The 121866-nt window shown below is 47.2% G+C and overlaps 3 protein-coding genes across 21 annotated transcripts; all 3 read left to right on the top strand.

The window, feature by feature from the left end:
* Positions 1 to 4725: 4725 nt before the first annotated feature.
* On the top strand, positions 4726 to 36723 carry PARP6 (poly(ADP-ribose) polymerase family member 6). 12 transcript variants are annotated; one of them, XM_031002276.3, is made up of 24 exons: positions 4726 to 5023; positions 6239 to 6503; positions 9859 to 10055; positions 10709 to 10786; positions 11540 to 11634; positions 12058 to 12118; positions 12360 to 12450; positions 12909 to 12975; positions 15864 to 16013; positions 17200 to 17350; positions 18225 to 18278; positions 19750 to 19845; positions 20440 to 20532; positions 21294 to 21419; positions 23370 to 23435; positions 24386 to 24453; positions 26641 to 26689; positions 26942 to 27051; positions 27808 to 27880; positions 28587 to 28656; positions 35207 to 35286; positions 35684 to 35747; positions 35919 to 36003; positions 36347 to 36723. In XM_031002276.3, exons 3-24 carry the CDS (start codon positions 10053 to 10055, stop codon positions 36447 to 36449), a joined length of 1833 nt encoding a protein of 610 aa, XP_030858136.1. In that variant the 5' UTR covers positions 4726 to 5023; positions 6239 to 6503; positions 9859 to 10052; the 3' UTR covers positions 36450 to 36723. The 12 variants fall into 12 exon arrangements, 11 of the variants coding, with proteins under 11 accessions (XP_030858136.1, XP_030858134.1, XP_030858132.1 ...); XM_031002274.3 differs by having other exon boundaries at positions 26939 to 27051; XM_031002272.3 differs by having other exon boundaries at positions 17200 to 17410.
* A 9900-nt stretch (positions 36724 to 46623) lies between these two features.
* Positions 46624 to 78833, top strand: PKM (pyruvate kinase M1/2). Of its 7 annotated transcripts, none has more exons than XM_004056439.4 (12): positions 46656 to 46990; positions 56606 to 56722; positions 58776 to 58942; positions 60383 to 60474; positions 67418 to 67549; positions 68035 to 68221; positions 68976 to 69246; positions 70575 to 70725; positions 70972 to 71124; positions 74666 to 74832; positions 77207 to 77388; positions 78108 to 78833. In XM_004056439.4, the coding sequence occupies exons 1-12, from the start codon at positions 46899 to 46901 to the stop codon at positions 78212 to 78214; spliced, it is 1818 nt and encodes a 605-aa protein (XP_004056487.3). In that variant the 5' UTR covers positions 46656 to 46898; the 3' UTR covers positions 78215 to 78833. The 7 variants fall into 7 exon arrangements, with proteins under 7 accessions (XP_004056483.1, XP_018865984.1, XP_004056487.3 ...); XM_055363691.2 differs by lacking the exon at positions 74666 to 74832 and adding an exon at positions 75234 to 75400 and having other exon boundaries at positions 46657 to 46990; XM_019010436.3 differs by lacking the exon at positions 46656 to 46990 and adding an exon at positions 49202 to 49316.
* Positions 78834 to 80026: 1193 nt separating this feature from the next.
* GRAMD2A (GRAM domain containing 2A) lies at positions 80027 to 118104 on the top strand. Of its 2 annotated transcripts, XM_004056444.5 has the most exons (12): positions 80027 to 80135; positions 107980 to 108072; positions 108923 to 108980; positions 109353 to 109428; positions 110081 to 110184; positions 110828 to 110926; positions 111217 to 111288; positions 112508 to 112564; positions 114162 to 114306; positions 114443 to 114653; positions 115543 to 115647; positions 115908 to 118104. In XM_004056444.5, exons 1-12 carry the CDS (start codon positions 80095 to 80097, stop codon positions 115909 to 115911), a joined length of 1065 nt encoding a protein of 354 aa, XP_004056492.3. In that variant the 5' UTR covers positions 80027 to 80094; the 3' UTR covers positions 115912 to 118104. The 2 variants fall into 2 exon arrangements, with proteins under 2 accessions (XP_004056492.3, XP_063554749.1); XM_063698679.1 differs by lacking the exon at positions 112508 to 112564 and having other exon boundaries at positions 80033 to 80135.
* The last annotated feature ends 3762 nt before the right edge of the window (positions 118105 to 121866 follow it).

Below are 121866 nucleotides of genomic sequence, written 5' to 3'. Positions count from 1 at the left end.
AGGTGGGAGGATAACTTTAGGCCAGGAGTTTGAGACCAGCCTGGGCCACATATTGAGACCCTCCCTGTCTACTACTCCCCAGGAGGCTGAGGCTCATTCCACAGGCTTTTTAGTTTCTTGCATTTTCTGCTCAGCACCTAAGATATCCCTTGGGAAAAGCCAGACCCAGGCGTGTGGCCTGTTCTGCCTTCTGAGTCTCTGTGCTTTTAGGCAGCTAGAGGGCAGGAGGCCAGAGTTTGGAAAGAAAGAAAAAGAAGAAGAAGATGTATTAAGATGTAAAATTTAGAGTTTATGAGGTAAAATTGGTTCCATTTAAATAAGGATGGGAGAAGTCTAAGATGCTTTCTTCTCAGGGTTCAGTCTGAATAAGTCATAGGTGAGATTTACTAAGTTAGGAACATGAAAGAAATACAGTGAGAAGATGTTTGCCTATGTGACATCCAAGTGGAGTTGTCCAAAAGACAACTTGACCAAAGTCAGCTTGAAACTCAAGAAGTACAGGATGGAAGCCAGGCGCGGTGGCTCACGCCTGTAATCCCAGCACTTTGGGAGGCCGAGGTGGGTGGATCACAAGGTCCAAGAGATTGAGACCATCCTGGCCAACGTGGTGAAACCCCGTCTCTACTAAAAATACAAAAATTAGCCAGGCGTGGTGGCGTGCATCTGTAGTCCCAGCTACTCAGGAGGCTGAGGCAGGAGAATCGCTTGAACTTGGGAGGCAGAGGTTGCAGTGAGCCAAGATCACGCTACCACGCTCCAGCCTGGCAACAGAACGAGACTCCATCAAAAAAAAAAAAAAAAAGAAGAAGAAGTACAGGACGGAAGTATAGATTTGGGAGTTCCAGTCTATAACTGTGTGTCACTCAGGTGGATTTAAACGAGACTTTTGTTGAAAGGGCACTAGGTGGGTCACGGGATTGCCAGGCAAAAGACCCAAGCTTGGAAAATAGGCAGGAACAATGAGAGGCCAGTCCACCACAGCACAGGCCAAATTCAGATGCCAGAACCAGCTCCACAAGACCACTGCTGCTGTCATCATTATTGGACATGGGATGTCACCACTACCAGTACCCACACCATGAAAGTCCCTGGGCATGGGGTAAAGCTGACCCTGCTCTCCTGTCACCATTGCCACTGGCATGAATTCTCTATGATTCTATTTCTCTGAGTCACTCCAGAAACAACATTTCTGGAAGATGCTTGGCCAGGCCAAGGTCACATGCCTCTGTCTTAGCTAGAGAGGTGGGAAAGCAAAGATTCAACCTTTTTAGTGTCTGTCATGAAAGATAGGCTCTGCTTACTTCTAAAACTTGTAACATAAGAAGGAGATTCTGTTTCTGGGCAACCCCAAATTATCAAGATCTCCTTCAAGTGGCCATGGAGGCCACGGGGAAGAGTAATAGGAGAAATGGGCGTGGGCTGAACTGCTTTTCTACTTAAGTAGGGAATGAAGGAAAGGGAGTATAATAAGGATACTGTGAAGGAGTCATATGAGGTGTAGCAAGAAACTGGAAGAGTGTAGCCCATAAGAGCCAACAGAGGAAAGGGTTGCAGGGGCAGGATGATCAACAATGCCAAATGACACCACGCAGTCGATTGCAGGGGCAAGATGATTGACAATGCCAAATGACACTGTGTGGTCATATAAATGAAGCCTGAAAATTTCCAATGGATTTGTCCATTTGCAAGTCATGTGTCACTTTGGTGAAAGTATTTTCAGCAGAAATTTTGGGGAGAGGTCAGATGACACCAGATTTAAGGAACAACTGAAGACAAGAAAGTGGAGAGGGAGAGTATAGGCTACTCCTAGAAGTTTGGTTAAAGGCAAGAAAAATCAGTAGCATGGCATATAGGATTCAAATTGGATTTTCTTTTTAAGGTTGGGCTAGTTGATCAAGCTTATATACTGAGATCAACGAGTAGGGGAGAGGAAAAAGTTGAATATAAATGAAAGAGAGAGGTAAGGAGCAAATTTCCCAAGGAGGCAAAAAGGAATGAAATACAGATCACAGTGAAAGGATTAACTTTGTATTTGAAGAGAGACCTCTCCACTTCTGAAACAGAAAGGATGGGAGAGATTCAAATGTTTGGAGGGGACAGAAAATTGAGGCAGTTCCCCCATGGCCTTTTATTTATTTATTTATTTATTTATTTATTTATTTATTTGTTTATTTATTTATTTTTAAAGAGATGGGGAGTCTTGCTCCATTGCTGAGGCTGGAGTGCAGTGGCATAACCACAGTTCACTGTAGCCTTGAACTCCTGGGCTCCAGAGATCCTCCTGCCTCAGCCACCCAAGTACCTGGCACCCAGAGCCTTTATTTTTTCTGTGAAGCAGAATGGGGGATGGTGGGGGAGGCTGACATGTGGAAGGGTTGCTGGGTACACTGAGGACTCTGCTGAGGAGACAATGAATTTGTAGGAGCTCTGTACTGAGTGCACATTACGTTAGCTTAAGCCATTTATTCTAGATAAAAACTGACTCCTAGTCCCTCAAGATCAGAGGGCCTCAGAAAGTGCCTTGGGCAGGGTATAGTGGCTCACACCTGTAATCCCAGTACTTTGGGAGGACAAGATGGAGGACTGCTTGGGCCCAGGAGTTCAAGATCAGCCTGGGCAACATAGGGAGACCCCATCTCCACAAAAAAAAAATTAATTAGCCAGATATGTTAGTGCATGCTTAAGCCTTGGAGACTGCAGTAAGCTATGATCACACCACTGTACTCCAGCCTGAGTAACAGAGTGAGACCCTGTCTCAAAAAAAAAAAAAAAAGAAGGAAGGAAGGGAGGGGTGCCTGGGAAGCTGCCAGAAAGTGGAGAGTAGTCTCACCATTTCTGGTCTCTGCCTCTCCATGCTTCATTCTGTGTCCCCAGATGGTCTTTTTCCTTTTCTCATTCATCATAGTAGGTGGGAGGTAGATGTACCATAGCTCCTAAGTCTATGTCTCTTTTGCTTAAGAAACCAGTCCAGTTAGAATCATAATCTGTCAGCTCTAATCCCAGATTTTCAGGAGAACATCTGTTTAACACAGCTTAGACCAGGAATCCACTCACAGTTCAATAAACTGCAGCTAAAGTGCTAGAGGTCACACAAGACGAACATGGCCCTGCGGCCTGTGGATCCATAGTGTGGGTGTGGAAACTATGATTCCCACAGAATAGGGTTCATGGGCTAGACTAACCTAAACGGTGTCCCCTCACAAGCTTAAGTGTGCAGGATTGGATGACTTCCTTTATCCTGGTTTAGGATGGGAGAGTAGAGAAGGTAGATAGCTGGCATGACCCAGGAGTGTGATTTTTACAGAGTAAGTGCAAGCATATTAACAAAGATGTGATTAAAATGACTGACCAAGGATCTGGACTGGGTAGGAAAAGAGGTGAAGCCTGGAAGATACTGGTAAACTATGAGGTGGCTGAGATTTACGATGAATAGAAGAGCTAGTGGTGGTATGCTGGAAAGGGGGAATCCTAAAGGTTATTGAATACTAGAGTTGGACTTGTCACTCACGGGCACAGTGCTTATGTTCAAACACTCCCATACATACTTGGTTCTCAAAAGCTATTACGGGGCCCTTGATGGTGAGTTGTTTTAGAGAGCAGGCCCGACTCCTTCCCCTACTACTCTGAACTTCCGCACTCTGAAACCGAGGTTATATTGATCCCTCACTTTTTTCAGTTACTATAAGCAGTAGATGTAACAAACTCACACCGAGACGGTGTTGTGGCCCAGGCTGAGTGGCAAGGTGAGCAGAGGGGGACATGAAAAGGGAAAGGAATTAGAAAGGAGAGGCTGAGAATGTGCAAATGTAAATCAACCAACAACAAAAAGTTAACTGGGAAACTTCTGAGGCCAGTTTAGCAGGGATAGACATGATATGTTTATATCATTCAGGGCCAAAGCCTTCTTTGTGTGTGCTGTTTCCAGCTACAAAGAGGGAGTGAGGAAACAGAGTAGGTCTAAGATAAGCCTTTTCCCATTAGTGTTGATGGAAAAGAGGGTCACGTGGAAGCCCCAAGACTAATAAGGATGAAGGAGATCTGGCCATGTCTAGGGTTAATAACCACAATAACCACAATTACAGCTTCCATGTATGAACTACTTCCTAGTCCCAAGTACTCTGCTGGTTACTTTACATGGATTAGTTGGAATCGTAAGAAATTGAAGGTATTTGACTGTTTATAAACTGCAAAAATAGCAATTTCCTACGGTTCAACCTAACACTATCTCAGTTCATCCTCACCACAACGCCTCCATGAAACACATATTACTGTCTCCACCTCAAAGAGGAGAAATCAGATTCACAAAGTGAAAGTCATCGCTTAAGGCTACACCATCAATAAGTGCCGAACCCAAGCTTCAGACCCAGATTGACTAGAAGTCCAGGGTGCTCTTCATCACGCTGCAGCTACCGGGGAACAAATGACTTAAATGCCAGAATTTTTAAAAGCCCGAGGTGTTCGACTTCCATTGTCGAACCAGAGAATCCTGCAGTCAGCAAGGCCTCAGGACTTCCCTCAGTCTCTACCTGCCGGCCCCAACCTCCGGCGAGGGGACTCCCTCCCGGCCTACAAGCAACCTGGGTTGCCCTCCCTGCTTGTTCCTCCCAACCACTCGGGGCGCTAAATGCAAGCATTGTCCTTTGGAAGGCTCCCCGCACTCCCCCAGAGTCCCTCTTCCTTCTCCACTGCCTCCCCTACCCACGGCGCAGGCGCCACCCCCCACTCCGCACCCTTTCCCGACTAGCGACCGCCGCGCAGGCGTCTCAGGGCTGGCGTCGGCTGCTGAGGCGCGCCCAGGAGCAGGCCGTCAGGCTGTTGGTCAGGAGCGGGCCACGTGCCATCGTGTCACCGCGCGAGCGTGCGCAGAGTGGCTGAGCGCGCCCGTGACGGAACGACGAGGCGTGGGGTGCGCGACCTCGCCCGCCAGGCCCGGCCCCCGCCCCTTGGCCTGCCGCTCCGCCCCCGCGGGGCGTCCCGGGCCGCTCGTCCCGTCGGCTGCGGCCGCGCGCGGCCCGGGGTCGCCGTGAGTACTCGCCAGGCTGGCCTGTGTGGCCGCCACCACGGGCACAGGGCGGTGCGGCCGGGCCACGGGAAGGGTGCGGGGCTCGCCCCGTCTCCGCAAGGGTGGACGAAGTGAGGGGCTTGGACCGGGAGGTTCTGAGGGCCCCTCCTAGGCTGGACAGGCTTCACTCAGGCCCGGCGGCCGGGCGGCATAGATCGGGCCCAGAGCGTCTTCCCTGGGGAGGCAGGTGTTGGGTGTTTTTGGGGTCTTCAGGGGAGCCCCGGAGAACAGGTGTAACTACTTCCCCGGGAGAGGCCTCAGGGCCTGTCCTGGAAGCACGGGTGCCAGAGAGTGTTTTCGCGGGGCAGCCGTGTCCTCTCTCCCTGCGGGGTGCCCGAGATAGCGCTAACCTGCGGGAGTCGCCCCTCAGTGATTCTTCCTAGTAGTCTTTGTTTAGTGGCCTACTCCTGAGAAGGGAGCACACGGGATGGAGTGGAGTAACCTCTTCCAGGACCGCAAAGCCGGGAGCCCAACCCACAATTTAAACATTGAGCTCTGAAGCTGCTTTGACTAGACGTGAAGCTGTCACACCTAGAGAAGCGCCCATGGACCTAGGGAAAGACCTTTGTGATCCAGACTTGAGGCTCATTTACATTTGACTTATTCTCGTGGAAACTCATAAAGCGTTCTATATTAGCTGCTGAGTTTTAACGCCTTCTCTGGACACTCATCATATAGTCTATTTTTGGCCCAACTTCTTTTGAAAGGGCCCATTCTTTACCTCATTTAGATAAATCAGATAGGTCTTTCTTGCTTAATTCATTAACAACTCAATTAATTATAACCACATCACATGAAGATTAGATGTAATTAGGACCTGTCCAATGTCTTTACATCCCAGTCCTTCTGTACTCCTAACCTTAAGCAAATTGCTCGACCCCTGTAGGTCTAAGTATTCTGTGTGTAACATGAAAGCTTTGAATTAGGCCACGTTTCCGGCTAATTTTTAAAAAAGTGTTTGTGATCCTGTGAATTCCATAACCCACCACCTTCCTTTTCCAACTCTTCACCTTTTAAATCCACTTTCCATCTCTCCAGAGGAAAGGGCATTGAGAGTAGAGGGAGCAAGTCCCTTTCACTAAAGCAGCCTGGTTTGAAAAAGCCGGTAATCTCTGAACTGTCTCTTGCTTGAACAAGAAAAACTCCCTCTGAAATACCTTTTTCTCCTTGTGATAGCAACAGAAACCGAGCAGCAACAGCCCTTGGAAAGAGGCTAAATTTTTCTTGACTTCTGCAGCAACAAAGACCGTGAAAAGTTGGCACTTCTGGCCTAACGCTGCCGTCATCCTACCCCTCACCCCAGGGCAACCCAGGCTGGACATTTAGTGCCTCCCTCTTTATTCCTCTGTGATCATCCAGATCAGCACTTGACTGTTTATTTTCAAATCTCACGAACCTCACCCCAAGATCTTCACATTCTGGATCTCAGCTGCTCTTGAAGGTGAAGTTTTTCTTTTTAAAATCATTTTTTGTGTGATATTTGTCTATGTGTAGAAACATGCAGGTTATTGTATATATCTCCCATTTGACTTAAGTATCCAGCAGAGGGTTCATTCATTTATTCACTCATTCAAGAAATGTGTTAAGGGACTAAGAATGTAGACTGAAAGCAGTCAAAGCCTCTGCCACCAGAGGTTACATTCTGATAAACATTTTATATGTTAGAACATGGTAAGTGGAAAGAAATAAAGCTGGGAAGGGGGATAGAGAGTGCTAGTATGTGGGTGTTGAGTTGTTTCTGTTTTAATAAATAGGATGGTCAAGGTGGCCTTTGAGCAGAGATCTGGATGAGTGAAGGAACAAGCCATGTGGATATCTGGGTGGAAAGCATTCCAAGAAAGGGGAACAGCAGGGACAAAGGCTGTATGGCGGGAATATGCTTGGGAATATGGTGGGAAGATGAAGGCCCTATAGTGGGAATATGCTTGATGAGTTTGAAGAACAGTAATGAGGCAATTGTGGAGTCTTGGTTAATCTTCCTGTTAACATTTAGACTTGACTTTGAGGAGAGCCCATTAGAGTAGCTTCTGATTTTTTTTTAAACTTTTTATTTTGAAACTTTTCAACTTTACACAAAAGTAGGTAGGTAGGGATTACCAGAAAACCATCATGTACGTCACATAGCTTCATCAGTAATCAACATTTTGCTATTTGCTGTATTTATTTCATCTATTATCCTCCCTCCTTTTTTTTATGTGTGTGCCAGGGTGGTATTTTAAACAAATCTCAGTAATCGGGTCGTTCCATCTCTAAGAACTTTAGTTATACTTTCCTTTTGCATGTTGTTTCTGAAGGATCAGGCAACACTATCAGCTGGAAGACTCCTATGCTGGCTCTGCTCTGGCATGGTGTCTTTTGTCCCCATCCTGGCTTAGTTACCAGACTTAAGTTGGTATCTAAGGAATGAACCACAGGTCCTTAGAACACACAAGGATCTAGAACTAGAACAGTGGTTCTCAAATTTTATGCATCAGAACAACTTGGAGCGTGTGTTAAAACACAGATTACTGGGTCCAATTTCTGGAATTTCTTTTTTTCTTTTTTCTTTTCTTTTTTTTTTTTTTTTTTGAGACAGAGTTTTGCTGTTGCCCCCCAGGCTGGAGTGCAATGGCGCAGTCTTGGCTCACTGCAACCTCTGCCTCCCTAGGTCAAGTGATTCTCCTGCCTCAGCCTCCCGAGTAGCTGGGATTACAGGCGTGCACCACCATGCCTGGCTAATGTTTTTATTTTAGTAGAGAAGGAGTTTCACCATGTTGGCCATGCTGGTCTCGAACTCCTGACCTCAGGTGTCCTGCCCACCTGGGCCTCACAAAGTGCTAGGATTACAGGCATGAGCCTCAGTGCCTGGCCATTTCTGGAGTTTCTAATTCAGTAGGTCTTAGGAGGAGTCTGAGAATTTGCATTTCTAACAAGTTCCTAGATGATACTGATGCTGTAGGTCCACCAACCCCAGTCAGAGAATCACTAATCTGGAAACCTGACATTCAGTAGAACTGTATTAGAGACCTGCCAGGCACAGTGGCTCACACCTGTAATCCCAACACTTTGGGAGGCCGAGGCGGGCGGATCACCTGAGGTCAGGAGTTCGAGACCAGCCTGGCCAACCTGGTGAAACCCCGTCTCTACTAAAAATACAAAAATTAGCTGGGCATGGTGGCGGGCGCCTGTAATCCCAGTTACGTGGGAGGCTGAGACAGGAGAATTGCTTGAACCCGGGAGGCAGAGGTTGCAGTGAGCCGAGATCGCGCCATTGCACTCCAGCCTGGGCGACACAGCGAAACTCTGTCAGAAAACAAAAAAAGAAGAAGAAGAAGAACTGTGTTAGAGACCAAGAACACTTCTGTTTGAGGTTGGAGTAGCTTCAGCTGAGATGTGTGCAAAGCCAGTGACTTGCTGGTCTAGAGAGCAACTGAAAGCTTTTTTAGCCTGCTTTTAGGGTAGCTTTGCCATCTTCAGCCATTAAAGCCTTCATAATTTCACAGATGAGTTTTTTGTTTTGTTTTGTTTTTCTGCTATATGTGGAGGTTTTAATGGAGCTAAAAGTTGCTGGTATAGGATTAGGAGTCTGTGGGATTAGAAGTGAGCAGGGAATTGTGTATGAAAGGGCTCTGGGTTAAGTAAAAGTTTTTCTAAGCAATTTTTGGGATAATTATTGCATTTTTCTTTGGGAAGCAGGTTCCAAGATGACTTTAGGGCATTATTTTGGCAATGACAACTGAGACCATAACTGCCAAAAGATGTTCAGTGTTTTTGAGGACTTTTTAATTTTGAGATGGAGTTTTTGCTCTTACTGCCCAGGCTGGAGTGCAATGGCGTGATCTCGGCTCACTACAATCTCCGCCTCCCGGATTCCAGCGATTCTCCTGCCTCAGCCTCCTGAATAGCTGGGATCGTAAGCGCGCGCCACCACACCCAGCTAATTTTGTATTTTTGGTAGAGACGGGGTTTCACCCCATTGGTCAGGCTGGTCTTGAACTCCTGACCTCAGGCGATCTGGCCGTTGAGGACTTTTTAAGTTAGCTATTGTTGCCGTATAATAGCTAGTAATACTGATGTTTAAAGAGAGATACTGGCTAATATGGAGAAATAACTAAGAATAAAGAGTCCAGAAATAATCCGATTCTGAATCTTAACTCTGGTGTGAGTTGGTACTCTGAACAATTAACTGACAGAGTAAACATAAGCATCTTGTCCTGCCACCATCACTTTTGGCTTTAGGAGTTGTAACATTATGAGCTAGAGCAGGATCTTGCTCTAATCCCAGCTCTCCAGTTTAAGTAGAACAGCAGTATCTTGCATATAGTGCTTTTGTGTTTCATTATCTATAAAGAACTGCATGTGCAAGTGTGCATGTATATGCACGCAAGCATGTCTTTTTATATGCAAGTATCTGTATGTATAATGAAAGTGTATTAATAGCCAGGTGCAATGGCTCACACCTGTATTCCCAGCAATTTGGGAGGCCGAGGCCGGTAGGTCACCTGAAGTCGGGAGTTCGAGACCAGCCTGGCCAACGTGGTGAAACCCCATCTCTACTGAAAATATTAAAATTAGCTGGGCGTGGCAGCAGGCACCTGTAATTCCAGCTACTTGGGAGGCTGAGGCATGAGAATTACTTGAACCCAGGAGGCGGAGGTTGCAGTGAGCCAAGATCGCGCCATTGCACTCCAGCCTGGGCGACAAGAGCGAAACTCTGTCTCAAAAAAAAAAGTGTATTGATAAATACGTGTGCCTGTATATATACACCACCCAGCTATTAAGTGGTGATGAAACCCATTATTATCTACTTTCCACAGGACAGTGACTTGTTACCACCGCAACAGCAGAGCCTGCCATCCCCAACAGATCACCAGTTGTCCCTGACATCGTGCCCTACCTTATCTCCCTTTGTGGTCTCCTAAATGCCCATCTCGTTGGCCTTGGTTCGGCTGGTGGTATGGAGGGGTGCTGCCTAGCACTGACCTGAGAGTGTGTGTGACCCACTGACCCAATGGTGAGAACTGACTGCCCACCTCTCCAACTGATTGTTCAAAGGGTAGAGGAGACAAAGTGCAGATCTCACCCTTTCTTGGTATTTTCCCTTCTACCCTTTTGGAAGATAGAGTGGCTATTTGAAGTTAAAGGAAAGGGAAGGGGCACAGAAACAGTATTACTTGGTGTGTTTGTGTAGTGGGTTTTCTTGGGGAGGGAGAGGAGAGTTAAGTACTTTAAAGGATAGAAAGAAAATAATGAGACAAGAGAGCTTAGGTGTGCTTGGGAACTGTCTTAGGTAATGATCCTGGAAGAGGCCAGCTTGTACTGGAACCCAGATATGCTTAGGAGTCAACCTTGACATTGAAGTCATTTGCATTTCTCTCCTACTGGCTACCAGAGCCTCTCAGTCATCATACTGAGACTTCAGAAGGCCAAAATTCCCTAGATGTTTTCCTCTGTCCCACTAAGAGCTAGTCTATGGATATGATCATATCAGGAAGAGACTGAGACTCTCCCAAAGGGTGACGTGAAAGGTGTAAAGGGATCAGGGCTTCAGTTATTCTATCTTTTCTCAATCTTTGTGGGAATCTGTTCCTCATCATATCATCCCACGCCTTTCCATGGGATAATAGGGACCTAACAAAGCATGATATCCTTATTTCTCACCACTAGGACATCAAAGGCCAGTTCTGGAATGATGACGACTCGGAGGGAGATAATGAATCAGAGGAATTTCTCTATGGCGTTCAGGTGAGGTTACATCTCCCAAGACCCCCGTGTTGGATGGTCTAGATATGTGCTGCTTTTTGGATACATCAGGAGTGAAAGAGGTTCTGGAGCACAGATGAGATGAGGTTATAATGTTGATGTGGTCTGAGCATGGTCTTGTCAGAGCTGATCCCGTGCCCTTGCTCTTTCTTTGTAGTCATACCTGTTCCAGAGTAAACTACATCCTCTGTATGTGGAGACTACCCATATCTTAATTAGACATAATTATTTTCTGACTTTTATAACACTAGCCAGTGGGGGTAGTTTCATTCATTAGGGTCACATCTTAAAAGATTACTCTGCCAGCGATTGCATAATGCCATCACTACCCAGGGCACAGTCCTGAGCAGAAGTACCCAGACTCTCAGAATGCTCTTCACTTAGAACCAATCTTAGGAAACCTGTAACTCTTCAGCCTGTTCTGAGTTGTCATAGAAGGTATCCTGGTCAAGGTCTGAGAGAAAAGCTGGAGATTTAAGGAAGTGAACTCCAAGCAAAAGCCTACATTTGGTCTGCTGAACCTTTTTAAAGTCATGATGAGATGGAGACCTCTGTTAATGAAATCCCTTGCTAGGGTCACCACTGAGAACCCCTTCACATAAGTGGCTTTTACTTCCCCTATACTGCTGTCTGATTTTTCCTGTTCCTGGTATCTCTTCATATTCTTTTTATTATCTGTCTCTTTCCCTCGTCTTTTTCCACCTCTCTCCACCACCATTTTTGCTGCTATCTCAGGGGAGCTGTGCAGCTGACCTGTATCGACACCCACAGCTTGATGCAGACATTGAAGCCGTGAAGGAGATCTACAGTGAGAACTCTGTATCCATCAGGTGGGACTCTACTTCAGGGGTGGCAGGGCAGCAAGTCACTTCTTTCCGAGTTGTTAAAAGGCTAGAGGTTTTTCTTTTTATGGTATGATAGTGGGATAAATTATGAACTTAATGATAGAAAATGCTCAGAATAAATGAGCTTGGCTGAGAGTAGAGAGTAAGGCCACTTTTCTTAGGAATTCCCTCTTATCCTAGACCCCTCTGGGCCAGTAGTTTCACCTTTCAGGTAAGAAATGCTTTTGGCCTGGAAGAAGATCCTGATCAGGTAAGTGGTGTAAGGCTGTAGCTAAGACCCTAGGTACAAAACTGTCGTCCACTCTTCCCTTTCCCCTGTCCCCAGGCTCAGTTCTCTTTCCAACTCAGTTTCTATTCCCTTCTTTCTCCCTTAATGAGTCTCACCTGTTGTCACCTGTATCTCTATAGAGAATATGGAACTATCGATGACGTGGACATTGACCTCCACATCAACATCAGCTTCCTCGATGTAAGTGGGGCTAGTACCTGCCAACAACATGTCTAGCTGGACTTGTGGAATTTGTCATGTAGGCCAGGAGTCTTGTTCCCGAGTGCTGTATTTGGAGCACATATTCTTCATCTCTGTCTTTCCTAGACCATCAGCAGACAGTGGTGTGTACTGTCATGTGCATGTGTGTGTCATATAGGGGAAATTTCAGGTCCATTCGTCTATGTTGCTAAACTGGAAACTATTTCCCTTCTTCTTTTAGGAGGAAGTCTCTACAGCCTGGAAGGTCCTCCGGACAGAACCTATTGTGTTGAGGCTGCGATTTTCTCTCTCCCAGTACCTAGATGGACCGGGTAAAGGCAGTGACTTTGGGCAAGTGGGTGGTCTGAGTGTGGTCTAATCCAAAGCCCTAAGTTAACTGAGGTAGAAAAAAATTAGGAACAAGGTCCTTGGGCTCAATCTGCAGGCTATTGGTAGGGGCTTTTTAGTCCCCTGTAATTGGTATCTTCATCCCCTGTCACCTAATAACCATTCCCTAAAGGCCTTCTTGCCTAATGACATTGTTTTCTCCGGTTCCAAGATAAAATTTCTTTCTCCTCCTTTTCTCAACATCCTCCTGAGGATGTTTCAGATTCATATGACAGCTTCTAGAATCTGCCCTCTCCCTCAGATGTTTTTTTCTTCCACCATTACTCTTTAGAGTACCCAGCAGCTATGATCTTTAGAATGTATGGAAGCTATTCCACTGAGCTTTGGACTCCAGGAAGACAAGAGATATGTACTTACTAGTAGCCTTCTCTTCTCTTTGCAGAACCATCCATTGAGGTTTTCCAGCCATCAAATAAGGAAGGATTTGGGCTGGGTCTTCAGTTGAAAAAGTAAGAACTTTGGTCTTTTCTGGTCATGGACATGTGAAGGAAGGAAAGAGAGGTGGAAATATATGGATGGACAGGCAGAGCCTTGGATGGAATGCCTCCTTCCAAAAATGTCTTTCTGAAATACGCCCAGGAAAAGCTAAAATAAATTTAGGGAGCCAGATTTCAGCTTGTGGAGAAAGAGTATGTGGTTCTTGGGTGTCAGAACCTGAGACTTTCTAGAGATAAAAGAGGCTCATCACTACTTAGCATTTTTACTACCCTGAAATCAGAGTCATGCTATTCATATTTCTCTAGTGGTTTCTTCAGAGTAAGTCTCTAGGAACTCTAGTTTATTGAATGTGTTGAGCATTAAGCTAGGTATTTGGTATGCAAAGAAATGAAGCATATTTTCCACTCTCAGTGAAGTTTCAAATAGAGTCCACTGGATACATATTCTAATACAGGTGAATATGTAAGGTTTAGAAAGGACACTGAAGAGTGACTCAGTCTGTTGAAAGGGTGATGATTAATAATTTCCTTTGTTTTTTTTTTTTTTTTTTTTTTTTTTTGGAGACAGAGTCTTGCTCTCACCCAGGCTGGAGTGCAGTGGCATGATCTTGGCTCACTGCAACTTCTGCCTCCTGAGTTCAAGTGATTCCTGTGCCTCAGCCTCCTAAGTAGCTGGGATTACAGGCACCCACCACCATGCCCGGCTAATTTTTGTATTTTTAGTAGAGATGGGGGTTTCTCCATGTTGGCCAGGTTGGTCCCAAACTCCTGGCGTCAAGTGATCCACCTGCCTCAGCCTCCCAAAGTGCTGAGATTACAGGTGTGAGCCACTGCACCCAGCCAGTGATTAGTAATTTTCAAGGATGGATAAGAGTTGTCCATGTAGACAGATTCTGAGGGTGAATAACATTTGCAGGGGCTTAGTCACGTAAAGCAGTATGTGTGTAGGGAGCTTCAGGTAGTTAAATATTGCTGGTAAAATACAGGCTGGGGGTGTAGGAGCCAAAGCCAGAGAATAGGGAAGGGTTCAAGTTAGAGAGGATCTTGGACTTTTATCCTTTAGGCAGTGTGAACATTGAAGGGTTTAGGGAAAGAAATGACGTGGTCAGATTTATTTTTAAAAACCATTCTGGTAGCATTATACAAAATGGGTAGGAGGGGATGAGACAAGAGACCAGAACTAGTGTAGTAGGGTGCTTTTGTAAAAGTCAAGACAAGAGATGCTAAAGGCCAGAGCTAAAGTGTGATTATAGGTGAGAATGGAGATGAGAGACAGATTAGAAAGATTTGTGAGGTATAAAATCAATAAGACTTGAAGACTGATTTAGATATATTGAATATAGCCATAAGGGCCAAAGAGTAGTGGAAAATACATTTAGGTTTCCAGCCTAGATGTCTGGGTAAATTGTGATACCACCAATGTAAATAGGGATATGAGAGGGGAGCAGGTTTGTAGGATGATGATAGGTAATTAGTTCCATTTTTGACATGTTATTTAAAGGTAACTTTCAGATATGCAGGTAGAGATGCTTATCCGAAATGTCAATTTGCTACTTACCAGAGTATATGTCAATTTGCTACTTACAGGAGAGGTTAGGGTTGAAGATATGCATCAATGTGTGTGGGAAGAAGTTACAGCCAGTGAATATGAGATTGCCAAAGGAGGGCATGATAGTGGGAAAAGAAGATAGGATCAAGGACAAAATACCCTTAAACACTCAGACGAAATCCCAAAGAAACCAGCAGGGTAGGCAGAGGAAGAAGAAACACTGCAGGTAGGTCAGAGTAGAATAGGAAGAGAATGGTGGCACAGAAGACAAAGGAGGGCAGGTTCTGCAAGGAGGGCCAGATGCCAGAGAAGATAAGGGAAGAACCTGGGAGTTTCCATCGGATTTAGCATCAGGATGAGAACAATTTTAGTGGTGAAGGTAGGAACCAGAATACAGAAAGTTGAGAGGTGAGTGGTTGGCAACAACATAGAAACAATGAGTATGGGTTGAGAAATTTGTATGGGGATGGGAAGGCAACAGGGAGAGGTTAACTAGACTAAGGTGCAGAAAGTTGACATTTTTTGTTGACTTTGGGAAAGGAACTGACAGGAAAGGGGAATGATTGACACATCATGGTCCCTAAAAAGGCAAGTCAGGGCTGAGATCTAGAGCACAAATCGAAGGATTGATCTTAGGTAGAAGGGTCACCTTACCTCCAGAGAATGGAGGGATCAAGGTAGGGTGGAAATGTAAGTAGATTTTATAGTAGGGTTGGAAAACTAAGGGAACTGATACCTGATGGCTTAAGAAGGAAGAGAGGTTATTGGTTGTAGATGAAGTTAGTAACTTAAAGAAGGTAATAAGGATTTAGAACAATACCTTAGAGTAATGCTAGAGAGAACTGATCAAGGACAAGTGAAAGGATTGACAAATCTAGCTAAGGGCGCAGCTCAAATTGGAAACCATAAATTTGAGAATATAATTTTTCTCCTAACAATGTCAGTACCCCTTATGTCCCTACTCCCTTTCTTCATGACTCACAAGGAACAAAGTGGTACTCACCTCCATCCTACCACTTCTGTTGCCCTGTCAACAGTATAGTCATTCTTGGCAATAGATTTCAAAGTTTGCAGCCTTTGAAGGCTCACCTTTGAAATCTCACTCTAAAGGCAACGCATCTCTGAATTTTTCTGGCCATTAGGCTAGGTACCCTCTAGGGTGAAGGGGTGCTCTGGGATGGTGATTTTTTTATTTACTAAGGTCATTTTAAGGGGTCTTCAGATACACATTCCCCTACCACAACTAGCTTTGCAGTCCCTGGGTCTGAATTTTAGATTATTTGTCTCTCTTTAGTCCTTATTTCTTGACCCTGCCTCATCTTGCCTAAGCTCATTCTTTTTGATCCCTCAGGATCCTGGGTATGTTTACATCCCAACAATGGAAACATCTGAGCAACGATTTCTTGAAGACCCAGCAGGAGAAGAGGCACAGTTGGTTCAAGGCAAGTGGTACCATCAAGAAGTTCCGAGCTGGCCTCAGCATCTTTTCACCCATCCCCAAGTAAGTGCTCCCTAAAGCTGATCATCTGTAAACACCTTGTGATAGCCCCCACCCCCACCTTCTTGATTACATAAACGTTTCTATCCCCTCTCTTCCCTGAATTCTGTCTCTTTAACTACTGACATCACTCACATGGTCCTGTTCCCTATGTGTCCTTACCTTTCTACTCCTTATCCAAGGTTAATACCTAATCCTTTATGTAAAACAGAATACCTAGCTCGTGATATGTATTTGGAGAAATGTATGCTGAATCTTCCATCTTTCTGTTCTTTTGTCCTGATCCGTTTCCCCATCCTAAGAAGAAAGTGTCAGAGAACAGGCAGTAATTCCTTGCTAGGTTCTGGAAATAAATATTGCTCCATTCTTTGACCCCAGGTCTACATTTTCCCCCTGTGGTGTCTTCTGATATTCCCAAAGGCAGAAACAAACCCAGATTTGTAGCTTCCCAGGAATCATTGTTGACAGTCAGATAGTCAATATTAGGCCCTTTGGGATGCAACTACTTCTTGCCTAGCGCAGTGTTTAACAATCTCTCTCTCTCTATTTTTTTCTCTCTCTCAGAAAAACAGGCAGCCTTTCCAAGGGATTATTCCATACTTGGCTTAGAAACATAATAACCAATCCTCTGCCTCTGCCCACCCTCAATGTCCCAATGTGAAGAACCCACAGATGATGACATAAAAATTTTAATTCAGATGTGTGATCTACTTGTTTTAATAGTGTTTAAGATACAATGCAACTTTCCTCAGATATGAGTTTGTCTTTCTTTGGTTTAGAACTTTTGGCTTAGGGCTCACTTATCTCCAGTCCCCTCCAGAGATCCTATGAAATCCCCAGTTTTGGCCGGGCGCGGTGGCTCACGCCTGTAATCCCAGCACTTTGGGAGGCCGAGGCGGGTGGATCACGAGGTCAGGAGATCGAGACCATCCTGGCTAACACGGTGAAACCCCGTCTCTACTAAAAATACTAAAAATTAGCCGGGCGTGGTGGCGGGCGCCTGTAGTCCCAGCTACTCGGGAGGCTGAGGCAGGAGAATGGCGTGAACCCAGGAGGCGGAGCTTGCAGTGAGCCGAGATCGCGCCACTGCACTCCAGCCTGGGCGACAGAGCGAGACTCCGTCTCAAAAAAAAAAAAAAAAAAAAAGAAATCCCCAGTTTTATCACTTCTCTTTGCTCTCTCTCTGCAGGTCTCCCAGTTTCCCTATCATACAGGACTCCATGCTGAAAGGCAAACTAGGTGTACCAGAGCTTCGGGTTGGGCGCCTCATGAACCGTTCCATCTCCTGTACCATGAAGAACCCCAAAGTGGAAGTGTTTGGCTACCCTCCCAGCCCCCAGGCAGGTCTCCTGTGCCCTCAGCACGTGGGCCTCCCTCCCCCAGCACGGACCTCTCCTTTGGTACATGGGCTGGGGAGGGTTTGACTTGGCTATCAGGAGGGTGGGAGTGGAAATGTGGGAGTGTAGTTTCTCAAAATGGGGTGGGGATATGGTTGTCTAGGCATCATAAATCAAACCTAGGTATGTACCATGAGTGAGTAGAATGGAACACTTCTTTTTTTTTGAGACGGTCTCACTCTGTCATCCAGGCTGGAGGGCAGTGGCGATCTCTGCTCACTGCAGTCGCTGCCTCCCAGACTCATGATCCTCCTACCTCAGCCTGTCGAGTAGCTGGGACTATAGGCACATGCCACGACTGGCTAATTTTTCATATTTTTGTAGAGACGGGCTTTTGCCATGTTGGCCAGAGTAGTCTTGAACTCCTGAGCTCAAGTGATCCACCTTCCTTTACCTCCCAAAGTGCTGGGATTACAGGCACGAGCCACCACTCCCAGCTGGAAAACATTTTTTAACAGTAGAAAACTTATGTCTAAATTGTCTAGCGAGCTTCTCTGATAGGCCGTGAAGCACAGAGTCTGGAGATGGGAATCTCGAGGAGAAGTCATGTATGATTTTATTAGTTTGTGAGTAGGACTGTAGTTAACTGTAGCTGCTGTACTAACCTATTCCATCTACTTTGAAGGAGGGTTAAGGACAGGTGAACCCCTTTCCAGAACCTTTGGCAAAAATGTCTAAAAGTCTCCTTTCTAGCTTCGGGATTCTGAGCTAGGGTTTAGCTGCTTTAGGAGAGTCCTAGGTGATAGGCAAGAGTCAGGTCTGTCTAGGCCCCAGCTTCATAGGAGGTTCACGGGGTCTGTCTTTTTACTCTCACCAGGTCAGTGGTCACTGCAAGAACATTCCCACTCTGGAGTATGGATTCCTCGTTCAGGTAATCAAGTCAAAATTGTCACTCCAAAGCTCTTCCCTGTTGTCTGACCCGTTTGGTCTCCTAACACCTCCCAGCTACTCAATCAAATACTTCCTGAATTGCTTTGCTTCCAGAACTAATGGTAGAAGGAAAGAAGGCATTGTTCCCATTTTCAAGAAACTGACAGCATTACTAGAAAGACAATACTTACCACTTATGATCAAGTGCCAGTGAGGCACCGCCAATTTTAAGTGTATGGGTGTCGAGACTCATACGACATGAGATGAGAATGAGATTGACACTAATTTCCTTAATGAGTCCCAATAGCCCTTGCTCAAATTATCTTTAGTATTCTTCACAGACCCCCTTTCACTGCTCAGCTACTACTGGTCATTTGCTTTTTAAAATCTCTTTATTCCCTGGGCATGCTTTCACTTTTGCATCTCTGTTAACCTTTGTTCATGTAATTCTTCCTATCTTCCTCTTGCTATCAAGAGTCAGATGGCACCTTTTCCATAAAATTGCCATTACTCCAATGCATTAACCAGATGTGATGTCTCCCCTCACTGAACTGTTACGATTTGTTTTTGTTTCATATGGCACCTGTGTGTCACATACTATGGGCTGCCTTGAATTGTTATTAATTTATAAACATGCCACATCTCTCCTATTGAAGTTCAGCTTCTGAGAAAACAACCTTTAATTTTATTTCATAGTCAAGAAGACCTTTCACAGAGCTGGGTACATAATGGGCATTCAGTAAATCTGCATTAAATGAATAAAGTCTCTTGCATGTCCCATTACCAGCCTAAAATCATGTGAAAGGGGAACAACTTGATTGATGCACAAAAGCTATGTTAAGACAGGGTGTCATTAAAAAAAAAAAAAAAAAAAAAAAAAAACGCTGTAGGATATTGCTGCATTAGCTCTGGATTTTCCTATCTTCCTAGCACAGAATTGTCTGTAGTTTTGACCAGCGGTCTGGCTAATTGTTCTAGGCAGTTGAAATGGCTTCTCAGGACCTTCTGCCATGTAATTGATTGAATGCTCTCCTATCCCAGAGGGACAGCCTATAATTACAAGTACTTTTAATAGTTTGATTAGCACCCATTTTATATTTTTAAAATGCCTTCATGGACATCATCTCATTTCTTGCAATACCCCTATGAGGTGAATAATGCTCTGCTATATAAACAAAGAAACCAAGGCTCAGGTTAACTGACTTGCTTAAAGTTATATATGCCATTAAGTATTAGAAGTACAATGTTAACCCAGGTCTTCTCAATCAAACATCATGTTCTTATTTTTACTATACCATACAGTCTTAGCTCTGCAGTCAGGCCATCAGTTTAAGTACACAGCCTAAGAATATATCCTACCTTAGGCACGGGGCTGGGAGGATGGAGGGTAGCTGGAAAAAAAAGCTGAAATTATTTCCCATATCTGTGTGTGCCAGTACTTCCAAAAGACTTAGAATCTGTTGTTTTCCCAGATCATGAAGTATGCAGAACAGAGGATTCCAACATTGAATGAGTACTGTGTGGTGTGTGATGAGCAGCATGTCTTCCAAAATGGATCTATGCTGAAGGTATAGGACCGTACTCTATGACCCTCTTCCTTAACCAGGTCCCCTTCACTCCTCTCCTTTATTTCCTTCTTCCTTGGTCTGTGGTCAAGGTAAAATTCTGTCTGTACACCCTGATACTCTAGAAATTGTTGATTTTTCTCAGAAAACAAGTCTCAGCAGTACTGTTTAGAGAGATGAGGATATGAGAATATTTATTTAGGATAGAGTCCACCTGACATTTAAAAATGGGGATCAGATATTGACCAAGATGATTGGATATGATGCCGTCCTCAAGGACTCTAAGTCCACATGGGAGACAGACAAATCACAATGTATGGTAAGTTTATAGAAGAGATATTAGCATTGTTAAAAATCAGGTGAGAGAACATCTGACTTCATAGGAAGATCAGGGAGCTTCATAGGGGAGACAGTGTTAACTCCCAAACTTATCAGTAAGGCATTTTAATTAAGACTTTATTGGTAGTTTTCTCCTGATATAGAGGGCCTCAAATTCCTACCCTGTTTTAGAGTTGTCTGAGGTTAGGACTGTCCCTCTCTGCCTACACCTTATTGCACACCCCATCCCACCACCATCTGTTTAATATATCCTTTCAGCCAGCTGTCTGTACTCGTGAACTATGCGTTTTCTCCTTCTACACACTGGGCGTCATGTCTGGAGCTGCAGAGGAGGTGGCCACTGGAGCAGAGGTATGGGGGAGGGAAACGTGGCTGGGGAATTGGGATCAAGAAAGACAGAGGAACCCAGCAATTTCATTCTTGGAATTTAACTTCCAAAAATGCTTTTGTATATAAGATAACCACTGTAGTATTGTTTGTAAAATAAAAAATGGATACAACCCCATCTGTAGGGGCTCCGGTTAAAGAAATTATGGGATATCGTTAGAGTAGATGTACTATACAGGTATTATTTATAGACAGAATTTTAACATAGTCATATAAAAAAGCAAATACAACAGCATATGTAGTAAAATTGTCCATGTAAGAAAATAAAGGGCCGAGCACAGTGGCTCACACCTGTAATCCCAGTACTTTGGGAGGCTGAGATGGGAGGATGGCTTGAGCTCAGGAGGTCGAGGCTGCAGTGGGCCATAATCACGCCACTGCACTCCAGCCTGGGTAACAGAGTGAGCCCCTGTCTCTTTAAAAAAGAATGAGAGAGAAAGAAAAAATATTTCCGTAGGAAAATTATCTGGAAGGATATACATCAAACTCACTGGTACTTAGCTGTGAGGATTGAGATTAGTTTAAGGGCAGGAAGATGGTTTTTTATCTTTTCTTTAATTACTTTGGTATTACTTGAATTTTTATGAGCTTGTATTTTCTATTTTGAAAGCCTTAAACATATTTGCTTTTTAAAAGAACATCAGAGAGAAATACTGGATACTCTGTGACTCCCAGTACTGGGAAATCATTTAGCTTCTGCCCTGTTTTTTTTCCTTTCCCCTAAGGTGGTGGATCTGCTGGTGGCCATGTGTAGGGCAGCTTTAGAGTCCCCTAGAAAGAGCATCATCTTTGAGCCTTATCCCTCTGTGGTGGACCCCACTGATCCCAAGACTCTGGCCTTTAACCCTAAGGTATGTTACTTGAGAAAGTCAGGGCTAAGGAACAGAAATGGTAAAAGATAGTGGCAGACTATGGGCTGACATTCTGGTATATACAGGGCTTGGAATAAGGGACAGAATTCTTAAACTCTGTGATTTAGCTGTTTCAGTGAATAAATAGCCAAGTTTGACACAGAAAGGGGAGAAGAATTAATATTAGTTACATTATGATAGGGAAAAAGGGCTTTTGGAGCCAGACAGACCTGGATTCCATTTGAGATTCTGCTGCTCCCCATTTGAAGGGTGTTAGGCAAGTCACTTAACCTTTCTAAACTTCAATCTCCTTATCTTGTAAAAAGGGATAATATTTATTTTGCAGATCATTATACAAATGAGAAGTAGGCTGGGCGCGGTGGCTCGCGCCTGTAATCCCAGCACTTTGGGAGGCTGAGGCAGGTGGATCACAAGGTCAGGAGATCGAGACCATCCTGGCTAACATGGTGAAACCCTGTCTCTACTAAAAAATACAAAAAATTAGCCGGGTGTGGTGGTGGGCACCTGTAGTCCCAGCTACTCGGGAGGCTGAGGCAGGAGAATGGCATGAACTTGGGAGGCAGAGCTTGCAGTGAGCCGAGATTGTACTACTGCACTCCAGCCTGGGCGACAGAGCAAGACTCTGTCTCAAAAAAAAAAAAAAAAAAAAAAAAAAAAGAAAAGAGAAGTAATATATGTAAAGTACTGTTTTAGGGTTTTCCAGAGAAACAGAACCAATAGGAGATATATATGGAGAGAGAAGGAGAAAGAGGTTTATTATAAGGAATTGCCTCACATGATTATGGAGGCTGAGAAGTCCCAACATCTACAGTTAGCAGGCTGCAGACCCAGGAGAGCCAGTGGTATAGTGGTAGTCCCAGTCCCAAGGCTTGAAAAATCAGAGAGTGGGCTGGGTGCAGTGGCTTCTGCCTGTAATCCTAGCACTTCGGGAGGCCAAGGCGAGTGGATCACTTGACTGGAGTGAGGAGTTAAAGACCAGCCTGGCCAACATGGTGAAACCCTGTCTCTACTGAAAATACAAAAAATTAGCCAGGCATGTTGGTGGGCGCCTGTAATCTCAGCTACTTGGGAGGCTGAGGCATGAGAATCGCTTGAACCCAGGAGGCAGAGGTTGCAGTGAGCCGGGATCGCACCACTGCACTCCAGGCTGGGTGACAGAGTGAGACTCTGCCTCAAAAAAACAAACAAAACCAAAAAATCAGAGCCAATGGTGTAAGTTCTAGTCTGAAAGCCTGAAGGCTTAACATCCAAGAAGAGCCAATTTTTTTTTTAGTTCAAGTCCAAAGACTGGAAAAGACTGATAATCCAACTCAAGCAATCAGGCAGGAGGAATACCTACAAACTCTACAAACTCATGGCGGGGTGGGGCAGAGGAGTCAGCCTTTTTGTTCTATTCAGGTCATCGATTGATTGGATAAGGCCCTTCCACATTAGGGAGGACAATTTGCTTTACTCAGTCTGCTGATTCAAATGTTAATCTCAACCAGAAACACCCTCACAAACACACCCAGAAATAATGGTTGACCAGATGAGTGGGTACCTCATGGCCCAGTCAAGTTGACACACAAAATTAACCATCACAAGTACCCAGCATAGTACCTCACTATTACTGTCATTACTATACAGAGTTCTTTATATATGATATTTAATCCTCAGAACATCTCTATGGGGGTGATAGGAGTTATCTTCACTTGCATAAAGGGATGCTAAAGGTTCTAAGAGGCCAAATAACTTACGATGTTACTCCCAGCTGGTAAAAGAGAACTAGCATGTGCCCCTAGAACTGTCTGACATTAATGCTCTTTCCATGACATACTGTTGTTTCCTAGGGCCTAGACTTTTTTTGGTACGTCTAGCCCCTTTTCATCACATCTTACTTTCCTCTACTTTTCTTTATTTGGTTCTTCTCTTCCCATTGATTCTCCACAGAAGAAGAATTATGAGCGGCTTCAGAAAGCTCTGGATAGTGTGATGTCTATTCGGGAGATGACCCAGGTATTCTGCCTTCTCTCTGTCCCCTCTCCTCTGCCTGCCCAGTTCAAGTGTCCTATTCTGTTTGTAATTTGTGGGAGTGGGATGAAGATTTAGAGATGCTACTCACTGTATTTTTTTTTTAGTCTTTCCTCTTTAACCTTCCCAATTCCTGTTCTCTGTTTTGTTAGCTCTGTTACTCCTCTTTATTCTCTTTAGTCTTTGTGTCTCATTCTTTACCTTTGCTGTTAATTCCTTTACAAGTTGTTCATATTTAATGTTTTGCCATAATTCTTAGGGAGTTAAGAAGTGAAGGAAAGACCTCTGCCCAGGGTTGGGAGGGTGAGGAGGAGGGGGGCTTGAAGGTAAGGAACTAGACACAGGGGCCTACATCTTCTATCCTTCTAGGGGTGGGGCAGCCACATGGAGCGGTGACCATCCTTTGACTCAAGGCTGTCCCTCACCAGACTTCCCCACCCCTCGTCTGCAATCTCTGCATGAATAGACATTCATTTGTACTCATTTACAGGTGGGCCTCTTCTCAGCAAATCCTGTATATCACAGTTGAGATTTACACATAAGATACACCTAGGAGGAATGATTTACTTGTCAGGAGGACGCTTTGCTTTATTTAAAGATTTACCACAGGATTCCTTAGCCTAATCTTCTTGGGACATTGATTTTATTTATTTTTTGATTTATAATCAACTTTTTAGGGCTGTAGGAATTGCATAAAATGAGGGAGACCCACCTGCATGTTGTTTTGTAAGCATCTTCAGTCATTTTCATATTTATTTATGAGTCTTCCCAGCCTGACTAGGGCTCCTTGAGGGTGGGAACCCTATCTCCTTTTTGCTCTGTGTGGCCTTTGGTGCCTACCTTGCCCTGGACCCTAATAGTCACTCTGTGAAAAGCAGAAAGCAGGTAGGCTCCCACCTCTCCAGGGAGATAACGTTATGGCCATTGTCTTACAGGGCTCATATTTGGAAATCAAGAAACAGATGGACAAGTTGGATCCCCTGGCCCATCCTCTCCTGCAGTGGTATGGATAGAATGGCTCATCCTTCTTGGGTTATGGGGAGGGAGGGAGTTATTGGACATGGAACCTGTACCTTCTTTTAGTGGTGGTTTCAACATCCTTCCCAAGGTTATAGGCAGTAATGGGTGCTTTTTCTTGGAGTTTGTTGATATAGCTTGCCTTGAAAACAACACATCCTACAAAACGCCCACAAATTCTGACATGATTTTTCTTTCAAAAAAATTATTTTTAATCTTATTTTAATTGTTTCTTTTTTTTTTTTTTGAGATAGGGTCTCACTCTGTTGCCCCAGCTAGAGTGCAGTGGTGCGATCATGGTTCACTGTATCCTTGCCCTTCAGTGCTCAAGTGATCCACCTCAGCCTCTCCAGTAGCTGGGACCACAGGCATGCGCCACCACACCCAGCTAATTTTTTTTTTTAATAGAGATGGAGTCTCCCTATGTTGCCCAAGCCAGTCTTGAACTCTTGGGCTCAAGTGATCCTCCTGATTGGCTTCCCAAAGTGCTGGGATTACAGCTGTGAGCCACGATGTGCAGCTGACATGATTTTTCAAGTTCTCTTTAGGTGTTCCATGTTTCGCAATAGGTTTTGTTGTTTGTTTTCTTTTTTGGTTTGTTAATTTATTTTTTAAATTGACAGATAGAAATTATAGGGCCGGGCGCGGTGGCTCACACCTGTGATCCCAATACTTTGGGAGGCCGAGGCGGGCGGATCACCTGAGGTTGGGAGTTCGAGACCAGCCTGACCAACATGGAGAAACCCCATTTCTACTAAAAATACCAAATCAGCTGGGCATAGTGGCCCATGCCTGTAGTCCCAGCTACTCGGGAGGCTGAGGCAGGAGAATTGCTTGAACCCGGGAGGCGGAGGTTGCCATGAGCTGAGATTGCTCCATTACACTCCAGCCTGGGCAACAAGAGCGAAACTCCGTCTCAAAAAAAAAAAAAAAAATTACATGTATTGTGTACAACATGATGTTTTGAAATATGTGTACATTGCAGAGTGGTTCAGTAGAGCTAATAAGCATATGCATTATCTCGCGTATGTATTTTTTGTGGCGAGAACACTTAAAATCTATTACCACAGTGATTTTGAAGAATATTACACATTGTTACTAACTATAGTCACCACCAATAGGTTTTTGTTTCCTTTGCATGTAGAAATTAACACTGTTAATTTCAACTAAGTTTTCTTTGCATCCAGAGACGTCTGTCTCCTCCTGCTATCCCCTTGCCCTGTCTCTGGGCCTCCTTGATGATACAGAATGTCCAGAGCCTTGAGGCACTATTGCTGTGCTCTTCTCCTAGCCAAGATTTTGACTGTCCCTGCTGCCATCCATTCCTGATCTCAATTTCTATTGTTTTCCTGACATAGCTTTCCCTTTCTAGTTTGCCTCCCTCTTCCTAGTCAGCCTTCAGCACTTCCTCAGTGCAACAGCTTTCTCCCTCTTACCTGAGGAATAACCAGGCATAGACCATCTGAGGTGGCATCACAGGTACATAGATGAGGCACAAAAAACAAAGACAACAGCAAACTGTATCCACATGGGAGATAGTGCTCTCTTGCTGAGCCCTCAGTGTTTTATGTCTGTTCTCTTCTATCTTCTGTGTTCAGCCTGTATAGAGCTTAGTCCGTCCTTGACTCCTAAGGAAGTTCATTCTAGTTCCTTCTGTTTCTTTTTCCAGCCTAGACAGTAACTTTCTCTCCATTTCTCCCCATTCCTGAGAGCTTTCATGTTTTCTCTTAAGCTCAGGAAGGATGGCTTCTGAGCCCAGGTCTGAATCTGAGTCTAAATCCCAGGTATAAGTTGTCACCATTCTAATTCAGACCTCTTCTTTCTGTTTTTTCTTTTCTTTTTTTGTAGGTGACCTCTGTGTTCTTCCTTTTGTTCTACCCTTTTTACTCCCTACTTGTAGCAGCACTCCTCCCACCCCTTTTTTTTTCATCCATTGTTTAACTCCCCAATAATTAGCTTGTGTCTGGTCACTACCTTCCTTTTTACCTTTTTATTCATAAGCACTATCACCCACAGGAATATCCAGATAGTGACCTTGACATTTCACACAATTTGGACAGCCCAGGAATCCTTGTTTATTCTCCCAAAGGCAGAGGAAGACTGGCTTGTTCAGGAAGGATAGCTTAAATACATAATTATTCTATCCTTTTTATTTTTTTCTGTTTCTTCCCAGGATCATCTCTAGCAACAGGTCACACATTGTCAAACTACCTCTCAGCAGGGTAAGTGACCATTCTCCCTCTAAATGCTTTAAATTTCTGGTGAGGGGCAGGGAGGGGCTGGAAGCCAGCTAACCATATTGGTCCTAGATCTGCCTACATTGCTCTGTCCATCAACTTAGTCTTTGGGCCTTAGCATATTTCCCTTGTGTGGGGTTAATGCAAGCCTGATTTGTTTCCCTATCCCCAACCCTTCCCTCCCTGATCTCGATTTCTGCTCTGTTTTCCTGATTCCACCCCCACCCTGGGCAGCAGCTGAAGTTCATGCACACCTCACACCAGTTCCTCCTGCTGAGCAGCCCTCCTGCCAAGGAGGCTCGGTTCCGGACCGCCAAGAAGCTCTATGGCAGCACCTTTGCCTTCCAGTGAGGAGGCTGGGGGCTGGGCAGTGGGGGTGGTGAGGGGGCGGGGATGAGCAAGAAGGATGCCCTTGAGATATGAGTTTGTGTTACATGTGTCCATCAACCAGTCAGCAGATACTTACTAAATGCTATTGTGGCAGGTGCTATAGAGGACAAAAAGGTACATATAATGTGGTCTTTATTCTCAAACGATTTATGATGTAGTTGAGGAAAAATGACATTTACATGTGAAAAGATGTGGCTGAAGAAATAGATTGGAGAGAACAGATCTGAAAGTTACTTTGATGGAAAAATCCACAATTTATGCCTAATTTTGAGAGGAGGGAAAGAGAAAGAAAGAGAGGTATTAAAGAGAACTTATAGGGAGTGGTAGTACCCTTTTCTTAAAATAGAACATGAAGTCAGAACTGGAAGCCATATTTGGGGTCAGTGATAAATTTGTTGATTTTCAGATGAATTTATTGAATTTGAAATGTCAGGATAATGGGCAAATAAAAATACTGAACCAGCAGTTGAGGATTTAGGATGGGAGTAGCTGAAGCACCAAAGAGAGGATGGGACTGGAAATAGAGATGTAGAGTTTAACCACACACACACATCTTGCATGCCTGTGACCGTATCCATGTGCATGTCCATCACTAGGTGTACCTGTCCATCTTCATGTCCTGTGTGGGTGAGAATGGGTGGGAATGGCAGTCTTGGGAGTGTTCCTGGGAACCTCATATCATAAGGAGACATGTATTCTACCCTGCCTTACAGTGGGTCCCACATTGAGAACTGGCATTCGATCCTGCGCAATGGGCTGGTCAATGCGTCCTACACCAAACTGCAGGTGAGGCTGTGCCCCTTTCTCCTTTATTTCTAACCGCTCCCTTCCCTACTCAGTTTTGTGGAAGGCTGCTCTAGAGTAAGCTGTTTTTGCCTCAGTGTCCTCAAGCCTAACCTGTCTTGTGGAGTTCCCTAGAGAGGAAGTTAGAACTGTATGAATAGAGAACGTGGCTGTTGTGTATTTGATCTCAGGCTGTGTTTTTTTGGTGGTTTGGGGAATGGGAATGTACCTGTAAGCAGGAATATGGAATTGCTGATTGTAGCCACTGTGATGAATTAATCTATTAGAGCTTTTCAATTTATGTGGCTATTCATTCAAGGAGTAGATATGGGAGACTTTTTTCTATGCCCTGAGAGACTCCAGGGAGTGTGTATTGGCCCTCCTTCTGGCTACCCATTCTGTAGTTCCTCTTTTTTGGAATCTGCATATGTACCAAGGCCTGGAGACAGGAAAATGAATGCTGAGGGACTGACTCAGTGATTCTACCATTTCCCACTCTCGAGTGTGTCAGTATGTAGCACTTCATAGGCAAGCAGGTTAACCTGCATCCACTTTTCAGCCAGTTGGCTTTCCGAGAATAGGTGCTTAGGGTTACTTGAATGAGAAGGTAGGAGGAGGGACAGAGGGCTGGATAAGCCTTGCTGCTGCCTAATAAATAGCCATGGGAGGGCCCAGGCTCATATTACTCATCCTGGTGTTTCCCTGCAAGCTGCATGGAGCAGCCTATGGCAAAGGCATCTACCTGAGCCCCATCTCCAGTATTTCCTTTGGATACTCAGGTAAGAAATACTCTGTGGCCACCTTGACTCTATTTACATTGCCTCCATTTGTGAATACATGATTTGTGCTGTCTGTTCCTCCCTCATTATGGATACTTGGTCTGTGTCAGCTCTCTCCCCGATCATGGATACATATTCTCTCTCTCTCTCTACATTTTCTTATTAGAAATTTAGATTCTTTACAAGGTGAGGCCAGTTATTGTTAAAAATGATGGTTTTATTCATAGCAGGGGCTTGGCCCTGGGAATGGGTGGAGGAATAACAGGGACATAACAAGGCTTTTTGTAGAACACATGTTTGGTGTTGGCAATTATAGATTGTGTTTGTGTATACTTGTACATGTAAGTTTACATGTGAAAACATCTGAAGGCTTGCGTCCTTTCCATTGGCTTATATTTCTAGAGACACTGTTCTTCTCTCTCTCAACCGTCTTTTAAAATTTAAACTGTCTATAATCTTACACTATTATGTTAGTCACATTGAATGCAAGATAAAGCATTTTATTCTAAAGATGAGGTCCAGATTCTAATCAGGAGATCAGTCAAGCTCAGAAAAGGAAATCTGATTTAGAGTTCTCTCAGTCTTCCTGGCTTATGTCTTAGTTCCTTTTCAGTCTGCTTTTGTGCTTGTTTGATGTAGTCTCTGTACAAGGTATAGTCACCATGTAGTTGCATGTTCACCACATGAAGGGGATTGTGCTAGATTCTTAATAGATTATTACTTGATATCCTGTAGTAATTTGTAACTGTTACAAAGATCAGAAAATGTAGTGCCATCAGGAGGCTGAGGCAGGAGAATTGCTTGAACCCGGGAGGCGGAGGTTGCAGTGAGCTGAGATTGCACCACTGCACACCAGCCTGGTTGACAGAGGGAGACCCCGTCTCAAAAAAAAAAAAGAAAAAAGTGCCAGAATCAGAGGCCTAAAAATATCTCTAACAACAGAATAAACCAAACAAAATAGAAAAAAGGAGATAATACAGGTAAGAACTAACACCTGTGAAATAAAAATAGGTACAATAGATAGTACCAAAAAAGTCCAAAGATGATTTCAAAGAACTAACAGAACAGATAAACCCTGGTTAGATTAAGAGAAAAAGGACACAATTAAATAATATAATAACCAAAAAAAGCAGTACAACTATAGATAAGCAGAATTTAAAAAGGTAATAAGGCGGGGCACGGTGGCTCACACCTGTAATCCCAGTACTTTGGGAGGCTGATGTGGGCAGATCACTTGAGGTCAGGAGTTCAAGACCAGCCTGGCCAACATGGTGAAATCCTGTCTCTACTAAAAATAGAAAAATTAGCCAGGCATGGTGGCATGCGCCTACTCGAGAGGCTGAGGCAGGAGAATCGCTTGAACCCAGGAGGCAGAGGCTGCAGTCAGCCAAGATCAAACCAGTGCACTCCAGCCTAGACAACAAAGCAAGACTCTGCCTAAAAGAAAATAAAAAGTAATAAGAGAGTTATCTACACTATGCTAATAATTTTAAAACTTTGATAAAATGGATAAATTCCTAGAAAAAGATAACAAATCTGACAAGAAATAGCCTGTATAATCATAATACTATAAAAGAAATAGAAATTGTGTAAAAATTTCCACACACAAAATAAACCTCACCAAGCCCAGATAGTTTTACAAATTAATCTTAAACTTTCAAGGAACAAATTGTTTTAGTTTTATCCAAAGTCTTCCAGAGAATAGAAAAAATGGAATTACAAATCATAAAAGATTGATAAATTTGACTATATTAAAATTAAAAACTTCTGGCTGGGCACAGTGGCTCACACCTGTAATCCCAACACTTTGGGAGGCTGACGTGGGATGATTGCTTGAGCTCAGGAGTTCAAGACCAGCCTGGGCAACATGGCAATACCCCATCTCTGCAAAAAAATAAAAATAACCAGGTCTGGTGGCGCATGCCTGTTAAGTCCTAGCTAGTCAGGAGGCTGAGGCAGGAAGATCACTGAGCCCAGGAGGTTGAAGCTGCAGTGAGCCATGATCATGTCACTGCACTCCAGCTTGGGCAGTAGAGCGAGACCCTGTCTCAAAAAAGAAAACAAATTTAAAACTTATATTCTTCAGAAGACACCCTAAAGAAAGTGAAGAGACAGGCTACAAACCAACAGAAGACATTTGCAGCACATATAACCACAAAAGATTAGTAATAAAAGTGTATTTTTTGGCTGGGCACAGTGGCTCACGCCTGTAATCCCAGCACTTTGGGAGGCCAAGGCAGGGAGATCACCTGAGGTTGGGAGTTTGAGACCAGCCTGACCAACAGGGAGAAGCCCCATCTCTACTAAAAATACAAAAAAAATTAGCCAGGCGTGGTGGCACATGCCTGTAATCCTAGATACTTAGGAGGCTGAGGCAGGAGAATCGTTTGAATCTGGGAGGCGGAGGTTGCAGTGAGGTGAGATTGCGCCATTGCACTCCAGCCTGGGTAACAGAGCAAGACTCCATCTCAAAATACATAAATAAATAAATAAATATGTTCAATAAGAAGAGGGAAGTCCCAGAAGACAGAGTGAGACTGTGATGCCTTTTGTATATTGTTCAAAAGCAAACAAAATTAAACATTGTTTAGGCATATATATGTGTATTATGTGTGTGTGTGTGAAAACTAAAGGAAAAAGAAAAAACAAAAGAATAATAACTCAAACTGCAGGATAGTGATTACCTCCAAAGGGAGGCATATAGTTAGATGTAAGTCACTGGTAATGTTTTAGGTTTAGAATTTAGTTCTTTGATTGGGTCTCTGGGTATTCATTGTCTTATTAAAAAATAATAATGAGGCTGGGCATGGTGGCTCACGCCTGTAATCCCAGCACTTTGGGAGGCCAAAGCAGGTGGATCACGAGGTTGGGAGTTCGAGACCAGCCTGACCAACATGGTGAAACCCTGTCTCTACTAAAAATAGAAAAATTAGCTGGACGTGGTGGCAAACATCTGTAGTCCCAGCTACTCGGGAGGCTGAGGCAGAAGAATCGCTTGAACCTGGGAGGTGGAGGTTGCAGTGAGCTGAGATCGTGCCACTGCACTCTAGCCTGGGCAACAGAGTGAGACTCCGTCTTAAAAAAACAAAACAAAACAATAATGTGTTATGAAACAAAGATTATGATTAATCCACACAGGGCAAGTGACCAACACATATTTATTGAATATATGAGTGAATCTTACTCTGTGTGCCTGGCATCCAAAGTGGGGTTAGGGTTGGAATAGTCTTTTTGATTTGTCTGGATTCTTCACTTTTTATCTTTGTCTCAGCCTAAGCATCCCTCTGATTAAGTTCTTTTGTTTTTCCGAGTAGTGAGATTCTCATGGTTCTTGGTGCCCACTGAGATTCTTCTTTTCTGTTTTCTCCCTATGCCCTCCCTTTCTTTCTCTTTTCTCCCCCTGGCCTTTGTTTACTACCAAGTGCCTAAATACCTTTAGTTACCAGATGAAGCCAGAAATCTCTGTTGACCTCTCGACTTTCTTCATCACTTAACCGGTTACATAAAGATATCATAGACACCTTTCATCTCCCTCTCTCAAAGGGTAATTGATTATAGATACAAAATGCAATTGAATTTTACTATTGGAGTTAGAGATCATCTAATTTAATCCCTTATTACTTTACAGATAAGAAAGCTGATATACAGAAAAGTTAAATGATTTTCTTATGGTCACACAGCTATGAGTAGCAGAGATAGGGCTGCAATCCAGGTCTCCTAATTTCTAGGCCATTGTTGTTATCACTATATGATACGGTTTGGCTGTGTCTCCACCCAGATCTCATCTTGAATTCCCATGTGTTGTGGAAGGGACCCAGCGGGAGGTAACTGAATCATGGGGGCAGGTTTTTATTTGGTTTTGTTTTGTTTTGTTTTGTTTTTTGAGACAGAGTCTCACTCTATCGCCCAGGCTGGAGTGCAGTGGTGCGGTCTCGGCTCACTGCAAGCTCTACCTCCCGGGTTCACGCCATTCTCCTGCCTCAGCCTCCTGAGTAGCTGGGACTACAGGCGCCCACCACCACGCCCAGCTGATTTTTTTGTATTTTTAGTAGAAATGGGGTTTCACCATGTTAGCCAGGATGGTCTCGATCTCCTGACCTCGTGATCCGCCTGCCTTGGCCTTCCAAAGTGCTGGGATTATAGGTGTGAGCCACTGCGCCTGGCCCATGGGGGCAGGTTTTTCCAGTGCTGTTCTTGTCATAGTGAATAAGTCTCATGAGATCTGATAGTTCTATAAGGGGGAGTTTCGCTGCAAAGCTCTCTCTTTGGCTGCCACCATCCATTTAAGATGTGACTTGCTCCTCCTTGCCTTCCACCATGATTGTGAGGCCTCCCCAGCCATGTGGAACTGTAAGTCCATTAAACCCTTTTTCCTGTATAAATTACCAAGTCTTGGGTATGTCTTTATCAGTACTGTGAAAATGGACTAATACACTATATTAGACTGACAGAGTAGGCCTTGCTTGAATGACGGGTCTCTGAGGGCCCTATAGATATGTGAGTATGTATAATGGGATGTTGGGGGAAATGTGTGCAAATGTTCCACTTACTGTAGTTACTCCAGCATTTGACCAACTGTCGTGTATGTTTTCTTCTACGCTATTCTGCTCTGGTTTTCTGTTTTTTCTTTCTCACACTATCTTTAGCCTAATGGCATTGGGTGCCCTCTGAAAGTGAGAGTTGGTGTAAATAGTGTTCATATATCTAGTAGAGGTTCCAGTGACTTGGCTATAAAGTTCAGGTTGAAATAGGGGACAGTGAAAAAGGAGGTGATATACTCCATCTGTTTGTTTAGTCTTGTTTAGGGACTTCTGATAAGTGCATACTCTGGACACAAAACATCTAGGGATTATTCTAGCCACCATGATCTCAGGTTCTGGGCTCAGGAAATGGACAATCATTGGATCAGTGTGGAAAGGATAGTGTACAACAGGATTGAGTTGGGACAAGATTTGGGTTATATCATAAGGGCCATCTCAGACCTGCCAGAGAAATCAGATTGTTCTTTATTATCTTCTTATGTGCCTCCTCTGGAGTATAACCTGAGTGGGAATTTTACTTTTTGTCACTGACATACCCAATTTGAGAGAAGGTCATGATGTTTGGGTGGAGAGCTGAACCTAGTTAAGGCTAATGGGGAAGGTGAAAACAGGGGTTATGAGTACCTGTCCTGTAAAAGGAAGAAATGGGCAATTCAAGCCTTGAGGCTCTTGGTGTCCTGAGTTTTGTTCAGGCCCTACCTAAATCTGTCATGAGACTTGAGTGTAAATGCATGATGAATTGACAGCCTGAGCAGTGAAGAATGTCAGTTCAACAGCTATCAGTCTATTTCTACACCATGGTTATGAGAAAACCAAGAACTGATCAGAGTGGAGTTAATAATAATAGAAAGTTCCAGGGTAGAGTGGTGAGAGTGCTTATGACCTATAATGATAGCATCATCTCCATCTTCATCTCTCTCCCTGGTGGACACACACAGGCACGTGTGTCCACACATGGGTACACATTTTTATCCTTAACTGTGGTAAGATTGGGCCTATGATAAAGCTGAGTACAGAGACTTAACGTCCTATCCTCAAACCGAAAAGAGTGAGGAGTGGGAGCACACAAGCACATTTTCATATCTAAATAAGAAAAGTCCAAGTTGAGTCTATAAATGTTATAAACGGGTAAGGAAGGTAGAGAGTTTATGGATTTAGATAATGTGGAAACTAGAAGGAATGGGCACTTCTTTCTCAAGCCTGGGAAGACTGTTTGAAGTAGGATTCTTCAAGGTAGTTGCCATTGTGATTTCCTGTACAAAATTATTCATCACTTAACTGCTGATGCTTTTCTCTTGAATGACTGGTCAGATTTTTAATGTAACTTTGAGACTAGAGCAAATCTGACTTGTTCTGCTTGCTTCCTTTCCATTCATTTTACTCATCCAGGCACTTGACACCAAGGTATTGATGTCCCACTCTCCTGGGCCCCTCATTCCTGGCTGATTTCATGTGCTGCTCCCCTATCTTAGAACCCTGCAGTGGTTCCCTAATGTTCTGAGGATAGACTTTAGTTGCCTTAACATGGCCTGCAAAGCCGGCTTGATCTGATCCTAGCTTGCCTCTTCCACATCATTTCTCGCCACTTCTCTGCAATTCACTATTCTCTATGCAACTAACACACACTACCTTATCTTTCCTTCAAGCCTTCTGTATCCTATTACTTCTGCCCAGACACTTCCCTGCTGTTTGTTTAATTAACTCTTCCTAATCCTGCAGTTCTCAGTCTAGCTGTGACCACATGACTTCTTTAAACTCTTAGGCTAGGCTAGTTGCCCTCCTCTAGGCTCACACCATGCTCTATAATCTGCATCACAACCCCTTACCATACTGTGTTGTTAATTACTTGTTCTTGCTTGTAATTTCCAGCAGACTAAATTCTGTGGGGGGAAATAATCTTGTTTGTTTTATTCTCTGCTGTTTTGATGAGCATCTAGCTCAGTGCTGGGACATAGTAGGCACTTTCGTAAATTTTTGATAAATGAAGTGGGTGTATTGTTCTGTGACAGGAATGGGAAAAGGACAGCACAGGATGCCCTCCAAGGATGAGCTGGTCCAGAGATACAACAGGATGAATACCATCCCCCAGGTATTGGAACTATTCTAATGAGGCAGGACCTTTCCCTGGGGCTAATTTAGGCTCCAGAGCTGGACAGGGAAACAGTGGGGTGAGAATGGGTTGGGGAGTGATTTGAGATCATTTAAAGGAATCAGGTATGTTCTAAAGTGAACACACGTCTGGAGTCATATGTAGCTGAAGTCATGAGTATAAAAGCAGAGGCTGAGTTTAGATGAAAATGTAAGGATGGAAGCTGTGACCCTATCCAGACTGATTATGGGAAAGCAGAATTTTCTGGGGTGGGTGGTGTTGCTGGGAGCCCAGGATATCTCTGATCCCCACTCCCAATCATCAGCTAACCAGCCTCTCTAGGGAAAGCTGTACCCATCTACCTGGCTCTGGTCTCCTTTGCCTCCTTCTCTTCCAGACCCGATCCATTCAGTCAAGGTTCCTGCAGAGTCGGAATCTAAACTGTATAGCACTTTGTGAAGGTAGGTAGCTTGCCCATGTCCTGTTTTTCTGGGTCTCTAACCTTTGTTTCTGATGTAATTTTGGCACATGATCTGGCCAAGAGTGATGTTGAAGTGGCATGGCTTCCTTCTCCTGCCTGGACTCCGTGCCTTAAGCATTGTATCTATGATTTCTGGCCCTCTTTCTCCCAGTGATTACATCTAAGGACCTCCAGAAGCATGGGAACATCTGGGTGTGCCCTGTGTCCGACCATGTCTGCACAAGGTTCTTCTTTGTGTAAGTCTCGGAGGGACTCTGGGGATTACTCGAGGAGTGAGGTTGGGGGTGTGATGGTGTGTGGCTACTGGGAAAAGTCTATTTCTGTTATCTGAGACATGTCCTTGGCTACCTGAGTGGAGCTGTCACTGGGACTTTACCATTGGAGGATGGGAATGGGTATAGATTGTTGGGATCTATCTAGAGGAAACCAGATAAGCTGAATATCTTCCACTATGAAGCAGTGAGAAAGGGCTTTGACTTCTGGGATGGGATGGCCATACCTTGAAATACAGTTCCACTGATTGATGTTATTCTGGTATTGTTCTCCCTCTTATGCTCACACTTGCCCTATCTTTGGCAGATATGAGGATGGTCAGGTGGGCGATGCCAACATTAATACTCAGGACCCCAAGATACAGAAGGAAATCATGCGTGTGATCGGAACTCAGGTTTACACAAACTGAGGGGGCCCCAGCCCTCGTACCACCCCTGTTACCCCAGGATCCATCTGCCCTCATAAAAGTGTTCAGGTACAGCAGCTGAGGCTGCCCTGAGGAATCAAGGGGCCATTACCAAGGGGCAGGAAAAGGATATGTAAGAGGTGGCCTTCATGGTAGAGCTTGACCCAAGAACTACTCCACATTCGGATGGCCCAGACTGACTCCATCCCCTGACTTTCCCTTTGACTTCACCCTGTTTGTAAATAAAACAATAAAATGGAAGGTGCTGTGGACTGGATATGATCACTGTGGTTTGACTAGCCTTGGAGAAGCACCTGCCCCAAGCCCTCACAAGGGGCAGGGGGTGGGGAGACTGGAATATCCTGCGGGTTGGGACTGTTTATGTTGCATGGTATCAAAGTTGTGTCCATTTATTGTAGTATACTACAGATGTGTCAGCTTTTTAATCAGTGGATTAAAGGGAAACTTATCAGTTATGCAGATGAAACAAACCAAGAATATAGAATACCACTAATGACTATTAGTCAACATTTAAAAGGGCCATTGAGGCCAGAGCAGCTAAGATTTACTGCCTTTAGGGCCTATTGCTTTCTGCACAAACCTGCCCAGTCTCCCTTGCTCTATATCTCAGGAACTGGGCCCCTACTCTCTTTCTCCTCCAACCTGTTTCTTCAGGGTAAGTGAGGTTAGGGGAGAACTGGTGGGAGCAGGAAGTGGGGTTTGTCTCTAAGTTGAAATCTATAAAGACATCCTAAGGGAATGCAGCTTCACTTAATGAAACAACCCAATTTCACCAAGTTTAGCAAGGTGGTAAAGGAAGGCAGCTCTTTCTAGGAAGCCTAATTGTTTGTAGTGAATTTTTTCTTCTCCCTGTTGAAATTCCCATTTCAGCCTTTTGCTGGCCTTTCAGGCTGTGCTTCATGTGCCCCAGATCCTTAGTTATAAGCATAGCTGTGTCAGTTGGACATTTCAAAATATTTTGTGAAAAAAAAATTTTTTTTTGAGACAGGGTCTTACTCTGTTGCCTTGACCTTCCAAGCTCAGGTGATCCTCCCACCTCAGCCTCCCAAGTAGCTGGGACCACAGGCAGGTGCCACCACACATGGATAATTTCCATACTTTTTGGAGAGATGGCGTTTTACTATCTTGCCCAGGCTGGTCTCCAACTCCTGGGCTCAAGCCATCCGCCTGTGTCAGCCTCTCAAAGTGCTGGGATTACATACTTTATGAAATATTAATGAAGAAAAACAGGAATATAAGCACAGAGAATACAAAAAGCATTAAATAAGCCTGGCATTTCAAGGATAGGGTTTTTTTAATCTGTTATAGCTTGATTTACAAAGCACACTCTAGGCTACCTGTTGTCTTTCATTACCTTCACCGTACTTTAGAGGTACCTTCTTGCCTGCGTACCTTACCCTGGTTTTCAGTTCCTGACCTGCTTTAACATGCAAGTACCATTCTTAAGGTCCATCCCTCTAGAAGCTGTTTCTTAAACTTTGCTCATTCTTGATCAACACTAATACATTCTAATTTACAAGTCTCCTAAGCCCTCTTCTCCCATTCTGGTTTCAGGTCTAGGAAATAACCTCTTCACCAAGTAAATGACCTCATCACTGAGCCCACTCTGACTGAAATACCTGCCTCCTGAGAGGACTTTGTGCCTATCTCTGTAGTATTAGAGATAGCTGACCTTTTCTTTAGTTTTTACTAAGAAGGTGCTGACATTATGCTAAGCACTTTAATAATTTGCTAACACTTTGGATTACTTACTGTGTGCTTGGTATTAAAAATTTTTTTTCTTTTCTTTTTTCTTTTTTTTGAGATGGAGCTTCACTCTTTTTGCCCAGGCTAGAGTGCAGTGGTGTGATCTCGGCTCACTACAACCTCTGCCTCCTGAGTTCAAGTGATTCTCCTGCCTCAGCCTCCCGAGTAGCCAGATTATAGACATGCACCACTACATCCAGCTAATTTTTTGTATTTTTAGTAGAGATGGGGTTTCACCATGTTGGTCAGGCAGGTCTCGAACTCCTGACCTCAGATGATCCACCCACCTTGGCCTCCCAAAGTAGTGGGATTACAGGTGTGAGCCACTGCGCCCAGCCAGTAGTATAAGTTTTCTACATATATTTACTCGTAATTCTCAGAACAAGCCTATGAAGTAGGCGTGATTATTCCTATTTTGTAGATGAGAAAGCAGAGGCACAGAGCATAAGTAACATATTCCACAGCTAGTGACAGGCAGCCTGACTCCAGATTGCTGTTCTGGTTCTATGCTGAAAAGTGTTCAAACTTTACAAATATTTTTTCATTTAATCCTGACAACAAAGCTGGAAGATAGGTTTTCTTCAGAGATCTTAAATAATGTATCTAAGGTCCCACAGCTGGTTATTGGCAATGTTAAGTTTTGCTTTTTGGTTTTTTTTGAGACTTGGTCTCGTCACCCAGGCTGGAGTGCAGTGGCGTGATCATAGCTCATGTAACTTTCAACTCCTGAGTATAAGTGATCCTCTTGCCTCAGCCTCCCAAGTAGCTATTACTACAGGCATATGCCACCATGCCTGGCTAATTAAAAAAAGTGTTTTGTAGAAATGGGATCTTGCTATGTTGCCCAGACTGGTCTTGAATCGCTAGCCTCAAGCAGTCTTCTCAAAGTGCTAGGATTACAGGCATGAGCTACTGTGCGCAGCCAGTGCTGTTTTTAACTAGATCTGACCAACTCCAGAACCTGAGTTCTTTTAACCACTGTGTTATCCTAGATGGTCTCCAACTGTTCTCACTGATGTTCCAGCAACTGAACTTTGGTGTGTGGCTACTCAAATGGTATAACAACATTTCTGTTCAATTTCAAAGATTGTTAATAGATTTTTCTCAGTCGTAAGCATTTCTTATAGTTTCTCTGTATCACTGACATCCAATATAGCAGTACTAGCAAATGATGGAATGAGAAGGAACAAATGGTGTATATTACCAGAAAAACTCAAATAGCTGAGCTAGCCTTATGGGTGTCACTTTAAAAAAAAAATCATCTGTATAATAATCTTTTTATGCCAATAAAATTGTAATAAAGTTAAATACATCATTTCATAGTGCCACAGAAAAGCAATAGGACTTTTTGGATCTAAGAAGTTTAGAAGCCACAAATGATAATATCTTAACATATATGAGGTAAAACAAATATAATTAAAACCCCACAAACACAAGAATGCCTTCATTGTAGGGAAACTTGGGTGGGACCCTGAGTTTCTGGAGAGGAATCCTCCCACAGCCTGGAGGGGGAATTGAGGTAAAGTTGGCCCTTTTCTCTGCCCAGGCCTGGTTCTTCTGGAGGTGGGGAAGCTGGAGCCTGTGAAACCCAGGTGTGAGCAACAAGGCATCCTCCACAGGGCCAAGCCTATTACAAATACCATACATACAGGTTGACAGCGGCCTCCTACTTTTCATGTAGTCCTGGGCTCAAGCAGTCTCACTTCATAGACCTGGACATGCTTGGTTAGGACTAGGGTCAGGAAAAGAACTATTTTCTTCATTAGTTCCGGGTACAGAGTAGATGGCTATTTTTATTTTATTTTTTATTTTTGTGGGTACATAGTAGGTATATATATTTATGGGTTACTTGAGTTATTTTGATACAGGCATGGAATGAACAATAATCACATCAGGGTAAATGGGGTATCCATCACCTCAAACATTTATCTGATTTTTAGGTTGAGAAATTACAAACCCCTGGAGTTTAACCTTCCGTTTCCCTCCTCCTGGTAATTTTCCATCAGGCAGGGTGTGACCATGACTCAGTTTGTGGTGAGAATGTGGCCATCCATTGGGGAGGAGCCTGCTCGATTCTGCCTTTCATTCTGGCTGGTGGGGAGAGGGGAGAAGAGTCTGGTGCTGAGTCATTACTGGGTTTCTTACCAGCTTCTCACAGGATGGATTCTGAGATGGAGGTCTGAGGGATGCCGCAGCTTCTGGGACTAATTCAGGAGTGGTGTAGAGGAAGCTCTATGGATCGTGTAATTCCTCTTAGAGCCCTCCTACCCCAGGAGAAGTGGGAATAAGGTAGGCTGCAGCTCATTTGAAGATTCACTGGCTCCTTTGGAGCACAAGACTTGCCACAAATGCATCAGACCTCTCCTCCTCTCACAGTGAGCCAGAGATGCCACTCTTTAAGTTAAAAATTATTTTGCTTAGGAGAAGACCCAAAGTCTCCTCAGTCCTAGCTGTCCTTCCTGGGATAGGTGGGTCAGATTAGCTGGCAGCCAATGAGCAAGGGCAGACACAGGTGGAGAGTGGAAGTGTGTCAGGGAAAAAGCAGACTGGTGGAACTGAAGCCAGAGGGCTCCTTGGGAGGGAGTCACTTGATCAGGGCTTCACTGATGCCTTCTTGTTCTTCCACATCTTGACTGATGCCCTATCTCATCCCCATATGCCATGTGTCAGGATGCTCCAGTCTCTGCCTCTCCTTGGGATGGAAAGTGCCAAAGTATATCCAGGCAGATTACTTTGGGGGCATAGGGTCTGTTTATAGTGCCACTTGCATCTTTGGGGACCTGAGCTCTGGCTACACTTACAGGGAAAAAAAGAGCACAGGGCCTCCAAGGGAGTTGCTTGGTGGATAGGATTAGATCACTCTAATGGGGCTTTGTCCAGTGAGCCCAGCATTTCTGGGCTGGAGAAAGATTGCTGGAGGTCACATTGGTTGACAGGGTCACCTTGGCTAAGATTCTACTTCCATCAGAGTGACCAAGGACTCCTTAAGCTTCTCCCTTCCGTTCTAAGCACTGATGAGGTTGCAGGAGCCTGGGGAAACCTAGATACACAGTTGCATTCAGAGAACACTCAGTATTTGTTTAACTGTCCCTCCCCACGGCCGTCTCCCACACCATGGCCTTCCCATACCTATCTCTATTCTAACCAATTTTCCATGCCTAGCTTGAATGTCTCCTCCATGAAGCATGCCCTTTCCACACAGACAGCCTGTTCTCTTTATCCCTAACTCCAAAGTCTAACTTTATCTTCCAGGATTTGTCTGGGGAAACTGATACGCCACCCTCACAGGCCTGAAGAAATTGTAGGAGTTTGAAGGAAGACCTAGAAAAAAAGTTCAGGCTGGGGGCAGTGGCTCATGCTTGTAATCCCAGCACTTTGGGAGGCCGAGGCAGGTGGATCACCTGAGGACAGGAGTTCAAGACCAGTCTGACCAACATGGCGAAACCCCGTCTGTACCAAAAATACAAAAATTAGCTGGGCATGGTGGCGGGTGCATGTAATCCCAGCTACTTAGGAGGCTGAGGCAAGAGAATCGCTTGAACCCGGGAGGCGGAAGTTGCAGTGAGCTGAGATCACGCCATTGCACTCCAGCCTGGGCGACAGAGCAAGACTCTGTCTCAAAAAAACAAAAAAGTTCACCTGGGCTCGGTGCAGTGACCCACACCTGTAATCCCAGAACTTTGGGAGGCTGAGGCAAGCAGATCACTTGAGCCTAGGAGTTTGAGACCAGTCTGAGCAACAGTGAGACCCCATCTCTACATACTATTTATTTAGAGATGGAGTCTCCCTCTTGTCGCCCTGCCTGGAGTGCAATGGTACAATCTCAGCTCACTGCAACCTCCGCTTTCTGGGTTCAAGCGATTCTCCTGCCTTAGCCTCCTGAGTAGCTGGGATTACAGGCAGCCACCACCACGCCTGGCTAATTGTTTCTATTTCTAGTAGAGACAGGGTTTCGCCATGTTGTCCAGGCTAGTCTCGAACTCCTGACCTCAGTTGATCCGCCCTCTTCAGCCTCCCAAAGTGCTGGGATTACAGGTGTGGGCCACCAAGCCTGGCCCTGGCTAATTTTTAAATTTCACATAGAGGCCGGGCGTGGTAGGCTGCCCTGGAAATTGTATTGTCCTGAGAGAACACTGCCATTTCAGATAGAGGCTAAAATGTCACATAATTGATGTAAAGCCTGTAATCTCACCCTCTTCATCAGGGCCAAAGCTTGTCTTTAGGCTCCAGGATTAGGTTCATTACAGTTTGTTGACACACTTACCACCCCTTCTCCAAGGACTCCCAATGATTTTAGAGAGTTAAACCATTAAACTGCAGATTCTGTGGTCAAGAATCCAAACAGAAAACATACCAATTTCCACCTTTACTCACACCCAAATCCAGTGAACCTAGCAGTTTCCCATCCCATCCTGGTCAAGTCCAGGAACACAGTGGAAGGGCTGGCTCTAGGGGGAGAAGCCTGTGTCCTCCTTCAGCAACCCCAGTTTCCTATAGTCCCGACCTGTTACTGGGTCAAAGGAGTGATGGTCCAGAGAAGGGCAAGCTTAAATTCAGGAAAACATTCTGGCTCTGGTCAGAAGGTGTTTGTGGAAAAGCCAACTCAGACTGTATTTTTCCTCTGTTCTCATGCCACCACTACAATAATCAACACAGACTTCAGTGACCAAATATGTGGGGGATTTGCCCTCACACCAAACAGGCAATCAATTCTGCTGCGGGCATCATCTGGGTGTCCTCCAATTCAATTCTGGCACTGTACCTGGAGATAATATCAGATCCCACAGGTTGAGGTCCCAGTCCCCAAGAATGCCCCTGGTTTGGACATCAGTAGTTAGTATGGGCCTCCAGAACTTCTGTCCAACCAACTTCAATTTGGGATTCCCATGATCCCCTTTTTGGGTTCAATCAATTTGCTACAGAGGCTCACAGAACTCAGGGAAACACATTTACTGGTTTATTACAAAGGATATTATAATGAATAAAGATGAAGAGATGCACAGGGCCAGGTATGGGGGAAGGGGCATGGAAGCTCCATGCCCTCCCTGGGAGTGGCATCCTCCAGGAACCTCCTATCTGAAAGCCCTCCAAATCATGTCCTCGTAGGCCTTTTATGGAAACTTCCTTGGATAGGCATGATTGATAACCATGTAGAAATATGCTTGGACCAAAAGGTATGATCTCATAGTGATACTCTAGACTGAGTGAGGGAACCCAGCAAGGACTGTCGAGATTTGTCTTGGCCTCTGTGCAGCATCCCTTCCTCCAAGGTACAGGGCAGGACCCCTTCTGAAATGGGGGTCTTACAACCTACAATCAGAAAAGGTATGACAAATAACTTATTTATAGCCAGCTCCAAGACACAAAGTTGGAGGAAGATTTCTGCCTTGGGGGAAAAGGAACAGGTGAAAGGAAGGCAGAAGAAGGTCAGAGAGGGAGAGAGAGAGAATTCTGTTCTCTGAGGCCTGCTTCTGAGCCTAAAGTGCCCCCAACATTATAAACAAAAGACTAACAAGAGCTGTGGGAGTTATAAGCAAGGAACTTCGGATGAAAACGTGTGTGTGTGTGTGTGTGTGTGTGTGTGTGTGTGTGTCACAAGGACAGCCCTCCAGGACTAGTCAATTCCCAAAGAAAGAGGATGCCTATTGGGCAGTGTTGGAATCATTCACATACATCATCAAACCCCACCATAAAAGTAAATTGTCCTCAATTTACTTTTGAGGAACTGGACCTCTACACATTAAATTACAATATTTGGTCATAGGGAACTGGAACTAAGGTATGATGGAACCCAAGCTTGATCTTTTTTTTGTTTGTTTCTTTGTTTGAGACAGAGTCTCGCTGTTAGCCAGGCTGGAGTGCAGTGGCACAATCTCGGCTCACTGCAACCTCCGCCTCTCGGGTTCAAGCGATTCTCCTGCCTCAGCCTCCCGAATAGCTGGGACTACAGGTGCATGCCACCACGCCCGGCTAATTTTGTGTATTTTTAGTAGAGATGGGGTTTCGCTGTGTTAGCCAGGATGGCCTCGATCTCCTGACCTCGTGATCTGCCCGCCTCGGCCAACCAAAGTGCTGGGATTACAGGCGTGAGCCAACGGCTGGCACCTGGCCTCCAAGCTTGATCTTCTATACTGTGCTACTTATCGGCAAAAAGAAAATTACCTTCAGTGTGACAAATTTTTACTATGCACTTATTTATTTATTTATTTATTTATTTATTATTTATTTGAGACGCAGTCTCGCTCTGTTGCCAAGGCTGGAGTGCAGTGGCGCGATCTCGGCTCACTGCAACCTCTGCCTCCTGGGTTCAAGCGATTCTCTTGCCTCAGCCTCCCGAGTAGCTGGGACTACAGGCGCCCGCCACCATGCCCGGCTAATTTTTGTATTTTTAGTTGAGACAGGGTTTCACCATGTTGGCCAGGATGCTCTCGATCTCCTGACCTCGTGATCCGCCCGCCTCTGCCTCCAAGTGCTGGGATTACAGGCCTCAGCCACCGCACCCGGCCTACTATGCACCTAATGTGAGCAACGATTCTCTGGATTTGTCTCTGCCAGAGGCTCGTGGACAGCATTTCTAGAACTGTCAGATCAAAATCTGCAACTGAGGAGTTAGTTTGCCATCAATTCTACATGTGCATTTCAGTCTTGTGAACATAACTAGATTTAGAACTTTTTCGTTTGTTTGTTTTTGAGACAAGGTCTGGCTCTGTCACGGAGGCTGGAGTGCAGTGGAGTGATCTCTGCTCACTACAACCTCCACCTCTTGGATTCAAGCGATTCTGCCTCAGCTTCCCGAGTAGCTGGGATTACAGACGTGCACCACCATGCCCAGCTAGTTTTTGTATTTTTAGTAAAGACGGGGTTTCGCCACGTTGGCCAGGATGGTCTCAACTCCTGGCCTCATGTGATTCGCCGGCCTCGGCTTCCCAAAGTGTTGGGATTACAGGCGTGAGCCACTGCACCCAGACAATTTAGAACTTTAAAATACAATATAGTCCAGCATCGGCCAGATCCTTGCCATCCCAGTGTTGTCCACCACTGTTCTTAGTTTGTCCTCAGCTCAGGGGCCAGGGAGGGCCTTTTATGCCATCCCTCTTTTCTCTGATAGAGAGGAATCTAACCCTCCCTAGGGGGGCATGTCTTTTTTCCTTCTCAACAACTTCATGTTCTTTCACCACCTTAATAATCAAGCATTTCCTTCCCAACAACAACTAAAGGGACCAGGAAAGACTTACAGAAGAAAGTGAAAGATTTTTATCTCACTTCAAACAGAAATTTACTTTTAGGCTGTCACTGTCTCCTCCCAGCTTATCTGAGCTAACAGGAAGCGAATGAAGGCCTGTGATTCAGCTGCAGGCAGCGGGTATGCCTGAGCAGGTCACACCCATTTGGTCTCTTTTGCCAGGAAAATAAAAAAAGAACCTAAGAGAACGGTCTTCACATTTTGAATGCGCAACATTGTATCTGTGAATGAAGGCAAGAGTTAACAGCTGTTTAATTGATAACTGCTCGCATCATTAGTTGCTGGCTAACAACTGGGAAATCAGAAAATGTCATGTAGAAAAATGTAAGAAAAGTTCCAACAATACTGAAACACGACAATGGTGAAAACTGAAATGCTGACTCCTGCATAGGTTATCGGCTCTAATGTTCTGACTTGATATTTCCAGATGCCCAGCTCTGCGCTAATATCAACACCGTCTATTTACTTTCTACTCTCAGGCATTCGCTCTGCAGGATTCCAGACCCTACTAAATTATTCACATGGCCCCAACCTGTCCTTCCTTGTTCCGCGGTCCTAAGACAATGAATGGTCCTAAGAGGAAAACGGCCTCGCGCTCCCGCTCCAGGCCCACTTCGCAGTCCCTAGTTCTCCCTACTGCCGCTCCAGTGCCAGAGCCCCTCCGAAGGCGGCCAGGACCTCCAACCACGCACAAGTCTGCAGCTCTCCCCAACTTCCCGTTCAGCTCAGTCTCCGAGGGTGCGCCAGAGCAGACACCCGGAGGAGTGGGGAGTGGCAGGGCGGGGCCGGGAGAATGCTGCCCCGGAACCCATAAATCTGGGCCCTGCCCAGGTAGGCCGGGACAGCTGCGGTGGCCTGGGCCGAGAGCCAAGAAAAGAGACCCCATCTGGCAGCCCAACTTGGCGGCAACAGGTGGCCCGGCGCCCGGGGGTCTGGGAGGAAAGTCGCTCCGGGGGCGGGCCCCGTTGCCCCGCCGCGTCCCCATTGGTCATCAGGTTTCTTAAACTGTGACTCTGAATCTGTGTCCTTCCGCCGCAGAATTTAGTCCCACCGAAAGGGCAACCTGCCCGCGCGTTCCGCCACCGCCGCCGCGCTTCCTCCTGAAGGTGACTGCGCCCGCGGGGACGCAGGGGGCGGGGCCCGGGTCGCCCGGAGCCGGGATTGGGCAGAGGGCGGGGCGGCGGAGGGATTGCGGCGGCCCGCAGCGGGATAACCTTGAGGCTGAGGCAGTGGCTCCTCGCACAGCAGCTGCACGCGCCGTGGCTCCGGATCTCTTCGTCTTTGCAGCGTAGCTCGAGTCGGTCAGCGCCGGAGGTGAGCGGTGCAGGCGGCTACGCCATCAGTCCCCACCAAGGGCCAGTCGCCCGGCTAGTGCGGAATCCCGGCACGCCGGCCGGCCCCGGGCACGCAGGCAGGGCGGCGCAGGATCCGGGGCGTCTGGGATGCGGTGGAGCTCAGAGAGAGGAGAACGGCTCCTCATGCCTGGGGCCTGCTCTTCAGAAGTCCCCAGCGCCGTTCCTTCCAGATCAGGCGGGTCCGCCGGCTCCTTTCCCGCCCCAGCCCTACTCCCTCATTCTGGTCCCATCCTCTTCCTCCTGCCCCAATCCTCAATGCGCCTCCATCCTCGCCTGCCTTCTCTCGGTCCCTCGTGATTGATTCCACCCTTGCCTCCCCTTTCTCCGCGCCGCCTGTTCCGTGCTCGTTTCCCCCTCTTCCTCCTTAAGTCCGGTCCTTCCACCCTCTCCTCTTCAAGCTGTGCGTGTCCCCTGATTCTAATGCTTTCCGTGTAACTCATTGAAACTGCGTTCTGGTTCCCCTCCCGCGTCCATTCTCCATTCATGCGCAACCGCCCTTCCCGCGCCCCAGTTCCCTCTCGCCGCCCCTCCCCCTGCTCGCTGGTCACGTCCGCTCCCCCGCATCCCCTTCCTCGCCTGGCGTGTCCGCTCCCTCCCTCCCTCTCTGCTCTGGTCGTGCCCGCCCACTTGCTCAGGTCTCCGAGCGCGGTCTCGCGCCCCTTTTCCATCACCGCCTCCCAGCTCCCAGCAGTCTTGGGCGGTGCTGGGGCCCCGTGTCCGGGGCGGGCGGGCGGAGGGCTGGGCTGGGTGCCCCGCGCGGCGGGCGGGATGCGGCGGCCTGCGGGCAGCTGGAGGCTTACGTAACGTTGGCCTGCCCCGCTGCCTGGAGGCAGGGCGTTTGCCCCTGCGGCGCGGTGCCGTCCCATGTGGCCGGGATTAGATGGGCGGCCTGCGAGGGCCTGGGAATGGCTCGGGGCCCGAGAGCTCGACCGGCCCTTGCCGGGTGGCCGCCAGGGACCACGCTCCATCTCGCCGCGGCCGGGCTGCACGTAGCGGCCGCGCCCAGGGCCCACCCCGCTTCACCGGGCGATGGCCTTGGGCCGCGTAACGGGCGGGATAAACCTCTGCAGGCTTTGCTGGGGCCTCCTGGCCCTCGCCCGTCCGCGCCTCTCCGGCACGTTTCTTTCTTTTCTTTTCTTTTTTCTTTCTTTCTTTCTTTTTTTTTTTTTTTAATTATCCGGCACGTTTTTTAACAAATGCGTCCTGATTGTGGAACGCGGAGGCCGCGGGGTGGGGTGGGGATCTGGTTACAGAGGGGGCAGGAAATCTGTCGCGTTCACTGAACGCAAACGGTGTGGGTCAAGGGCTGTTTGGGGGTCGGAGTTAGAGACCAGGATGACTAGACGAGTCATAGCCCACCGAGCTCACAATCTTAAAATGTATCTCCTGTAATGCTGGGAGTGGGGTACGAGCTTCCTGCTGTGGGAGGGAGGGGGACAGGAAGCCTCGTAAGGTCTCACCAGGTGGCAAGCACACTGGATTAGAAGATGCAGGAAAGCACCTTCCAGTCTGAAGGTCATTTAAAGACTCAGTCATGTAAGGGCATCCCTTGGCTTCTTAATCTACGTACTCCAGACCCAGGGCTTAGACCTTTGCCGGTACGGGTTAAAGTGAGGCCGACAGTGAAGGTCCACGTGGAGAGAGACATTGGGAAGTTGTCAAAAAGGCGTTTAGAATCAGGTTTGACTCATTAATTTCCTGAGACTCTGAAGGAGTTCAGCCTCTACACCTCAGTTTCCCCTGGGAAAACTGGGAGTAACATTTTCCTCATGATGGTTGAAAGGATTCATGCTTACGTGGATGTGGCACACTCAGTTAAGTGTCTAATCTCTGGCGAAATACCCAGAAGAAAAGCCTGTGACTGAATATATTATTTTTGAGCACAATTACTTAGTCCACAATTGAGCATAAGGGCCTTGATTCATTGTCTTCTACTGTCCCCAAACGCCTACAGCTAATCGTGAGGAATCAGGCTCTCTGAATAACCACATGTCTCCTGGAAACCAGTTCCCCCAGGGATCTGGTTTAATATTGACAAAGTAACTGATAATGTAACTTTCCAACTCTCTGCTTGGAGCAGATGCTTTTGGTCATCTGAGATTGGGACCTGTAGACAAAGGCAGGCAAGGAGTGGCTGAGTTAAGCCTTTGGTGTTCCGCTGTAAGTGGAATACTACTTACCAGAGGAACATTCCAGCCCTTGACTTGCTCTGCCTCCTGGTGAGATTAGGATTGGAGCCAGGGTCAGTAGCCCCCAGTTGGCCGTCTTGAGGGTGTGGCCACTCCCTAGGTCACAGAGGAGATGGAGGTCAGGACTCCCCTGCTGCAGCGTTGTTAGCAAATAATTTGCCCTTCGGTGGCCTGAGGTGCTGTGGGGGCAGGAGTGGGCTGTCTTGTGGGGAAGGGAACTGTAACGTATCACCAAATCTGTGGGGGAGTGGGGCTCTGTGGGGAAGATGACTCAACCTTTCAATTATTCTGCTTTTGAGAGAATTATCTTCGCTGGGTGAGTGGGGAAACTACATTGTGGTTCTTTCAGGCTTAAAAAGTCCCTTCTCCCCTTTCAGTGAGTCAGATAATGAAGCATGCATTTCCCCTAATTAAAAATGCCTCAACTATGGAGCTTGCAGTGAGCCGAGGTCGCGCCACTGCACTCCAGCCTGGGCGACAGAGCGAGACTCCTTCTCAAAAAAAAAAAAAAAAAAAGCCACAACTAATTAAAAAATGATTGGTCCGGGTCACCTGGTTCTCTGTACTGCCTTAAGAGCTTAAGTGTAGAGTGGCAGAGCCCGGTGCCCAGCTAATGCCGTCTGTGCAGCTTCATTCCTGGCCGTTTTGTAGCGGGCACAGCCGCCTCTCCTGGGACTTGATTAATGATGACTTAAAGAAGGTTCTTGAACTCATTTCTCAGTTACTGACTTGAGCCAAAATGTATGGATGTTGGTCTCCTGTCTAGCACAATGCTTTCATTTTAAGCATTGCATTAGAAATAATGTTGTATTCATATTTTAGCAAAGAGCATCATTAGCTCTTTAAGAACCGTACCCCCAGTGACTTAGCAAATTTGGTGGCGGTGACTCTAAACAGCTACCACTTTATGGGAGTTGCTTCTGTGCCTTGAATGTTGTGACACTGATGTGGGGTCACAGGAAAAACCATTTTATTTCCTAAAGCTGTTTATTTCTTAATATTGAGGCAATGGAAGAAATGAGGAAATGGCCGTGGGCAGGAAGGTAGAAGAAAATGCAGCACTTACATTACAAACTCATTTTACTTGGGTTTTAGTTTATTTTGCTTCAGTTTTTTTTTTTTTTTTTTTTTTTTTTGAGACAGTTTTGCTCTTGTTGCCCAGTCTGGAGTGCAATGGTGTGATCTCGGCTCACTGCAACCTCCACCTCCAGGGTTCAAGCAATTCTCCTGCCTCAGCCTCCCGAAGTAGCTGGAATTACAGGCACTTGCACCACGCCCAGCTAATATTTTTGTATTTTTAGTAGAGATGGGGTTTCACCATGTTGGCCAGGCTGGTCTTGAACTCCTGACTTAGGTGATCTACCGGCCTCGGCCTCCCAAAGTGCCGGGATTACGGGCATGAGCCACTGCACCTGGCCTGCTTCAGCTTTTATGAAGGCAAGTCAGGATGTGTTATCTTGGCCAAGAGCTAAGACTGAGACCGGAGTAGAGGAAAATGACTCATTTGACATTACCCTTCTTTCTGAATCACTCCAAAAGTCCACAGTCAAATCTCAATTAGCTGGTATAACACAAGAATGCGTTGCCCCTGTGAGCAGAGTTTTATTGCAACTTCAAGGGTCTTCGTGAGATTGGTTTATTTGGTATGAGGTCTTAAGGATTTTAAGTTGTCCCTTTAAGCATCAGTTCTGATACAGATGGGAATAGAGCTAAACAACCAGATATATGAAGACCATTTTTGATACCACCATACTTGCGGGGAGCTTGCATTTTTTTACCAAGGGGCAGACTGGATAATTGAGTAATTTGAATACTTGGGGCTTTGTTAAAGAAGCTGTTGGGGGAAGGTGAGCCTGGGTGAGTGGTGGAGGGTGATGTGCAGCATCTGCTGGGCCTTCCCACCTCTTGGTATGACTGCTCAGCTCAGGAGTTGGGGGCTTTAGGGCCCCTACCATGCAGTGCGGTGAAGCCCCGCCCCTGCAGTGGTTTGTGCTTGTCTGCACGTAGGAGGGAACAAGCCGGCTGCAGTACGTTCGGTGGCCTCTGAGACTCACCTCCCCCACTTCTGTCCATAGACAAAGCTCCTGGGGAACCCTAAGCCTCTTTCCTCATGCCAGCAAGCAGTCTTGGAAGCAGGCTGGGGCTGCAGTGGGAGAGATGCCAAGACCAGTTATTCAAGGGCAGTGAGGTTGCCAGTGCTAGCATTTCACACTGTGGACCAGCGCAGCTGCTGGCTGAATACTGCAGTCAAGATTCTCTGAAGGGAGTCCTATCCCTTCCAAACATCTTCAGTTTACTTGCAGATAATGTTTCTTCATTTTTTATTTTATTTTATTTTTTTGAGACGGAGTCTCGCACCATGACCCAGGCTGGAGTGCAGTGGTGCAATCTCAGCTCACTGCAAGCTCCGCCTCCCGGGTTCATGCCATTCTCCTGCCTCAGCCTCCTGAGTAGCTGGGACTACAGGCACCCGCAACCACGCCTGGCTGATTTTTTTTGTATTTTTTAGTAGAGACGGGGTTTCACTGTGTTAGCCAGGATGGTCTCGATCTGCTGACCTCGTGATCCACCCGTCTTGGCCTCCCAAAGTGCTGGGATTACAGGCATCAGCCACCGTGCCTGGCCATGTTTCTTCAATTTTAAACAACTGATATCTCCCTTGGCCATGAACGAAAAAGAACTGCCCATCAGTGGAGTCAGTCAGGGCACACAAGACACACTGTGTCCACCATGCCATTTCAGAGGAGATTCGATTGAGTTAAGCAGGGAAATAGAGATGTTGTAAACGTTGAAACTATCTGGGTATCCCTCTTTGGTTATTAACATTAGATGAGCAGAAAAACAAATGTCACCGATGGGCAAACATTTTAAAAGTCTGGCAGTACCAAGTGTGGAAAAAGTTGTGGAAGGCAGCAACTCAGCGTTCATTGATATAGCCACTTTGGAGAGCAATTCAGCCTTATTTAGTAAAAATAGAAATAAACATACTCCATGACCTAAGACTTCAATTTCTGGATATATAGAAACTCACACAGTACAGGGAGACATGTACTACAAGAGTATTGATTAATAGAAGAAACTTAGTTTAACGGGGACGGAGAGTGGCCACCAGTAAGACAGTCCATAAATAAAATGGTCTGTTGTACAGTGGACTAGTGTAACAGCTTAAATGAATTAGCTAGATCCATATACCCACTGGATGGATCTTAAATGTGCTGCTGAGTGAAAAACAAGTTACTTAGTGATATATACAGTATACCACTTAGGGCATTAAGAAAACCACAATATTATAGGGTTCAGTATAGACATAGATACACTGTACATAGACTTCAGTGAACTGGAAGGATATAGAGTTCATGACAGTGATTGGGTGTCAAAATGCATGATGTGGCTGGGAGCAGTGGCTCACACCTGTAATCTCAGCAGTTTGGGAGGCTGATGCAGGAGGATCACTTGAGGCCAGGAGGTTGAGACCAGCCTGGGGAACATCGCAAGATTCCCATCTCTATTTAAATAAATAAAATAGAAAAAAAAGTTTAAGATGGAGGTGGAAAGGGTTGGAGGAGCTTGGGGATGGAGAAAAAACGAACTGTATAAAATTAAAATTCTTGTTTTTATTTTTAGAAAGTAAAGAGGGCCGGGCACAGTGGCTCATGCCTATAATCCCAGCACTTTGGGAAGCTGAGGTGGGCGGATCACGAGGTCAGGAGATTGAGACCATCCTGGCTAACATGGTGAAACCCCGTCTGTACTAAAAATACAAAAATAAATAAATAAATAAATAAATTAGCCGGGCCTGGTGGCGGGCGCCTGTAGTCCCAGCTACTCAGGAGGCTGAGGCAGGAGAATGGCTTGAACCTGGGAGGTGGAGCTTGCAGTGAGCTGAGATCGCGCCACTGCACTCCAGCCTGTGCAACAGAGTGAGACTCCATCTCCAAAAAAAAAAAAAAAAAAAGAAAGAAATTAAAGAAAATACAGCTCAGCCTTTATTTGTGTGTTGTTGTTTTTTTTTCCTTTTTGTCTGAGACAGAGTTTTTCACTCTGTTGCCCAGGCTGGAGGGCAGTGGTGCGATCTCCGTTCACTGCAACCTCCACTTCCTGGATTCAAGCAATTCTGTGTCTCAGCCACCCAAGTAGCTGGGATTACAGGTGCGTGCCTGGCTAATTTTTGTATGTTTAGTAATGATGGTGTTTCACCATATTAGCCAGGCTGGTCTCGAACTCTTAGCCTCAAGTGATCTGCCTGCCTCAGCCTTTCAAACTGTTGGGATTACAGGCATGAGCCATCACAGCCAGCCATGGCTCAGTGTTAATGGTCAGTTCTGGGTGGTAGAGAGGCAGATGTTAAAACTTTTTTTCTTTAATTCTTAACAAAATAGAAGCAAACCTATAAAGGCTGCCGTAGGAAGACCAGTCATAGTAACTAGTTCAGTGCTCTTGGAGAGTTGGCACTGCCTTTCCTCCTTTATCCCCCGACTAGAATGCAGGGCAGCCCTTCCAGTAAATGTTGAGCCAGTGCCTCACTTTGCTGAGGCCATCACCCACCTTAGTTGCACTTAAGAGGACCCTAAATCAGGGTCCCAGGTCCCTTGCTGATTTTAGAGTGTGGATATCATACCCAGAAACACCGCCCTACTTTTAATCCTAGTAAGGAGGCACCATGTCCCAGGACAACTAATGCTGCCCCCTTCAGGAATGCACCTCCTTCAGGCTGAAAGCAGTCCTCTGCACTGAGCAGCTAGGATGGAACCAGGAAATCCTCGGCATCTGAGGACATTGAGGGTTCTCTGACTTAGGGCTTCTTCACCTGAAGTTGAGTGGTCTTTGAGGGAAGTGGGCCCATTTAGCATCAGCTGCTCTTCCTTATTCCACACTCTAGTTGGAAATAGGACCTTAGGTTCCTGTTGACAAGTCATTTACTTTCAGCCCCGAAGAAATAAAAGAGCCAAGATTTTTTTTTTTTTTTTTTTTTTTTTTTTTTTAAAGCCAGGGAATTTTACTAGAACCTACAAGTGGGCTCATTTTGTTCTGTGTAGCCTGGTAACACCATACTGCTTTCTGCTGTGGGGCCTCCTGGGGTTAAAGTGTGGGCTTCAGACCCAGGTCTCTTAGCTAGAAGATATCTTATCCTCTGTATCCTGCACCCATATGCAAATACATTATTGTCATTACCCTTAACTATAGATGAAGATGAACAGTGCCTACTCCAGACCTTACTAGGTTCTGCTGGCCCGTCACCCATTTTGATCATGTTGCTGGCCTAGTTTGATTAGGGCAAATCTTAGAAACTCCATTTCCATTGTTGAGGAAGAGAGCTAGAGAGCAGGCTGACCTGAATGCCAGCGTATCATGATGCAAACTTTCTAACGGATGCAGGTGTTCGGAAGAGTTGTGGATCGAAAGGCCTTCATGATGGCTTGGAGGTGTAGGTAGCAAACTGACGTCACAGGAAGGAACACAATCTTGGGTACCTACTGGCAACGTTGGAGGGAGAAAGTGAGCATCAGGTGCCATCATTTTATAGTTGATCTATGTGATGAGGTTGGTATCGGAGCATAATTGGTACAAAGGAAAAATGACTTAGGCAGATGCAGACTCATGGGCCAGGCTATTTTATTAGGGCAGAATGATTTGGTCCTTTGTGGAAGAATTGGTGGAGTGAAGCGTGAATCTTTCCCAGCACAACCCAACAACAGTCCTGGCCCTAAGAAGTGGAGCATGGGAGCTGGGTGTGGTTCGTGCCTGTAGTCCCAGCTACTTGGGATGCTGAGGCTGGAGGATCGTTTGAGGGTGCAGTGAGCTATAATATAATCACAGCACTGCACTCCAGCCTGGGTGACAGAGTGAGACCCTGTCTGAAAAAAAAAAAAAGAAAAAAAGTTGGAGGGAGGAGTGTTGGGTATTTTTTATGATTTTTGTCTCCTGGTTTCTGAAGAATGGCCAAAAAATTGTGTCTGACACAAAGGAAACTAATATAAAAAGCCAGGAGCTGTCTGAGATGAGAAAGGAAAGGGAGAATAGGGCACTTGGAGCTGAGCTGTGATTGTGCCTGTTCCAACCTGTCACTCCAGACTAAGGCCTCTTAGAGATGGTGTCTCCTTTCTCACAGAGGAGACATGGCTCTGAGGAAGATCTTACTGCAGGGGCTCGGGCTCAAGAATAAGGCTCCTGGACCTGGGCATGGTGTGTGCTGCTATCAGTGGATACGCCAGGCTTCCACTGCTGGCTGGAGGTTGGCTCTGCATGTCTGTGCCTTCCTAGGAGGAGGATGCAATAGTGAGTCAGACTGGCATGGGTGGGGCCACATGTCCTGGCAGGCACTGTCCAGGCAGCTGGCATGAGGGAGAGAAGTCTTTGCCAGAAGTCCGCCCTGAGGAACCAAGGCTGGGCTGCTCTCCTGGAGCCAGGGGAGTCCAGTGAGTGTTTTACATACAACTCTAGGTACGTGGTTGGTGGGATGGGCAGTTTGTGCTGGGAAGAGGCTTGTGGAGGATTTTGGAGAAGGCAGGAGAGCTCTGGCCCTCCCTGCAAGGGAGGCTTTAGGTCAGAGCCTGAGGAAAGACCTGGGCATGAGATATGAGGTCTCTGGCTCGGTAGAGAGTATGAAGGACACATGAGATCTGGAGTCTGGATGAACTTGCTGACAAGCAAACTTTTTTTTGACTGCTAATGTGTAAATCCACTATAGAAATTTTCATTTGTCATTTTTGTACTTATTGGCAAAAAATTAGAGCTTATAGGCATCAGATTTAATTTGAGATAGTAGAAATAGGGTTTGTGTTTGAGGCCAATATAATTTTATCTGCTAATGGCATCTCGTGGACTTGGAGGCAGCCCTTCTGTACCAGAACATTGTCAAAAGCTTTTACTGTAAAGCTTGAGAACAAACTAGTTTGCTGGATTTGGGCATGTAACTAACAGGTTTGAGGCATGGGATTATCCTGTGGACTTTTTTTTTTTTTTTTGCTTTGAGGTTCTGAATGTATTAAGGTTGACCTTCTTAAGCCATTGAAACTGTTCTGCAGTACATTTGTGATGTAGGGCCTAAGACTTTTATCGTTTTTTTTTTTTAAATCACAACCCAGTGTACAGAACTTGAGACATGCATCTTTTCTCTGCCACCTTTTAAAAGCAGATTATTCTTGAAGTGCATAGAGCAGCAATTGATTAATGGAATTGGTGTCTTCACATTTCATTTACTTCCTCCCAACAATTTTGTAGGATGCATATAAATATTTCCAAAAGAGGTACACATAATTTCTTACTATAAAAGTATTTTTATATTTATATCAGTAAATTTGTTAATAAAGAGGATTTTTTTTTTCTGTAATCCTACCACCCCAATGACATCCTATTAAAATTTCAGTATATATCCTCCCAGGTCTTTTAGGTATGTTTAATTTGGTGTCCCTTCCCTGCTCCCAAAAGGGGAGGGACCAGGTTCTTGTATAGAATAGTGGAATGTTAGTAAATCACAGGTTTAAAGAGACATAACAGTGGAATCTCTAGAGCAGCTGTCACCTGGATACCTGGTTATTAAGGTAATTTTTCCATTACCCCAAAGAGCTTTAGTTACACTCAGCTTTTACCTTAATCCTTGTGCAGCTCTCCAGGGCACACCTTATTCAGCTCTGAGCAGTCTTTGCAAGTGAGGCCAAGGAGCCACCCTGAGCCAAAAGGGGAGCATTATGTCACCGGAAGCCCAAGCCCAGAGAACCAAAGGTATGACCTGATATTCAGTGGCCCCAGCCAGGTCTTTACAGGAAGACCCTGATATCTCAGATCTAGGAAGAGCCAGCTGATGGTTTTTAAAAAGAGTGGAATTAGTTACTTCAACCCACTTATTCAGATCTTATTTTGTTCACAATACAGTCCCTAGATTGTAGGCCCATTGGAGGCCACAGCAAAGCCTTTGTGTTCCAGTTGGCCTGATGTGCCATCTCTCAGTAATGTTCCCTTAACAGCCAGACTTCCCTAAGCCCAGCTGGGAGCTCTGAAGGTATGCGAGCCCTCCCTCAACCATGAGTGTAGGGAAAGGGACCAGGGGCCCCAGGCTTTCCTGTCAGTAATGCAGAAGTTCCTCAGATTTAGGGAAGGGGGAGCAGAGGCATAACTTTGATTCTGACAAAGAGGCATTCAGAGAGACTGAAAGGTCATTTAACAAACACTGGAATGCTTCCACATACTAGGTGCTAGGAGATACAAAACCATATAGGTCCTGGAAGGGAGGATTGATTTTTTTCATTTTGGTACGTAGTAGATATTAGGGGCTTAGGAAATATACATCGAAATGAAGAGTGCATTTGCCATGTTGAACTGTTAGCCGGTGTCTTATTTCCCCATTTTAAAAGTTTTAGAATCTGTGGTTGAGGACTTGTGGCCATCAATTTTCCATAGCCAACAGACTGTTCACTACTGCCTTCAGAGCTCCTTGGACCTCAGCGGGCCTTCTCTGGAGATGGCAGAGATGGATTTAGATGCATACTCTACTTGAGCCACCCAGAGAGGCCACAAAGTCAGGGATGGAACAGGGTAAAGGAGTAAGGGTCATATGTGTGAGATGCCTTGATTTGGAACTTTGAGATTTAGGATGAGGTGGGGAAGGGCTAAAGAGGGGCTTGTTGCTGAGCCTTGCTTGGCCGAAGCATTTAGGCTCAAGGGTTTTAGAAAGAGTAGCCCTTGGTCTGAGAACTCAAGGAAACAGCTTTCTGATGAGACATGTAGCAAGCTTCTGGTTCACATCCTTACCTGATAGTTCTTCAAACACTGCCTGGTCTGGTTCACATCCTTACCTGATAGTTCTTCAAACACTGCCTGGAAGCTTCTCCTGAGTCTTTGTCTCTAATCAGCTAACTAACAGGCTGAGTGAGTTTAGTTGTAAGTCATTAATGAAGAAAGCAAAGGTTGGGGCCATTGTCAGGGTTGTGACCTGGGCTAGTTAATTACCTGGAACTGATGGTCTGTGTTACAGAGTGGTGGTATACTTGTCAGGCTTAGAAAAGAAATCAGGATGTGTATCAAAAATCATTTGGGGAAAAGATTTGACCAGCAACTTTAATTTCTCTATGTTGCAACTATCCTGTTAATGTAGTTGTGATAATTTTAGAATTATACCAGTGCCCTTATGTTATCCTTGCTTTGCAAATTGCAAATTGCTTTGCATGTCCTAACATCCTTCTGGCCAACAGTAGATGTGGTTTTAGGTTTAGACTCCTGGGATGGAAGCTTTTGCATTCAGGGGAATGACTTTGGGTTTGGGTGAGGATTGTAAAGAGGCAATATGGGTGCCCCACGACAAAGCAGCTATTTGTAGCTTTGTGACAGCTTGACATACAGAGATCTAGGCTTATCAAGGCACTAAGCTAGGAGTCAGTTGTTTGTATCACTGGAAGATTGGTTACAACTTCCTTCATTGGAAGCTCCTTCAGTGCGTGTTAAATGATGTTATTTATAGATAGGGTGGTGGGAAAGCTGTCTAGGTAGATGTCAGCCCAGTGTAAGAGAGAACTGCTTACTGTGGGTGCTTGGGACTATGTGGAGTGAGTGGGAGGTTTTAACTTGTTCAGTAAGGTCCTTTCCATTGTTCACAATCTTGTGAACCCTTTTTCTAACATGAGGAGCACCCACATAACCAGATCATGTCTGGCTTCCCTGTGGCTTGTGTACAAAGCTTGCTTATTGAGTTAATGTGTAAGCAGGAGACAGCCTTCTGTGCTAAATGGTATATTAACCACTTCTCAGTCTTACCACTCTCTTTCAATTTGTCTCGACCCAGGACCTCAGCAGCCATGTCGAAGCCACATAGTGAAGCCGGGACTGCCTTCATTCAGACCCAGCAGCTGCATGCAGCCATGGCTGACACATTCCTGGAGCACATGTGCCGCCTGGACATTGATTCACCACCCATCACAGCCCGGAACACTGGCATCATCTGTACCATTGGTGAGTGGGTGTGCCCCTTCCCCCAAAAAAGGGCTTCATGGGCAGTGACCTTTCTCTCCTGAAAAGAGTAACTAAATGTCCTAACAAACCTAGGTGCAACATGGGATACTACACAGATTCTTATGAAAGGACTCAGGTCATAGGAAGTTGCAGTAAAGAATTGGTATGTGCACAGGATGGCAAATACAGTTAATAAGAGAGTATTAGACATTTCAAAATTGCTGAGATGGCCAGGTATGGTGGCTCCCAGCACTTTGGGAGGCCAACGTGGGAGGATTGCCTGAGCCTCGAAATGTGAGACCAGCCTGAGCAACTTAGACCCTGTCTCTCCAAAAAGTGAAAAAAAAAAAAAAAATTAGCTGGGCATGGTGGCGTGCACCTGTAGTTCTGGCTACATGGAGGCTGAGACAAAGATCACTTGAGTCCAGGAGACTGAAGTTGCAGTGAACCATGATCACACCATTGCACTCCAGTCTGGGCAACAGAGCGAGATCCTGTCTTAAGAAAAAAAAATTGTCCGGGCGCAGTGGCACATGCCTGTAATCCAGCACTTTGGGAGGCTGAGGCAGGCGGATCACCTGAGGTCAGGAGTTCAAGACCAGCCTGGCCAACATGGTGAAATCCCGTCTCTACTAAAAATACAAAAAAGTTAGCCGGGGGTGGTGGCGGATACCTATAATCCCAGCTACTTGGGAGGCTGAGGCAGGAGAATCGCTTGAACCTGGGAGGCGGAGGTTGCAGTGAGCTGAGATCTGACCATTGCACTCCAGCCTTGGCAACAAGAACGAAACTCTGTCTCAAAAAAAAAAGGAAGAAAAAAGAAAAAAACATTGTTAAGAGTAAATTTCAAATGTTCTCACCACAAAAATGTTAAGTATTTGAAGTCATGGATATGTTAACTAACCTGATTTAATTATTCCACATTGTATCCAAACTGTATGTATTGGATTACATAACTTTGTAACCCAAATTATAAATTACCAGTTTATAATAAAAAATAATTTGTTGCAAAAAGAATCCATATGGTTTAGGTTTTATGCTATAGGCAAAATTTAGAGGATGTTTTCCTTAGCAGGTCTTTGTAGGAGCAACTTAAAGACCTAGGAAAGATCTTTCTAACATGTTCTGTGCTACCAAGATTCTGTGGTTGGACATCTGGCTGGGTTTCAGTGAGGGTGGAGAAGGCTGGCCAAGTCTTAACCTAGGCTTTTCTGATACAGTGGGAGCCTGCAGAATTTGAAGGAAATGGTCGAAGTGTCCCAGTAGATCAGGAAAGTAAGCTGGCACGGTAGTAGCCTTCCATGCACTTTTTAAAGACTTTTGAGCTATTTGGGAGAGGAAAAGTTTTCAGGGAAAAAAATTATTTAAACTTAAGCAAACTTAAATATTTTTCCTTCTTTGAATAATTAATACTTGTGGCTTTAAAACTTTTCCTAATAGGCCCAGCTTCCCGATCAGTGGAGACGTTGAAGGAGATGATTAAGTCTGGAATGAATGTAGCTCGTCTGAACTTCTCTCATGGAACTCATGAGGTGAGCTGTGGCTGGACCCTGTGGCCATTGTGATGGCCTGTAGGAAACAGGGAGGGGGTGCAGTGTTCGTTTAGCCACAGTGGACTAGACAAGGATGAGTCTGAGTTTCACAGTCAGTGTGAAGTTTGTCTTTACTAGCCCATCCCTACTCTCCTTCCCTCTTGTCCTGACAAAGCAACTGGCTGAGTCTCTTTTAACAAAAAAGACCCCCTTTGTTGCTGGCTGTGGTTCTCCCACACACCTCTCCTACCCTTAGCTTTCACAAAGGAAGATATGGAAAGGTTCTACTGGAAAACCCTCTAAGCCTTAGGTGTCCTGGCCACAGCGCTTGACTTTCCTGTCCCAGGGTTTCTGCTTCACCTTGTATTGCCATGGTAAACCATCTAGCAGATTGATTCTAGCTTAGAACCAAAATAACTGGGCAGGTCCATGAGAAGGGTTTCTTTCCACTATTCTAAGTTTTGAGGGACTGAGCCTAATGCACAAGCACTATCTGGGGTATAATACCCCACTTCCTCAGCACTGTATTCTCAGCCTGTGCCTTCCCAGGGGTTCTGGTACATTAAAATAACACCAGTTAGCACTCTTCCTCAGGAGCCTAGTAGGACTGTATTTGTGCTGGGCTCTTTATTAGCTGGCTTTACCTATGGACAGAGGCCTTGCCCAGGAGCCAGGTAGCAGCTGTTGGGATGGCTCCATTCCTGCCTCCATTGCCAGATTTAGAATTAACCCATTCTGAGGAGCTTGGGGTTCCCTGAGGTACCATGACTTATTTATTTTTTTATTTTATAAAACAAAATTTTGCTCTGTCATCCAGGCTGGACTGCAGTGGTATGATTATGGCTAACTGGATCCTTGACCTCCCAGGTTCAAGTGATCCTCTTGACTCAGCCTCCCGAGTAGCTGGGAATACAGGCATGCACCACCACACCTGGCTAATTTAAAATTTTTTTGTGTGGAAATGAGGTCTCACTATATTGCCTCGGCTGGTCTCAAACTCCTGGGCTCAAGTGATTCTCTCAAATGTTGGGATTACAGGAATGAGCTACCACGCCCAGCCTGGGATTGTGCCTTTTTAAAACCTTCAGACTTAACCATAGGTTTCCCATAGATCCTGGGATTTCGTGATGGCATTGATAAGAGGAATTACAGAAGAGGCAAACTTTGCACCTATCTTGGCTTCTGTATTTCCTGTTGAGAGTAAAGAAAATGCTATCCTGTAAGGCCAATTGCCTTACAGAGGTTGCCCTCTGGCATTTGGAAGTTGGTATTAAATTTGGACTAAAAATAAAGCCTCAGGAAATGCAATCCAAGAGTGAATTCCTCCTTTTGGGAAACACGAGACTCTTCATCATAGATTCCCTAACCTGTGTTCATAAACAGCCTATGGCCTGGCTAGTGGCTGGCCCTTAAATGTCATGGGGACCTGACCAAGTCCAGCAGACATACCATGTAGGTTAAAACATGTCCCTGTACCTTTTGGAAAATTATGTAGTTTTCCAAAAGCAAGGGGTCCTTAGCAGGAGTCACCGAGAATTAACTTGTTAGAGAATTAAGTGTTAGCTTAGCTTAGAGAGAGCTGAAGACAATGCTGGAGGTCTGTTCGCTGTTGATCCCTGCTGCTGTAGTCTGCCATGGGCTCCTGCGTTCAGGGGAAGGAGCAGAAATAGATTTTTAAGAAGTTGACCTTTAAGTAGGCTTTATGGTTCCTTCATCCAGTAAAATAACACCACATAGCTCTAACATGGCAAGGGTGAGTGATACCTGCCGCACCTGCTGGATGAGAGCTGGCTCCGATTTTGGTTTTTTAAACTTTAAGAGGCTTTTGGAGATTATCTTTACTTTCACTCCTATTCCCAGATTATAATTAAGATTTATTTTTTATTTTTTATCTATTTATTTTTTAAAGATGTCCCTCTTGTGTGTTTATTTTGAAGTTTTAGACCAAGATGAGGTTGTGTGTGGGCTCAGCTTGGAAACTGATCTGAAATTATTCTAATTTATATAATGTAATGTAAACAGTTTCAGCCTTACCATACGTCAGGGCTATTGTTTCATGTGCACCTTTGACTAGGGGCTGGGGCGTACTTTTCCAGTTTCTGACTATTTTAAATGCTCTTCTGAGCAGAACGTTGAGATTACTGTCTTCCCTCTCACTCTGACAGAGGGACATCAAATGTCTGCATCTGATCTTTTAACAGCTTTTTTTTTTTTTTGAGACAGAATCTTGCTCTGTTGCCCAGGCTGGAGTGCACTGGCACAATCTCTGCTCACCACAACCTCTGCCTCCCAGGTTCAAGCGATTCTCATACCTCAGCCTCCTCAGTAGCTGGGATTACAGACCTGTGCCACCACGCCCAGCTAATTTTTTTATATTTTTAGTAGAGACGGGGTTTCGCCATGTTGGCCAGGCTGGTCTTGAACTTGTGACCTCAGGTGATCCGACTGCCTCGGCCTCCCAAAGGCGTGAGCCACCACGCCCAGCCCTCTTTTAACAGCTTTGGCAACTAGTCTTCAGCCCTCACTTTTGGCAGTTCACATGAGCAAGATGCATTCTTGCTGAACATGTGGTTCCATATGCCATGTTTTCCAGATTTATTTATTTATTTATTTATTTATTTAGAGAGGGAGTCTCGCTCTGTCATCCAGGCTGGAGTGCAGTGGCACGATCTTGGCTCACTGCAAGCTCCGCCTCCTGGGTTCAAGAGATTCTTCTGCCTCAGCCTCCTAAGTAGCTGAGATTACAGGCACCTGCCACCACACCCGACTAATTTTTGTATTTTAGTAGAGACTTGGTTTCACCTTGTTGGCCAGGCTGATCTCGAATTCCTGACCTCAAGTGATCCGTCCGCCTTGGCCTCCCAAATTGCTGGGATTACAGGCGTGAGCCACCGCACCTGGCCTAGAAATAATGACTTTTAAACAACCTAAATGTAGAGTCTTCCACAGGACAGCATTGATGGATGCTTTACCACATAACATCCCAATAAAGCCACAGCTGAAGTGGAAGACTCAGTACACCTCTCAGAGATGCTCTAAGAGATTATGATATATGACATAGATTTGAATAATATACCTAATAATTGGTATGTTTATAATATATGGTTTTACATCCCCAAGACCAAAAATGCATGTTTGCATGAAACACTCATGGTTACAAAAATATATTAGGCCACCAAAAAAACCCCCAAGTTTCATAAAGTAGAAATTATACAGACACATTCTCTGATAAAATTTTTTAGTGGAAATTAAGAACAAAGTCAAGAAAACTGAAGTGTGCTTACTTTAGAAAGCAAAGATCTCAAGGTAGATGAAATAAATATTTAACTCAGAACACTAGGGGAGGAAAACCCTAAAAAGGGTGAAGAAAATAATTTTGTAAGATTATAGCTCAATGAAATGAAAATAAATTTGACAGATTAAGCTAAGAGCTGATTCTTTGTGGGGAAAAAATAGTAAAATAGAAAGTTCTGAGAAGCCAGGTGAAGAATGCGAGGATGTGCAAATAAGAGTATGAATAGAAAAGAGAATATTTCCTACACATTGGAGATTTTAAAAGTCAAGAAAGACTTATAACTTAAATCCTATATAGAGAGATGACTCTGGCTATTTTCAAAGAAAAGATAAATATCCAAAAGATAGAAAATATGAATAGACCAGTGGCCATAAGAAGTTGAAAAAGTGGGCTGGGCATGCGGTGGCTCACACCTGCAATCCCAGCACTTTGGGAGGCCAAGGCGGAGGGATCACTTGAGGTCAGGAGTTTGAGACCAGCCTGGCCAACATGGTGAAACCCTGTCTCTACTAAAAATACAAAAATTGGCTGGGCATGGTGGCACATGCCTGCAGTCCCAGCTACTCGGGAGCCTGAGGCAGGAGAATCGCTTGAACCTGAGAGGTGGAGGCTACAGTGAGCCAAGATCGCGCCACTGCACTCCAGCCAAAAAGTTGAAAAAGTGATTAAGATCTGTTTCACCTCAGAACACTTAAGTCCAAATGATTTTAGTGGCTGAATTGTCTCCCCTTCAAAGTTCAGTTATATTGTTAAACTGTTCCAGAGCCTAGAGAAATATAGAAATCTTCCCACTGTGTTCTTTGAAACCAATATACGCTGATACTGAGATCATACAAGGACAGTACCAAAACCAGGCAGGTACTAACAGTTAGTGTGCTAGACCAGTCTCACTTAGATGCAGAAAACAAATAAAATTTAATAATCCAAATCCAGTAGTGATTGAAAGGAATGTCTTGATCCATGACCAAGTAGATTTTATTCTAGGAGAACAAAATTCTACACTGGGATTAAGTAGAGTTAAGGTTGACATTTTTTTTTTTTTCTGAGACGGAGTCTCGCTGTGTCACCCAGGCTGGAATGCAGTGGCACGATCTCGGCTCACTGCAAGCTCTGCCTTCCGGGTTCACACCATTCTCTTGCCTCAGCCTCCCGAGTAGCTGGGACTACAGGTGCCCGCTACCACGCCTGGCTAATTTTGTTTTTGTACTTTTAGTAGAGACGGGGTTTCACCATGTTAGCCAGGATGGTCTCGATCTCCTGACCTTGTGATCCCCCCGCCTCGGCCTCCCAAAGTGCTGGGATTACAGGCGTGAGCCACCACGCCTGGACTGAGTTAAGGTTGACTTTTAAACAACCTAAATATAGCTAAATATAGAGCCTTCCGCAGGACAGCATTGATATGTGGAACTCTTATCCACATGATAACATCCCATCAAAGCCACAGCTGTAGTGGAACTCAGTACACCTGAGTCTTATCATTATAAGATAATAATAGGTAACATTTATTAGATAATTACCATGTACTTTGTCCTAATACTTCATGTATTCTTTTACTCATGTCAACTCTGAAGGAAAGGCACCACCTATTCCCTTAAAAGAAAACAACTATTTCTATTCTTTTTTTTTTTTTTTTTTTTTAGAGATGGAATCTCACTCTGTCTGTCGCCCAGGCTGGAGTGCAGTGGCACGATCTTGGCTCACTGCAACTTCTGCCTCCTAGGTTCAAGTGGTTCTCTTGCCTCAGCCTCCTGAATAGCTGGGACTACAGGTGCATGCCACCACGCCCAGCTAATTTTTGTATTTTAAGTCGAGACGGGGTTTCACCATGTTGGCCTGGATGTTGTCAATCTCTTGATCTCATGATCCACCCGCCTTGGCCTTCCAAAGTGTTGGGATTACAGGTGTGAGCCACCGCGCCCAGCCTCTATTCTATTCTATTTTGTTCTATTTCTATTACAAGCCAGTAAGCAAGAAAATATCATAATTTATAAGGAACCCTATAAAAAACAAACAAGCCAAGGGTCCCTCATTAGGGAGTATGCCTGAATAAGAAGCTGAAGATTTTTAGACACAGGTTTCAGGCAACACTGTCTTTAGAGGCTAGGCTCTGGCTCCAGCTCCCTCCAGCCTCCTGTGAATAACAGGCAGGCTTACTTGCAGGTGCCGCTTTCCTGGACAGTGGTGGTTAAAGGACAAGGCCCAGAAAGTGCTGAATTAGGTGCCCTTGTTATCGCTAATGTCATATTGATGACACTGTCTTAGAGCTCTTTTGACATCTTGGCTCTGCGTCTTTTTTTTTTTTTTTCTTGAGATAGGGTGTTGCTTTGTTATCCAGGCCGGAGTGCAGTGGTATGATCATGGCTCACTGTAGCCTTGACCTCCTAGACATAAGTGATCCTCCCACCTCAGCCTCACAAGTAGCTGGACCCCAGGCACGCACCATCATGCACAGTTAATTTTTGTGTTTTTTGTAGAGATGAGGTTTCGCCATGTTGCCCAGGCTCATCTCAAACTCGTGGCCCAAACTATCCTCCCACCTTAGCCTCCCAAAGTGTTTGGTTTATAGGCATGAGCCACTGTGCTTAGCCTGAGTCCCTCTTTTAAACAAACAAAATGGTAAATGGAAAGGAGGAAAGGCTTAAGAAAAAAAGATTGAAGCCAGGATTTGTTGTAAGCAAGGAGTAATAAAGGGCAGTTCATTTAGAGAAAGGCATATGACCACCTTTCCCCCTCTCCAGTCAGAATCTAGAAAGTGATTGAGGCTGGGCGCGGTGGCTCACACCTGTAATCCCAGCACTTTGGGAGGCCGAGGTGGGCAGATCACGAGATCAGGAGATCGAGACCATCCTGGCTAACACGGTGAAACCCCGTCTCTACTAAAAATCGAAGAAGTTAGCCAGGCGTGGTGGTGGGTGCCTGCAGTCCCAGCTACTCGGGAGGCTGAGAGGCAGGAGAATGGCGTGAACCTGGGAGGCGGAGCTTGCAGTGAGCCTAGATAGTGCCACTGCACTCCAGCCTGGGCGACAGAGCAAGACTCTGTCTCCCAAAAAAAAAAAACAAAGCGATTGAGAAAATCAGGTCTGTGTGACCTTAGCAATGAGTTGTTTAGCTTGGGCCACTGTTAGCTTAAGTCAATAACTTCAAGTTTGCGTTGTAGTTGGAATCAATAGAGGAAAAGCTCTCAGCATTACCACATATATCAGAATGTGACATTGATTGCCAGACCAGCCTTATCCAAACACAAGTCCTAGGCTTTTTGCCCTGTTTATGAGCTTTATATGCTGAGGGTATTTGATGAGTCTTAGGGAAAAAAGAACAGCCCTGGGGACACAGCTGCTTTTATGATGAGACATGTTTGCACCCATACCTTAATGGGTTTTGGTGGCAATATTCTGAAATTTGCCACCAATGTTTCAAAGATTTGCCCTTTGGGTGAATTAGTGCTGTAGTAGAAGTGGGTGGAGGCTGAGGAGGTTGGATTAAGCAGGTAGAGGATTTCTCAGTGCATGGATCGTGCTGAGGATGGAGATAGAGCTCTAAGACATCCACAGGCCTTTCCTGAGTGATCAGCTTTGGCTCCTGGGCAGGGGAATTGGAGCTGGATTCTAGTGTGGGAGCACGCTTGTCATCTTCCTTCTTTTCCCCCAGTACCATGCGGAGACCATCAAGAATGTGCGCACAGCCACGGAAAGCTTTGCTTCTGACCCCATCCTCTACCGGCCCGTTGCTGTGGCTCTAGACACTAAAGGACCTGAGATCCGAACTGGGCTCATCAAGGGCGTGAGTATTCTGCAGAGAGCGAGGGGAAGGCTCAGTAGGCAATATGCACCAGAGACATGTCCTCCAAAGCGCTGGGTTGCCATGTTTCTTCCCAGTACTATGAAGGACTGCAGAGGAGTTGAGGTCTACAAATGAGGATTTATTAATCACTGTGAACAATGTTGATTTGATCTACTTTGCTAGGAAATGGTACCACAAAGGAACCTTTTTTTTACCCTAAAAACCTAAACTTTAGGCTTTCTAACTTGGAGAACCATCTCTTTGTATCTTTTTCCCCATCATTAAGTAGCATAACTGAAACATATTCTTTTCTTGGATTATTTCCGTGAAGTATACAGAGTTAGAGAATAAGAGCAAAAAACTGTATTACTTTTAGCAGTGACTTGAGCATTGTTCCCTGGAGGAAAGAGCTTTTCCATTCCTTCTGAGGTGATGCTGCTACTGGTGTCTCCAGTTTGGACTCTTGCTTACTCTCTTGTCCCTAGAGCGGCACTGCAGAGGTGGAGCTGAAGAAGGGAGCCACTCTCAAAATCACGCTGGATAACGCCTACATGGAAAAGTGTGACGAGAACATCCTGTGGCTGGACTACAAGAACATCTGCAAGGTGGTGGAAGTGGGCAGCAAGATCTACGTGGACGATGGGCTTATTTCTCTCCAGGTGAAGCAGAAAGGTACGTATGGGAGCTGGAGTCCAATTTTCTAAAACAGTCTTTTGTCTCTAAAGTTCCTTGACACAAGGAAGATGGGAAGGTTGGTTGCCTGGCAGTGAGATTGAGTCTGTGTGTTCTCAGGAATCCCTTTTATAACTCGTTTATCCTCAAAGACAGGCTTTAATCCAGCATAGTTACATTCTTCTGGTTCTGGAGAACACAGGAACATATATATATATATATATATATATATATATATATATATATATATTTGTTTTGTTGTGTTTTGTTTTGTTTTCAAGACAGAGTCTCGCTCTGTTGCCCAGGCTGGAGTGCAGTGGCATGATCTTGGCTCACTGCAACCTCTGCCTCCAGGGTTCTAGCGATTCTCCTACCTCAGCCTCCCGAGTAGCTGGGATTACACAGCTACCACACCCGGCTAATTTTTTTGTATTTTTAGTAGAGATGGGGTTTTGCCATGTTGGCCAGGCTGGTCTCAAACTCCTGACCTCAGGTGATCTGCCTGCCTCGGCCTCCCAAAGTCAGAACACTCTTAATTATCCTTATTTATGGGTGAGGAAAGTGAGGTACAGAGAGGTTAAATGGCTTGCCCAGGATTACACAGTTAGTGTAGTAGGTTTTCAACTCTGGTAAAACAGCTCCAGCACCCATAATGCACCACTTCCCAGCTCACTGTCCTTGCGGGAAAGGTGCCTGCTTCCTGTTGACCTGTGCCCTCGTGCTCTGCCTCCCCTACTTACCCTTTTTCATACAGGTGCCGACTTCCTGGTGACGGAGGTGGAAAATGGTGGCTCCTTGGGCAGCAAGAAGGGTGTGAACCTTCCTGGGGCTGCTGTGGACTTGCCTGCTGTGTCGGAGAAGGACATCCAGGATCTGAAGTTTGGGGTCGAGCAGGATGTTGATATGGTGTTTGCATCATTCATCCGCAAGGCATCTGATGTCCATGAAGTTAGGAAGGTCCTGGGAGAGAAGGGAAAGAACATCAAGATTATCAGCAAAATCGAGAATCATGAGGGGGTTCGGAGGCAAGTCCCCGTTGTCCCTGCTCCAGTCCCAGCGCAGCTCTCTGAAGGGCATGGTCCATCCTGTGAATGCCTGATTCCCAGCCCCTAGCCCATCAGAATGTAGACGCCCAAGCCAGTTCCAAACCTGCTGAATCAGAGTATCTTAGGAGAGTAGAAGGCATTATGTTTTTTTGTTTTTTTAAAAAAAAAAGCTTCCCAGGTTATTGAGATGCTGGCAGCTTGACATTGTTCCCTGGGCCTGGGGACCAACATTTGAGAGAACAGGGTCACTGCTCACAGGACCAGGGGCCATGATGTTCTGTTCCTGATCAGAAACACTACCAGTGTTTGCTGGAATGGGAGGACCAGGGGGAAAGATGAAAGCAGACACTTAAGAAGGGGCTCTTTTTGGCCCTTCCTGGAGAGCCATGTGGAATTTCAGGGCCTGGTGTCCATGCTAAAGCTTATGGTCTCCTGGTCTTCACTTAGAATGCAGCTGGCTTCAGTGATCATGCTAACTCTGGTATGTTCCATTCCACTCTCAGAGGAAGATATGTGGTTCTTCTCCAGTTTCAGATTGCCCCAACTTAGCTTACCCCCTCCCCAGTGCTCACAAGGTAGAGCCCAGTGGGCATGGCCACCATTTTTGGCATCCTGCTAGGAATACAACTCAGCACAACTAAGATGCTAGACATACTCTTGTGGATTAGAAGTGTGTTTGGGGAGGGTTGGGGAGCAACCCTGTGCACCCACTGTAGTGGCCTTACTGTCTGAGCTTTGTGTAGATATCCTCTGTACCAGGCAATTTGGGGTCCTCCCCTTTGCCATCCTGATAAGCCATAGGCTAGCTGAACTTGGCCCTAGGCCAGGCAAAGCCACATTCCCTCTTGCCTTCAGCAGGTTGGAGTGGGCCACCTCAAAGGGCAGTCCTCAAGTGTCCTTGACTAGATGAGGCCATGGGTCTTTGTGGTGGAAGCAGTCAGCAGGCCTCGGGTTCCCTGTCTTGAAGTGCTGATTGGAGAATGGAGGCCCTAGAGAGACCCCCAACATGCATGGGATTTGGAGAGGAGACCTTGGGAATGAGCCCATTTGGATTTGTCCTCTCCCCTTTCTTCCGTCAATGAAGCATCCATATTGGTGTTGAAGCCCAGCAGGCAGAATTGTTGGCCCACTCTGGGGGCCTAAGGTAGCTGGACTGCCTTGCCATCTGTGTGCACCCATGATGATATGGATGTCTGTCCTGGTACAAGGACATCTAAGTTAGGGAATCCCAGGGAAACTTCTTGTCTACTGCCATACTTGTGGCCCCTGTTCTATATAACCTCTCTCCCCCCAACTTTGTCCATCAGGTTTGATGAAATCCTGGAGGCCAGTGATGGGATCATGGTGGCTCGTGGTGATCTAGGCATTGAGATTCCTGCAGAGAAGGTCTTCCTTGCTCAGAAGATGATGATTGGACGGTGCAACCGAGCTGGGAAGCCTGTCATCTGTGCTACTCAGGCATGTGCCCACCCTTCCCCACATTCTCCTGTGCACACTCGCATGTTTGTATGGGAAAGCTCCGGAGGCTGTCTGATCTCTTCCCATGGAGTTGTCGCACATAACACACAGATAATCCCCTTCCCCCATGTACCTACACAAAGCCATACTCTGTGTACCTACTCACTATCCAGAGGATCAGCTTGCTGTCATTTGTCTCTGAAGACAGCTCAAGCCACGTCTCACTAATGCTCTGTCCCCTCCCAGATGCTGGAGAGCATGATCAAGAAGCCCCGCCCCACTCGGGCTGAAGGCAGTGATGTGGCCAATGCAGTCCTGGATGGAGCCGACTGCATCATGCTGTCTGGAGAAACAGCCAAAGGGGACTATCCTCTGGAGGCTGTGCGCATGCAGCACCTGGTGAGTTCTGGGGCCTGCCCCATCCCCCAGGGCTTCGGACTGGGCCTGGGTTGGATGCAAGCTCTGGTGCAGAGCTTTTTAGGTTTCTCCATCCTCTTATGCACAACCTTTCATTATCCTCCAAGTTACAGCAGCAAGAGGGTGGGGGTGGAAGTGGAGGTGGCTTTTTTTTTTCTCCTGTTCTGCACTCCTGCCCACACCCCCACCCCTCCATTTCCTTCTGCTCTGGAGGCATCCTCCTTCATTGGACACCACACAGTTTATTTCACTTCTGACTTCAAGGTTGTGAATTCTTCCCATGGCTTAAGTCCTGGGATACTTCTGCAGTGAAAGGAGGTCTTGTACCTCTTCCTCAGAGTCAGAAGTTCTGAGTACCTTTGCCCTATTCTGAAAAGGGCTAGGGGCTCCTGCTCCCAGCTGCCCTCTTCCTTTGGCTTCCAATTCAGTTCCCCCTGCCCTGCATCCTGCAGACAGGCGCTCCCGCAGGGGGCCCTTGTGGACCTGCACTGGAGTCTATTGCCTTCACTGAGCTGCGTGTGCTGGCCTTGCATGGTGCCTGTAGGGGGATTTGCTTTGCTGTGCCATTGGGGTACAGCTGCTGCTCTTACTCTAGACCAAAAAGTCGGGTTGAGTGACTGGTGGCAGGGCCACAGATAGAGACAGCGGGGAGGGTGGCTGACCCTGGCGGCCCTGGACTGAGCGTCTGGAGGAGTCGTGGAGGCTCTTTCCCTTCTTTCTCCTCTGAGAGCTCGTTCTTCAGGCTCTTCCAGCTTGTCATGTCGAGTGCCTGGCCACTGCTCAGGGTTGGAGGCTCAGTCCCTTTGCCCTGTCTGTTCCGGCTCTGGAGCTAACTCAGGGATCCCTGATCAGGGTTACATAGGTTTGGTGAAATGAGTGCTGGAAATTAACTTTCTCCCAGTAGTCTTGGGTCATGCTCAGTGAACTTAAACTTTATCCGGATATGGTTTTCCTTCAGCCTTTCTATTCCCTTTCTAGCCAGTGAAAGATCCGCTGCCCTTTGACCTCAGCCCCTCCAAGCCCCCAACTTTAAAACACCACCCCTTGCCACCAGAAAAAACAGAAAAACAAAAAACAAAAAAGAAAAAACTAAAACACCCATCTGGTCTGGGCATCTTCCTTTCCTTTTTCACTATGTATCCTGTTACTGGGCTTAAACAGCTTTCAGAGAAGAGATGTCATTTCTATTAAATGCTCTTTCAGTAGCAAACTGAGTTCATACTTGACTAAGGATATTTTCTGGACTGTCTGTCATCAGCATCCTTAGTGGGTTTCCCCATATTTAAATTGGTAGAGGCCAGGGATGGTGGCTCACACCTGTAATCTCAGTACTTTGGGAGGCCAAGGTAGGTGGATCGCTTGAGCTCAGAAGACCAGCCTGGGCAACCTGGTGAAACCCTGTCTCTACTAAAAATTCAAGTTAGCTAGCTGGGCATGGTGATGCACTTCTGTAGTCCCAGCTACTTGGAGAGGGGGTGGTGCTGGGGCAGCAGGATCACTTGAACCTAGGAGGTTGAGGTTGCAGTGAGCCAAGATGGTACCAGCCTAGGTGACAAAGTGACACCCTGTCTCAAAAAAGAAACCAAACAAACATAAAAAAACAAAACAAAAAAATCGGTAGAGAGTGATTTCTCTCCCAGGCCCACTTAACATAGCCTGGGCCTGGCTGACATCTCACCATTCGTGTGATGTGATTGCTGTTCTGATGCTTAGATACTCCTGGCGCAGTCTCACAATTGCCACCATGGTAGGAAGGTGTCCCAGGAGACCGTGCACCTTGAACCAGTCACCACTAAAGTGGCTGCCTTTCTGGGTCTCTCCACACATCCCCTCTCTAATTTCCCTACTTAATTGTGTGACTTCATGGTCTCAAAGGAGGAACAGAGGCTGATCTTGACTTAGATATACTGAACCATGAAATCACTGCATAGAATGTGGGGACTTGAATGTGTCTTTGGGCGAGTCATTTAACCTCTTAAGACCTCGTCTGTAAAATGGATTAGATATGTTTAATTATAGCCTTAGCATTAAATATTCATTGCTGTTATTATTAAGTGTCTGATAAGTCTCTGTGTACATGGATGTAATCTTCCTAACTCCCATTACCTCCATTTATAGATGAGGGTTATAGGGCCAATAAAGCCTGGGTTTGAATCTAGGTCTACTGACTCCAAAGCCAGTCTTCTCTCCTGCAACATCATGCTCTGTCTAGCAGGAGATGAGAACAGGTCTCCATCTGGAGCCTGTCAGTGGGGTCAGAGACTAAGATTCAGGCTCAGGTTCTAAATTCCATATCCTTTCTTCCATACCCTGGTGTTTCCTATGAACAGACAGATACTTTAGGGCTGCAAGGTTTGGATTGCATGGCACTGCTCAGAAGATAAGTTACAGGTCTGGGCTAGGCTGTAGCTGCCCCTCCAGGTGGCTAGACCTTTCCTTTCTGTGTCACCAGTTAACACTGGCCAACAGTTCCTTCCATTAACTGTTCACTGCTTTCTCCTGTGTCTAACTGATGCAGTTTATGACCCATAACTAAGAGCAGTACCAGGTATGGCTCTGTTTCCTATTCATGTCCCCTGTCCTCTGGGCTGCATGCATTCCATTCTTACAGAAAGAATACCTTTAACCTAGTACATCCTGCCACACATCTGCTTCTACTGTGAAATTAATGAGAGGGGGTATTACCGATTCTTCCCTCACCCATCATTTACTGAGATGCTGGTGATTGCATTATAATCCTCTAAAGCTTACATTGTCTTTGATTCTTGGTCTTATCTGAGCAAGTGATCTATAAATAACTCAGTGGCTTTCTCATGACTGTTTTAATTATTAGATTTTAATCAAGTGTCTTATTAAATATATCTGCATGCTTCCACAGGCATCTGTCTCTTCACATGGCTGTTCAGTGTGCCTCTCACAAGTTAGCCCAAGTTTTCTGTTCTCCTGCTTCAAACTCAGTTGAGCTGCCTTGCTTTGGCTTTGATCCCAGCTTTCCAGCGCTGCTCAATCTGTTGCCATGGCAGGCCATTGGAAAGGCTCAGTGCATCCCCGTGCCTGAAGCCAAGTGAGCGCTCACTCCATGCATGCATGGAGGCTGGGCAGGAGTCTGCCTAATCAGCCAGCCATGTGAGGAGGGAGGGCCTGTTCCTTCCTGTAAGCTATGTCATGAGGCAGCGTGGTCAAGTCCTCTGCCAGGGAGTGGCCTGGGCCCAGCCTGGGCATGTTTTCATGCCAGGGTGCTAGAGCCTACTGCCAGATTGTCTCCCTCCACCCCCAATCAAAAAATCCTTCCAGAAGGGAAGAGCAAATTTCCCCTGTATTGGAGGGGAAGTGGCAGCACCTCCTGAAGCAGTTGGACTTTCATCACCCTACCTCTGCATCTGCCTGAAGGACAGATTTAGCCAATTAACCTAAGGTTACCTTCCTCTCTGATTAATTCCCCATTCTGTCTTCCCATGTGTTGTGTCTCGTTTTTTTCCTCCTCCTTCCTTCTTCCTTGCCCCCCTTCCCCTAAACCTTACAGATAGCTCGTGAGGCTGAGGCAGCCATGTTCCACCGCAAGCTGTTTGAAGAACTTGTGCGAGCCTCAAGTCACTCCACAGACCTCATGGAAGCCATGGCCATGGGCAGCGTGGAGGCTTCTTATAAGTGTTTAGCAGCAGCTTTGATAGTTCTGACGGAGTCTGGCAGGTAGGGCCCTAAGGGCAGGTAACACTGTTAGGATAACCAGCCTCTTGCTCCACCTGCTCTAGGAGAAGACAGCCAGGCCCAACCTGGCACCTGGGCACAGAGCCTCTTCTCGTCTGTAGGAACACCGCCAGGGAGGTCATGGCAGGGCAGGACCAAAGGGTCCTGTGGCTCAGTAGGCACAGTAGATGTCACAGGCACTTGGTGAAGGACTGGTTTCTGTGGAGTCTTGATCTTGGCTCAGCTCAGAATCTCCAGTGATTGGGCTCCTCTTGGCCTTTGTCCCCAGGAACATGTTCCTCACCAGCTGTCCGGTGACTCTTCCCCTCCCTCTCCTTTTGTGACAAAGCTCTGACAAAGCTCTGTCCCCTTCTCGTCCCTCTGGACGGATGTTGCTCCCCTAGATTGCCCGTGAGGCAGAGGCCGCCATCTACCACTTGCAATTATTTGAGGAACTCCGCCGCCTGGCGCCCATTACCAGCGACCCCACAGAAGCCACCGCCGTGGGTGCCGTGGAGGCCTCCTTCAAGTGCTGCAGTGGGGCCATAATCGTCCTCACCAAGTCTGGCAGGTAGGAGGCGGCAGCGGCTCCCTGGGATGCCCTGCTCAGTGGCACCTCTCCTTGGGGGTCCTGGGAGCAGTCCATTGAACAATGCTCAGGTGGCACTGAGCCAAGGTAAGACCTCTCTGCCTGCCACCTTGGGCCTGCTGGGAAGGATTGAGCAGAGCCCCTTCCCTGGGCCCAAAGGACTCTAGGTAGCACTCATAAGGAATGTCAGAACATTTGGATCAAAAGCAAATTTATGCTGGAGATTTATTACATAACAGTGCACAGGCTGACTACAAATGGTTATTTGATATTGAAAATTTAGTCCTCTAAAATTGTAAAAGATAACCACTTTTGCTTATTCCAGTTACTATGTGCTCTTTAAAAATTTCAGTTGGGAAATGAATTTATTTAAATGCGGTTTACTGTGCCTCCATTTGGCACACCTAGTCCCTGCTGTTTTCGAGCCCTAAAGACAAATTGGGTTCCAGCTCAGAAGAGGTTGCTGTGCTATCTTGGCTGACATTCTGTGGGGCCTGGCAGCCAGGCTGAGGACTGTGTGGCCTATGTGGCCTATGCTGGGCCTCCAACTTGGGATCCCTTCCTTGGCCCAGGACATTGAGTTAATGTCCTTCACTTCTTGTTAGGGAGTATGCTCCTTGTCCCTGCCCACAGGGCAGCAAGGGTTTCCTGGAAGAGAGGAGCAAACAGGCAGTGCCCACGCACTGAGGAGCAGCAGGTGGGCGTGGGCAGCCCAGAGAACCAGGACACAAGCTCTGTGCAGATGCCCTCAGCAGAGGGCTCCAGCCTCCCACTCTTGGCTGAACAGCTCCAACCCGTAGGGTTGACCTTTCTTAAAAGGTCCAGTTCTTGCTGTTTGGCTATTTTAAGCTCTAGTCTTCTGGGGTTTCACTCAGCTGGTCCTGGCTTCAGCAGTTGCTTCCCTCTGAAGGCCTTGCATAGAGGCCAAGCGTGAAGTGCAGGGACTTCTCTGCTGTGATGTGGCTTAAGTTTCCCTGACACCTGTTGAGTGTCCTCATAACTTCCCTTCTGGTGCCCCTCCCCAGCTCCTGAGACACAGCTGCAGCTACAAGTGTGCAGTGTCAGTGTTCAAGAAAGTGCCTGGCAGAGGGGCTTTAGAAGGGTCCCCTGCCTTCCAAAGGAGCTTTGGCAGGCAGAGCTGCTCCTGCAGCAACACTCCCATTTCCTGTTCTTGCCTGCTGAGTAGCACCTAGATTTCTAAGCCTCACCTAGATACTCAGATTTGATTCTGGGCCTTTATAGCCCAGTTGCTGGGACTGTTTCAGGAGCTAGGGGCCATGTGGGGCAGGGAGAGAGCACAAAAATAGAGAAGCCTGATGTTGATTCCCAGGGGGCTGGTCAGCTCTGCTACTGCTCCTTGCAGATATCAAGAGCCAGGTGCTAGTCACGTGCTGCTTGGCTTGTCACTGTCATTGGCAGCGAGAGGAATGGGTGCTGGTGACATTGGGCCAGGGCTGCCTCTCTGTGTCAGAGTTCAGGGTGTAGGAGGGGTTCTGCCAACCATGGGCTGTGTGGAGTAAGTGGGTGAGGCTGATCTTGCTGGGTCAAGGTGATCCTGAGCCCTTGGCCTGTGGAATGGGGGTAGAGGGCAAATGGTAACCTAGCATGCTGTGGGGGATATAGGATGAGGGGCTGCCCGAGCCTCGGGAGGGGTCCTAGGGAGCAGATGTTGAAGAGGCCAGAGCCCTCAGTGAGCTGGATGAGAGGGTGAGCTGTTTGAACGCCCTGAGGGTACTTCCTGGGGCCTCGTGTAATGGTCTGTTCTGTATGTCCCCCATCCCATCTCAGGTCTGCTCACCAGGTGGCCAGATACCGCCCACGTGCCCCCATCATTGCTGTGACCCGGAATCCCCAGACAGCTCGTCAGGCCCACCTGTACCGTGGCATCTTCCCTGTGCTGTGCAAGGACCCAGTCCAGGAGGCCTGGGCTGAGGACGTGGACCTCCGGGTGAACTTTGCCATGAATGTTGGTACGTGGCTGGAGCAGGGGCTAGAGCCTAGAGGAGCTTGGGGATGCTTGAGCATTGGCTTCTGTGGGACCCTGAAAGTTTGGGGAATAGAAAGGGGAACACGCAGACCTTAGTGGGGCAAAAGGCCCAGCGACTGTTCCTCTCCCTTATTGGGAATGTTCGTTCTGAATCTCTCATTCTCCGAAGTCCTAAGCTGAGCCAGGAGCGAAAAGGGTCCTTTGAGTTGTAGGGCTGAGCAGTTCAGTTCCTCTTCTCTTCTAGTCCGGGGCTCAAAGCAAAATTGTCCATTTTTTGGCATCTGCTCATTACTGAGGGTTTTTTTTTGTTTTTTGTTTTTTTTTTAAATAAAATTGGCCACAGCTCCTGTGCTGTGGGGTGGCATACACAGATTACATACTGATGTGGCCATTGTCCCTGTATAAGGTAGGGTATCATCAGATGACAGGAAGCAGCTAGCTCTGACCCTGGGCAAGGCTTTGCACCCTCTCCAGGATAGTGAATGATGTCCAAAGGTCCCTGCCAACCCTGCCATCTGAGTGATAAGGACATTTCAGGGCCTCCCTCCTTGTTTGCCTGGGCTGTGAGTTTGGTGCCACCTTGTGGTGTGAGGAAGTAGTGGTCAGCCAGCCTAGTTCAGTACTCAGGCTATGGGGCAGCTGCCCAGGTGCAAACCTGCCTGGCTTGGCTTTTACTCACCAACCTCCCTTCTCTTCCTGCAGGCAAGGCCCGAGGCTTCTTCAAGAAGGGAGATGTGGTCATTGTGCTGACCGGATGGCGCCCTGGCTCCGGCTTCACCAACACCATGCGTGTTGTTCCTGTGCCGTGATGGACCCCAGAGCCCCTCCTCCAGCCCCTGTCCCACCCCCTTCCCCCAACCCATCCATTAGGCCAGCAACGCTTGTAGAACTCACTCTGGGCTGTAACGTGGCACTGGTAGGTTGGGACACCAGGGAAGAAGATCAACGCGTCACTGAAACATGGCTGTGTTTGCAGCCTGCTCTAGTGGGACAGCCCAGAGCCTGGCTGCCCATCATGTGGCCCCACCCAATCAAGGGAAGAAGGAGGAATGCTGGACTGGAGGCCCCTGGAGCCAGATGGCAAGAGGGTGACAGCTTCCTTTCCTGTGTGTACTCTGTCCAGTTCCTTTAGAAAAAATGGATGCCCAGAGGACTCCCAACCCTGGCTTGGGGTCAAGAAACAGCCAGCAAGAGTTAGGGGCCTTAGGGCACTGGGCTGTTGTTCCATTGAAGCCGACTCTGGCCCTGGCCCTTACTTGCTTCTCCAGCTCTCTAGGCCTCTCCAGTTTGCACCTGTCCCCGCCCTCCACTCAGCTGTCCTGCAGCAAACACTCCACCCTCCACCTTCCATTTTCCCCCACTACTGCAGCACCTCCAGGCCTGTTGCTATAGAGCCTACCTGTATGTCAATAAACAACAGCTGAAGCACCTGTTTCCTCTCTTTTCTGATGGGGAGGGGGAGGTGGTTGAACCCTGCCCTCTGAGCAGGCTGGGAATGGCTGCAGCCTCGTGCCCTGCAGTGGGGGCTATGGTGGTGTCACCTGCCATGCTGCCCACCTCCTGGTGCAGAGGCGCTGGGAAAGCAGTAGCTTACTATCTTAGGGTTACAGGTTGCCCCCTTCAGTGCTGCGGGGAGACTTTAATGGCTTACGTGAACCAAAGATGGGAAAGAGCAGGGACAAGGCCTCCCTCCCACTCTGGTAGATAAACCCAAATTGCAAAGTGGCCCTGGCCATGGTTCTTCCACTTTGGTCTCCCTGCATTAGCATATCCCTTATGGGGGCTGTAGGAGGAGTCAGCTCTGGGCGCCTGAGACTGGGTTTGGCTCCCAGGTCCTCAGTTGTGGACCTAGGCTCCCCTTGGGACCCCTCCTGTTTGCTGGTGCCCTCCCACCATGATGCTGTAGTGCCAAGGGGCTGGGGGAGAGAGTTGGGAATGGGTCCAAATCTGGCCTGCGCTTTTCCTCTCTCCTGACCACACTCCCAAGGACCAAGTGTCCTGGTGGGGATGGAAGAGGAAAGGGCCTGCAGGCCAGGCAAAAGCTCATTGTCACACACTGAGCTGTGCCTCTGCTTCCCTGCCTTCGATTTGTGTCCACCTTCAGCCCCTTTGCAGACTCCTCCAAAAGTGTATTTCCTTGGAGAAACTGCAATGTTAACTCCGGCAAAAGTGCGTGGGAGCATCCTGGCTCCCGGGTTCGTGGTGGTGACTTGGCTGTCAGACCATGGTGTTCAATATCCCCTTTGGTGTTCCCCACTCAACGGTAAAATTGAAACTTATCTGGAGCTCTGTGTTGGGAAGGGTTAGGTTGGAGAGGGGCCGGAATTGGTTCCTGCAGAGGGACCCAAGCTGCAAGACTAGGACAGAAGCGTCCAGAGGGGACACAATACCCTCGACGTGAGGGACAGGAGGTGCCGCGCCAGGCCCTGGCCTCCGGGACCTTCCAGTCCGGGGGACCGAGCGCTAGGATCTGCTCAGAGCTTGGGGCCCCACCTGGGGAAGGTGGGGAAGGTGGGGAAGGAGAGAAGCTGGGGAAGCTGGGGAATGAGGGGGAGGAACGGCCAATGGGCTGTGCCTGGCCCGCGCGACCCGCCAATGGGCGGGCGGGGCGGGCTCTCGACGGGGCGGGCGGGGTCCGGCGGGCGCTGGGTCCCGGCGCGCGGTCGGGGCGCTGGGTGCAGGCGCAGCGATGACCGCTTTAAGCCGGAGCGAGGCCGCCGAGGCGGGCAGGTAAGGGGTTGCGGCCCGGGGGCCGGTCTCGGGGGTTCCGGAGGCCGCCGCGGGGGGCTGCTGCCGCGCGGGGCAGGACGGCTCCTGGGGCCGCGGCAACTCGGCGCGTTCTGCCCACCGGGCAGGCACTTCCCGGCCGCCGGAATGCGGGCTCCGGGCCAGAGCTGCGCCGCGCGCCCAGGCGTCTCCCGGGGCCCGCGAGGTGTTCGCGCTAGGACCGGGTGTCCTGGCTGAGTCTGCTGCGACCTGGGCGGATGAGGGACGGTCCCGGCAGCATCGGGGCAAGGAAGGGCACACTCCTTGGGACGCCCCGCATGGCCCATCTCCGCCTCGCCACTCTGTTCATCCTTTCATTTATTCATTAATCATTCGTTGCCCTCAGTATCGACTCCCAGTCCTGATTGCCCCCGACCCAAAGGTTGGATTTCCCTGCGTCCCCTGGAGGGCCAGACTGTTTCCTCTCGCCGCCGAATCCGCACTTGTAGCGGCCCGCGGCTGCGGGGAGGCAGCTCGGAGCTGTCTCAGCACGACGCGGCCTCCCCCGGGCGCCAGGCCCATCCCGGTCGGGCGGGCTGGGGCCGGTCTCCCGGCCTCGAGACCTGGTCCAAAGTCGCCCTGGGAGAAAGGGATAAGGAGGCAGGGCAGACAGGAGCTGGCGCTGCACGTAACATCCAGAATTGTGGTTTCTGCTGCTTGAGGTCTTGGGGTCCTGGGGGTGACATTGTTTGGGGGAACCTGTCAATTCCTGCCCCGGTCCAGGTTCCAAGCCGCACAGCCTGAGGTCGGGTACAGCCTGGCATCCTCGGCCAGCTAGCACTGGGGCAGGTAGGATGAATGTGTGAGCCTTGTGTCCAAATCAGCCCGAGACACACAGGGATGTGGACCCCAGCGGGGCTCCCTCTGCCTTATCCTCAGAGGGACTGGTGGGGCTCCACCCCGCTGTCGTCTGTGTCTCTGCTCTGCTTGCCGCCCCACTCACTATGCTTGATTGTTTAAAGGTGCCCCTCCTTGCAGGGGCCAGGCTCCTAGGGAACGAGAGATGGTACCCTGGCAACCTGATGTCTTCACCCCATGTCCACCTGTAGCCGGCTCTAAAGTCTGGCTCCTTTCAGAGCAAAGACTTATGGCCCTGCTGGGAGAGGTAGAATAGAGGGGTGTCTATCCCATTCTTCATTGAGGAGTCAGTATGCCCCTCCTTCTTTTTTCTTTTTTTTTTCTGAGACAGTTTCACTCTGTCGCCCAGGCTGGAGTGCCGTGGTGTTATCTTGGCTCACTGCAACCTCTGCCTCCCAGGTTCAAGTGATCCTCCTGCCTCAGCCTCCCGAGTAGCTGGGATTACAGGTGCCCACCACCACGCCCAGCTAATTTTTGTATTTTTAGTAGAGATGGGGTTTCACCATGTTGGCCAGGCTGGTCTTGAACTCCTGACCTCAGGTGATCCACCCACCTCAGCCTCCCAAAGTGCTAGGATTACAGGGACTACAGGTGTGAGCCACGTGCCTGGCCCCCTCCATAGTATTCTGATCAGGCTGGCTGGAGACCATGCTGCAGACACTCTTAGGTTTAAGTTTTAGTTTGACAGGCATTGAGGTAGCTTCAGTGGGCACCTTTGGGACAAATGGGCAGGTCCAGAGGGGAAAGCTGACAGAGGCCCCATCGAGCTTCCAGGAGAGTTTAGGCTGGGGCCAAATAGAAGTTCTCCTTCCCAACTTCCCCTTGGGAGAATTTTCTGAATAGCCTGAAGAGGGTAGCTCAAGCTCCATCTGTGCCTTGATGTTGCTGGCTGCTTTCAAATTTCTTTCTTTTTTTTTTTTTGAGATGGAGTTTTGCTCTTGTTACCCAGGCTGGAGTGCAATGGCGTGATCTCGGCTCACCGCAGTCTCCGCCTCCTGGGTTCAAGTGATTCTCCTGCCTCAGCCTCCCGAGTAGGTGGGATTACAGGCATGCGCCACCACACCCGGCTAATTTTGTATTTTTTAGTAGAGACGGGGTTTCTCCATGTTGGTCAGGCTGGTCTCCAACTCTCGACCTCAGGTGATCTGCCCACCTCAGCCTCTCAAAGTGCTGGGATTACAGGTGTGAGCCACTGCACCCAGCCTCAAATTTCTAAATTTAGCAAGGCCCCAAAGCTTTGGCACAGACCAGAGAGACTTGTATGCTAATTCATCCACCTAGGGTGCTCCCGTGACCCCCTGAGGTTGAGGTTGGCAGTACCCAAGGTGGGTTGCTGCCAGCTGGCCTCTTGGAAGCTCTCCCATGAGCTGCTGCGCTGTTAGTGCCTCCTAGGTGGCTCCACCCCGCCCCTAATCTGCTTAGGTTCGCTCTGGTCCTTGCCTGCCACCGACCATGTTTATCAGCTGGAGGGAAGAGCCTCACTCTGGAATCAGAAGTGAGTTCTAAGCCTCAGGCTGTTCCTGTTTTGCTGCGACTTGGGACAAGTCACTTCCGCTTTCTGGGCCTGCTTTACACCATAAGGTAAGGAGATTGGACTGTAGGTTCCCTAAAGGCCTTCTGCATGCAGTCATCCAGTGATTCTGCTAACTAGACACTTCTGGCAGCTTCAGGGGAAGTTTGTCTACACTCATGCTACAGTATCTTCAGCAAATGTGATTGGACAAGTGGGCCTGTGCCTTATCTTTTGGTGGAGTGAAAAAATTTGGGCCAGCGAAGCCAAATCCTTATAGCAAGCATCATGCAGCATACCTGGTTCTTTGCTGATTGCAAATAGGCATTTAAAATATGAATTTGAGCCGGGCGCGGCGGCTCACACCTCTAATCCCAGCACTTTGGGAGGCTGAGGCAGGTGGATCACCTGAGGTCAGGAGTTCAAGACCAGCCTGGCCAATATGGTAAAACCCCATCTCTACTAAAAATACAAAAATGAGCTAGGTGTGGTGGTGTGTGCCTGTAATCCCAGCTACCTGGGAGGCTGAGGCTGGAGAATCTCTGGAACCTGGGAGGCAGAGGCTGTAGTGAGGTGAGATCACGCCACTGCATTCCAGCCCGGGTGACAGAGTGAGACTCTGTCTCAAAAAAAAAATAAATAAATAAAATTAATAAATAATAAAGAAAAATAAAATATGAGTTTGGAATCAGATATCTCCATTACTTCCAGCTAAAGTGTCATCATAGGTATTTCCTAAGTTTTAAGTTCTGGATAAAAACTCCACCGGTGTCTACCATCTCCACTATGAACTCTGTTAAGGAACCTTCACTTTTGTATATGCCTGCTGTTTTCTCTTCATTTCCCTGTCTTCTGCATAAGCATGCCCTCTTGCTAAGTAATTCAAGCGTAAGGTCTTGGAATACTAAAATCATAAGCTTAGGAGAAAGAATAAAATAAAACTTATTCCCCGCCCCCCCCAAAAAAAATCCCTCCAATTTCCTTCCCAGTTTCGGAAGATGTTTCATTTATTTTCAGAATTTCTCCTTTGCTGTGGCTACCCATGGAAAGCCCTTGAAGTCAAGAACGGTGTAGCATTCCACTCTGACATCTGGTGTGAGCCTGAACACCAGAAAATAATTTTTCTCCCTTCCAGGAAAGTGAAAATGATTTCCCGCAATTCTGCAGCCATCTCTGATGCAAGTGTGAGTTTCACTTGAGGTCGGCCTTGGCCACTGTGCGCTATTCACCTGGACTTCAGGGCATCAGTCTGTCACCACCTGTCATCACCAACCTTTGAAGCTTTAATTCCCCAGTTATTTGCTAATGTGGGAAAGGAAGGAGGAGGGGGAGGGCAGAAGCCCCTGGGAGTGGAGCTTCCTGTGTAATTAAGAAGTAACAGCCTCCCTGAGGTGCACCTGCTTGCTCCGGCACAGATTCCAAAAGACAGGCATTGTTCTCAGGGATATAAGCCACTGTAGGAGAAAGTGATTCCTCACCCCTCCTTCCCACTACTATACATTTTTATTAGTTTAGAAATGCACGGCCTGGCGCGTTGGCTCACACCTGTAATCCCAGCACTTTGGGAGGCTGAGGCGGGCGGATCACGAGGTCAGGAGATCGAGACCATCCTGGCTAACAGGGCGAAACCCCATCTCTACTAAAAATACAAAAAAAAAAAATTAGCCAGGCATGGTGGTGGGCGCCTGTAGTCCCAGCTACTCGGGAGGCTGTGGCAGGAGACTGGCGTGAACCCGGGAGGCGGAGCTTGCAGTGAGCAGAGATCACGCCACTGTACTCCAGCCTGGGCGACAGAGCAAGACTGCGTCTAGAAAAAAAAAAAAGAAATGCGCAAGCCGGGTGTGGTGGCTCACGCCTGTAATCCCAGCACTTTGGGGGGCTGAGGCAGGTGGATCGCCTGAGGTCAGGAGTTTGAGACCAGCCTGGCCAACATAGTGAAACCCTGTCTCTACTAAAAATACAAAAAATTTGCTGGGCGTGGTGGCAGGCACCTGTAATTTCAGCTACTAGGGAGGCTGAGGCAGGAAAATCGCTTGAACCCGGGAGTCAGAGGTTGCAGTGAGCCAAGATCACACCATTGCACTCCAGCCTGGGCAACAAGAATGAAAAAAAAAAAAAAAAAAAAAAGAGAAATGATCGGTCATCATTTAGGACTGGAGGCGTGTTTTAATAACCTGTGGCGACTGAACCAATCTTTATTTATTTATTTATTTATCTATTTATTTATTTATTTTTGAGACGAACTGTCACTCTTGTTGCCCAGGCTAGAGTGCAATGGCACGATCTCAGCTCACTGCAACCTCCACCTCCCAGGTTCAAGTGATTCTCCTGCCTCAGCCTTCCGAGTAGCTGGGATTACAGGCATGCGCCACCACGCCCGACTAATTTTTTGTATTTTTAGTAGAGATGGGGTTTCTCCATGTTGGTCAGACTGGTCTTGAACCCCCGACCTCAGGTGATCCGCCCACCTTGGCCTCCCAAAGTGCTGGGATTACAGGCATTAGCCACTGCACCTGGCCGACTGAACCAATCTTTAAAGCCTTGTCGTAAATTAGTGTTTCCTCAGTGATGTTTGTAATTACGTTGTTAATTTTTAAGCAGTTTTTGGCTGGCTCTATTTCTTTTTAACCTAAAGTAAAGATCACATGAAGAATTAGTTTAAATCAAACATGAATTGCTTTTCCTCCTAACATCTACATGGCACATCAATGGTATAGTAGTTAATTGTCGAGATCCTACTGGTATTTCATTTCATTGCCTTACCCACCGCACAGCAGTGTGGGCAGTATGCCTGACCAAACAACTGTGACTGATTATTAGGATTTTTTTTCTCTCTTCTGCAGGAAAAAAGTTTAGATATTTCTAATATGTGTTAGAATTAATCAGATTACTCAAAACCTGCCAATAATCACTCAGGCCACACAAAATGCTATTTTAAAATACATTTTGAATTTTCAAAGGATTACTTAGAAATTTTATTTTAAAATAACCCAGTGACAGTACTTCGGAATTGGTATTCCTATTGGGCTTCCTTCATTACCAGACAAGTTGAAACATGTTTATATTCTGAATTGCTAACTTTTTATTGTGGAAAATTTCAAACATATACAAAAGGAGAGAGAATAGTATAATAAGTGGCATGTACCCATCTCCTGGTTTTAGCAATAATCAAGTCATGGGTAAAGTTTGTTTCATATATACCTCCCTTCTCCCTGTCTCCTGGATTATTCTGAAGCAAATTGTAGCTATTATGTTATTTTATCCAAAAATATTTCAGTGTATATCTATAAAAGAGCCTTTAAAAAATATTTCTACAATATCATTATTACATCTAAAAAATGACAGTAACTCCTCAATCAGATAGCTAGTCAGCATTTACATTCCCTCCATTGTCTCGTAAATGTCTTTGTACCATTTAATAAGGATTCAAATGAAGTTTATACTTTGACTAAAGTCAAAGAGTTGACATTTTGAATCTATATATCTTTATCTCTTTAATCTATGGTTTCCTCTTTTCTTCCTTTTCTTTTTTCCTTACAAATTATTTGTTGAAAAAAAAACAGGCTATGTTTTCTATAACTTTTTCTGATGTGTTGATGTTGTTTAAACCATTCCTTTGATTTATTTATTTCCTATACATTGGGAGTTGGACCTACAGTCTCGGTCAGATTCTGATGGTATTGTGTGCTTCAAGAAGTGTATAATATCAGTTATTTCTCTTTGAAGAATGTTAGCAGCCATTGATGATTATTTCATGCAGACCCATTATTTAATTAGGCACTGAAAAATGGTATTAGTCTAATCCTACCAGTTTTTCATCATTTATTAGGAGACTCTTTCTATAAAAAGATGTGTTCCCAGCTGGGCACGGTGGGTCCTGCCTGTAATCCCAGCACTTTGGGAGGCCAAGGCAGGCGGATCACCTGAGGTCAGGAGTTTGAGACCAGCCTGGCCAACATGGTGAAACCCTGTCTCTACTAAAAAAAATACAAAAATTAGCTGGGCATGGTGGCGGGCACCTGTAATCCCAGCTACTCAGGAGGCTGAGGCAGGAGAATCGCTTGAACTCGGGAGGCGGAGGTTGCATTGAGCTGAGATCACACCATTGCACTCCAGCCTGGGCGACAAGAGTGAAACTCCATTTCAAAAAAAAAAGATGTGTTCCCTCTTCAACTATTTGCTTATCCTGAGGTGTAGCCAGTACTAGAAAGGCAGAATAAATACTTGACTCTTATTTCTTAGTTTTCAAAATCATGGTATGGGCTCTAGTAGCCACCAAAGGTGGCCAATGAGTCATTTCGGTGTATTATAATCTCATGGATTTAAACATATTTGATGTGTTTTCATCCATTCTTATTGATGCTCAAATGGTCCCATCTTTAAGTTGGTTCCTGAGTTCTTGAGCCATGACTCCAGGGTTCAATGACTTCCTTAGTTTCTGGTATGATTAGACGTTTTAGGCTCCTTTTTGCATTTCCTCAGATCCGGAATCAGCCATTTCCCCAAGGAGCTGCTTAATTAGAGGAGTATTTTCTATCATTTGGGGGTCATAGGCTACGTTGAGAGTCTAATAAAAGTGAAATGCTCTCTTCCCAGAAACATACCCCTTTGTTCAGACCCAACAATTTTGCCCAAAGTTCCAGGAGTTCACAGATCCACCCTCCAACTCTTGCCTGGACCTCAGAGGCATGTAATTTACATTAGATTGTCAATCTGCGTCCATAATGATGGAAGACTTGGGAGAATGGGAAATAACCAAGTGTCCCCATGTGAAAACAGAAACTGGAAAAGTTAATGAATCTTGCAATATAAGAAGACGCAAGAGAACAGAGAGTTGTGGAGCAGACTTTGCCCTGGTCACACCAGCAGTGGAGATCCAGTTTTATTAAGGAAGGAACATGAGGACAAAGGTTTGTTCCTTGGTAAAGGATTATTAGCTAGAAGGTGGTCCATTTAGGTATTGGGAAGAACCTTTTTTTTTAGACAGAATCTCGCTCTGTCGCCCAGGCTGGAGTGCAGTGGTGCAATCTCGGCTCACTGCAAGCTCTGCCTCCCAGGTTCACGCCATTCTCCTGCCTCAGCCTCCTGAGTAGCTGCGACTATAGGCGCCCGCCACCACGCCCGGCTATTTTTTTGTATTTTTTTTAGTAGACACGGGGTTTCACCATGTTAGCCAGGATGGTCTCGATCTCCTGACCTTGTGATCCTCCCGCCTTGGCCTCCCAAAGTGCTGGGATTACAGGCGTGAGCCACCACGCCCGGCTAATTGACTATGAGAACTTTCTAATAGTCAGGACTGCAGTGACAGATCTAATAGATGATATTGATGTATAGGCATACATTTTGAAGTTCCTGTTGCCTAGTTACAATGCACCTTTTTTTCCCCACCCACTCGAATATTTATTTCTTTACATGGAGTTTCTTGATATGGATAACACTGAATCAGGGTTTGGTTTGGTTTTGTCTTTTAAGCCATTCCAGCCATGCAGTCAATGTGATGTGATAGGACAGCCTAAGCTTTCAGACAGACCTGGGTTCACATTCTTGTTCCACAAGTTACTGCTGAGTTACTACTGGCTCTGAGCCTCCCGTTATCCTTCTATAAAACAGACTCACATCTAACCTGCTTCAGAGGTACTCTGGCTGTGTAACGGCCTAGTACACGGTAGGTGCTCACTAAAACGTACTTTCCTTTCAGTGCCTCTAACTTTGAGAACCTAAAATGGGACTTCTTAGTGATAATTCAGCTACAGCTCTAAGAAAAGCTACCTCTGTTTTACTTTTCCAGGCACAAAGTTCACTTTTTAAAATACACTTTTTGTTTTGAGAGAATTGTAAATTCACATTCAATTTTATAAAATACCACAGAGAGATCTCATGTATTCTTCACCCAGTTTCCCCCAATGGTAACATCCTGAATAGCAATAGAACAGTATCACAACCAGAAAATTGACATTGATATAATCCATCTACCTTAGTCAGATTTCACTAGTTTTACATGCACTCATTTGTGTCTGTGCATGTGTGTGGACCTATATTTAGTCTTGTGTGATTTTTATCACATGTAGATTTGGCAAAGTTCATTTTTAAAACCAAGCTTTATTTTTCTGTTGGTTCTGAAAGTTTCCATGTAGTGAAGAATGAGATTTTAGGAATTTTGAATTTCAGAGGTGTCTATTCATTAATAATATCGCAGTGCCTTTGGAACAATTCTTTTTCCTGCCTTCTCCTTCTCCTCCTTTTTAAAAATTCTTTTACTAAATGAAAATAGTATGTTTATTCTAATTATAAAATTCAGGCAAAGTGGCCTGAATACTTTGTTTTGTTTGAACTTATTCTAACAGGTGTATAATACTTTTAAAATCAAAACCAATAAAGCTCTTAAAGGCTGGGCATGGTGGCCCACACCTGTAATCCCAGCACTTCAGGAGCTGAGGTGGGCAGATCACCTGAGGTCAACAGTTCGAGACCAGCCTGGCCAACATGGCAAAACCCCATCTCTACTAAATATACAAAAATTTAGCTGGCTGAGGTGGCGGGCACCTGTAATCCCAGCTACTTGGGAGGCTGAGGCAGGAGAATCACTTGAACCTGGGGGTCGGAGGTTGCAGTGAGCCAAGATCATGCCACTGCACTCCACCTTGGGCGACAGAGCAAGACTCTGTTTAAAAAAAAAAAATTGAGGCAAAGTATACCAAAAATACAGAAAAGTATAAAGAAGAAAACAAAAAAACATGTAAAAATCCCAATTCGTGGAGGAAAATGTTAGAATTTTAGTGAGCATATTTCTACATATATTATTAGGCACACTGTTCTACAGAACACTTTTCCAATGTTATATAATGCTATCTTTCATGTTCATATAGACTTTTTAATAAGTTTTAATAAATATTGATAAATATTTTTAATGGTTACATAGCCTTCTAGTCTACAAATAAAACATAATTTGTGCCTTATTGATGGACATTTATAGTACTTCCTTTTTTCTCCTCTAACTACACTTTAATGAGCATTCTTTTTTTTTTTTTTCTTTGAGACGAAGTCTAGCTCTGTTGCCCAGGCTGGAGTGCAGTAGGAGGATCTCAGCTCACTGTAACTTCCGCCTCCTGGGTTCAAGTGATTCTCCTGCCTTAGCCTCCTGAGTAGCTGGGATTACAGGTGCATGCTACCATACCCAGCTAATTTTTGTATTTTTAGTAGAGATGGGGTTTCACCACATTGGTCAGGCTGGTCTGGAACTCCTAACCTCGTGATCTGCCTGCTTTGGCCTCCCAAAGTGCTAGGATTACAGCCATGAGCCACCACGTCCAGCCAGTGAGCATTCTTATTATACATTGTAATTTGTGCTCAATTATTTCCTAGCAATAAATTGTTAGAAATGGAATTTACAGGTGTGACAGGTGTCTACATATAAAATTTATGTACCTTTTTCATACTGTCGTAACATACAGGTATGTGAGACTGTTCATTCACAATATATTGATCAACATTAGATAGTATTAACTTTAAGGCTTTAAAATCTAAAAAGTTAGAAAAAAAAGATATTATGGCCATGCACAGTGACTCACTCACACCTGTAATCCCAGCACTTTCAGAGGCTGGCTGAGGCTGGCAGATCACTTGAGCCCAGGAGTTTGAGACTAGCCTGGCCAACATGGCGAGAACCCTGTTTCTATAAAAAATGCAAAAAGTAGCCAGGCTTGATGGCACATGCCTGCAGTCCCAGCTACTTTGGAGGCTGAGTGGGAGAATTGCTTGAGCCCAGCAGGCAGTGGTTGTAGTGAGTTTATATCACACCACTGCACTCCAGCCTGGGTAACAGAGTGATACCCTGTCTCAAAATATATGTATAACTTATATCTTTAATTTACTATTTTTTTTTTAGTTTTATTTTTTCTCTTTTGTTTTTTCTTTTTTGAGACAGGGTCTTGCTCTGTTGCCCAGGCTGGAGTGCAGTGACATGATCATAGTTCACTGCAGCCTCAACATCCCAGGCTCAAGTGATCCTCCCACCTCAGCCTCCCAAGTAGCAGATGGGAACTTATACCTGTTAGTATAAGTTCAAACAAAACAGTGTATAAAGAGTGAACATCATCCCTTTATTCTCCTGGATGTAGTCATGATTGATATATACCCTTAAGTATACTTTTTTTATGTTATAGATTATATCATACTGATCTGTATCTACTTTTCTTTTCTTTTTTTTTCTTTTGAGACAGAGTTTTGCTCTTGTTGCCCAGGCTGGAATGCAGTGGCGCTATCTCAGCTCACTCTACCTCTACCTCTGGGGTTCAAGCGATTTTCCTGCCTCAGTCTCCCAAGTAGCTGGGATCACAGGAGCCTACCACCACACCCAGCTAATTTTTTTTTTTTTGTATTTTTATTAGTAGAGATGGGGTTTCACTATGTTGGCCAGGCTGGTCTCGAACTCCTGAGCTCAGGTGATCCACCTGCCTTGGCTTCTCAAAGTGCTGGTATTATAGACATGAGCCACTGCATTCAGTCTGTACCTACTTATCACTTACAATACATGTTGGACTTTTTTTCCATATTAGCACATATAGGAGCTCTAACTTACTCTTTTTTATCAATTGCATAGGAATCCATTATACTGATAAAATACCATTATGGTATTTCTACATTTTTCCCCATAATTGTTAATCATATGAATATACATTTTTGTCCATTTATTTCCTTACATCAAGTGTCTTAAAGGGAATTGTTGGGTTAAAGAATTTGTATTTCTTGGCTGGGCACAGTGGCTCACGCCCGTAATCCCAGCACTTTGGGAGGCCAAGGCAGACAGATCACGAGGTCAGGAGATTGAGACCAACCTGGCTAACACAGTGAAACCCTGTCTCTACTAAAAATACAAAAATTAGCCGGGCGTGGTGGCATGCTTCTGTAGTCCCAGCTACTCGGGAGGCTGAGGCGGGAGAATCGCTTGAATCCAGGAGGCGGAGGTTGCAGTGAGCCGAGATGTTGCCACTGTACTCCAGCCTGGGCGATAGAGCGAGACTGTCTCAAAAAAATAAATAAATAAATAAATAAAAGAAAAAAAAAGAATTTGTATTTCTTAAGGCATTTGATGTATATTAGAAAGGCTAACTCAGTCTTTAGTCTTATAATGGGGAATAATGAGTGACTATTTTTCACATCCTTGGTAATACTGAGCACTATAATTTTAGTGTTTGCTGATAAAATAGGTAAGATAGATTGTTTTGTAAATTGCTTGTTCATATTCTTTGCTCACTTTTCTATTAGGGTATTTACCTATTTTTATTGACTTGGATGAGCTTCCTACATATGAAGAATACCAATCCTTTGTCCACTTAAATTTTGATATACAGAAGTTTTAAATCTTTATGCAATTAAATCTTTTATGTGTTCTGGGTTTTATATCTTGCTTAGAAAAACTTTTCCTGATATTTAAAAATATTCTCTTTTATTCTAGCTATTTATAGATTTAGAAAATATTTAGGTGTTTTATCTCCCTGGGTTATCTTTTTGTGAATGGTGGGAGGTAGCCAAATTGCCCCAATATCATTTATTGGACAACTCATTCTTTCCTTACTTGTGTGAAACACGTTCTTCATGCTATACTAAATTCTCATATACTCATAGGTCATTTTCTGGACTGTCTTATGCTCCATTTCTGGACTGTCTTATGCTCACTGTCTAGTAATCTTTCCTAGGCCAGTTAATACCTCACTACTTAATTATCCTACCTTTGTAATTTGTTCTGACATCTGGTAAGGCAAAGCCTTTACATCATTTTCTTTTTCAAAATTTTCTTGCTCTCTTTCACATGTGTGCACATGCACGTGCACCCTGTTGGAACATTTACAAATTAATTTGGGGTAAATTTGCTCCTTTAAAACTTTAACTCAGGCCAGGAATGGTGTCTTACGCCTGTAATCCCAGCACTTTGGGAGGCTGAGGCAGGTGGATCACCTGAGATTGGGAGTTGAAGACCTGCCTGGCCAACATGGTGAAATCCTGTCTCTATTAAAAATATAAAAATTAGCCAGGTATGGTGGCACGTGCCTGTAGTCCTAGCTACTCAGGAGGCTGAGGCAGGAGAATTGCTTGAACCTGGGAGGTAGAGGTTGCAGTGAGCCGAGATGGTGCCATTGCACTCTAGCCTGGGCAACAGAGCAAGACTCCGTCTCAAAAAAAAAAAAAAAAAAACAAAAACAAAAACAAAAAAAAAAACTGGAACAAAATATATTTTTTGTTGTCATATGAATATAGGTATTTTCCCACATATACTTTATAACTGTATTGTAGGTCTACAGGAAAACGATTGATTTTTACAAGTTAAAAAATCAATCGTTTGGGAGGTAGCCAATTGCCCCAATACCATTTATTGGACAAGATCTATTGATCTTGTAACCGTTAAAGTAGTAATTAATTCCATGAGTTAATTATGTGTCTACCCCATCACAGTTCTGCTTACTTTGGTGCCCAAATATGAAAATATCTGTGCCACGTTTTTATGATTTGTCGGTTGATTATGTGTTGTTTAGGTAGTTTATCTGACCATCTTCAAACAATAATTGTCCCTCTTTAACATGTAAGTGAACCTTTTATTTGTTTTTCTCTCCTGTGTGCGGTGGCTGGAACCTCGAGGACAAGGTTGAATAACAGTGGCGAGAGCAGGCATTCCTAAGGAGCGTTCCCGCAGTTAGACAATCTGGGGTTCTCCCTGGAGGAGGAGGTCCCAGGACCCAGCAAGCTCCTCAAGACGAGGTCATTGGTCAGGAATCTGAGCCCTCGGCCGAGCCCAGCCTGGGGGAGCCGAGTTGGCAGGAGCCTGGGCAGGGCGCGCAGCCAGTCCCCGCGCGGGCGTCCTCAGCCAGGCCAGTTACCACGCGTGGTACACGCACTGCAGCAGGAAGGGGCTCAGAGGGGGCGCGCGCTCCTTTTCCCGGGGGCCCAGCAGGTGGGGGCACGGCTGCGGCACTCCTGACAGCTCCCCGGCCTGCGCAAGCTCTGGCTGTGACCACCAGCCTCCTGCAAAGGGTCAGCTGGGGCCAGCCGGGCGGGATCAGTGCCGCCGCGGGCGCCGCTTTGGAGCCACTGAGTGTGGCTGTGGAATGCTGGGTGCGGCTGCCTCACCAGCTTCCCAGCCCTTTCCAAGGCAGGCGCAGAAAATAGGCTTGTGGCTCTTGCCTGTGCTAGCCGAGGGGTGGAGGTGCTGCAGGTGAAGGTGGCTTGGGGAACTGGGGAACAGGGCAGTGAGGCCGTGGGGCGAGGGCAGTCCCTCTCCCTCCCCGACTGCAAACAACCCCCTCGGGGAACCAGGAGAGAAAGATGCAATCCTATCTACCCGTTCCCAGTATCTCCGTGGTCTTTTCCCGCGAGGGAGGGCGGAGGGCAGGTTCAGAGGGGATGTGGCGCTGAGCTGGACTGGGACTGGGTTTCCAGCTGTGCTCAGCAGCATCCTTGCTGGTGGACAGAGACCTGTCCTCACCATCCATCCCTGGGATGCAGTCACCGGCCCAGGAGAAAAGGAGGAGGAGCAGACCCCACTACTGCACCAAAGTTGTCCAGACCAAAGTTACTCATCTGCAGTGTTAAATTCAGGGACTGCCTTTGCGTCCTGCTCTTACTTGGCCTTTCAGCAGACTTCAGCATTGCGTTCTCCTCCATCTTTTGAAACCCTCCTTTGGCTTCCATGACAGCCTTACACCTGGTTTTCTACTTTTTGTTGTTTTGTATTTATTTATTTTTTTTAGTAGAGACAGGATTTCACCATGTTGGCCAGGCTGGTCTCAAACTGCCGATCTCAGGTGATTCACCTGCCTCGGCCTCCCAAACTGCTGGGATTACAGGCGTGAGCCACCATGCCCGGGTTTGTTGTTGTTGTTTTTAATGGAGACATGGTCTCTCTCTGTCGCCCAGGCTGGAGTGCAGTGGCGCGATCTCAGCTCACTGCAAGCTCCACCTCCCGTGTTCACGCCATTCTCCTGCCTCAACCTCCTGAGTAGCTGGGACGACAGGCACATATCGCCATGTCTGGCTAATTTTTGTATTTTTAGTAGAGATGGGATTTCACCCTATTGGCCAGGCTGGTCTCGATCTCCTGACCTTGTGATCTGCCCACCTCGGCTCCCAAAGTGCTGGGATTACAGGCGTGAGCCACCGCGCCCGGCCAAGAGTTCTTTTAGACAGTTTAAAATTGTAGTTAAGAAAAAAACAACAACAAAACCCTACCATCTGGGCACAGTGGCTCACACCTGTAATCCCAACACTTTGGGAGGCTGAGGCAGAAGGATCCCTTGAGGCCAGAAGTTTGAGACCAGCCTGGATAACATAGAGAGACCCTGTCTCTACATAAAATACAAAAATTAGCTGGGCATGGTGGCATGTGCTTGTAGTGCCAGCTACTCAGGAGGCTGAGGTGGGAGGATCACCTAAGCCCAGGGAGGTTGAGGCTGCAGCGAGCCATGATTGCGCCACTGTACTCTAACCTGGGCAACAGAGTGCACAGTTCAGTAGTGTTAAGTATATTCACGTTGTTGTGCAATCTTCAGAACTTTTCTTCTTGCAAAACTGAAACTCTATACCCAAAGAACAACAACTCATTATCCCCTCTGCCCCCAGGCCCTGGCAACCACCATTCTACTTTGTTTCTATGAATTCAACTACTCTAGCTACCTAATTTAAGTGGATTCGTATGTGTTTGTGTTTTTGTGACTGTCTTATTTCACTTAACATAATGTCCTCAAGATTATAAGGGTTCTCTATATATTTGGGATACTAAATCCTTATCAGACAGATGATTTGCAAATATTCTGTCCCATTCTGTGGATTGTCTTTTCACTTTCTTGATGATATTAACAGCATAAACATTTCTAATTTTGATGAGATCCAATTTATCTGTTTTTTTCTTCTGTTTCTTATGCTTTCGGTGTCATATCTAAGAGATCATTGCCTGATAGGTCATAAAGATTTACACGTATGTTTTCTTTAAGAGTTTCGTAGTTTTAGCAAATTTTGGCTAATTTTTTTTTTTTTTTTTTTTTGAGACAGTCTCACTCTGTCGCCCAGGCTGGAGTGCAGTGGCGTGATCTCGGCTCACTGTAACCTCCGCCTCCCGGGCTCAAACAATTCTCTTGCCTCAGCATCCTGAGTAGCTGGGATTATAGACATGCACCACCACACCCAGTTAATTTTTGTATTTTTAGTAGAGACAGGGTTTCACCCTGTTGGCCAGGCTAGTCTCAAACTCCTGACCTCAAGTGATCCACCCTCCTCGGCCTCCCAAAGTGTTGGGATTACAGGCATGAGCCACTGCGCCTGGCCGAATTTTGGCTAATTTTTGTATACAGTGTGAGCTAAAGGTCATGTTATTCTTTTCCATGTGGATATTCAGTTTGTCCCAGCATGATTTGTTGAAAAGACTTTTATTTCCCCTTAAGTCTTGGCATTCTTGTTGATAGCTTCTGTTCCTTGTGTACCCACTTTCCCTGGCACAGTCTTACTAGCTCCTCTTCTCACTTATGGGCCAGTAACTCAGAAATTTATCCCTCCTGCCTAAACCTTTCTTCTGAGCTTCTTAGTCATATATAGTTTGACATCTCCACTTAAATGTCTCTCACACATGTTCAAGGCTGAACTCGTGACTGTTTCTTCCAACTAGGCTTTTCTTCTAGTCCATTTTTACCTCATTTAGTCTCAGCAAAAGAGCCCACTATCCTACTCGCTTAAGCCAGAAATCTGGAGTCATACTTGACACCTTCTTGTTTTTACCTCTCATCCAATTCATCACCATGTCAGATCGATTCTATTTGGAAATACATATTCCGAATCCATCCCTGGCCCTCCATCACCACTGCCACCCAGTCCAAGACATCATCTCTCTGCTGAGCTACAGCCTTTCACCTGATCTCTCTCCATGGAAAATTGTAAACATAACAAAGGACGAGAGAGTTGTCCAGTGGATCCCCACGTATCTATCACCCAGCTACAATAACCAACAACACGAGTCATTCCTGTTTCACCAATATTCACCCTCCACTCCCCTGCCCCACTTCCATGGGATTACTTTGAAGCAAATTATTAACACACAAAGTTGATAGTATACTTTCCTGTTTAAATCTCTACATTGGTTCCCCATTGCTTTTAAGATAATGACCAAAACCATTATAGAGGCCCATGGGCCCTGCATGATCTGGCCCTGCCAACCCCTCCAGCCTTGTTGCTTACCACTTCGCTGCTCACCTCTGCCCTCCAGACCCAAAGGCTCTCTTTAGCTTTCTCACACATGCTGCACACTTCTGGCCTTGGGGCCTTTGTATATGGCAACCCCTCTACAGTGACCCTGTCCGCCCAGAATCCCCCTTCTCCATTTGGCTAGCATCCCTTGGAGATGAGCTCCAATGCTGTACGTCTTCAGAAAAGTCTTCCTTGCCCTCCATGGTTGAGTCAGGATGCCCTAATAGAGGTCCCTCCTGGGATGGGGGTTCATCTGACCTCAGAGGGCCAGTGGCCATCTGCAGTTTATACAGTTCGTGGCCTCTGCTTTTTTCCCTCAGACAACATTTGTTGTCCCTCCTGCGCTGTGACTTTCTCGCCCCTTTGCAGAAGAGTCACTGAGGCCCAGAAAGGAAGAGTGGCTTACTCAAAGCCCCTCAGCAGTGAGAAGCAGTTCCAGGCCTGCATTCCTGTCTTCCTGTCCCCAGCCCCAGGCTCTTTCAGGACCCCAAGACCCTTCACACTTGCCTGTGGTCCTGAGAAGAGCCTGATGGATCCACAAAGCCAGAGTAATTCTGAGGTGGGTATCCCAGGGTGGTTGGGGTGGGCTGTCTGGACAGTATCCATGGATGGACAGAACTGACTTGTCCCCAGAGTAGCCACAGCCCCTGGCAGCCCTGAGTGGGGGCGTCTGAGCGGCTCAGCCTGTCTGCGGGCCCCCCCACTTAGCAGGCCTGGCCGGAGGGCAGCCCCCAAGAGCACAGGGGCGCTCTGTTCCTTAATGAATGCAAGTCTGTTTTTAGACCTGAATGACCAGCTTTTTGTCTGGAAATGGCCAAGCCCCAAGTGGCCTGCCAAGAAAAAGTGGTCTATGAGCAGACCCGGGGGTGCCAGCTCAAATAGATGCCGCTCCAGCAGCGGGCATGATGGGACGAAGCCAGCAGCCGGCAGGGCACTCTCTGCAGAGCCGGCTCTGTGATTTGGCCTATGCTTTGTAGGAAATCCTGGATATCCCCAGGAGGAAAGCTTCCCGGTTTTAGCTGTTTGTCCCTGTCTGTCTCCGTGGCGACTGTTCTCACTGCACAGGCCTTTGAGCTCTGGGCAGGAGGGGGCAGCAATTGCTGGCCTCTAACCTCTGGTGGAGGGAGGAGAAGAAAGGGAGGCTGGGCCTGAGCTGAAGTCAGGTCGTGCCTCCGAGCCCATGGTGGTGGGAGGCAGTCACTGGGTGTGGCCCAGGTGTAGAGAGGGCCTTGCTGTGGCTGGTTCCTTGGACTGTAGTCCCAGTGGAAAGATTCAGGCATGGAGGACATGTATGGAGCTTTCTGGGTGCCTTTGAGGCCCAGTGGTACCCCCGTCTTCACTTGCCGTGGGTAGATGCTCCTCTAGGTATCCTTCAAGGATGTGATGGGACAGAGGCTAACACAGCGCTCACCAGCGCTAGTCGGGGACGTCCTGCTCAATGGGCAGGGTTGTGGGTGTCCCCAGCCCCACCCCAGACTGAGTCAAGACCTCTTGCAGATCCTCACAGTAGCCCTGACGATCTGCAGGTCACAGAGGGGATAATTTTTTTCTCTGTTTGCCATTTTGTGGAGACACAAATGCAGGAGTTAATGGGCATCTTAGGGGAGCAGACCCTCTTCGTGCTCTCCTAGACTGGAGGCCTGGCCCATGGCCCTCTGCTTCTCTCTGCCTCCTGCCCCCTCTTCCCTCGCTCTAGAGCCAGTCTCCGGGGGCACCCAGAGGTTCTGCTCTAGTGTAGCTGCAGCTCGCACCTGCCCGGCTCTCTCTCGCCTGTTCCCTCCTGGCTGCATACCTCCACATCTCGGATTTCCCAGTTAGGATTCCTTAGGAAGGGAATCTGACAGGCCGGCTCATCTTTTCACTCTAAAGAGGCTGCCGGTCAGCTTGCGATGGCTTTTCCTGGGCCTGGAGCACACCATGGTTCCGCTGGCTGTGGCCAGGGTCACTTGGTAGGTCTTGGGAAGATAGGCCTCTGGCCCTCCACATCCCCCCTTCATCTCAAAGCTGCTACACGCAGTGATGGGAGAGCAAGCCCGTTCCCAGCCTGGGTGTTCTCAGAACCCTTCCTGGAAGAAGGGATTGTGATGAGGTTGAGTTCCTGCCCCTCTGGAGTCCGCTGCCAGGGGAGCTGAGTGGGACCCCAACTCACTAAGCCTCACCCCCTTACACTCAGTATGAGACTCGATTATGGGATTTTTCTCCCCTCCTCCAGTCAGTGGAAAGGACAAAACAGTTGTCCTAGATATGGAATGTCATCTGAGAAAATAAAAAGGGAGGTACAGCTTCTATGAAAGTGCAAGACAGCCGGGCCCGGTGGCTCACACCTGTAATCCCAGCACTTTGGGAGGCCGAGGCGGGCGGATCACAAGGTCAGGAGATCGAGACCATCCTGGCTAACACGGTGAAACCCCATCTCTACTAAAAATACAAAAAATTAGCCAGGCGTGGTGGCAGGCGCCTGTAGTCCAGCTACTCCGGAGGCTGAGGCAGGAGAACGGCACGAACCCAGAGGCAGAGCAGGCAGTGAGCCGAGATTGTGCCACTGAACTCCAGCCTGGGCGACAGAGCGAGACTCCATCTCAAAAAAAAAAAAAAAAAAAAAGAAAAAGAAAGTGCAAGACAGCAATAATGACATTATTTTTGCAAAAGAAGGAAATTACCTTTTATCTTCAAGTTTCAGCACATTGATGATAAGCCTGCCTCTCTCCACAGAATCCTAGTTTGCCATCAGGAAAGGTCTTGTCACCCAGTTTCTGACTGTGTGTGAGGACTGTGGCCCTGAGAGCACATAGGGAGTCTCTCGAGGACACAGTGTGGTTCAGAGCCGGCCTCTGCCACCTGGAAAAGCTGGTCTTGTGACTTCTGCGGTACAACCTAGAAAATGGGCCCCCAGGCCTTAAACAGATGAAGGAAATCTTATTGACAGTGGGGTTCCCTGCCTTGCCAAGGAAGTTCCTGAAACTCAAGAGGGCCAGGGTGAAGAAGGCTCAGGAGGGTCAGGACCCCAGTTTCAGAGCCCAGGCAGGCGGATTGGCCTTGGAGAGAAGCCACAAAGAAAGGAGGGGTGGGGGCGGGATTCTTCCCATGGTTTCTTAGCTGGCTGGGGGTTTACAATCACCTGGGAGCCTTTAAAAGCTAAAGCCGGCCAGGTGCGGTGGCTCACGCCTATAATCCCAGCACTTTGGGAGGCCGAGGTGGGTGGATCACTTGAAGTGAGGAGTTCGAGACCAGCCTGGCCAACATGGTGAAACCCCGTCTCCGCTAAAAATACAACAATTAGCTGGGCGTGTTGGCACACGCCCGTAATCCCAGCTACTCAGGGGGCTGAGACATGAGAATCTCTTGAACCTGGGAGGTCAAGGCTGCAGTGAGCTGAGATTATGCCACTGCCCTCCAACCTGGGTGAAAGAGTGAGACTCTGTCTCAAAACGAAAAAAAAGAAGCTGAACATACACCTGCCTTATGACCTAGCGCTTCTAATCCTAAGTGTTTACCCACGGAAGTGAATACTTGCGTGCACAAGACTGGTACTAGAATTTTCATAGCACTTTCATAAGAGGCAAAAACTGGAAACTGCCTAAATGTCCATCAGTAGTAAAACGAATAAATAAATTGTGGTCTATCCGTATTTCAAATGCATTGCTGAGTAAAAGCAGACACATACATGAGTATGTATGGTATGATTCTGTTCATTTAAAGTCCCAAAAGCAGCAAAAGCACTCTGCGTTGCTGGAAGTCAGGATGATGGCTATCCATGGCCGGGAGGGTGTGGCCAGTGAAACTAGAGGAAGCAGCGGGTAGTTCTGGGGGCCTGGTTCCCAGGTGTGTACTCGTTTGTGAAATGCACTGAATTGTACATTTACTTAACATGTGCTTTTCTATGTGTAAATAATACTTCAACAACAATTTAAGAAATCTATAGTTATTTAAATGCTGTTCCCAGATATTCTGATTTAACTGGTTTGAGACAGAGCTCAGGCATCATTTTTTTTTTTTTTTTAAAGGACTGCAGGCTGAGCACAGTGGCTCATGCCTGTAATCCGAGCACTTTAGAAAGCCGAGGTGGGAGAATTGCTTGAGGCCAGGACCAGCCTGGGCAACAGAGCAAGACCTTATCTCTATAAAAAAATTTTTTAAAAAATAGCTGGGCATGGTGGCATACACCTGTAGTTTCACCTACTTTGGGAGGCTTAGGCAGGAGGATCACTTGAGCCCCAGGAAGTTGAGGCTGTGGTGAGCTATGATTGTACCACTGTGTTCCAGCCTGGGCAACAGAGCAAGACTCCATCTCTTAAAAAAAAAAAAAAAAAAAAAAAGCACTGCAGGTGATTCTAATGTGCACCCAGCCGGCTACACTTTAGAGTTAAAAGGAGAGTGTCCTTTCCCCCTGAAGTAGGAGGTGAGCTGAGTGAGAAGTGCAGGTGGAGTGAAGAGACCTTGTCGGGGGATCTGGAGCAGCCACTGGGGGGAAGAGTCCCAGGTCCAGTCTATTGAGCCCCAGTTTGCGAAGTTTTATCCAGGACAGATGTCCACGAAGCTTCCTGTCCTTGGATGGCTATTTCCCTGGTTTCTGGGTTTGTGCTGTTGGGGCCTGTTGCCATGATGTGTTTTTGTTTGGAAGAGAACAGTGGTGTTTTCAGGTCTCTGCTTGGAGCTCGCTGGGGCTGAGCATCCTGGCTGGCTGCATAAAAGGGTGGAGCTGTCTTTGGCCTGGCCTTGAGAAGAGTTGGCAGGACCCACAGGGTCCACAAGAAGTCAGCTTGGGAGAGTGCGGTCACCTCCTTGGAGGAGGAGATGACCAAGGGGACCACCCCACCCCTGCCTGTGACCACGCAGGCCCGGCTGAGGTTTGTGCTTCAGCATCAGCCACAAGCTTGGCCACTGCCAGAGGCTTGGATGAGTACTGGAGGGAGGTTTGCCCTGTGGTTAGGAAGGGCTGGGAAGGCTGGGGGAGTGTTGCCAGGGCATGGCCCGCCCAGGGGCGTGCAGCCCACTGGAGACAGGAGGGGCCCAGCCTGTGCTTTCACCCAAATACCCCATCCTGCCCAGACCCTTTATTCTTTGCTTGGGCCTCCTACCTCCCACCTGAGTTCCTCTTTGATCAGTCAACCACCCTGGGCTGAGTGCCTTGAGGTACCGAACCAGAGCTCCTGGAGGAAAGGGCCCTGCTGTGGGGGACCCCATCAGCTCCTGTCCAGCCTGTCCCCTCCTTTCCTGCTGGGTGTGTCATTCTCTGCGCCCCCTCACTCTTACTGCCTTGCTTTTTCCTCTCCTTCTCCTTTTTGGGGTGTTATCTCTTTTTCCCTGTCTCTCCTTCATTCATTCAGCAAACATTGGGTGCTGGCTGTATGCTGGGGATACAGAGATGTACGGGACACGCCCTCGCTGGAGCTCAGAGTCAACTGGGGGACACAGATGTGTAAAAAGACAAGCACACTCTGGTGTGGTAAGTGCTGGGGCAGCAGCCTGCAAGAAGCGACAGTGGACCACAGAAGAGGGATGAGCCCCTCTGCTGGGGGAAACTGAGGAAGGCTTCACAGAGGTGGTGACGTTTCACCTGGGGCTTGAAAGATGACCGGAACTCCTCAGGTAGATAAGCATGAGAAGGGTAAGCAGGTATGCAGGCAAAGCACGCAGGTGTGAAGGGCTGCTGTGGCATAGAAGTGAAGGTGCTGGGCTGTACTGCAGGGGAGGGAATGACGGGCGATGAGGCTGGAAAGCAGGAAGGTCTGGGAGGCCAGCTGAAGAAGCGATGGGAAGTGAAGAAGGAGCATCAGCAGGAGAGTGGCAGGATCAGACCCGGGCCCCAGCTGGCCCTCTGGGCAGTGTGCATGTGGGAGAGAGGCAGTGTGTACCCGCACAGCCGGAGGCAGTTTTGGTCAGGGAGCTGTTGCCAGCATCTGGGAAAAGGATTGTGGCCTGGTCTTGCGTGGTGTAGTGGGAATGAGAAAAGAGATGGTTTTATGGGTTATCTCAGGGGGACCTGAGGGCTTGATTGGCTGTGGAGGTGAGGAGAAGAATGAGTGGAGCATTCTGGCCTGGGTAACTGTGGGGAGATAGAGCCTTTCACAGACATTGGATGCCAAGGAGGAAGCGGGTTTGGGGGGCCGCTACTGAGATTACATGCATGGACACGTCTAGATGGCAGGGTGTGAAGCTCGGGAGGGTGTGGGTGTCAAGGTTACAGAGGTAGACTTGGGAGTGACTGTCTGGTGTGGGTATTTGGAGCCTGGGGGAGGTGTGCAGAGCAGAATGCCTGTGTCAGGTGCACCACGAGGCCCCTACACTCCTGTGTATCTGGGCTCCCACTCACTGCCCCCTTCTCTCCTGCCCTGTCTCCCCATTCTTGACATCTCCCTGTGCTGGTGCCATCCCTGCCCTCTGGCAGCTTCTCAGGCTGGGGAGCTCCCTACCCGCCTCATGATGTGAAAAGCTCAGGGAGTATTTTTTGCTGCGTGGGGCTGGAGGGCAGGCAGACACCTCCTGTGCCCTCTAGGGAGGGGCCTTCCTGCCTTCAGACCATGCTCAGCCAGGGGAAGGGCCTCATCGGAGGCTTTCCAATCTTTTGTACCTCCTTTAATGTCAAAACACTGCCACTCCCCTGCTCCATACCTCTCCTGACAGAAATTAGGTAGTTTTTTATGGCTTCCAGGACTCCTGACATGAATTCCACAGCTGGGGCATGGGGATGGGACGGGACTGGATGGGACAGAGCGGGAGGAGATGTGGTTCACAACCCACAGGGCATGAACACCTAGCGCGAGAAAAAGTCTGTGAGTAGAGTCTACAGCGGCTGCCTGCAGGGTGGGGGACCAGGCTGAGCCCTGTGCTCTTGAAGCCTCCTTCTTGGCCCTCTGGGTTGGGGCCCAGCTGGTCACTGGGTGTCTCCTGCCTGACTGGTTCTGCTGGTGAGTGCTCAGTGACCAGTCTGCCCTGTACTTCTTCAGGTGGCACTACTCCCATTTCTTTGTTTTCATTCGTCAAAATAAACACTATAGGGAAGAAGACACCACTATTGAGTGGAAAGTGAACTGAAGATCGTTTTGAGAGCGTGGCAGGTTTTCTCATTTTGGCCATAGGCAGGGTCTCTGAGCCAAGAGCATTATCAGCAGAGAGACAGGAGGAACTGGCTTCAGTGGGCAAACATAAAGGAATGGCTTGCAACCATCCTCTTGATCATGTGTAAAGGAGTTGGCTTTTTTCTTTTTTTTTTTAGACAGAATTTCACTCTTGTCACCCAGGCTGGACTGGAGTGCAATGGTGTGATCTCGGCTCACTGAAACCTCCACCTCCCGGGTTCAAGCGATTTTGCTGCCTCAGCCCCTTGAGTAGCTGGGATTACAGGTGCCCGCCACCATGCCCAGCTAATTTATATATTTTTAGTAGAGATGGGGTTTCACCATGTTGGCCAGGCTGGTCTTGAACTCCTGACCTCGGGTGATCCACCTGCCTCAGCCTCCCAAAGTGCTGGGCTTACAGGCATAAGCCACTACACCTGGCCAGGAGTTGGCTTTTAATTTAAAGAGACTTGAAAGTTGGCCGGGTTTGGTGGCTGAGCCTGGTCTGAAGGCAGGAAAGCTCCTCCCCAGAGTTGTCGTGAGCGCCTGCTGCATGCTCAGCACTGGACTCAGGGGATTCAATGAAGGACCAGGCAGAGTCTGTGAGCCCCTGGAGATGCACAGTCATGGCACACAGTGTGACAGATGCTGAGCAGAGACTTCCGATCAGGGTGCTGTGAGTGAGTATCCGAAGCAGGGACTACTCACCTAGGCTGGGGGAGGGCTGAGGGAAGGCTTCTCTCCCTGAGACAGTCACATTTGAACCTCAGGATGTGTTTGGTTTAGAATCCATGCAAAGACATGGTTATCTATGCAAGATTAGATAATCCATGCAAGATTATAATTATACCCAGTTTCTAAGGCTCAGCTTCCTTTTCTCTAGGAACCCCACTGTATTTCAGTTCCCAGGGATCTGTGCATCCTCTGAGCTCCTGCAGTCCTGAGAATTTGAGTCACACTCTCAAGCAACAGGCTCCCTGCCTCTGAAAGCACTGGCCAAGCTCCTTCCCATTGTCATCCCGTTCTATCCCTCATCCATCCTTCAGTCTGGGATGCAGATTCTTCAGAGCTGAGCCCACAGGATTTTTCCCTGGCAGCCCCATGGATTCACTGCCAGGCTCACGCTGTAATGGCTCAGTGGTCTGACTTGCATATGCTATTCCCCCCAGGCCTGTCCTGTGAGAGGACTGAGACCAAGCGAGAAACATACATGGAAGAAATAGATGGAATCTCCCATGCAGTAATTACACACAGGCACAGCAGAAATACCACAGACAAAAGAGAAACGACAAACTGGGGAAAACATCACAAAAATGATAAACTAAGGATTAACGTTCTCAATAAAGAATTTACAGGCCAGGCATGGTGGCTCACACCTGTAATTCCAGCACTTTGGAGAGGCCAAGGCAGGTGAATCACCTGAGATCAGGAGTTCAAGACCAGACTGGTCAACATGATGAAACCCCATCTCTACTAAAAAATTTATATATATATAAATAAATTAGCCAGATGTGATGGCAGGTACCTGTAATCCCAGCTACTCGGGAGGCTGAGGCATGAGAATCACTTGAACCTGGGAGGCGGAGGTTGCAGTGAGCTGAGATCACACCACTGCACTCCAGCTTGGGTGACAGAGTAAGACTCTGTCTCCAAAAAAAAAAAAAAAAAAAAGGCTAGGCATGGTGGCTCACACCTGTAGTCCCAACACTTTGGGAAGCTGAGGTGGGACGATTGAGCTCAGGAGTTTAGGACCAGCCTTGACAACACAGTGAGACCCCCGCTGTCTACAAAAAAAATGAAAACCTTAGCCCGGCATGGTGGCGCATTCCTGTAGTCCCAGCTACTTGGGAAGCTGAGGTGGGAGGATCACATGAGCTCGGGAGGTTGAGGCTGCAGTGAACCAAGATTGCGCCACTGTACTGTAGCCTGGGCAACAGAGTGAAACCCTGTCTCAAAAAAAAAAAAAAAAAAAAAAAAGGCCAGGCGTGGTGGCTGATGCCTGTAATCCCAGCACTCTGGGAGGCCAAGGCAGGGGGATTATAAGGTCAGGAGTTCGAGACTAGCTTGGCCAATATGGTGAAACCCCGTCTCTACTAAAAAATACAAAAATTAGGCACAATGACACATGCCTGTAGTCCCAGCTACTTGGGAGGCTGAGGCAGGAGAATTGCTGGAACCTAGGAGGCGGAGGTTTCAGTGAGCCAAGATCACGCCACTGGACTCCAGCCTGGGTGACAGAGAGAGACTCCATCTCAAAAAAAAAATAAAAAAGCAGAAAAAATTTATACAAATAAAGAAAGAACTTCAATACAAATGAAGAAAGAATTTCACCTGTGAATTGTCTATAAGACAATGAAATTCCAGTGGTTAATAATTATTTGGAAAAAACTGTTCAACCTACCAGTAAGCAGAAATACAAATGAAGACAATGTATTTTCACCTATCAGATTTGCAAAGGTGAGCGAGAGACAATATCCAGAGAAGGGCATGAATATGGGGAAACAGGCACCTTCATATTGTGCTGATGGCTGGGTTAACTGGAATAGCATCTGTTCATTCTCAATCCACTAATTTCACTTCTGAGAATCTATCCTAGGAATGGACAGTGAGTGACATGGGAAATTTCTCATGAAATCAGGTTAAGCCACAGAAGTAGGGTATACAAATTATAGATTATATAACCATTTACATAGGTTATATGTTTATCATACATTTTTTCTTTGGGTGATTTTTGGGGAATCTTTAGGTGATTTTGATCTTATATATATTTTTCATACTTTCTATAATCTTTGAAAATCAAGGGGGAAAAAAAAACCTCTGTGAAATGTGACATGATGGAACCAAATAAATCCAGAAATCAACTTTGAGAGTCAAATCTCTAGCAAAATCTGTCACTTCACAAGACTGTTGTAGGTATATGTTGATATGTGTGGCAAAATCCTCTCTAAGGTTGAGGACAGAGGTAACCAGGCCACATGGCCATGGCTGGGCTGATTTTGTGGGTGAGGTCACTGGCTGTTCACTGTAGGACCGGACACAGCCTGTCCCTTGGCAGGTCTCAGTTTCGTAATCTGTACAATGGTATGGTGGGAGCGGGTGAGGCTGAATCAATCTCTGAGGGTCCTGGCAGATCTTGGGCTGAGGCGAAAACTCTGTTCTTGAAGAAGAGAACTTTGGCTGGCCTCAGTCACAGAGCGGAGTGTGACTGAGCATTGAGATTTGTAGGTTCCAGGCTCCAGCTCCTAATCTGCAGCAGGACCACTGCACGTGACCTTGTTACCTGTTCCTGACCACCACACTGCCCCAGCACGGCCCTGCTTCTTGGCCACCCTCTCTTTCTTGGTCAGCCCCTGGGCCCACTTGGTTGGGGCTGGTTTGACGGCTCAAGCTTTGTTGATGTGTAGCCTGGAGGAGCAGGAACAGGGTAATGATTCTTTGGAGCGATTAGTGGAGGAAGGAACTCAAAGGCCATTGGAGAGCCCCACCTGCCCAGGGAGAGAGGATCTGTTCCCTCCTACGCTCTCCCTCAGGGACATTTTTGAGATGGTTTGGCTCTCATCATCAAGTTGTCCTGACTGTCCGAGGTGGCTGAGGCCACTTCCTGGTATAAGACGGCTCCTCCCCTCCTGGCCACACTCACCTGTAGGCTGATGGGCGTCCACCTCCCACACCTTCAGCGCATCAGCTCCTGAGCTTTGATAAGGCCTCCTGTGCTCAGCCTACCTTCCCGGAACCTGATGGTTTACAGCCATGCTGCGCGGGTACTTTGGACACTTTTGTTCTCGGCATAAGTGAGTCTCAGGGTCCTCCCTCTCAGTGTGCCTCCTCAAGGGTGGGGCTAGAGGCCTCACTCAGCCTGGCCTACGAGCTGCCTGGCACTGGAGATGAGGTAGACAGGTTGATTTTCCTCCCAGCCTAGGCATAAGCAGAACTTCTGGCTTTCGGGAAAGACGCTGTGTGAGATCCCCCTACTCCGTCAGCCATCCCAGAACCTCTGCCTGCGCTGCTGCCTCTGAACTGTGACATTTTCAGTGTCACCCTCAATATCAGGGCCAGTCTTGGGTGGGGGACAGAGGCAGCGGCCCTGGGCATGGTGGGGCTGTTAGGGAAAGGTGTCCTCATGAAGCCACCTTCCTGATATGGGCCTGTTTTTCCCTAGCAACCAACAAATGCACGGAAAGACAGCTTCTCTGAACAGTCCTGTGTCCTGCAAAGAGAAACCAGACAGAGTTGAGGAGCCCCCGGACTACAGGTGAGGACCCCTTTCCCAGTCAGAGATACACACAGACTAGAGGGTGGGAAGCCCTCAGGAAGTGACCTGTTTGTAAGAGGACCTCAAGGCTGAGCCGGGGCCCCTTTGCAGGTCTGTGAGGTCAGGCACAGGCTGCCCCAGGCTTCTTCCTCCCGCCCCTCAGGCCTGTCCCAGTGCACTGGGACCTAGCAGAGTCCATGCTTCTCGGGTTTCCAGCCTCCTCCCTGCTCACCTGTGCTCTGGACCAACCTGGCCAAGGCAAAGGTTTACCTTTTTTTCTCAGTGCCATCCCCCTCTCCCAGTGTGGTAGCCTCAGCCAGGTCAGGTGAGTCTGTGCCAAGCTCCCCGCAGCAGAGCTCAGGCCACAGGAGGGAGGCGGCAGGGAGGGCAGTCCTGCTGGCATCATGGCCTGTGGCCAGGCCCCAGCGCTGTGAGTCTGACACCTTCACCTCACCCACACCCCAAACTGTCCCTATTCCAGCACTGCCTGCTCCCCTGCTTACCCCTTGGCCAGAGAAATGGGACAGGGTCTTTGACACCCAGGTGGGCAGCTCCTCAGCATCTCTGGGAGACCAGGCGCACCTCCAGCAGATGCTGCTCACCTGCATCGGGGAAAGTGGGCCCTTGGCGACCGCTCCCTACCTCCCGCAGTGCCCTCCCCCAGGGATGAGCTGTATAGCTTAGCTATGTGCTCGCTGTGCTTGTCATTTTGCTGTGTCCCCTAGAGAAGGGTCCTAGTCTCTGATCTCTGCCTCAAGCTTCTGGCTCAAGGCCAGGGCAGAATTGGCACTGAGGATGCATGGGCAGAACTGGGGTTCCTTGTTCCCGAAATGGAATGTCTCCTTTGCAGTCTGCACTGGCCAGAAGGCTTGAAGGGTGAAGAGATAAAGAAGTGTGGCCGAGAAGGGGTAAGTCTGGAGGCTGACTTCTCACTATTCACCCAGGAAGGGGTCCTGGGCTGCCAGAATTCAGTGACTTTTGGCTCCTTGGCCACCAGGCCTGTCATCAGGAAATCAGGAGACCTGAGTGTGTATCCCTTCCTGGGTGGGAGTAGTGTGTCCCCCTCTGCTAGTACAAGCTGCCTGTCAGGACCTAGCAGCACCAGGAGACAAGCTGTGCTTGGCACACAGCCCTCCATACTCACTGGCTGCTTACTAGCTGCCTCATGCTAAGTCCCCAGCATGTGCCGGGGGGCTGTGGCATCTCCTGTTGGCTGGAGCAGGGCCCCTTTGGCGGTCTCATCTCCCAGAGCTTCTCAGACGCAGCCTGTGTGTTTGCAGATAACACTGAATAAATACAACCAGCAATACCACAAGCTGTTTAAGGATGTTCCCTTGGAGGAAGTGGTTCTCAAAGGTGAGCTGTCTCCCTGGTATAGCTGGTTAGGCACCCAGAGTGCCTGGGGCCAGGGGCCTCTGCTCTGGAGCCTCCAAAGCACGACTTAGAAATGGGAACTGGCTGTCCTTTAGTTGTGGACCACTCCCCTAGAATGTGAGAAGACTGGGCTGGTGAGAAGACTGGGCTGGTTTGGACATAGCATTGCATTTTTGAAGGTTTTCTTGGGGAAACGTCAGGGCTTTGGAATCTTGTGTCCTGCTCTTACTGGTGACTTCTTACCTGCTCTGGCCTCTCACTGAGCAGGTGGGGGCATTTGCACAATCAAGGCCCTTGGGGCAGAGCAGAGCAGGGAAAGGGCAGGGATTCTGCCTGAGGTTGTGAGAATGCAGGCTCGGAGATCAGGGCAGGAACTTGCCTGGACCCTCTGGAGCAAGGGTGGAGAAGGAAGAAGCATCCAGCAGGCTGGCGGAGTGGAGGAGCCGTCAGGAGAAGGACGCTTCGATGCTGGGGAATGGACTGTTTGGGGTTTGGGGCCTGCGGTGGGGAAGGGGGAGTCTGAGGAAGACAGGTCCTGAGGCTGGACTCTGGACTCCAGAGCGTGAGGACCCAGGTCCTGGGGCTTCCTGGGCTGACCTTGCTTATGGCCATTTTCTCTCCTGTGACATCCTAGTGTGTTCCTGTGCCCTCCAGAGGGACCTCCTCCTCCAGGGCCGGCTCTACATCTCCCCCAACTGGCTCTGCTTCCATGCCAGCCTCTTTGGCAAGGATATCAAGGTAGTAATGAGTGGTGAGGGCTGCCATGACCCTGTGAGGGGAGCCAGCCTCCTGCCCCACGGGCATGCCTCAAAGTCATGCCTATCTCTCTGCGTGCTGGGCCCCGGGTGAAGCCCCTTGCTGGTTGGATGCGCAGCTTCGAGGCATACCATCCAGTGTCCAGGAAAGTAGTCCTGCCCCTTCAAAAACAGGGGCCCAATCTGGACCCCACATCTGGCCTGAGCTGGCCTGAACAGTTCACAGCCAAATCATTCTGCCTCTGGGTATTTCAGAAATGCTTTGAGAATCAGAGTGGGATGTCACATTTAGGCGGAGCCCTAGTTGTGGCCACGAAGTAGCCTAGGGAGCTCCATTACTAGAGTATGAGATTTACCAGAGCCACCATCCTTGGCCTCCTGGATAACAGGGATCATACCTATGTGACAGCCAAGAGTGACACATCCTGCCAAGGCTGGGGCAGGGTGGCAGGGACAACTGGAAGGGGAGCCTGGATGAAAAGGTAGAAGGTTCAGAGACTTCCCCACATGGGGCCAGGCTTCTCCATGGTGGCCATGCTGGGCTCACAGCTGGGTCCCTAGGCAGGGAGCAAAGGGACGACGTCCTTGGGGGTTAGTCCTGAGAGAAGCATCCCTCTCCCTCTCAGGTGGTCATTCCTGTGGTGTCTGTGCAAATGATCAAAAAACACAAGATGGCACGGCTCCTTCCCAATGGACTGGCCATCACCACCAAAACCAGCCAGAAGGTCAGTGCACTGGGCCCATGCTCCCTTGTCAGTCTCCCGCTCCCAGCCCCAACAGCCCACAGTCTGACTCGGGCACATTCCCAGGTCTTTATTTCACCCCACCCTGCAGCTCTCCAGTACGTATTTCAGGCCGTACAACAAGCTGGAAGAGAAGTTCCTAGGCAGAGCTTCTGTTGGCTCTAACGGCCTGATACCCCTGTGGGCCTGTGCCCAATCCACAAGGGGGCTGGCTGGCACAGCAAGGAGTCTCATCTCACCCTACCCCTGTCTGTTTTCTTTCCATGTCCCAGTATATCTTTGTGTCACTGCTCTCCCGGGACAGTGTATATGACCTGCTGAGGAGAGTCTGCACCCACCTACAGGTATGGAGCTTGGGAGCAGGAAGGCCAGGGAAGTCGCTCAGGCCTGGATGCAGGTCTTGCACAAGGGTGTTGGGGGAGGTCGCCCATCTCTCCAGCACAGGGAATGGGGCAGGGAGAGGGGAGTTAAAAGCTCAGGCTCAATGTACAAGAGACAGTACTTGGATTGTGTGTCTATGCTTGCAAGCATGTCTTTGAGGCCAGTGAGCCCCTGTGTGTCCCCATATACAGATGCTCCTTGTTCATGGGTTATGTCCCATGAACCCATCAAAAGTTGAAAATATTGTAAGTCAAAAATGTGTTTAATAGAGGTACACATCACCTACGGAACATCGTAGCTTAGCCTCACCTCCCTTAAACATCTCAGAATGCTTTCATTAGCCTAGAGCTGGGCAAAATCATCTCAGGCAAAGCCTGTTTTATAATAAAGTGTGGAACATCTTATATAACTTATTGAATCCTGTACTGAATGTGAAAAACAGAATGGCTGTATGGTCCCAACACTTTGGGAGGCCGAGGCAGGTGGATCACCTGAGGTCAAGAGTTCGAGACCAGCCTGGCCAATGTAGTGAAACCCTGTCTTTACTAAAAATACAAAAATTAGCCGGGTGTGGTGGCAGGCACCTGTAATCCCAGCTACTTGGGAGGATGAGGCAGGAGAATCACTTGAACCCGGGAGGAGGAGGTTGTAGTGAGCCGAGATTGCACCATTGCCCTCCAGCCTGGGTGACAAGAGCAAGACTCCATCTCAAAAAAAAAAAAAACCAAAAACAAAAAACAAAAACCGGAATGGCTGTATAGGTACTTGAAGTACAGTTTCTACAGAAAGCCTATCACTTTTGCACCATCATAAAGTTGAAAAATCCTAAGTGGAACCATCGTAGGTCAGGGACCATCTCTATGTCCAGGCCCTCACTTGTGCTTCCTTAATGCACAGATAGGAGCGCGTAGCTGCTTCCCAACATGCTCTATGACTCTCTCTGCCTATGGTGAGGAAGAGGGGAGGGGTGGGGCAGCAGGTGGGAGAGTAAGTTGCCTGGGGTTTGCCTCTCTGCTCCAGCATTAAATAGGGGGCCCCCTATAGACCCTGGGAGCTGGGCTTCACCTGACACAAAGTGGCTTATTTGGAGGTAAAGCTCTCTTGGAGAGGGCTGATGCTTCCCCCTGCCTGACCTTGCCTGTTCCAGGTGGACAAGTGACTGCTGTTCCCTTTCCTCCTCAGCCTTCCAGCAAGAAGAGTCTGAGTGTAAGAGAATTTTCAGGGGAACCTGAGTCTCTGGTGAGAGCTGAAGCTGGGAGCAAAGACTGCTGGACTGACAGTGCCTGGAGCTCTGAGGCTTCTGGGCCTCCTAGGGGGGCCCACAATGCAGAACAGGGGCACCAGGCTCAAGAGTCAGTGGCCATGCTATGCCAGGGCATCTCCTAAACCTGCCACACCATAATGCAGAGCCACCAGGGCCTCAGCAGATAGGCTTTCTTTTCTTTCTCTTTTTGGACGGCAGAGTCTTGCTATGTTGCCCATGCTGCAGTGCAGTGGCACCATCTCATCTCACTGCAACTTCCACCTGCTGGGTTCAAGTGATTCTCCTGCCTCACCCTCCCAAGTAGCTGGGATTACAGGCACTTGCCATCACACTCAGCTAATTTTTGTATTTTTAGTAGAGATGAGGTTTCACCACGTTGGCCAGGCTGATCTCGAACTCCTGGCCTCAAGTGATCCACTGGCCTCCGCTCCCAAAGTGCTGGGATTATAGGCGTGAGCCACCGTGCCCAGCTGATAGGCTGACTTTCTGAGTAGAACAGAAGTCCAAGCACCAAAACACTGGCCAGGTTGGGTTGCACACCTGTACAGATGCAGGACCAGTGGCCCATCCTCTTTTCTTCAGCTGAGTCAAGAAGGCCTTCAAGGGGATAAAGATGTCCCTGGGAGCCGAGTGTGGTGGCTCACGCCTGTAATCCCAGCACTTTGGGAGGCCAAAGCAGGAGGATGGCTTGAGCCCGGGAGTTCGAGATCGGCCTGGGCAACATAGTGAGACCCTGTCTCAATAAAAATACAAAAATTAGCAGGGTATGGTGGCACGTACCTGTAGTCCCAGCTACGCAGGAGGCTGAGATGGGAGGATCACTTGAGCCTGGGAGGTTAAGGCTGCAGTGAGCCAAGATCACAACACTGTATTCCAGCCTGGGCAACAGAGGGAGACCCTGTCAAAAAAAAAAAAAAATAAAAGATGTCCCTAGGGAAGAACTCCAAAGACTATCCCTGAAGAACCCAGACAGACTTATTTTAGATTTGCCAAAGTTCCAGAAGCTTCCTTTGGCAGCTGGGGCCCTGGCTAGGCAGAACTGAGTTTCTAGGGCAGGGATGGCGTAGAAATGACCCTGGGGTGTTTGAAGGCTCCTTTAGTAACTATTAGTGTTTAGCCAAGCATGTGATATGCATAATACCATGTGCCGGATAGAAGATGAAGTTCCCATTTTTGTGGATGGGGACCCTAAGTCCTCCCTGCCGAGGTTAGGGCTTGGGATAGGAGCCGGAACTTATCCTACCTAAGACATGTTGTGCCGAGCTTTCTTGGCCTCAGATCTGAGCATGTATCTGGGTTGGCTCACATCTAAGATCCCACTGTGGTTCTACACTAGCAGTGTTCAAAGACATCGTTTGCTGGCAGAATAGCTAGTCACAGCAAGGGAGCAGAGACGAGAGGCATATGGTTGCTATAGCAACTGCCCTCCTCGCTTGTACCTGCTTCCATCCCTGGCTAGGCATCTATATTTGGTAATATCTGGAGAAAACTCTGATAAACCTGGTGTGGGCTCCTTAGGGCAAGTGAGATCGCAAGGGCCATGGTAAGATAGCTTCTCCTGTCTTACTGCAGGAAGTCCTCATCCCTGAGATGAAGTGGAGAAAGGTATGCCCTTCCTCCAGGTCCCTGTCTCTCCCAGACAACATCCCTTGTATCCCTCCATCATCCGTGGACTCCACAGACAGTTTCTTCCCCTCCAGGAAGCCTCCAATGTCTGGTAAGTTCGGGAGGGCTTGTCCATGGCAACTACTTGCAAAGGCCAGACTTTCTGTCTTCCCAGTTCCATAAAAAGGGCTCACCACAGCCAGCAGGGCTTCTGAGAGCTGATTTTTTTTTTCTCCCAATCCATAAAGAAAAGTCAAGAGCCCAAGTAGCTTCAGAAAATGGTGGGAGGTGGGCATGGCCCATGCCAGGCTGGGGTCCTGCCTGCCCTAAGAAGATGCCGAACTGCTCTCCCACTGCAAAGAATGCTGTCTATGAGGAGGACAAGCTGGAGGAGGAGCCCAGGAGCACTGGGGAGCTGAGGCTCTGGGATTACCGGCTCCTCAAGGTCTTCTTTGTGCTGTAAGTGACTATACTGGGGAGGGGGACAGACCCACCTGCATGGCTAGGTGCTTGGAACAAGGGCCTTGGAGTGTGGGGAATTCACTATTCAGAACCAGGGGGAAGTTTCTGAGTCAAATTCAAGCTCTTGGGTGGTATCTGAAGGCCATGTGGCACGCCCTTCTGTAGCAAGAGAAAGGATCTCCAGTTCTTATTCTTGAAACCCTGTAATTTAGGGTTAAGACTATTTGGTGGAGAGGGGCAGGATATGGAGATGTTGAGAAGAGGAAAAGGATTTGGGAGAAGGAGGGCCAGGAAAATTGGAGAGAGAGAGGAAAAGCTTGGCCTCGCCACTGCCCACCACTAGGGCAGCTTCTGGAACCCCTGACTTGTCTCTACCTCTGTCTAAGGACCAGTAGAGCAGGGAGCATCGTGGGAAGTGACATGAACAGCCAGCCCCTGCTTTCCCTCACCTTAGCTCATCAGCCTCCTCTGGCTCGGCTGGCCGGGTTTTGACCATCAACATCAGCACCTGCTGGGGGAATGGGCCCATCGCCTAGGGGGTCATCATCATGGCCTCCCAGAGGAGGCACAGGAAGGACCACCGTGGCTGGTGAGAGGGAGGGTAGGATAACTGATCTGGCTGTCTGGCCAGAGCTCCCCCCCAGAGCTCAGCTGAAGGGCCCAGAGCTCTAGCTGGGCTGTAAGGACACTTCCATGGGGACAAGTCTGAAGACCCCTACATGATGTCTGGGAAGAAAGATGCTGAGGCCTGAACTGGCTGCAGGACAAAGGGCTCTTTAATTCTTCCAACTGCAGGGGTAGCTTGGTCCCCACTATTTCTGGTGAACTTCCAGAAATGCTCTTTCTGTGGAGGAAATATTTAACTCCGTATTGCCCCTTTCTTCAGGATCTGCTTCCTGGTCATGTCCTCATCCTACCTGGCGTTCCGTATTTCTCGGCTAGAGCAGCAGTTATGCTCCTTGAGTTGGGACGGCCCAGTCCCTGGGCACAGGTGAGGCCTTTTCTCTTTCTAATGCCTTTGATATTGAGGGTTGAGGACAGGAGCCAAGAACCTCAGGCCAGGCTGCCTGGCTGGACTTGGTCCTGTTTTGAGCTGGCTTCTGACCCTAAGCAAGGTTGGGCAGCATGCAGGGTACACCAGTCCCACCCTGGCCCACTCTTGGGGGAAGTAAAGTTATCACTGGCCCTTCTGCCCACGTCCGTCTGCATTCTGGGCCCTTTCCCTGATGTGGACATCTTTCCTGTGTGCAGGTAACAGCCACTTGGTCTTTGTCCCCATTCCTTCTCCAAGAAGAATGTTCTGGGTGCTAAGTCTCCACCAGTGATCCCTGTGGTTTATGCTGCTGCTGTGCTAAGACTGCCTATGAAGGAAAATATTCCAGATCCCTCCTCCTCCCCGCAGCTCTTCTCTTCCCTCTATGAGAGATCTGAAGTACGTGTTTACAAAGTAACTGGCTTCTACAATTTTTGGACTCAAGCAAAAAGCCAGATTTTTTGGAACCAACTGAGGAATTCTGTACACAAAGCTTCAGCAAACACTTAGAGAAAACAAACAAACAAACAAACTGGGTCCTTGGAAACAGTTCTGGCACACAGGCAGAACACTGGAGGCCACCTCAAGGGACAGAGGCCATGCTTTTGTATTTGGAATGTGGCTCTGCCACACAGCTCACTCCTATGGTGGGGTCAGAGGTCAGAACACAAACCACCCATGTGGGCTCTGCTCCCTCCCAACACTCTGTGTTCCCACAGGGCTTCTCTGCGGGCAGCCAGGCACCTGTCAGGCTTCGGCAGGGGCCTGCTGAGAATCTGTGAATGCAGAGGGGAGGGCTCACGGCCAGGATTCCAGCCAGAGATGAATTTCCATGCTGTGGGCCAGGGCTCTGTGCCGGCCCCTCATGAGGTGGCTGGCTGCATTGTGGGGAGATGCTGCCCACGGCGGAGATGGTGGCAGTGGCGGTGAAGAACAGAGGTACCCGAATTCTGTGTCCTCAGCTGTCACTTTCCGGTGAGACAGGTGGAGCAGGGCCTTTGATCACTGTGGTCACAGACCTGGTACTGGGTTTTGCCCTTGTGTGTTCAAACATTTCTAAGGTGTCCCAAGCCCTGGAAATAGGGAAGGGAAGGGTGGAGGCTTGGATCTGAGGTCTTGCTGTCCACTCCCTGCCTGCCTGCCCGCATCTCAGGCATGGCCAACAGCAGCCTGTTGAGGGGGGCTTGTCTGGACAGTTGCGTGTGATGGTGTTGAGCCATCACAGGGCAGAGATCACTTGTGTCACCCCCATAGTCACTGGGTTGCAGGCCATGGAGGAGGGACCTCCACTCCATGGGGCCTATTCTCCATTAAGGTGGAAGTGTCCAGTGTGGGCCTAGCACAGTGCAGGAACCAGGCCAGGGGGTCTATCTCATACCTCTGGGGACAGGAAAGGTAGAGGATGAGGAGGTTGGACGTGGTGGTGGCTTTGCCTTGGATATTCCTCTTCCTCTGTCAAGGCCTTCTCTTCTTCTCTGTGTCCCACAACTCTGGCCTCATCGCCCTGGGACTCCCATCTGCTAAGATAGTGGCTTTGGAGGTTCTGGAAGGGCCTTAGTGAGGAGGCCAGAAGTATCAGGGAAAGTTGCTGGTGATGGGGTGGGTGGTGTCAGAAGCAGCCACTGTTTTCCCCTCTTCAGACACTGAGAGATTAATCAGGGAATGAAATCCAGGTGGAAATTATTTATTGTGGAGCAGACGACTGTCTGTCCTGTTTGTGACAAACCCAAATGAGAATTGGAGGGACTACCAGTAAGTGGTCTCTTCATGCTCTCCCCATCCCAGTTTTTAGGATGAAATTTAGAGCCTGGCCTTTTGTGTTGCTTGCACCAAATCTGTATGTCTCAGGTGAAACTCACTGTTCCATGAATGGTCATCCTTTTTTTTTTGGAACCAGCCCCTTTCACCCTTTCATCCGTCTTTTTTTAAGGAAAATAACCCTTCTTGCTTCAGCACTTCTCCCTGGTCCTTGCTGAAAGACAGAGATAAAAATCCATTCTCTGAGCCTTGCTTGGTTGTCAGAGGCCATGCGAGGTGCCAGTTATAGGTGGATGTGCCAAGATGCTGGTGAACTTGGTCTTCAGCTATACCCAGGCTCAGAAAGGGCAAGAGCCATGCTGCAGCGTAGGTGACTTTGGAGGTGCACTTGGCGCCCAGGGCTTTGAGTGTTGCGGGTGTGCCTGTCCCTCCAGATGGTGCTCTGTTTCTCCCTGTTGTCCCCCTGCCTGGTCCTCTGGGGCCACTGTGCCTTCAGCTGTGTGCATTTATAAATGATGTGTATTTTATATAGACCTGCTTGCATTGGCTGATGCTCCTCTAATTCCCTGAGTTTGATTCAACCACCCTTGGGTTGTTTTGCTATGGCCTTAGCCTTTGAAAATATTTTAAAATAAAAAACTTGATTTTTCTAGTGTATTATGGTATAGAAAGTTCATTTTCATCCTCTGACTACTCACTACAGGTACTCTTACTGACATACTCAGCCCCCAGGAGACTGATGGAGCCCAAGTCATTCCTATAATCCCAAGTACTCTGCAAATCTCAAAGGACTTGGCATATGGGGAAGAGTGAGTGTGGCCACAGCAAACCTCCACAGCCCTCTGCCTCTGTTGGGTGGACACCAGGAATACTTACCCATTTTCTCTGAGCAACTCCAAAGCAATGTCCCTGGCTCAAACAGGACTATGCCTCTGATCCAGGAATTAATGTATGGAGTTCAGAGCCAGAAAGCTCGTGTGGCCTTTTCTATGACCCAGAGCCTATGTAAGGAGGTAAAATTCCATTTTGGGCCATATCACCTTTCTTCTTTCTCCCTGTGATGCCCCCTTTAGTAGTGATTCATTCATTCAATAAATATTGTTGAGCCAAGACTACATGCCAGGTACTAAGCTAGGCACTGGAGCCATGAACATGGCAAACATATCTGTGTCCATGGAACTTAACTTACATTCCATGTACAGGTAGATTCCAAGTAAATATGTAAACAAATAAGATAATTGCAGATAGTGATTTTCAAGAAGAAACAGTGACATGATGAAGTGTGATAAACAGTGGTAAAGAGGGAGATGGCTTTAGATGACATGGTTAAGAAAGTTCTCCAAAGTGACAAGCTGGTGCTTAAAGGATGAGAAGTCAGTCATGAGAGGAGCTGGGAACAACACATTCCTGGAAGAGGGATCAGCAACTGCAAAAGGTAGGAAAGGACATGTTTGTCTCTGAGGAGCAGAGAGACTAGCTGCATGTTAGTATCCTAGGATGCTAAGTGGGAGAGTGACATGAAAAGAGGTTATAGAGGTCAACATAACAAAAAAACCCGATTGAAAAATGGGCAAAAGGCTGGGCCCAGTGGCTCATGCCTATAATCCCAACACTTTGGGAGGCTGAGGCAGGTGGATCGCTTTGAGCCCAGAAGTTCGAGACCAGCCTGGCCAACATGGGGAAACCCTGTCTCCACTAAAAATACAAAAATTAGGCCAGGTGTTGTGGCTCACTCCTGTAATCCCAGCACTTTGGGAGGCCAAGGTGGGTGGATCACGAGGTCAGGAGTTCAAGACCAGCCTGACCAACATGGTGAAACCCCGTCTCTACTAAAAATACAAAAATTAGCCGGGTGTGGTGGCGGGTGCCTGTAATCCTAGCTACTCAGGAGGCTGAGGCAGGAGAATCACTTGAACCCGGGAGGCGGAGGTTGCAGTGAGCTGAGATCACGCCACTGCACTCCAGCCTGGGCGACAGAGCAAGATTCTGTCTCAAAAAAAAAAAAAAAAAAAAAAGCCAGGCATGGTGGTATGCACCTATAGTTCCAGCTACTCAGGAGGTTGAAGTGGGAGAATTGCTTGAACCCAGGAGGCGGAGGTTGCAGTGAGCCGAGATCATGCCACTGCACTCCAGCCTGGGTAACAGAGCAAGACTGTCTTAAAAAAAAAAAGGCAAAGGATTTGAATAGACACTTCTCTAAAGAAGATACACAGATGGCCAATAACCAATGAAAAGATCTTCAACATCACTAATCATTAGGGAAATGCCAGTCAAAACCACAATGAAGTACCACTTCACACTCATTAGAATGGCTACTCTCAAAGAACAGAAAAGAAACAGAATATAACAAGTGTTGGTGAAGATGTAGAGAATTAGTAACTGTGGGAATGACTTGGGCTGGGTTGATGAAGATATGGAGAACTGTATTGTTGGTGGGAATGTAAAGTGGTTTAACTACTGTGTAAAACAGGACAGCAGCTACTCAAAAAATGAAAAACAGAATTACCATATGATCCAGCAATTCTAAGTATATAGCCAAAAGAGCTGAGAGGATAATCTTGAAGAAATTTTTCTTTTTTTTTCTTTAAAGACAGGGTCTCACTCTGTCACTCAGTCACCCAGACTGAAGTACAGTGGTATGATCACAGCTTACTGCAGCCTCGACCTCCAGGGCCCAACCTGAAGAAATATTTGAACACATGTTCATAGCAGCATTATGTACAATAACCGAAAAGTAGAAGCAACTCAAGTGTCCACCCATGGATGAATAAACATATATATATATGTTTATATATTCTATATATATATATATACACACACGCACAATGAAATATGTATATTCATCTACTCATGGATATGTAAATATATATATATATATATATATATATATATATATATATACAAAAAAAAAATTCAGCCTTGAGAAGGAAAAAAAGTCTGACACATGCTATAACATTGATGAACCTTGTGGACATTAAGCTAAGTGAAATAATCCAGTCCAAAAAAAAAAAAATTTCTGGAATCCAGGCTTGTAAAAAGAAAAAAAAAATAAAAACAAAACCTCGCACAAATACTGGGCAGGGTGCAGTGGCTGGCTTATGCCTGTAATTCCAGCTACATAGGAGGGAGGATCACTTGAGGCCAGGAGTTTGAGACCAGCCTGGGCAACACAGCGAGACCCCATCTCTTAAAAAACAAAGACAAATACTGTATGATTTGGCTTATAGGTGGTATGTGGAGTAGTCAAATTCATAGAGACAGAAAGTAGAATGGTGGCTGCCAGGGGCTGAAGGAAGGGGGAAGTGGAGAACTATTGTTTAATGGGTATAGAGTTGCAGTTTTGCAAGATGAAGAATTCTGGAGATTGGTTGCACAATAGTGTAATGTACTTAACACTACTGAACTATATGCTAAATATGGTTAAGATGGTAAATTTTATGTCATTTTACCACAATTTTTTAAAAGTTAAAAGAAAAGAGTTTGGTGGGGTAAGCAGAAGAGTTTGGATTTTATATATTCCCTGGATATTACAGCTCAGATCAGAAAGTTTGGTAGGGCAGATCAGTGGTTGTTGAAACCAAGTGCTTTCCTTTGCTAGAGGAAATAAACACCTGGATATAATACACAGAAAAATATAGCTAATAATCTATAGGCTTTTCAGGGACTTAGAGAAACCAATCCAATAAAATTCTTTAAAGTATGCCCACTCCTCACTATTCCCAGGGACTGATTCATAGCATCAGCATCACAGAGAAGGCATATAATCATATATTTATCATGGCAATGAGCTAACTTTATCACAGAGAAATAGCTGCCTTAAATTTGGGGAAACAGAAGGGAAATATACATTATGCCAGAGCCTCAGTTTTGCAATATGGGCCTTAGCAGAAAGGAAGGGTCGTGGGAGGGGCAGTATTACTAGCGAAAAAGGCATTCAGGAATGAGGGGGACTCAGGGACAACTTCATCCCACTGAGATGTCCTGGGAATAAGAAACTACCCCCACCCCCTCTCCCAGGTGCCCGGCCAGCCAGCCATGGCCCCTCTACCTGACTGCCAGACTGAGTGAGGCCTAGAAGCCCATGGTGCTCCTCTCTCCTAGCTGCTGGGCCACATAACCAGGGAGTCCCAGAGCAGAGAAACTTCTCAGAGAAGGATCTCCAGGTTGCCTCAGGACTAGACTGAGGCTAGATCCTCAGACTCAATCCAAGGCTGGTTGTCTCTCTCTCAGAGAAGGAAGTGATGACAACTGAGCCACTAGGCGGCAGCAAAGTCCAGCAAAAAGACGCAGAGGCAGCGGGGTGAGTAAAGACTTTGTTCTCCTCCCTCAGAAAAAGCTACCCCTGTCCCCTTGCTGGGGAAAACGGGCCCAGGGCCCCTCCAGTCCAGGTCACCTACCTATCCAAAGTAAGAAGGGAAT

The sequence above is a fragment of the Gorilla gorilla genome, chromosome 16 (genome assembly GCF_029281585.2).
Source record: "Gorilla gorilla gorilla isolate KB3781 chromosome 16, NHGRI_mGorGor1-v2.1_pri, whole genome shotgun sequence".
NCBI classification, from domain to species: domain Eukaryota; kingdom Metazoa; phylum Chordata; class Mammalia; order Primates; family Hominidae; genus Gorilla; species Gorilla gorilla.
This window is presented reverse-complemented; position numbering and strand designations above follow the sequence as displayed.

Excerpts from the sequence above, each read along its gene's own strand:
- PARP6 (XM_031002270.3), top strand. Across the intron at positions 26,690-26,938 it reads TCAAACTACCTCTCAGCAGG|CAGCTGAAGTTCATGCACAC; the intron begins GTAAGTGACCAT and ends CACCCTGGGCAG. Across the intron at positions 36,004-36,346 it reads TGCACAAGGTTCTTCTTTGT|ATATGAGGATGGTCAGGTGG; the intron begins GTAAGTCTCGGA and ends TATCTTTGGCAG.
- PKM (XM_004056439.4), top strand. The coding sequence starts at position 46,899 with ATGCGGTGGAGCTCAGAGAGAGGAGAACGGCTCCTCATGCCTGGGGCC. Across the intron at positions 56,723-58,775 it reads CCAAGCCCAGAGAACCAAAG|GACCTCAGCAGCCATGTCGA; the intron begins GTATGACCTGAT and ends GTCTCGACCCAG. Across the intron at positions 58,943-60,382 it reads TGGCATCATCTGTACCATTG|GCCCAGCTTCCCGATCAGTG; the intron begins GTGAGTGGGTGT and ends TTTTCCTAATAG.
- GRAMD2A (XM_004056444.5), top strand. The coding sequence starts at position 80,095 with ATGACCGCTTTAAGCCGGAGCGAGGCCGCCGAGGCGGGCAG. Across the intron at positions 112,565-114,161 it reads CAGGGGAACCTGAGTCTCTG|GAAGTCCTCATCCCTGAGAT; the intron begins GTGAGAGCTGAA and ends GTCTTACTGCAG. Across the intron at positions 114,307-114,442 it reads CAGGAAGCCTCCAATGTCTG|AAAAGTCAAGAGCCCAAGTA; the intron begins GTAAGTTCGGGA and ends CAATCCATAAAG.